This window comes from Mugil cephalus, chromosome 7 (assembly GCF_022458985.1).
Source record: "Mugil cephalus isolate CIBA_MC_2020 chromosome 7, CIBA_Mcephalus_1.1, whole genome shotgun sequence".
Taxonomy (NCBI): domain Eukaryota; kingdom Metazoa; phylum Chordata; class Actinopteri; order Mugiliformes; family Mugilidae; genus Mugil; species Mugil cephalus.
The window spans coordinates 3325949-3467443 of NC_061776.1; the positions used below are offsets into that span (position 1 = coordinate 3325949).

The 141495-nt window shown below is 40.1% G+C and overlaps 13 protein-coding genes across 18 annotated transcripts; 3 read left to right on the top strand and 10 right to left on the bottom strand.

Moving 5' to 3' along the window:
* Positions 1 to 2730: 2730 nt before the first annotated feature.
* On the bottom strand, positions 2731 to 6791 carry LOC125010989 (zinc finger protein 436-like). Of its 2 annotated transcripts, XM_047589971.1 has the most exons (3): positions 6498 to 6791; positions 3352 to 4212; positions 2731 to 3183 (listed from the first exon to the last, which is right to left on the bottom strand). In XM_047589971.1, the coding sequence occupies exons 1-3, from the start codon at positions 6667 to 6669 to the stop codon at positions 3098 to 3100; spliced, it is 1119 nt and encodes a 372-aa protein (XP_047445927.1). In that variant the 5' UTR covers positions 6670 to 6791; the 3' UTR covers positions 2731 to 3097. The 2 variants fall into 2 exon arrangements, with proteins under 2 accessions (XP_047445927.1, XP_047445926.1); XM_047589970.1 differs by having other exon boundaries at positions 2731 to 4212; positions 6498 to 6790.
* Positions 6792 to 11699: 4908 nt separating this feature from the next.
* LOC125010954 (zinc finger protein OZF-like) lies at positions 11700 to 36712 on the bottom strand. 3 transcript variants are annotated; one of them, XM_047589920.1, is made up of 2 exons: positions 36424 to 36712; positions 11700 to 13275 (listed from the first exon to the last, which is right to left on the bottom strand). In XM_047589920.1, exons 1-2 carry the CDS (start codon positions 36593 to 36595, stop codon positions 12119 to 12121), a joined length of 1329 nt encoding a protein of 442 aa, XP_047445876.1. In that variant the 5' UTR covers positions 36596 to 36712; the 3' UTR covers positions 11700 to 12118. The 3 variants fall into 3 exon arrangements, with proteins under 3 accessions (XP_047445876.1, XP_047445875.1, XP_047445874.1); XM_047589919.1 differs by lacking the exon at positions 36424 to 36712 and adding an exon at positions 14045 to 14317; XM_047589918.1 differs by lacking the exon at positions 11700 to 13275 and adding an exon at positions 33751 to 35738 and having other exon boundaries at positions 36424 to 36710.
* On the bottom strand, positions 19765 to 29111 carry LOC125010923. 2 transcript variants are annotated; one of them, XM_047589871.1, is made up of 6 exons: positions 28843 to 29111; positions 24439 to 24633; positions 23214 to 24344; positions 22958 to 23126; positions 20317 to 20449; positions 19765 to 20179 (listed from the first exon to the last, which is right to left on the bottom strand). In XM_047589871.1, the coding sequence occupies exons 1-5, from the start codon at positions 29012 to 29014 to the stop codon at positions 20320 to 20322; spliced, it is 1797 nt and encodes a 598-aa protein (XP_047445827.1). In that variant the 5' UTR covers positions 29015 to 29111; the 3' UTR covers positions 19765 to 20179; positions 20317 to 20319. The 2 variants fall into 2 exon arrangements, with proteins under 2 accessions (XP_047445827.1, XP_047445828.1); XM_047589872.1 differs by having other exon boundaries at positions 19765 to 20182.
* Positions 36713 to 51119: 14407 nt separating the features above from the next.
* Positions 51120 to 73107, bottom strand: LOC125010966 (zinc finger and SCAN domain-containing protein 2-like). Of its 2 annotated transcripts, XM_047589939.1 has the most exons (3): positions 72754 to 73107; positions 53440 to 53638; positions 51120 to 53123 (listed from the first exon to the last, which is right to left on the bottom strand). In XM_047589939.1, the coding sequence occupies exons 2-3, from the start codon at positions 53609 to 53611 to the stop codon at positions 51832 to 51834; spliced, it is 1464 nt and encodes a 487-aa protein (XP_047445895.1). In that variant the 5' UTR covers positions 53612 to 53638; positions 72754 to 73107; the 3' UTR covers positions 51120 to 51831. The 2 variants fall into 2 exon arrangements, with proteins under 2 accessions (XP_047445895.1, XP_047445894.1); XM_047589938.1 differs by lacking the exon at positions 72754 to 73107 and having other exon boundaries at positions 53440 to 54045.
* Positions 57714 to 60408, bottom strand: LOC125010927 (zinc finger protein 271-like). Its single transcript, XM_047589879.1, has one exon. It carries the CDS (start codon positions 60171 to 60173, stop codon positions 58419 to 58421), a length of 1755 nt encoding a protein of 584 aa, XP_047445835.1. The 5' UTR covers positions 60174 to 60408; the 3' UTR covers positions 57714 to 58418.
* On the bottom strand, positions 60194 to 61453 carry LOC125010616 (myb-like protein X). The gene is made up of 4 exons (XM_047589383.1): positions 61450 to 61453; positions 60770 to 60937; positions 60479 to 60661; positions 60194 to 60222 (listed from the first exon to the last, which is right to left on the bottom strand). The coding sequence occupies exons 1-4, from the start codon at positions 61451 to 61453 to the stop codon at positions 60194 to 60196; spliced, it is 384 nt and encodes a 127-aa protein (XP_047445339.1).
* On the top strand, positions 63278 to 69303 carry LOC125010974 (zinc finger protein 391-like). The gene is made up of 2 exons (XM_047589949.1): positions 63278 to 64057; positions 64971 to 69303. The coding sequence occupies exons 1-2, from the start codon at positions 63886 to 63888 to the stop codon at positions 66176 to 66178; spliced, it is 1380 nt and encodes a 459-aa protein (XP_047445905.1). The 5' UTR covers positions 63278 to 63885; the 3' UTR covers positions 66179 to 69303.
* Positions 68812 to 72858, bottom strand: LOC125011008 (zinc finger protein ZFP2-like). The gene is made up of 2 exons (XM_047589998.1): positions 72555 to 72858; positions 68812 to 70419 (listed from the first exon to the last, which is right to left on the bottom strand). Exons 1-2 carry the CDS (start codon positions 72724 to 72726, stop codon positions 69566 to 69568), a joined length of 1026 nt encoding a protein of 341 aa, XP_047445954.1. The 5' UTR covers positions 72727 to 72858; the 3' UTR covers positions 68812 to 69565.
* Positions 73108 to 75050: 1943 nt separating the features above from the next.
* On the top strand, positions 75051 to 81901 carry LOC125011038 (immunoglobulin lambda-1 light chain-like). Its single transcript, XM_047590028.1, has 5 exons — positions 75051 to 75093; positions 75171 to 75494; positions 79529 to 79570; positions 81096 to 81398; positions 81486 to 81901. The coding sequence occupies exons 1-5, from the start codon at positions 75051 to 75053 to the stop codon at positions 81635 to 81637; spliced, it is 864 nt and encodes a 287-aa protein (XP_047445984.1). The 3' UTR covers positions 81638 to 81901.
* A 1510-nt stretch (positions 81902 to 83411) lies between these two features.
* LOC125010617 lies at positions 83412 to 89259 on the bottom strand. Its single transcript, XM_047589384.1, has 6 exons — positions 89211 to 89259; positions 86808 to 86890; positions 85914 to 86105; positions 85716 to 85833; positions 83922 to 84230; positions 83412 to 83836 (listed from the first exon to the last, which is right to left on the bottom strand). The coding sequence occupies exons 1-6, from the start codon at positions 89257 to 89259 to the stop codon at positions 83643 to 83645; spliced, it is 945 nt and encodes a 314-aa protein (XP_047445340.1). The 3' UTR covers positions 83412 to 83642.
* A 4876-nt stretch (positions 89260 to 94135) lies between these two features.
* Positions 94136 to 105316, top strand: LOC125011014 (immunoglobulin lambda-1 light chain-like). Its single transcript, XM_047590006.1, has 6 exons — positions 94136 to 94178; positions 94256 to 94574; positions 102380 to 102420; positions 104391 to 104735; positions 104868 to 104942; positions 105071 to 105316. Exons 1-6 carry the CDS (start codon positions 94136 to 94138, stop codon positions 105217 to 105219), a joined length of 972 nt encoding a protein of 323 aa, XP_047445962.1. The 3' UTR covers positions 105220 to 105316.
* Positions 105317 to 113182: 7866 nt separating this feature from the next.
* Positions 113183 to 120278, bottom strand: LOC125011036 (immunoglobulin lambda-1 light chain-like). The gene is made up of 6 exons (XM_047590026.1): positions 120236 to 120278; positions 119848 to 120158; positions 117352 to 117357; positions 115799 to 115841; positions 113519 to 113827; positions 113183 to 113431 (listed from the first exon to the last, which is right to left on the bottom strand). The coding sequence occupies exons 1-6, from the start codon at positions 120276 to 120278 to the stop codon at positions 113280 to 113282; spliced, it is 864 nt and encodes a 287-aa protein (XP_047445982.1). The 3' UTR covers positions 113183 to 113279.
* A 4434-nt stretch (positions 120279 to 124712) lies between these two features.
* On the bottom strand, positions 124713 to 127456 carry LOC125010618 (immunoglobulin lambda-1 light chain-like). Its single transcript, XM_047589385.1, has 4 exons — positions 127423 to 127456; positions 125146 to 125448; positions 124984 to 125058; positions 124713 to 124861 (listed from the first exon to the last, which is right to left on the bottom strand). Exons 1-4 carry the CDS (start codon positions 127454 to 127456, stop codon positions 124713 to 124715), a joined length of 561 nt encoding a protein of 186 aa, XP_047445341.1.
* Positions 127457 to 141495: the final 14039 nt, after the last annotated feature.

Below are 141495 nucleotides of genomic sequence, written 5' to 3' on the forward strand. Positions count from 1 at the left end.
GGGTGGAAGGAGAGGAAAATATCCTCCTTCGACACTGGCAAAGGAGCTACATTCACCTTCCTCTGCTTAGATTTAGGAATAGATGACTCTCCAGCTACAATAATATACTTGGTGACAGCACCACACACCGAATCAATTTCTAGCCCTTCACTATTCATATCCACAAGTCCACTCTCACTAAAGTGATGAAATGATTTCCAGTCAGCCCCTTATCAGGTTCATCTCAGTCTACTACATCTGGTCACTACCCACTGTGACCCATCTTCACTGATGTGCTACAAGAAACACTCAAAATCCATTGTCCATGATTCACTAAACACAAAACAGTGGTCAGACGGGAAGTTCTTTGAAAAGATCTGTTGTAGTGTGGACTGGCTTTGCTGGCAGCAGCCTGTGTGTCGGTATTTTGTTCTCATTGACCAGGAAGAACCTCCACAGATAAATGATGAACAGGAGGAACAAGAACCAAAACCTGCAATCATTTGGAGCTGTGGCTGTAGAGCAGCTTTTCCACAACCACAAATCCTTGGTACCCGGACCACAAGACGGAGCGCCCTTAAACCCAGACTACTCTCAATGTGCTTAGCAGGAAGTACGAGCATCACAACGCTGCTTCTTCTTCTTCTGTTTCTGCCCATACACACAGGGTTCTGTATTATTCAGTGGTGCCCCCTAGTGGCACTCCAACGTAACAGCATTACAGAACACAACACAACATGGGCCAGGTGCGTTGCATCCCACATTTTTCCATCACTGAGTTGAAAGGTGTTTGGATCCACTTCCTTTTCCACAGGTGGGGAGAATCTCAGGTGAGCTTTAGGTGAAATCCTTATCCCATCCTAATCCTCTCTCTCACCTGAAATGGATGAGTGCAGCGCTTCATCTCGTCCTGGTTCCTCTCTACTGTGTCGCGTACTTTTGCAGGTGAAGGTGTCACAGTGGGAGAGATCATGATCATCACCATCGAGCAGATCATGAGGTGCCGCTCGATACACCTGAAGCCACCATTGCACAGCCTTTTCCCATGGCGGTGACTGCAGGCAGCCTCTCAGGTAGCGATGGAACCTTTCCACAGCGCTGTTAGCTGCAGGATAGTATACAGATGTTCGAATATGGCGCATGCAAACTCTGTAAACTGAGGTCCGTTGTCGGTGACGATGTGCTCTGGGTTGCCAGGGCAGCTGAAAGTGGATGTCAGGAACTTTACAGTGTCTGTTGTCGTGGTACTGTGGGAGAAGGCCAGCTCAGGCCAATTAGAGTAGTAGTCTTAGTGTTATGGTATAACGGCAGACAGGGGGAGCTGTTTCAAACGGCCCGACTATATCAAGGCCCAATTTCTGCCATGGGCCCTCAGGGATCTGGACAGGTTACAGGGGAGCAGGGTGAGTGGAGGTTGTTTTATCATTTGACTGGCAGGCAACACAGAAGGCTATGCAGGTCTGAACCTCTGTGCCCATTTTTGGCCACCAGTATAGATCTCGCACATGCTGTTTTTTGTACGCACAACTCCCTGGTGAGACTCATGAGCCCAATCTATCAAGGTCTGGCGCCTCTCGAGCCTCTGAAAAGGAAATTGTCCTTCACTGAGAGCTCTTCTCTCACCTTGTAGTAGGCGTTCATGTCATCAATATAAAAGTGTCTTTGTTAACAAACTAAACCGAACCAGAACATCCACAGATGAGGGATGAACAGGAGGAACCAGAACCGAAAATTGCAACCTTGTGTAGATCATGTAGACTGGAGCTGGCGCTGTACAGCAGCTTTTCCACGAACGTAATGTTTAGCACTTCAGTCCTTGGTACCCGGACCACATGACGGACTGCCCTTGAACATAGAGATGCTCCCATTGGTGGACACTTCTGTGAACCAATACAGGGATGCTGTAAAGTCCTTTGAATCCCTATGGGTAGAGCAATTGCTTCATATATACAGGACCATTATTGTTTCACACATGGTGAGAAGCCTTACCGTTGTTACAGCTATGAGAAAAGGGCACTGCCTTCTCCTCGTCAGTAGAAGTCTCCATCAAGGAATCGGCCTCCTGGTTCAGAACAAGATGTTCTTCTTGATGACTGCTGCAGGGTTCCTCCTGTTTCTCTTTAATCCGTGGAGGTTCTGGTTCCTCCTATTCCTCTTTAATCAGTGGAGGTTCTGGTTCCTCCTGGTCCTCTTTAGCTGGGATAGACTCCAGCAACCCCACGCAACCCTACTGAGAATTAAGCGGCACGGAGAATAGAATAGAATAGAATAGAAAAACTTTATTTGTCCCTCAGTAGAGAAATTCCCCATTCTATGAAATATGGATATTTAACTGTGCTTCTTCCTTTTAAACACTTTTTTTGTGTGTGTGTTGCTTTTCTTTCTCTTTAGTGTTAAGTCCTTTTGTGTTTTTAATTAAATGAATTTTGGTAACGTACTACGAGGTGCCCACCTGAAAACCCCAATGATGTGCTGCCTACTGCTGCTGGCTAGGCTAGTTAGCTGGTGTCTTCTTGTTGGTTGCTAGTGGGTAGCTGACTGCTAGCCTGGTGGTCAACAGCAACAACATCCAGAACATTAAATGCCACACCACATTTAAAGCCGCTTTAAATCTTCATTTTAATTTGTTGTAAAGTGAGGTTGAGGTTCTGAAAGGCGCTTATAAATAAAAAGCCCTGACCTCAGTCCAAAAGAAACCACCTTGTAGCCTGCATCTGTGATGCTTCACAGAAAAAAGACAGACTTTAGTTATTTGAGGAGAATTTCAACACTTTTTTTTATTTAATTAAGTTCCTTAAATATATTCCGAAGAAAACAATGCTTGATGCTCTTACAGTGAAAGACATCCTTTAATGTTTACATAAGGTCCAATAAAACAAGGAAAAAGGCCAGAACTAGATAACTACTGTAACATATTCTATAACATAAAATAAAAAAACTTAGAGAAGATACACGTGATATAATTACATTAAGTGAGAAAGTCTGTAACTCAGCCACTCTGTGACCTCTCTAAGTCCTGCTATAAACTCAAATATCAGTTCCACGGTGTCCCGGGCAGACGTAGACGTCTTCTTTCTGGAAGTGTGGCTTCCTATAGATGTTTCAGGAAGACGGCCCCTCACCGGTGAGTCCTCATGTGCTTAGTTAAATGTTGTCTTTGTCTGAAGGTTCTACCACATGTTTTGCAACAGTAAGGTTTCTCACCTGTGTGAATCTTCATGTGGATGATTAAACTACTATTGGTAATGAAACTCTTATCACATGTTTTGCAACAGTAAGGTTTCTCACCTGTGTGAATCTTCATGTGGACAACTAAATGAGAACTGACATAGAAACTCTTACCACATGTTCTGCAACAATAAGGTTTCTCACCTGTGTGACTCCTCATGTGGATGATTAAACTACTATTGGTAATGAAACTCTTATCACATGTTCTGCAACAATAAGGTTTCTCACCCGTGTGAATCTTCCCGTGAACATTTAACTCGTATCTTCTTCTGAAGGTTTTACCACATGTTTTGCAACAATAAGGTTTCTCACCTGTGTGAGTCCTCATGTGGGTGACTAAATGATATGTTTGTCTGAAGGTTTTACCACATGTTTTGCACGAATAAGGCTTCTCACCTGTGTGAGTCATCATGTGGCGAATCAAACTATAGGTTTGATTGAAGGTTCTACCACACATTTTGCAAAAACACAGCTTCTCACCGCTGTGACTCTTCTTGTGGACAGTTAAACCATCACTGGTACTGAAACTCTTCCCGCAGGTTCTGCAACAGTAAGGTTTCTCACCTGTGTGGATTCTGTAATGTCTTTTCAAACTGGACTTAGAAATGAATGTTTTTCCACAGACATCACATGTTACAGACTTTCTACCAGTGTTAGCATCACTCTGATTCTCTGACATAAGAGAGTTGTATACATTATTAGTGTGATGTTGTTCTGAGTCTACATGCTCGACTCCTCTCTGATCAGGGCTCTCAGCTACAGGAGAGTTGTGAGAGAGGAGCTGGTCCCTGTTTGGTTCTGGTTCACTGTGCTCACATTCTTCATCAGTAGGAGACTCCATCAAGGAATCAGTCTCCTGCTGACTGATGCAGAGTTCCTCCTCATCTTCTTTAATCTGTGGAGGTTCTGGTTCCTCCTGGTCCAGACTGGAGTTCCTCTCCTGGTTACAGAGCTGCTGCTCAGTGGGAACCTCCTCATCTTTGCAGACATGTTGCTGTGGGAGGTCTGGAGGAAGAAAGAGACACAACATGAGGGTTACTAAGGTGATGATAGGAAATCGCAGGTGAATTTTAAACTGTAACTTTAATAAAAGTCAGTCCACACTACAACAGATATTTTACTATAACATCTTATCTGATCATTGTTTTATGTTGAGTGAATCGTGGAGAATGTATTTTGGGTAGGGATGGGTACCGATACTCTGTACCATGATGGCAACGGTACTGACTCTAATGGAAGTAACTAGATCCAAAAGCAAACCAGCCTGAAACCTCCAGAGCAGCCTGAGGGAAAAACTCCCTTTAACAGGAAGAAACCTGGAGCAGAACCAGCTCATATGGAGGAACCATCTGCTGAAGACCAGCCGGGTAGAACCAGAGAAGATAGAGAGAGAAGAAGAGCAGGAGAAACTAGATAAACTAACTTCAAACATCAAGCTGAAGGAAACATGTAGGGTCTAGTAATATAACACATAGCTGATGATCTGTGAGACAGTTTGTGAGTATAATAGGAATCTTGGGCAGGTTGGTGAATAGTTCATCTAGGTAGGAGTGGACACCTGGAGGAGGACATGAAGACTGGGACAGATGTAGTTTATGGAGCTCCACAGGTCTGATACACAGACTCCAGACCATGAAGACTGGGCTGGTTGATGAGGCCACGGCAGCAGATGTAGCTTAGAACTCCACAGGTCAGATATTCAGCACTATCAAAGAACATATGTGAACCAGACAACAACACAAGAATGAGAGGGCTACGGGGGGGCTACGGGGGTTAGCACGTGTGTGAGAAAGTAACGTGTGCATGTGTGTATTTGTGCGTGTGTGTGTGTCCTACAACTCTTCGTGTGTAAACAACTGTAACAACATAAGGTTACCTGTGTGTTTGTGTATGTGTGTGTGACGCGCTAACGTGTGTGTCTGCAACTGTAATCACAAAGTTACCTGTGTGTTGTGTGTGTGTGTGTGTGTGTGTGTGTGTGCAGGTGTGTGTTGATGTAACATAAATGTATGGGAGACAGGGATCGGCTGTATTAAGAGCAGAGACATCAGAGTCCCTGATTAATGAACTGGTCTCAGCTGTGGATCTGACCTGAGGGCCAGGAGTTGCCATGGTAACTTGAGGTGGTTGTCAATGACAGTGTGACAAAACGGTAGCTCCTATCAGAAAAACACACAGACCGTGGGCGTCGTAAGACCTTCCTGAAGACTGTGATGTGTTTGTCTTTCTAGAGTGAATATTTTGGAGACACATGCGAGTTTAATTCAGGGATCCCTTCTGCTTCTCTTACCAAATCTTTGCATTAGAGTCAATGGAGACGAGAGAGGGACGTGACCGTGAACAGAGGCTCACAGTTTGAATTCTGTACGTCCCACTGCTTTGCCGAGCGCATTGTGAGAGACACAACAAGTTTGTCTACATTTTGTGCTCAACATTTCTCCCACAATGATCAGGGTCACTGAACAGTGATTGATCAAAAACTATAAGACCTATCAAAACGTGGATTAATACACCAACACACAAGACTCGTGTCTACAGTTCAGAGTCGAAATGAAGCCTGTAGGTGAAAGTTTGCCTGAGCAGTAGACGTTTGAAGCCCGTCCCATTCATGTCATTCTTTGCTAGCCAGACCCCAGGACACTGTTTATTCTGACAGGTCATTTATTTCTTAGTCTCATTTAAATCAATGGTGGAGGATTGCAGGACTGTAAAGAAAAGCCATCCACCCAAGTGAATAACACTCTGCAGGAAATATGTGCATCAATATCCAGTTCTGCAAGAACATCCTTTGGTTATATGAAACTAAGATCGTTTTTTAATGGCAAAGATGTGGAACATTTGGCGCCAGATCTCAACTCGACCGAGCTGCAAGCTCAAGAAAAACCCACAAACAAGCAACAATGGAAGACAGCTGCAAGAAAGGTGCAGGCAAAGCATGCATCCCAAAGGAGGAAACCCTGTGTTTGGTGATGCCCATGGGTTCCACACTTCATACTTTTAAAATGTTTTTCAGTCCCTTGAATTCAACCAAATCCAACATGGTAGCAGTCAGAGACTAACTGTAGACGGTCATGCATAGAGAGAATAGTTATACCACTAATGAATTGTATGTAAGAATTGTTTAATTTTCATTGAAGATAGAAGCAACAGTCCACGTAGTGTTAACTATGCTAGTTAGCCTCTTAGCATGTTATCAACCTTCTAGCTGAGTCTCTTTCCTCCGTGTCTTCTCCAAACTGTGTGTTTTCATTCATTAGTTAGTTCATTCAGACCATTCTACCTGTACTCACCTATTCTGTGTAACTTTATCTCAGGTTTCCAGGTGATATCCAGCAGTCTGCGCTGACGATCGATCTCTTCCTCGTACTGGACGACAGTTCTTTCAAAGAGTCCGAATATTTCTTCAGCAGCAGCAGTTAGTCGCTCGATGATCAAGTCTCTCAAACTCTCAGATCCAGACATTGTTGCTTCAACAGCTCAAACATTTATCCGGGACGCGACACAACCTTCTCCCAGCTCAGTCCTCAAAGACACAAGCACAGTAGCACTGACGGATTTTAAGAAACAAACCACTTCCGCCTGGTGTTCCACTATAAAGTTCCGATAAAAGAGGACAGTTAACGTTTAGTTCCGCTCTCTTTTTAAATTTCTAAATTTCGGTTCTCAACATCATTTTCTTACAGAAATATTAACTCTGGATTCCTCAATCAATAGATTGATTTATTTTCTATTGTACAGGATCCAAATGCAGGACACAGGGATGTGGCAGGAGTAGGAAACAAAACAAATGTACTGAAAGCTTACAAAAGTTAACAACAGGTGCTGCAGCTATGGTGGAATCATCCACAATCTCCTTAAAACAGATAAGGAGTGAAACCAAGATGGAAACACGGGAACACAAGGAAGCACGAGAGTAAGACAACCAGGGTAACGTCACAGACCAGAATAGAGCAGACGACTCAACAGAGAACAAAGGGAAAGGAAGAGAATAAAAAACAGAGCCAAAGAAAATATCCACAACTCAGAACCATGAGAACAGATTACCTGTCCATCTGCAAGAACACAACACATGAAAGACTACATTCTGGCAAAAAGATTGGGACTGTGGCTGTATAGCAGATTTTCCATAAATCAAAGGTTTAGCAGTTCAGTCCTTGGTACATGGATCACATGCCAGAGTACCACTGAAGAAGAAACTAAACCCAGAGATGCTCTCATTGCTCGGCACTTGTGTGAACCAGTAGGGGGATATGTCATTGTGACTATAAATCGCTTTGAGTACCTATGGGTAGAGCAATTGCGCCATATACACAGGACCATTATGGTGTCACATATGGTGAGAAGCCTTACCAGTGTCGCACCTGTGGGAAAAAGTCGCTCATACAGGTGAAATGCTGCATTCTTGCAAAATGTTTGGGAATAAATCTATTAAAGCACTTACCTGTAGCTGAGAGGCCATATCTTTGTATCACATGTGGAAAAAGCTGTGCTTATAGCATTGCATAAAACACAAGCTGACATGATCATTTGTGCGAGGTGAGGGTTTGGATCCTGGCTGAATATCACCACCATCACGCTTAAAATAGCGCGTTGCTGTGAGATTTTCTGACCAGGATCGACTCGGCTTGGTGGCTGGCAGCAGTGAGAGCGGCATGCCTGTTGTTTTCCCGTCATCATTACACATTTACATGCACCGGAACACAGCAAGGTGAACAATGGACAGCATGGACACTAGTGAGTTGAATGTTAGTGTTGTTGTTTTGTGCATGTATATAAACTCAGCACAGACTGGAAGATGGAAGATGTCCAAGCTGCCATGATCAACAAACAAGGTTTTTCATATCGCTGTACAAGCGGCATATAAACTCAGTCACACATGCGCAGTTGACATCAGGATTCAACGGGGGAGACTTCCAGCATGACATGGGGCTAATTCACACATGTGCTTCTATTAAAGATAGTGTAGCTATATATTTGAGTTGTTAGAAAAAAATAAATCTCTGCTCTTCAGAGACTGGTCTCAACAGGATCAACAGGAAACCTGATCTAACAGGACTGGACCAAAACTTTGGCCTCCACAACAACAGTCTGACAAGCAGGTACATCAACTTCTTTGGGTAATGTAATGGAGGGACGTGGGGCGTGTTTCACACACAGGTGAGCTAAGCGGCTAAATTCCCAGGTCGGTTGAAGGGTCGTTTGAATCAGGGAAAAATGCTGTGGTAACCCTTTCACAGTGCCGAAAAGTGCTGAAAACACTTAAAAGACCTGCAACAACGTAAGACAACGCAGGGTTTCTGTGACAGGGGGTTATGTTTGAGAATATTTCAGGGAATCCATGAAATCCACAATGGGAGTTCACAAATCTATTTGTGTTCTGTTTCACAGCGATATTGACAGAAGTTCATACATTAGCTAGCTTAGCTAGTGCTAGACTTGTGATACTACTATTTACCACAAGATGATAAGAACTAAGACAATGCAGCATCTCGTTTGTCATCCGGTCAACATGAGAGGGACGAGCATCCAATACAGTGGCTGCAAAAGTTTGGACACCACTGGTCAAAATTTCTGTTAAGGTGAACAATTAAATAAGTGGAAAGTGACCTCCAAAAGGCATGGAGTTACATATGATACATTCCCCTCAACATTTTAACCCTCAGGCAACTTAACTTATAATTATGGTCTCTTCATTTGGCTGTAATTTTTGGCTGTGTTCTTGAATATGGCACAACAAAGTCTATCGCTACACAAATTTTGAAATTAAAATAATAATAATAATTCTAATGGGTCAACAGAACACTGTGATAAAAATAAAAAAAACTACCCTCTTGTAATTCGTGTCTTGTAATAGCCTGCTAAGCTCAATAACACAAGCACAAAAACAAATAAAATAAACATTTTTATTTTATTCATAGACCCGAAAACAGGAAAATGGTTCATTTTAGTTTCGAACGCTAAAAATAACAAATTTGGCCATTTTTCTCGTGAATGAAATCCTGTTATTCCAGAGTGAATGATTTTATTGTGCCATGGCTGAGAGATCAAAACATGTAGTTATAATGGAAGTAACTAAGGTTACAATGGGGGAGTAAATTTTAAATCTGATGCTACACAAAAACTAATAATGCAATCAAACCAATATTTTACATAATCTTGGTCTTGGGGGGTAAAAACAACAGCAACAACATCCAGAACACTGCTGCACATTCAAAACCGCTTTAAATCTTCATTTTAATTTGTTGTAAAGTGAGGTTGAGGTTCTGAAAGGCGCTTATAAATAAAAAGCCCTGACCTCAATCCAAAAGGTGTCCCCCAAGGCTCAGTGCTTGGCCCCCACCTGTTCATTATCTACATCCTTCCCCTCGGCAATATCATTCGCTGCCACGGTCTCACCTTTTATTGTTATGCTGACGACATTGAACTGTACCTCTCCACAGAATCCATCACCTCCTCCACACTCTCTACCCTCTCAGAAATAAAGACATGGATGAAAACCAACTACCTTCAACTAAACTACAATAAGTCAGACCTCCTCATCATCGGCCCCAAACACCTCACCCGGTCAGCTCAACACGTCTGTCCTTACATTGGCAACTCACCTCTGATTCCTTCCTCCCACACCCGCAATCTTGGATTCATCTTTGACACTCAGCTCACCCTCGAACAGCACATCAAACAGGTCACAAAAACAGCTTTCCTCCACCTCAGAAATATTGCCCGTCTCCGCCCGTCTCTCTCCCCCACTGCAGCTGAAACACTCATCCACTCCTTCGTCACCTCTAGACCGGACTACTGAAACAGCCTCCTCTACGGTCCACCTTCCAAACTTCTCAACGAACTCCAAATTGTCCAAAACTCTTCCGCCCACCTCCCCACCCACACTCATTCCCGTGACCACTTCACCCCCATCCTCCAATATTTCCCACAACCTCCGATCATCCTCTGCCTGCCTCCTGGTTCCACCCAAAACGTAAAAAAAGTACCAAACCTGGGGGGACAGAGCCTTCTCTGCTGCTGCTTTGCGTGTTTTTATGTCTGTAAGTGTCTTTGAGTTTTGAAAAGCATTATAAAAATAAAATGTATTATTATTAAAAGAAACCACCTTGTAGTCTCCATCTGTGTCGCTTTATAGAAATAAGACAGACTCAAATTAGGATTTGGAACTTCCGAATATAAGAAAACAGTTTTCCTTGATGCTCTTACAGTGAAAGACATTCTTTAATGTTTACATAAGGTCCAATAAAACTACTTCCGCCTGGTGTCCCACGATAAAGATCCGACAGAGGAGGAGAGTTAACATTTTGTTCCGCTCTCTTTTTAAATCTCTAAATTTTGGTTCTTACCATCATTTTCTAGCAGGAATATTAAATCTGTTTTCCTCAAAAATAAATAGATTGATTTTATTTGAATAATATGAACAGAACACTAAAAATGATAATAATAAATGAAATCCTATCATTCCAGAGTGAGTTATTTTTATTGTGCCATGGCTGAGAGATCAAAAAAGGTAGTTATAATGGAAGTCAATGGGACATTTTTGTCCAGTAAGGTTACAAGAGGGTAGTAAATTTTAAATCTGATGCTACACAAAAACTATAAGGCAATCAAGCCAATATTTTACATAATGTTGGTCATACCCAAGACTGATCTGAAAGAAATGCCCCAGCAACCCAACATTATTCTTATGGAAAATAGCAAAATGTTCACATTTGTTTGGGTAAAAACGACAGTAACTTCAAGTAATAATTTAAAGGCTTGAAATTCCTCAGAATTCCTCAAAATGAATTTTTGTAAAGTGCTGAAGTGGTTTGAGGTATTTTTGAAGAAAAAAAAATCAGAAAATAATTTTAGTGTGTGAAGCATTTAGTTTTTGAACATGAACATTTTTGTCTACTAGGATTACAAGAGGGTAGTAAATTCAAAGGATGCCTGAGAGTTAAAAAAAATAAAATAAAAATCTTGCGTAGTTAATACCTAGTATACCTGTATGATTCATTGTGCATATCGGCATTTGGATCATAATTATCCTGTAGCACTGTGTGTGGAGAGGGTAGATCTGAACACTCACGTCACTCAGATGTTCATGTGCTGGAGTCATGTGACCTCAATCCAAAAGAAACCACCTTGTAGCCTGCATCTGTGATGCTTAAAGGTCTACAGAAAAGAAAAATGAATTTGATTCCACTATGGTTCATAAAATTAGTGTAATTACTCATCTACCAGACGATGTAGGCCAAACGTTGTGCAAAATTCTATTTTCGAGTAAACTGCGGGTTAGTGTGATTTTTCTTCGCCTTGGATGGTGCAGGCGCACAGATTATACGTTAGCCTGCGCACGATTCATCAGCCAATGATATCAGGATCCGTTTGTCTGTACAAATCAACAGAAAAACACACAAGGCTCTGTAACATTCAGTCTCCACACAGCACACAAGTCTCAAGCCCCTGTTAGTAGATAAACATACAGAAACCCTGTAGACTATCATGTGGAATATATCTACTTTAACTTGCAAAAAGTCAGTTTACAAAGTTCATATTCAATTGACACATTAACTGCATGTTCATAACCTAAAACCCAGCATTTATACATGCATGAAATAAAGTTTGCATTGTCCCAAAACCGAAATAAATGTCTGAAAATGAGCAAAATAACACATCACCTCTCAGCTAGTCTGGCGCGAACTGCGAGAAGCACCGTGACGACAGCACAAGGCCTGCGACTTCTTTAAGAGACAGTACAGGTATTAACACAACAACCAGGCATACACCTGGTTACATAAGTAAAAATGCCATAACTAGATAACTACTATAACATATTCTATAACACAGAATAAAAGCGTAGAGAACAGACACGTGATATGATATGCATTAAATGAGAAAATCTATAACTTGTAAACTCAAATGTCAGTTAGATGGTGTCCCAGGCAGAGGGGGATGTCTTCTTTCTGACATGTTTTTTAAAAGTTTGGTTTCCCATAGTTTTTTTCACCAACAAATGTTTCAGGAAGACATCCCCATCACCTGTGTGAGTCCTCATGTGGATATCTAAATGATCTTTTCGTCTGAAGGTTTTCCCACATGTTTTGCAAGAATAAGGTTTCTCACCTGTGTGACTCCTCATGTGTACAATTAAACTACCATTGGTAATGAAACTCCTACCACATGTTATGCAACAATAAGGTTTCTCATCTGCGTGAGTCCTCATGTGGACAGTTAAATGACCTGTTTGTCTGAAGGTTTTACCACATGTTTTGCAAGAATAAGGTTTCTCACCCGTGTGAGTCCTCATGTGGAGATTTAATTTACTTTTTTTAATGAATTTTTTACCACAAAGTGTGCAATCAACGGCTTTCTCCACTGTGTGAGTCCTCATGTGGAAAGTTAAATTACCTGTTTGTCTGAAGGTTTTACCACATGTTTTGCAAGAATAAGGTTTCTCACCCGTGTGAGTCCTCATGTGGAGATTTAATTTACTTTTTTTAATGAATTTTTTACCACAAAGTTTGCAATCAAAGGCTTTCTCCACTGTGTGAGTCCTCATGTGGCGAGCTAAATGAGACATGTAGATGATTTTTTTCCCACATAATTTGCAACAATATGGCTTCTGTGGGCTCTCTGCTCCAGGAGAGTTGTGAGAGAGGAGCTGGTCCCTGTTTGGTTCAGGTTCACTGTGCTCACTTTCCTCATCAATAGGAGTCTCCATCAAGGAATCGGCCTCCTGGTCCAGAACAAGATATTCTCCTTGCTGACTGCTGCAGGGTTCCTCCTGTTCCTCTTTAATCTGTGGAGGTTCTGGTTCTTCCTGTTCCTCTTGAATCTGTGGAGGTTCTGGTTCTTCCTGTTCGTCTTTAATCTGTGGAGGTTCTAGTTCCTCCTGTTCCTCTTTAATCTGTGTTGGTTCTGGTTCCTCCTGTTCCTCTTTAATCTGTGGTGGTTCTTGTTCCTCCTGTTCCTCTTCAATCTGTGGAGGTTCTGGTTCCTCCTGGTTCAGACTGGCATTCCTGTCCTGGTCATAGAGCTGCTGGTCATCTAGAACCTCCTCCTCGTTCTTACAGACATAATGCTCTGGAGAGACAAAAAATAATAATCACTGCATTAAAAAATTAGTTACACTGTAAAACAAGAGGTATTATTTTGCCATTTACAACTGGTCTTTGATCTCATTTCAGTCTGGCCCATAACATGATTTGGGGGCTCATCCGATCTTTCTTGTGTCGTCATTTTGAGTAGGTTTGTCGTTTTGGATAAATTCGGTGAGTATTTCTCACTGTTGCTTGTGAGTGTGTTGAAGAACTTAATTGTTAAAACAGCTTCAAATGCATTAAAATCTCAAACGCAGTTGTTATATACAAAACCAAACAATTCACTTCACATGTAAATTTACTATTCTGCATGTTTTCAGTGTTACGTTTTTTTTTTCTGTGTGAAGAATACAGTTTGAAACTTGATTGAGCTGTTATATCTTTAGAGTAGACCTGGTTTGTGAGCCATTTTTCTACCTTCCTCCACATCTCTAGCAGCAAGCAAACGCCAAGATCAACTCTTTTACCGTTTGAATTACTATCGCATCCTTTCACGCAACTGCGCTTTACCCTGTTGTTTACTCACAAAACTGGCGCTAATGACTCAAAATGCACTCTTACGGAGTGTGGCGTCACTCGACAAAGACCGATTGCACTAATATGGAGGAAATGTGCGGATGTGTGCAGAAAATTCAAGACTAGAAATTAAGCATGTTATCAACCTTCTAGCTGAGTGTCTTTCCTCTGTGTCTTCTCCAAACTGTGTGTTTCTATTCATTCGTTAGTTTTTAAACCATTCTACCTGTTCTCACCTATTCTGTGTAACTTTATCTCAGGTTTCCACGTGATATCCAGCAGTCTGCGCTGACGATCGATCTCTTCCTCGTACTGGACGACAGTTCTTTCAAAGAGTCCGAATATTTCTTCAGCAGCAGCAGTTAGTCGCTCGATGATCAACTCTCTCAAACTCTCAGCTGAACACATTGTTACTTCAACAGCTCAGATATTTATCGGGAACACGACAAAACCGTTTCCAACTCAGTCCACAAAGACACAAACACAGTAGCGCTAACGGATTTTAAGAAACAAACCACTTCCGCCTGGTGTTCCACTATAAAGTTCCGATAAAAGAGGACAGTTAACATTTTGTTTCGCGCTCTTTTTTAAATCTCTTATTTCGGATCGCATCATTTTCTAGCAGGAATATTAACTCTGGGTTCAGAGTGTTTTAACTTCTTTATTATGTATTTATTTATTGACTGTCGAGAAAGATTTCTTTGTTTTGTGTATGCAGTCCGTGGTTGAAAGTCTGCAGCGCAATAACAAACTTCATTTATTATATAGACAGAAATGAAAGTTTTCTTACTGCCACTTCCGGACCTTGCGAAGGAAGTGATTGTCAAGCTTCTGCAGAAATTCTGCAATCTTGCAAAAATGTTTGGGAATAAATTCATTAAACAACTTACCTATAACCAAGAGATCATACCTTTGTATTGCTTTGGAAAAAGACTCACAGCCTACTCATTGTTTAAAACGTGAGAACACACAGCCCAGAAGCTGTGAAAAAGTCATACAGTCATTTGTGAGAGTTTGGATCCTGGCTGAATATGTTTGAGAAATTTCAGAGAAATTTTAAGATGAAATGCTCAATAGGAGTTTATAAACATTTCAGGGCGATATTGACAAATAGTGATATATAAGCTAGCTAGTGCTAGACTTGTGATACTACTATTTACTAAGATGATAAGCAACAAGACAATGTAGCATCTTGTTTGTCCTCAGCTCAACATGAGAGGGACAAGCATCCAATAGAGTGGCTGCAAAAGTTTGGGCACCACTGGTCATGAGGCATTCTCTTTACATTTCAAACAAGATCGTGTTTTATTTTCATCTTTTACATTTTCAAAATAACAGAAAAGGAGAAGGGGAAAGAACACACAGGTCATTTGAAAAAAAAAAAAAAAAAATCAACACTTTTTATTTTGTAATGTTCCATATTGTCATACATTTAGATCAGGCATGTCAAACTCAGTTTGGCTCTGGGGCCGGATCAGTAAAAGAATGTCAACTCCAAATATTTAGCTTTGTTTTTCAGTACTATGCTTTATCATTCAGCCTACATTTGTAGCCTACCCTACATATTATAATCACGGATAACAAGGGATCTTTTCTAAGCACAACACATTTATTCAAAAACAATGGGAAAAAAATGATTTTTCATGTTTGGCCGTGAATGTGTTAACAACTGGTTTATTTTAACAGTTGAGTGAAAGCAGTTTTACACCTGAACCAACTCACCACACTAAACAAACTCAAGTGGGAGCTATAAAAAAATATCGCCTTAATTGTCATACTGCTTTGAAATAAATAAAAAAAGAAATACAAAATAAAATAAAATAAATAAAAAAAGTTATAGCAGTGCATGGGCAGTAGGATTAGACTACATCAGATCAAACTACTAGGCTGGGCCTACTGAAGCTGAGAATATACTGCACAATATTAATTGTCTTTAATATGACATACTTGTCTTTATGATGAGTGTCGCCGAATATTAAACTCTTTGAACACTGCAACTTGCTGATTACATACCAAGCACACTGGTTTTGCATTCACTTCTGTGAATAAATACTTCTCGGTCCATTTCTCCTGGAAAACTCTGCACTCCGTGTCCACTCTTCTTTTTTTGACAGAGCCATTTTGGGAAGGGTGTGTTGACCGATAACTTGTTTAGTAGTGGTGAATGGTGAAGCAAGATTGCCGGTTTATTTTTACTTGGACACATCACGTTGCGAATGTTTATTTCCTGTGACTAACTCGTGTCAGTGCCGCATGCTTGACGTGAGCGCGTTTACACATTTACTGCCCTCTAGCGGCCGGAGGGAGCATTTGGTTTGTATTTATTTTAAAAAATCACAACTTTTAATAGAAATTAGCTAGAGACTCCCTTCTTTTTTTGACGTACTCAGAAATTTATGCCGGGCCGGATTAAATGACCCAACGGGCCGGGTCCGGCCCGCGGGCCGTATGTTTGACATGACTGATTTAGATGCTTGAAAACTGTTTTCTTGTTGCTCTGATACAGAAAGACATTCTTTAATGACCACAGAAGGTCAAATAAAACAAGTAAAAAGTTCCCACAGATTTTTTCCCGGGGGGAAAAAATAAAATCAGGAAGACAACAAGGCACCTTTGTGAGTTTTCATGCGTCTAGATAAATGAGATCTTCGACTGAAAGTTTTCCCACACGTTTCTCAATGATATGGCTTCTCACCTGCGTGAGTCCTCATCTGGCAAGTTAAAACAGAACTGGAGATGATTTTTTTTCCCCCACATAATTTGCAACAATATGGCTTCTCTGGGCTCTTAGCTCCAGGAGAGTTCTGAGATAGGGGTTGGTTCCTGTTTGGTTCTGGTTCACTGTGCTCACTTTCCTCATCAGTAGAAGTCTCCATAAAGCAATCAGTCTCCTGGTTCAAAACAAGATGTTCTTCCTGCTGACTGCTGCAGGGTTCCTCCTGTTCCTCTTTAGTCTGTGGAGGTTCTAATTCCTCCTGTTCCTCTTTAGTTTTTAGAGGTTCTGGTTCCTTCTGGTCCAGACTGGAGCTCCTGTCCTGGTCACAGAGCTGCTGGTCATCGAGAACCTCCTCCCCTTTCTTACAGACATAATGCTCTGGAGAGACAAAAAAATATATAATAAAATATAATCCTTGCATTACAACATCAGTTACTCTGTAAGACAAGAGGTATTATTGTCAGTCATGTCAGTGACACGCACCTCGTTGCCATTTTGGATGGTTACTGGAGGATAAACAAAATGTGAGCAGACGACAGGGGAGGTTTAACTGAAGATGGAAAATGGAAAAACAGAAGAAAAGCAAGTGAATACTGAGACAAATTAAGCAAAGATACCAAAGACAGCTACTGGACCAAGTTGGTCACTAGAAATTATATTGACCTGAGGACAAACAGCTGGAGCTCCAACACAGAACTGCTGCCTCCAACCTCTTCCCTGGACATCACCAACTATCTGGTTTATGACATAAGTGCATGTACCTCCAAGGGGTTTAGAAATGATAAATCTCTTGAAGCTCATAGACACCTCTCCGTTGGCTTGGTGCAGGATCTGTTCTCATTTCAACTGGAGGTGAAAACACGCAAAACCACTGACACAGCACAAACGTGTAGGAAAAAGTAAAAGCAAACAATTCACAAAAGTTGGTGCTGATCATCATCATGTAAAGATACTGTAATGATCTCATCTTGAATCTGACTTTCATCTGATTTATGTTCACTGTTGCTTGTCAGCTTGTTGAAGACCAGTAGTCAACATCAGAGTTATGTAAAATGTCAGCTTCAAATGCCTTAAAAAATTAAAACCAAACAATTAATGTCACATGAAACTTGAATCAGCTGTCATATCTTTAAACAGCTGGTTTGTGAGATATTTTTTCTAGTTTCCTCCACATATCTGGCAGCTAGCTAACACCGAGATCAACTCTTTTACTGTTTGAATTACTATTGCATCCTTTCACGCAACTTTTATTATTAGTCTTTATTTAACCAGGTCGATCCCATTGAGATACAAAGACCTCTTTTCCAAGGGAAGCCTGGCCAAGACAGCAGCCTAGGAAAGTTTCGACAATTAAGAACAGACAGAAACTCACACAACATGAATAAAATACATGGAAGATAAAAATCAACAGGACTAAGACTCAGAGATTACATTACATTAAAACAACAACAAGTACGAAAAGTAGCTGCCCCAAGGTCTTTCACTCAGGTTTTCAAAGATCCAAGGGCGATTAGTTCCTTTAAACCAGGCAAAGTTCCAATCGAGGATGTCAACCGATATTCCGAAAGCTGTAATCAAAAATCAGCAGGCGAAAACACAAAGTAGTCCAAGACCGATCACCAACCAATCACACGCATCAACAACAGGAAATTAAAAGAATGCTGACTGAATTTAAAGAAGGAATAGGGAAGATAACTGTCTGGACTGGTGAAGTAGGGAAAAGATCAGAATGAAGGGAGATATTATGTTATGACTGATAGCACTAGGCAACAATGTGGCAGACACAGTGGCAAAAAAGATGGCAGGCTATGAAGAAAAACTCCTTCCAAATGGTGTAAAAGGAATGAAAGAAGAAAATAATGAGACCATAGAACAGAAGGTTATTAGTAAGTGTAATTTTTCACAGATTTTTCCTGTTTTCAAATAAAACAGTGAAATGCAAGTGGATTTATAGCTATTTTATTGTAATTTTAGGTTTTAGGCTTAAAATTACAGTTAATTAACCACAATGTAAGATTACAGTAATATTACATTTTTTAATGACAGTTTATTGTATTTGTACATCATTAACTCTAATTTTACATATGTTTTCCTGTATGTTTTTACAGGTTTATCACCATTTTCCATAAAACAATGTCATAACTGTAAATTTACAGATAACAGCAGTCATTTAAATATTTACCTTTAGAATTACATGTAATTACCAATAATATAATTTACATTATTACTGTTTTTTTAAAGGTGATTTAACATGTCTTTTTATATTCACATGTAATTTTACAGATCTTTTCTTATAATTATAATGAAGAAATGTATATAAAATTACAGAAATCTGTAGTTATTTCCACAAAATTGCAGGTTATTTAGCATGCGTGATTGAGGTGATTTCATGTTTTTTAACTGTACATTACTGTAGAAAGACAACTTGTACTTTAAATAATGTAGTTTTACAGAAAGTATTCTGTATTCTTACAGGTTTTAACTTTATTTTATCTATTTATTTTTTTACTTTCAAAAAACAATGAAATGTCTGTAGATTTTGGGATATCGGGAGTTATTTAAAATCTTACCATTAAAACTCCCAGTAATTTACCGTGATTTAAGATTAAGTTAATATTATGTTTTCAATGGCAATTTATCACTTTTGTAAAGATTTGAATGTCCTTCTACATTAGATGTGAGGTATTAATTTACAGATTGCTGTCCATGATAGAGAAGACATACAAAATTTCAGAAATCACTCGTCATTCAACTGTTTTCCTTAAAATTGCAGGTAATTAATCATGTGTTCAAAGTGTTTTTTTTAAAGGGTAATTAATGGTATAAATAAAACATACATGCATCATAAACTTAAAGATTTTTCAGTGAAGTACAGTGGGATCATTGGTCTTGTTTTCATTACCATTACTGGTGAAAATGACTTCACAGATTTGATGAGATATATCAGTTTCCTCTTTGGTTTATAAATCAGGATTTATGGTGTCCTGTAAACCCATGGGGACTGGGCATAATAATATGCAGGACCATAATAAAGATGTCATTCATTCATTCATTCATTCTTTTTATCTATCTGACATCAGTGATGTCAACTTTGCAGGCCTGCTATCCAGCCTGTGGCTAAAACTATTTGGACTGCCTGCGATATCAAATGTAATGCTAACAGAGAGAAGCCGCTCTAACTTATGTCTCTCCAGAAGATACACCATCTGCAACAGCAGAACAGAAAAAAATCCAACAGGCTCCATATTAATGAACACATTTAATTCATTAATTCATTTTGAAACAAAGTCAAATGTTCACATAAAAAGTCAGGGTTTGTCCAAGGGGAGGCCTACAATTTGAACACAATCAGAAACTTTGGTGGAGAGAAAATGAATCTCGTTAACTGTATGTATACATAATGTAGAATTCAAAAAGAAATCATAACATGACATACAGAACTGACTTAACAATTTTCAAAAAAATTAAATAAACCCATACTACAAATTCTGCAAAAAAAAAAGTTAACTGTGTCAACATGTAGCAGAATTCAAAAATTGACAAACTTGGGAACTTTTAACAGGAACTTTTAACACCTTCAGGAAGGTCAGGATGGCAGTTTCCTGGGGTTCCTGACTTCTGGATCTGTCTGGATCTTTTCCAGAAGTTCTTCCTGCTGCTCCCATGCATAATCCAACAGGTAGAGAACACATATTTGTTGAGATATGTTAGACAGGATTGGGTTAGATAAGTTAGAAATGTAGTCCGCTATTGAATACACATCACATGGCAAAGTGACCATAAGTAACTTACCCATTAGGGACTCCATTCAAACTCTGCAATGCGGTTGATAAGGGTCAGGACTTTGGGGTTAACTGCATTGCTCTTCTTCTTTTCCTGGCGCTCTACTTTGGAACCCTTGTCAGGATTGATCTTAAAGATGGACCTGGACACAGAGTGGTAGAAAATACAAAAACTGTTCAACAAAACATCATCTAAATCAAGATTTTGGACACTCACAGATCATCTGCTATTTGCGTCATCACCATCAGCTGTAGAGTCGTGCAATGTTCATTTTTACGTTTTTAAAATGTGGAGCACTGCACTGTGTGATTGTTAGCAGAAAGTTGTGAATATGCCATGGACATTACTTTTTTTCCTTCCATTCCGGAAATTTTGAAGGTACTATACAGAGCAGGGATGGGCAACTTAAATGATGGAGGGAGCCACAATTTTTCATCCACACTAACAGAGGGCCACATAGGACGCACACTTCTTGACCCCATATACAGTGCAGTAACGTTTTTCCTGCTCAATAAATTTGATAAATATGAATACAAACAAATAATAACTAATAGTAATAACTTAGTGATTTTTTTTCAGTGCAAAGGGCTCTCAAGGAAATAAAACATACAATTCACCATCCAGCTCAAAGACGGCAGAAAGACAAGGAGACCGTATCAAAGTTTTGATACCAAAAGCCTTTGCCATTACTATAGCACTTCATAGCTCTTCACACTTTCGCCACCTGACAGGAGCTTCTTTGCTTTAGCGAGCTCAAGCGCAACGGCAAAAGATGCCTTGAGTGCAGACTCCTGAGTGGTTGTGGCTCTGGAAAACAGTCGCTGTTGTTTGTGTACTTTTGATTCGAGGTCGGCTGCCATAGCAACCATTGCAGCTTCAGTGTACTTCTTGTATTTAGCTTTGTGCAAGGTGTTGTAGTGGTGACTTAAATTGAAATCTTTCATGGCAGATAGCTTCTCTAAGCAGACTAAGCACATAGGTCTGCCTTTATATCCTGTGAACAAGTACTCATCTTCCTATTTAACTTGAAACACTGGGTTTTCTCCATCAAGTTTCCTCTTTCCTCCTCTTTAAGCCATGGCTCCACTCTTCCTCACTGGTGCGTGCACGAGGCGGCGTCTACATTGGAGGCGCTATCTAGTGGCCATCTGTGTCATTCCAACTGATTCAGTGCCTCAGAGGACACATTTCTTATAATTTTCTAAAATTAATCAAAGAGCCACTATGAGTGAGGGTGCAGGCCGTGTGCGGCCCGAGGGCCGCCAGTTGCCCATCCCTGATATAGAGGATATATCTACACACTGAGCATTCAGACACTCAAATTAAATGGTGCTGGGGACCCGGCCTATTCATTTGTGTCCACTGTACTGAAAATGTGTTTTTGGTCTCATCTTTTGACACGTTTGAGCTACCCTACTAATTCCTGATGTGCTCTACAGAGGACCTGGCCTTTCCAATGATATCTCATGTGTTCGAGTGGGATGATGGGAAGTTTTCTTTTCCTGCTTAGACAAAATGAAAACTGTAGCAAAATGCCCATGCCGGGAAAAGAGAAAACATAGGTCAAATATTGTTCAGATATAGTTTTTTTTTTTTTTTTTACCTATGGTAATCATTTTTCTTTTTTAGGAACATGTCAGGAATTAGAAATTGGTGTCAGAGTGCAGTCAAACATTTTGTTCGGAAAAATAATAGCCTTTTTATGAATGTCAACTGTAATGGACATGAGAACGATTTCAAGGGGTTAGCTAATAGATGACTAGCCTCCTAGTTCTTTGTTTACATTCAAATCTCTGCTCCAAAACACATTTCTTTGTGGGGTAATAAGCATGTTGAATGTATTTTCTATGTAAAGTAATTAATGTAATAAATAATTGTTCATAACAACGTTTCATTCAACCTCTTAAATGTTTCCACTATTGTAGGAGGCAGAAGAGATCCTGGAGAAAGTTTTGTCTGTCTCTGTCTGTCTGTCCGTCTGTCCGTCTGTCTCTCTGTCTGTCTCTCTCTCTTCCTCTGTCTGTCTGTCTCTCTCTGTCTCTCTCTCTGTCTCTCTCTCTGTCTCTCTCTCTCTCTCTTTCGCTGCCTCTCTGTCTGTCTGTCTCTCTGTCTGTCTGTCACAGAGGTATTTCTCCAGGACCCCCAAAACTTTCTCCATCTCCTCTGAACATTTCTCCATGACCTCTACTGCTCAGTATTTATTCTGTGTATATCATGTACTCATCCCGGTAGCTAGTGGAGCAGTTGCTGAAGGAACAGGGAAAATAATATCTTACAATAACATCGTTGTACAATAACATTGTACAACACTGTTACGCGGTCAACGGCAAAACATCTGATATTACTTTAAGTGTACACTACATGGAGAATAATTTCAGAATTTTATTTCGCCACCAGACAGTCTTTCTTGCCCAGTCAGCTGATATGGATGTTACTACTGACCCCATCCACAGCATTACATTGCTGAGCGTTAGTGCTAGCGCAGGTGCATGTACTCCACACTGGGGTCATGCAAACAGCTACCTACTGACTATGCATTAAGGTAGCTCATACAACCCCTCTTCAAACGTTCCTAAATATCCCGCAACCTACAAAAGAGTTAAATAGTGAATGCATGTGTGTGTGTGTGTGATTAGTCATGTACACTTACCTTTGAAGAAACTCCATTGTGGCCCCAAGTTCCACTGGGTAGTGCATGTTGAAGATGTAGAAACACATGAACATGCCAACCAGTGCGTCGGTGAAGCTCTTCAAGTTATCCATCATCACCTCCTGGTCCGCTGCCACCATGAAAGCTGTTGCAGACAATGGACTCTCTCCTGTGAAAAAAAGGCATCAGTAAATCCACCAATTTAAATGTCTCTATTTGCATGTAGGGCACACACATTCTATTGCCTCTCACTTACCACATACAACAATGCATGGTGTGGGTGGCAGGTGTTCTCTATCAACCTCCACAGCGATGCATGTTCTGTCGACCACGTGAAACATTCTTGCACGATCCTCTTTGAAGTGTGAAAGTAGCATCAATACTGCCCCACAGGGTCCACCTCCAGCTTGGATCTCTGCTCTCTCTTTTGCAGCTACACTTGTTTTCTCACATGGAAGAGACTGGAAATATTCAAGGACTGTGGCCAATTTTGAGGCCATGGCCTCCTCGAATTCCTCATTGATGTGGACACCAGTCAAGAGTTTGAAGTGTGTCTTCATGCCAACGAGCGAGAAGAGGAGAGGCCATTCTTCAGTAAGGGCCCGGGTGCCCTTACCAGACATTATGTCATTTCTCTGAGATATGAAGGTGTCTGAGATTAACTGTTCTATTTGTTTTTCATTCCTCTCATTTTTCAGGAACATTTTTTGCATGTCTTTTTTCTTCTTCATCTGTGCTTCCACGTTCACAGGTCCAGATTCCCACTGAATACAACCATAGGAGTCTTTCTGTTGCTTCTTATTTTCTGGAACAGTGCTGATGTCATCTGGGATGCTCCTCTTCTTGCCCAGCGTCTTATTTCTCTTGTAGTTATCAACTCTGCACTGAAGTTGTTTTGTTAGAGAATCATAGCCGCTTCCAATGACTTCACCTTCTATGATGTCTGTGAAGGACTTTGGATATTCTAGGACCATCTTCCGCGCAACTTCACTTAGGTGCTTCTTCGCTGGCGTCTTGCAAGTGGCCAGAATTTCAGCTGCAATAATGCGGATCACTTCCCTCCTTTCTCTGGCTGTGGGCCGCTCTTGATTGTGTAATTTCTCCCTTACAACAGCTGGCACCATGTTCCAAGGGACTTGAAAACTGTAGTGCCAGTCACTGCCCAGTTGTGTAATGGGACTAGACCATTCACTACTAAATGGAGAGGAGATGCGGCTTCCAAATGAGGTTCGAAAGGGTGTTTCTGTAGTTTTAGGTGTGCCTGGGCTTCCAGAAGTAAAGGGTATGCTTGGGCTTGTAGTGACCCGCAGTGTTTCTGGAGTTTGGGGTGTGCTCATGACATCGTCCTCCATGCTTGAAACTGCATCAGTCTGAGCTGAGAAGACACCTAAAAAGCACAGAGACATACATAATAATGAATAGCAGACCAACAATGGACCTGGTGGCAATATACTCATATTACAGATTGAGCCTTGACTTACTTTTAATATGTGCAATAAGCTTCCTTGCTTGAATGGGTCTGAGCACGTCTGCAAGGTCATTGATCTGGATGAGCCGCATATCGTCAAGCGTTTCCACCCCAATGTCTTTGAGGACATCCATAATGGGTTGCAGTGTAGTTGGCGTGCTACACATTGGTAGTGCTTCTCTAACAAAAGTGGCTATGTTATCCATGTCTAAAAGGGGGGAATAAATGACGAGTGAAATGAAAACATATTTACAGGTCCAAAACACTATGCTTCAGGGAAATTACTTTCATTGTAGCCAGTGGATAAAAATCAAGACACTGATCAGCATTGATGCAAAGCATATCCCTTGCTGATTCTCCCACTTTATGAAGCCCATACTCTGGCATGTAAGATGAGTGTGATGTCACGAGAAAATACACATTTTTGTTTTCTTTCATCAGTATGAGCTCAAGTTGTCCAAATTCCACAGATTCATCATTCTTAAGGCACAGAAAGAAGCTCTTTCTATAGAGAGTTCACTTTAGAAAGCACACTTCTGTGGATATAAAGTCAGGCGTGACCAAGCTCTCCTCAACAGCATTGCTTACCTTACTGCTGTACAACTAGACAACGCATGGTATGGGGAGGAAGCCATCACTTGCAATGCTGGAGGAAAGAAGGAGCCGGAGTTCATGTAGGACTGCAGTAACTGGTGGTTGTTTGCAAGAGATTTACAAACATTTTTAAAGTTTTGTGTCCTCCTCACACTTCGTTTAAAGTACGAATGCTTGCTCTCAAACCTCATTGTCCACAAGCAAATGAGTGTTTCAAGCCTCACGATCAGAGATGGGTAGTGGAGGAGGTGATGCTTTGGTTTAAAGTTTCCAGAGGGAAAGAGATACTTCCTTGTTTCAAGGTATTCTTGTACTCGGACCTGAAGTAAACTAGTTTGGCCAGCAGATGTCTTGGGTGCACAGACTAACTCAACCATATGGCCATATGGCCCTGGTTGTCTTTGATTCCGCCCCCAATAATGATGGGAAGAAGTCTCAGCAAACACCAATTCTCAGCTGCCTGCCCACCAACCTTAATGCCATGTTCACTGACTTCCGAAGGAACAGAACTAGCATCAGAACCAAGGTACTTGACCTGTTTGATCTGCCAGTTGAACTGCTGGTAAGTCATCTATTTCTTTACCTTCACAAAGTACTGAATGTAAATGGATAGATCATAGGCAACTACTCCTTCAAATATGTCATGGCCTATGGAGGGTGGAAGGCCTGGCTGACACACATGAAAATACTGAAGACCATTGAAAAGTGAGTCAAACTTTACTCCATTTATAGTTGTTGTCTCACTGTCTTGTAGTAGCTGCACTGCCCCTTTGTAACTCTCAACAGTTCTCACTAGAAACTTGACACTCACTTTGTCCATGTCCTGTCGGGTGCCAAGCAGTACCTACAACAGTGAGAGGGGGCATTGAAATTTTCAGCATAACCTCCAATGCAGTGGGATCCCAAATTGTCACCAACAATGCACAAGACTGTTGCTCGTACAGTACAACCTGAAGAAGTGACAAGTGCGTTATCCTATGGCTCTCTCCCATGGGGATATGTTGCTTTTTCACTGCGGTGAAAAAAGAATCCATACCTTATAACAAATGTTGATATCCTTGTTTATCTTCTTTACGGTGAGTTGACTGTGGTCTACCACACAGCTTAATCCACCAGAGACATTGAGCTCTGTTTAGATGTAGTTTAGGAAATGAGATGTCGGGGATGAAATATACCCCACTGGCTAACCTCTCAGGACACCATCAGAGTTGTATCACCCTTGCACATCCCTTTTGGCTTCTGAAAGAAACCAGGTCCATCTGTCTCCAAAAGTTGTGTATGGCAACTTATATCTTGAGAAATTGCTTTGACACTTAGCTGCTATGCTAACGGGTGCTATGAGAGCACGGTCAGACTGAATAATGCAGAGAATCGAAATGACAATTCTGTCTGAGGATCAGGCTAGTAATGCATTGAGTTGAGGATGTGCAGTCAGCTCACACTGCATACTCAAACATTCTTGATAATTTAGTATAAATGCAGGCGTTTCTTGCATACATAATCCACATAGTATGCAGCTGAAACAATACTCAATCTGACATACTTAGTTATGAATAGTACATTAGTAATACAGTATGATGGACATCATGACCGCTCCTCCAGTGTAGCCAAAACATCTCTATCGCCCTCTGGTGGCTGGCTGTAGTACAGGACATAAAGTCAGCCCTCTCAATGTTGTCAAGTGGGGAAAAAAAAGAAAAACATTTTTTTGTAGGTAGGTAGTTCTTATGCTGATGTTACTTATAGATGAAAGATGTTTCTATTTCCAGTTTGGCCCTGCAATGGAGGTCTAGTCAATGTAACTTACTTGTAGAGCACAGGAGCAGCTGCTGAAGAAGCTGCTCTATATTTTGGACTTAGTATGGACAGTACAACATAAAAGTTATGAATTTAAGGATAAAAATGGTGTAGTGTTTACTTATTGTAAACCTGGCCTGTGAACAGAGCAAAATCTGCGACTCTTCTGTTAATAACTATGGTCCATCTTTCCACCACCACAGATATCATGTATTTAGTCATGATATTTACATATCATGTAACTATTTGAACTCCATGGTATTTAAAAATAAAACAAGTCAATGTTAAACAAGTTTTTCAAGATAACATAGTAATAATTACAGTATGATTATACTGTGAGTGTCACATTTTGAAAAAGTTGATCATAGATTGTTGCTTATGCCCATGCAGTAGAATGGAAACGGGCGTTCCAATATTACTGGATGCGCAGGGCAGGGAGCTCTCTGATTTCTGCTATTAGGGACTGTGACTGAAAATAAGTCACTGGACCCAGGGTTCAAAATATTGAAATACTCCTATTTCTTTTTTTTTTTTTTCATTCATAAAAACAATATTTTGGAAGTAAAACACTAATTGAACAGTTACATAAATGAATACTTTACAGAGATTGCCTTAGCTGTTTTAATGTGTAATGACTTACTATCCTTGTTTTTCTGTCATTAAATTTTAACAGTTTTTGTTCACTTTACTAAACTGATTGTTTAATACCCTAAATTTACAGATATTATCTTTAAGTATACCTGTTAATGTGTTTTGATTTAGTGTTCACTAAAATAACTAATACTGTAAATGCGCAGAAATTCCTTTTTGATTTAAGGTAAATATTCAGTTTATATATTGCTGTTGTTTTACTTGGGGAAACAACAATTATGCAGCAAATCAGTGTAGTGTAACAAGACGGTTTCATGAAGTGACTACAAAATACCCTTGATTTACAGGGATTGGACTTAAATGCAGCTATTTTTGATGTATTTCTAATGTACACTGCTTTTTCCCCACTGTCCAATGAACATTTTTAAATCTTGTAATTCTTTAAAATCACAAATTAATACTGTAAATGGGTAGACATTTGTCATTGGTTTATACATTATTTCTCGGTCATTGTAAATGAAAGAACAATATTTAAACAGGAAATTACTCTAGATAGATGAGGCCATTCCATGAACAAAATACCCTTAATTTAGAGGGACTGGCCTTAAATGGAGCATTTTTGATATATCTGTAAAGTATTTAGCTTGTCTTTCCACTTTCTAATGGTTGCTTTATAATGTACTAATTCTCTAAAACGACAGATTAATACTCTAAATTTGCAGACATTTACCTTTAGTTTTATGAACCTATTTCATTTTAATATGTTACAACTTTACTATTGTACATGGGAAATTTGTATTTTAACATGACATTACTGTAGATGGACTGGGTTGTTTCCTAAAATAATGTATACCGTGAAATTACATTCATCTGAAAGTTATCTTATTTTAATGTGTTTTGACGTAATATGTGTGTTATTTTATAGTATGGTGGGCATTTATCAACTACAATATACTGTATAGTAATTATCTTCTGTATTTTTACAGTTATTGTATGTAGTTGTGTGATCCAGTTATTTACTGTATTTTCTTTTTTTTTTACACAGTGTGTTGATAATGCAGGCTGAAGCAGCCCTTCATGGGAAACAGTCGTGGGTTGAAAGGGGTGTCAGGAAATAGGAAATAAACATTCCGGGGTCACCGCTTCTTGGCTATTGAATTTGTGGTGTTTGCTCCGAGTGGTTGTTGTTGTATCCCAGGTATTAGGGCTCTCATCTTATCCTTTCCAAACTTTATAAAAATCCTGGGCTGAACAAGAGGAAAATATCCTCCGTCGACAACTAATATGAAGGAAATGTGCGGACATGTGCAGAAAACTCAAGACAAGAAACTAAGGTTATCAACCTTCCAGCTGCGTGTCTTTCCTCCGTGTCTTCTCCAAACTGTGTGTTTCCATTCATTAGTTAGTTCATTTGAACCATTCTACCTGTACTCACCTGTTCTGTGTAACTTTATCTCAGGTTTCCTGCTGATATCCAGCAGTCTGCGCTGACGATCGATCTCTTCCTCGTACTGGACGACAGTTCTTTCAAAGAGTCCGAATATTTCTTCAGCAGCAGCAGTTAATCGCTCGATGATCAACTCTCTCAAACTGTCAGATCCAGACATTGTTACTTCAACAGCTCAAATATTTATCCGGGACACGACGACGCGTCTTCCAGCTCAGTCCACAAAGGCACAATAGCGCTAACTGAAACAAACTACTTCCGCCTGGTGTCCCACGATAAAGTTCCGACAGAGGAGGAGAGTTAACATTTTGTTTCGCGCTCTTTTTTTAATCTCTAAATTTAGGTTCTTACTATCATTTTCTAGCTGGAATATTAAATCTGTTTTCCTCAAAAATAAATTGATTGATTTTATTTGAATAATATGAACTGAAGACTAAGTTTATCGTGAAGTTACACATGATACATTCCCCTCTACATTTTAACTTTCAGACTTCAGACAGAGCTTAGGAACATTTTTGTCTGTCCATTTGGCTGCCATTTGAACTGTGTTAGACTTTGTTGAGCCATATGAACTGTCGCTATACAAATTTTAAAATTATTAATAATAATAGGTCAACAGAACAGTGTGATAATAATGACTACCCTTTTGTAGCTCTTGTGTCTTGAAATAGCCTGCTGAGCTCAATAACACAAGCACAAAAACAAATGAAATAAACATTTGATTCATAAGCCCTATAATGGGGAAATGGCTCATTTTATTGTTGAACAAAATGATAATAATAAATGAAACCCTATCATTCCAGAGTGAGTTATTTTTATTGTGCCATGGCTGAGAGATCAAAAAATGTAGTTATAATGGAAGTCAATGGGACACTTTTGTCCACTACGGTTACAAGTGGGTAGTAAATTTTAAATCTGATGCTACACAAAAACTAATAATGCAATCAAGCCAATATTTTACATAATGTTGGTCATACGCAAGACTGATCTGAAAAAATGCCCCAGCAACCCAACATTATTCTTATGGAAAATAGCTCATTTTTCATGTTTTTGTGTAAAAACAACAGTAACTTCAAGTAACGCATTTAATGGGTAAAAAAACTTCCTCAGAATGATGTAATTTTGGTAGATTTGCAAAGTGGTGAAGTGGTTTATGCAGAAATAAAAAAAAAATAGAAAATGATCTGAATCTGTGAAGCTTTTATAGCAGTTTTTGGACATGGACATTTTTGTCTGCTGACATTACAAGAGGGTAGTAAATTAAAAGGATGCCTAAGAGTCAAATAAACAAATCCTTCATAGTTAATACTTAGCATAACTGTATCATTTAACATGCAAATTGGTATTTGGATCATTTCTATCCTGTAACTGTGTGGAGAGGGTAGATCTGAACACTAGTCCCTCAGGTGCTGGAGACATGTGATTTTCTGAACTTTGTATTTCTTTTTTTCGTTGAATGATCAACAAAAAGCCCTGACCTCAATCTAAAAGAAAAAATCTTGTTGCCTGCATCTGTGACGCTTAATTGAAAGAAAACAGATTCAAGTTATTTGAAAAGAATTTAAATTTTTTTTTTTATTTAGTAAAGTTTCCTATTGTCATATATTCGGAAGAAAACAGTTTTCCTTGATGCACTTACAGTGAAAGACATCCTTTAATGTTTACATAAGGTCGAGTTAAGCAAGTAAAAAGGCCATAATAAAATAACTACTATTACATATTCTATAATATTGAATAAAAACGTAGAATATACACAATATAATATGCATTAACTGAGAAAGTCTGTAAGTCAGTCACTCTGTGACTTCTGTAAGTCCTGTTGTAAACACAAGTGTCAGTTAGATGGTGTCCCAGGCAGAAGGAAATGTCTTCTTTCCGACACGTTTTTTGAGAAGGTCCCGGTTTGAGTCCAGCACCGGTCTTTCTGGGTGGAGTTTGCATGTTGTCCCTGTGTCTGCGTGGGTTTTCACCGGGTACTTCGGCTTCCTCCCACCTCCAAAGACATGCTCGTTTTGGCTAATTAGTGACCCTAAATTGACCCTAGGTGTGCGTGAGTATGATTGGTTGTTTGTCTCAGTTTTAGCCCTGCGATAGGCTGGCGACCTGTCCAGGGTGGACCCTGCCTCTCACCCGATGCCAGCTGGGATAGACTCCAGCAACCCCTGCGACCCTAGTGAGGATTAAGCGGTATGGAAGATGAGATGAGGTTTCGCACCAGTGTGAGTCCTCATGTGGACATTTAATTTACTTTTTGTAATGAATGTTTTACCACATGTTTTGCAACAATAAGGCTTCTCACCTGTGTGAGTCCTCGTGTGAACATTTAATTTACTTGTTGTAATGAATGTTTTACCACATGTTTTGCAAGAAAAAGGTTTCTCACCTGTGTGAGTCCTCATGTGGACATTTAATTTACTTTTTGTAATGAATGTTTTACCACATGTTTTGCAAGAAAAAGGTTTCTCACCAGTGTGTCCCCTCATGTGGACAAATAAATTAGACGTTTGACTGAAACTCTTACCACATGTTTTGCAACAATAAGGTTTCTCACCTGTGTGAGTCCTCAAATGGACATTTAATTTACTTTTTGTAATGAATGTTTTACCACATGTTTTGCAAGAATAAGGTTTCTCACCTGTGTGAGTCCTAGTGTGGGCATTTAAGTCATATCTTTTTCTGAAGGTTTTACAATATGATCTGCAACAAAGTTTCTCACCTGTGTGAGTCTTCATGTGGGCAATTAAACTACCATTGGCACTGAAACTCTTACCACATGTTTTGCAACAATAAGGTTTCTCACCTGTGTGAGACTTCATGTGGGCAATTAAACTACCATTGGCACTGAAACTCTTACCACATGTTTTGCAACAATAAGGTTTTTCACCTGTGTGAGTCCTCATGTGAACATTTAAGTCATATTTTTTTCTGAAGGTTTTACCACATGATCTGCAACACACTTTCCCACCCGTGTGAGTCTTCATGTGGGCAATTAAACTACCATTGGTAGTGAAACTCTTATCGCATGTTCTGCAACAATAAGGTTTTTCATCTGTGTGAGTCCTCATGTGGACAGTTAAATGATAAGTTTGTCTGAAGGTTTTACCACATGTTTTGCAAGAAAAGGGCTTCTCACCTGTGTGAATCATCATGTGGCGAATCAAACTATAGGTTTGATTGAAGGTCTTGCCACATATTTCACAAAAATAGGGCTTCTCACCTGTGTGAGTCCTTATGTGAACATTTAATTCATATCTACTTCTGAAGGTTTTACCACATGTTGTGCAACAAAGTTTCTCACATGTGTGAGTCCTCATGTGTACAATTAAATGATTTGTTTGAGTGAAGGTTTTACCACATGTTTTGCAAGAATACGAGTTCTCACCTGTGTGAATCTTTCTACCAGTGTCAGTATCACTCTGATTCTCTGACATAAGAGAGTTGTATACATTATTAGTGTGATGTTGATCTGAGTCTACATGCTCGATTCCTCTCTGATCAGGGCTCTCAGCTACAGGAGAGTTGTAAGAGAGGAGCTGGACCCTGTTTGGTTCTGGTTCACTGTGCTCACATTCTTCATCAGTAGGCGTCTCCACCAAGAAATCAGCCTCATGCTTCATTACAAAATGTTCTTCCTGCTGACTGCTGCAGAGTTCCTCCTCATCCTCTTTAATCAGTGGAGGTTCTGGTTCCTCCTGTTCCTCTTTAATCTGTGGAAGTTCTTGTTCCTCCTGTTCCTCTTTAATCTGTGGAGGTGCTAGTTCCTCCTGTTCCTCTTTAATCTGTGGAGGGGCTGGTTCCTCCTGTACCTTTTTAATCTGTGGAGGTGCCAGTTCCCCCTGTTCCTCTTTCATCCGTGGAGGTACTCTAGTCTGGAGTTCCTCGGAACTGGAGTTCCTCTCCTGGTTACAGAGCTGCTGGTCAGTGAGAACCTCCTCCTCTGTGCAGACATGTTGCTGTGGGAGGTCTGGAGGAAGAAAGAGACACATCATTAAGGTTATGAACATTAACATTAATGTGATGACAGGAAACCACAGGTGAAATTTACACTCTAAATTTAACATGAAATGCAGATACACTGGCAGCTGCCAGTTAAGTCAGACCACACTAGAACAGACTGGAGTTCCTCTCCTGGTTACAGAGCGGCTGGTCAGTAAGAACCTCCTTCTCTGTGTAGACATGTTGCTGTTTTTATCAGGTAAGGTTTGGATAATATCCATTCTTTAAGCACCATGTTCCTTATTGCATCCCAGTGAAGATAGATCACAGGGACAAACATGTTAGGATAGGCTAACCACAGACATGTAAGCTAGTACTGAATAACAACAGTCAGAACATCGTTAGCTGTGTTAGCTAGCCTCTTAGCGTGCTAGCAACCTTCTAGCTGAGTCTCTTTCCTCCGTGTCTTCTCCAAACTGTGTGTTTCCATTCATTAATTAGTCCATTTAAACCGTTCTACCTGTTCTCACCTATTCTGTGTAACCTAATCTCTGGTTTCCAGGTGATATCCAGCAGTCTGCGCTGACGATCGATCTCTTCCTCGTACTGGACGACAGTTCTTTCAAAGAGTCCGAATATTTCTTCAGCAGCAGCAGTTAGTCGCTCGATGATCAACTCTCTCAAACTCTCAGATCCAGACATTGTTACTTAAATAGCTCAAATATTTATCTGGAACACGACGACATAACACAACTGTCTTCCAGTTCGGTCCTCAAACACACAAACGTAACGTAAAACAAACCACTTCCGCCTGGTGTCCCACGGTAAAGCTCCGACAGAGGAGGACAGTTAACATTTATTTACTTTTTTTTTTTAATCTCTAAATTTCGGTTCTTATCATCATTTTCTATGAGGAATATTAAATCTGTATTCCTCAAAAATAAAACAAAAACGAATAGATTGATTTATTTTCCATTTTATTTGAATTATATGAACTGAAGACAAAGTTTATCATGAAGTCACACATGATACATCCCCCTCTATATTTTAAACCTCAGGTAACTTAAAGACATTTTGCCTCTCCATTTGGCTGTGTTAGACTTTGTTGTGCCATATGATCTATCTCTACACAAATTTTGAAATAAAAATAATAACAATTAATTCTAATAGGTCAACAGAATACTGATAAAACTGACTACCCTCTTTTAACTCTTCTGTCTTGTAATAGCCTGCTGAGCTCAATAACACAAGCACAAATACGAATGAAATAAACATTTTATTCACAGGCCCTATAATGAAATCTGTTCAAATTAAGTAATATTATTCCAGAGTGAATGATTTTATTGTGCCATGGCTAAGAGATCGAAAAATGTAGTTATAATGGAAGTCAATGTGACATTTTGTCCACTACGGTTACAAGAGGGTAGTGAATTTTAAATCTGATGCTACACAAAAACTAATAATGCAATCGAGCCAATATTTTACATAATGTTGGTCATATTATATAGATGTTTCAGGAAGACGACCCTCACCTCTGTGAGTCTTCAGGTGGACATTTAATTTAGTTTTTGTAATGAATGTTTTACCACATGTTTTGCAAGAATAAGGTTTCTCACCTGTGTGAAACCTCCCGTGAACTTTTAAGTCATATCTTCTTCTGAAGGTTTTACCACATGTTCTGCAACAATAAGGTTTCTCACCTGTGTGAATCTTCAGGTGGACATTTAATTTACTTTTTGTAACGAATGTTTTACCACATGTTTTGCAACAATAAGGTTTCTCACCTGTGTGAAACCTCCCGTGAATATTTAAGTCATATCTTCTTTTGAAGGTTTTACCACATGTTCTGCAACAATAAGGTTTCTCACCTGTGTGAGCATTCATGTGGATAATTAAATCACCATTGGTACTGAAACTCTTATCACAAGTTCTGCAACAATAAAGTTTCTCACCTGTGTGAGTCTTCATGTGCAAAATTAAATAACCATTGGTACCGAAACTCTTACCACATGTTTTGCAACAATAAGGTTTCTCACCTGTGTGAGTCTTCATGTGGATAATTAAATTACCACTGGCGCTGAAACTCTTACCACATGTTTTGCAACAATAAGGTTTCTCACCTGTGTGAGTCCTAATGTGGACAATTAAATTAGACTTTTGACTAAAACTCTTATCACATGTTGTGCAACAATAAGGTTTTTCACCTGTGTGAGTCTTCCTGTGGACATTGAAACCAGCATAAGTCCTGAAACTCTTATCACATGTTTTGCAACAATAAGGTTTCTCACCTGTGTGAGTCCTCGTGTGAACATTTAACTCATATCTTTTTCTGAAGGTTTTATCACATGTTCTACAACTAAAAGGTTTCTCATCTGTGTGGATTTTGTAATGTCTTTTCAAATTGTACTTAGAAAGGAAGGTTTTTCCACAGACATCACATGTTACAGACTTTCTACCAGTGTTAGCATCACTCTGATTCTCTGACATAAGAGAGTTGTATACATTATTACTGTGATGTTGATCTGAGTCTACATGCTCGATTCCTCTCTGATCAGGGCTCTCAGCTACAGGAGAGTTGTGAGAGAGGAGCTGGTCCCTGTTTGGTTCTGGTTCACTGTGCTCACATTCTTCATCAGTAGGAGTCTCCACCAAGAAATCAGCCTCATGCTTCACTACAAAATGTTCTTCCTGCTGACTGCTGCAGAGTTCCTCCTCATCCTCTTTAATCAGTGGAGGTTCTGATTCCTCCTGTTCCTCTTTAATCTGTGGAAGTTCTTGTTCCTCCTGTTCCTCTTTAATCTGTGGAGGTGCTGGTTCCTCCTGTTCCTCTTTCATCTGTGGAGGTACTCTAGTCTGGAGTTCCTCGGAACTGGAGTTCCTCTCCTGGTTACAGAGCTGCTGGTCAGTGAGAACCTCCTCCTCTGTGTAGACATGTTGCTGTGGGACGTCTGGAGGAAGAAAGAGACACATCATTAAGGTTATGAACATTAACATTAATGTGATGACAGGAAACCACAGGTGAAATTTACACATTAACATGAAATGCAGATACAGTGGAAGTCAGACCACCTACACTAACACACCTTTTCCTAAAAAAAAAAAAAAAAAAAAAAAAGTGGACCGTCCTCCTCTGTCGGTCCAGACTGGAGGTCCTCTCCTGGTTACAGAGCTGCTGGTCAGTGAGAACCTTCTCATCTTTGTAGACATGTTGCTGTTTTTATCATAATAATTCTGACAATTTGTTGTGAATTCTACTCTATATTCATTCATTTATTTCTTAGTCTAACTCATATTTATAGTATTTAAGTTACTATTCTGTTCAACTTTCATGTGACAAAATGCCTTAAAACGAAAAGGCACCATATTTGGAAGGTTTGGATGTTTTCCATTCTTCAAGCACCATGTTTCTTATTCCACACCAGTGAAGATACATCACAGTGACCAACACGTTAGGATAGGCTAACCACAGCCATGTTAGTACTGGATAACAACAGTCCATGTAGCCTTAGCTATGCTAATTATTCTCTTAGCATGTTATCAACCTTCTAGCTGAGTGTCTTTCCTCTGTGTCTTCCCATACTGTGTGTTTCCATTCATTCGTTAGTTCATTCAGACCATTCTACCTGTTCTCACCTATTCTGTGTAACTTTATCTCAGGTTTCCAGGTGATATCCAGCAGTCTGCGCTGATGATCGATCTCTTCCTCGTACTGGACGACAGTTCTTTCAAAGAGTCCGAATATTTCTTCAGCAGCAGCAGTTAGTCGCTCGATGATCAACTCTCTCAAACTCTCAGATGAAGACATTGTTACTTCAACAGCTCAAATGCTTATCTGGGACACGTCGACACAACACAACGGTCTACCAGTTCGGTCAACAAACACACTTACACAACAAAAAACAAACCACTTCCGCCTGGTGTCCCACGATAAAGTTCCGACAGAGGAGAACCTTTTTTATTTTTTTAAATCTCTAAATTTAGGTCCTTATCATAATCTTATCATTCCTCGAAGATGAAACAAAAGTGAATAGATTGATTGATTTTCCATTTTATTTCAAAAAAAAATGTCATGGTCCATTCTGTTTCAAGAAATTTTCATGGTTTTTGGGTAAAAACAACAGTAACTTCAAGTAACACATTTACTGTGTAAAACTTCCTCAGAATTATGTAATTTTTGGTATATTTGCAAAGTGGTGAAGTGGTTTACGGTTTACGGTACCAGTGAAGACAGGTCACAAACATGTGCTTTGCTGGCTAGGTTAACCACAGCCGTGTTAGCTAGTAATGAGTAGCAACAGTCCCGGTAGCATTAGCTGTGTTAGTTAGCCTCTTAGCATGTTATCAACCTTCTAGTTGAGCGTCTTCTTCTGTGGCTTCTACATACTGTGTGTTTCCATTCATTAGTTAGCTCCCCACAGAATCCACACAGGTGAGAAACCCTATTGTTGCAAATTCTGACTTGAAAACTAACAAAATAAATAAATAAATAAAAACATGTTGTAGCAGACAGCTGATCCAATTATTCTCTGAGAAGAGATGAAATGACGTTTTTCTTTCAGATGCAACATTCTACAAAAAGAAGACACTCACCTTGAGCATAAAAATATCACACCTGGATAATAAACAGAGCTGAACCCAAAGAAGAAACAAAGATAAAAGTCATTTAAGAATGTAGACTCTCCTATGTCAGCGTGTGTTACTGACACAGGTAGAAAGTCTGTAAGGTGAAAAATGTGGGAAAACTTTCAGTCAGATATGTAGTTTAACTGTCCACACAAGAGCTCACCGGTGAGAAGCCATACTTTTGTAATATCTTTGGGAAAAGATTTCTTGATTTGTCTGCATGAACAAAGTACATGACAATCCACTCAGATGAGAAGCTGCACTGTGCCAGAATCTGTGGGAAAACTTTCAGACAGGCTGGATAGGCTCCAGCATCCCCCGCAACCCTAGTGAGGATTATGGAAGATGAGACGAGATGAGACTCACACAGATGAGAGTCGATACCAAGTAAATACTGGGCTAGTATCACCTATATCGATACTGATATTTCTTGAAACGTCATGATGATTGAATAATTTCAGAATTTTGCCTATAGAAAGTTGATTATGATTATAATAAAATACAGGACAAATATTTAGGCAAATAAACCGCTTTTCTTAACTAATTACAGTATAAAGCATGTTAATAGTACAAAAGCTAAATAATTTCCCCTTTACTAAATACAATACTTACTAACAATACTTACTTACAATACTTAACAAAAGTCATCAGTGCAAAACAAGAAAAAGGAACAATGCAATAAAAATATAAACATGACATGTCAACAACACAATAACATGGAAAATAAAGTCAATAACAGTACTGAGCAAAATACATAAACAAAAGCAACACTGTAATAATAAATATAAAAATTTGGCTCATTCATTTTCCACCACTTCGGAGTACCACATTTCAATAATGACATCAGTTCCAACTGTGTAATACTGCTGCGATACTAGCATTTGAGCATCAAAGTATCTCCGTATCCACTGTTTACTACAGGTGGGCATGGAGAAGCTCCTGCAGTGCACAGACTTGGAGAGAAGCTACGCTCACATGAACTCTGTGACGAGTAATTTGCTGAACGTATGGAAGAGGAACTGTAATGCCAGTATTGGTCCGATACAGATACTGACATTTAGATTGATACTATCGATATTTTGATCGATATGCTCAGCCCTAGCTCCTGAAATGCGCTGCAGCTCACCTGGTGGAAACACTCACATTGACTTGTCCGGTGGAAATCCGCATTTTAGTGTGCACTGTTAGTAAATCAGTTTGTACATTTTTTCAGCGCACAATGAGTTTACACATGTTTTTATACGCACATACCTTTAGTAGACCTGGCCCTTTGTGGCAAAGAGGATATGAAAGGCACATTGGAAAAAACATTGGTCTAGTACATTATAGTATTTAAATAGACAGTGATTGGCTGGTTTCCCAAAGTTACGAATATACATGTCCACCAGGTGTAAGTGAAGGTGGACAGATGGTCATGAAGATCCACATTCCTGTAACAACTGGTCACACAAAAATAGAATAAGGCATCCTCTTACACAACCCTAAGGCACTTGTCTCCAGTAAATCATGGAGAAGGGGACAGTAATGACCTCAACAGACACACTGTGTTTTTGTTTGAGAATAACCCAGTAAGTAGGTCTAACAGCAAACATCTTTTGAATTAATGATCAACTAGTATCTTCACTTCCACAACCTCTGACTCTGTTTGAACTTTGTCATTATCTTTTCATTGTCTGATCAACAAAAAGCCCAGAATTTAATCCAAAAGAAACCACCTCGTAATTTCGACATTTTTAACACTTCCTGAAGTTTCTTATTATAAAATTTTGTTATAATATATATATATACACTTAGACTTAGAGAAGATAGACATGATGACGAGAAAGTCTATAACTCAGGTATTCTTGTCCCAGGCAGAGGGAGAAGTCTTTTTTCTGACATGCTTTCCCACAGATTTTTTCCCTCACAGATGTTTCAAAAGATGAACCCTCACCTCCGTGAGTCTTCATGTGCCTAGTTGAATGAGACCTATGACTGAAAGTTTTGCCACAAATTTTTGCAGGCAAAGGGTGTTTCACATGTGTGACTCCTCATTTGGACAATTAAGTAGTATCTTTGTGAGAAGGTTTTACCACATGTTTCACAGGAATACGGTTTCTCACCTGTGTGAATCCTGATGTGGACAGTAAAACGACTAATAGTACAGAATCCCTTAATGTCCTCAAGTGGACATTTAAATCATCACTGGAACTGAAACACTTCCCACATGCTCTGCAACAATAAGATTTGTCACGCGTGTGGATTCTGTAATGTCTCTTCATATTGGACCTAAGCGTGAAGGTTTTTCCAGAGATATCACACATTACAGACTTTCTACTCTCTGACATGGGAGTGTCGTCTACATTCTTACATCTTCTTCTTTTCTTTGGATTTAGCTTTGTGTTTGTAGGTCCCGAGTCTACATGCTTGATCCCTCAGTGATCTGGGCTGTTTGGTTCTGGTTCGGTTTTGGTCCTGTGCTCACTTTCCTCATCATTAAGAGCGTCCGTCAAGGAATCAGCCTCCTGGTTCAGAACAAAATATTCTTCCTGCTGACTGCTGCAGGGTTCCTCCTGTTCCCTTTCAATCTGTGGAGGATCTAGTTCTTCCTGTTCATCTTTCACCTTTAATTGAAGAAGTTCTGGTTCCTCCCGTTCTTCTTTAATCTGTGGAGGTTCTGGTTCCTCCTCTTCGTCTTTAATATGCAGAAGTTCTGGTTCCTTCTCGTCCTCTTTAATCTGTGTAGGCTGGGGTTCCTTATGTTCCTCTTTAATCAGTGGAGGTTATAGTTCCTTCTGGTTCCTTCCTGTAACCAGGAGTTCCTCTCCTGGTTACAGTCAGCGAGAACCTCCTGATCTGTTCAGACATGTTGCTGTGGGAGGTCTGGAGGGACAAAGAGACACAACATGTCAACATGAAGATTATTAATGTGATGTGTGATACCAACACACTGGTTGCTACCATTAAAGTCAGTCCAGATTACAACAGATCTTTTCCTACAATTCCCACCTTGTGTGCAGTAAGTGTGTGCTCTTTCTTCCTCAGCTACACCTCATGCCTCTCAGGAGAGGAACTCCAGTATGGACCAGGAGGAAGTAGGACCTCCATAGATTAAAGAGGAACAGGAGGAACCAGAACCTCCACAGATTAAAGAGGAACGGAAGGAACCAGAACCTCGACAGATTTAAGATGAAAAAGAAGAATCAGAACCTCCTCAGAATAACGTGGATCAAGAGGAACCCTGGCGCAGTCAGCAGGAAGAACATCTTGTTACACAATTCTGTGGGAAAACAATCATTAATACTGAACAGTTAACTCTCCACGGAAGGACTCATACAGATGAGAAGCCCTTCCTTTGCAAAATTTGTGGTAAAACCTTCAGTTGAAGATCTCATGTAACTGACCACATGAGGATCCACACAGGTGAAAAGCCGTATTCATGTGAGACGTGTGGTAAAACCTTCAGCAAGAGTTTTACTTTGACTAGGCATATGAGGATTCACACAGGTGAGAAGCCCTTCCTTTGCAAAATTTGTGGTAAGACCTTCAGTAGAAGCTCTAGTTTAATTGTCCACATGAGGACCCACACCAGAGAGGAACCATATTCTTTTGTTGTATAACGTGGTAAAACATTCACTCTAAGTTTCGCTTTAACTAAGCCCATGAGGACTCCAGGGTTTTCTACTTGAAACATTTGTGGGGGAAAAATCTCTGGGAAGACAAACTTTAAAAAGCATGTTGGAAATTGTTCAATTTGAACATGTGGCATATTGTAATATACATGCTATTTTCTAATTGTTCTCTGAGATGAGGTTAAAACTGTTTTGTGCCATTTTGTTGTCCAGTCAATCATCAACATTTTCAACTTCTAGATTACGTTGCATATCAAAAACTCTGAGAAGACCTGTTGCAAGCCCGGCACACATCATGGCAGCCAATCCATTTGCGTGTCTTTTTATAGACTATGAACCTGCCCTTATGGTTCCAGTAATAAGGTTAGCGACCAATTCAACGTCATTCTTTTAACGTCCGCTTGGATGCTAAAATTCTGCTAGTACTTCGGCTAACACACCGCCCAGCTTTCAGCACACCAAGACAAAAATGAGCTGGCAATGCTGACTTCAAATATGTTTCCACTCCTGCAACCACTGTTCACTGGGAGACTGTTTTCAGTTGCAGCAACATTGGAATAAGAAGCCATCAGCTCTCCTCTCATTGGACAATGTCAACAAGTTAGTTGGTCTTAGTAGCAACTAGGGATGCACCGATCCGATATTTGTATCGGTATAGGTACCGATATCGAGGCTATTGTCCTCTAAACAGAGGAGGTGGACTGAGATTTAATTTACCATCTATTTATAATTCTGTTTTGACTTCTGTCCCCAAGAAGTTTCGACACCATTCACACCTTGAGCCTCCAGGTTCCCATGGACAATAGCCTCGTTAGAGCTCTATTCATAGGGTAAGTAGCCTAGGCACACAGTTCCCCTCATTCAAGGACAGGTAAGTACCAGCCATTATGGAAATTAGTGACCCCAGTTTCTGGTCAAGCAAATTTCTGGTGGGTGTTACCCACAGAGTTTTTCCTATATAAACCCCAATTTCCCACTAGTTTAGCAGAACTAAAGAAGCTACTCGGATGAGTGGCGAAACGTCTTCAATAAACTTTCCAAATCCAGCTGACCTTATTCAACGCTTTTTGGATATGTACATTAAATTTCCCAGCCATTAACAAAAGGTTATAGTCCACTGTCAGTCCTGCAACAAAATCTGTGAAATCTTTTATAAAATCTGTATTGAACTGAAGTGGATGGTAAACCACAGAAGTGTCTACGCTATGGTGGGGAATTCGAGGGCTGTGTTCCTCCTACCACAGGCCATGTCATGACCAAAAAAAAAAAATATTATCCCTTTTAGTTATTCCTACAATATTAAATGTGCAAACTGTAATGTAACGCTATTGTTTCAGCTCAAGTATTTTGGTGTCAAAAAGGCTCATCTAAGATCTAAACTTTTAGATTCAGGATTCAATTTCTCACTACCACAGTACGGGAGTGTTTTTCCCAGTTCCATTGTGCAACATACTTGCTTCCAAGACACAATAACTGCAACAATATTACTGCAGCGATTGCTGTGCTACTTCACTACTCTATTACATTACAACATCTTACAAGACAGACTACACAAAGATGATGTAAACTGAAGATGCACGAAAATGTTTTTTATTATTATTATTTTATTTACCATTTTGTAGCAAGAAGTTTAATAGATGCATTGAAAATAAACTACAAAATGAGATGAGATATGGTGAGAAGCCTTACCAGTGTTGCAGCTGTGGGAAAAAAGTTACTATTCACAGGTGAAATTATGCATTCTTGCAAAAGGTTTGGGAATAAATTTATATACCTTTGTATCACATGTGAAAAAATATTTACAGCTATCTCACTACTTAAACACGTGAGAATCCACATAGGCCAGAAGTTGTGAAAAACCCATACAATCATTTGTGAGAAGTGAGGGTTTAGATCCTGGGAGAATTACTTATCTTGTGAGATTTCAACCAATTTAGCATTAAAAACGGTTGTTTTGCATCATAAACCTGCACATCTTTTGACAAACAAACCTGTCAAAAAATTTTTTCCCAAAAATGGAAGATTTGTTATGGGCCTCTACTTACTTATTGCTTAAGCATTCAGGTTAGTTGCTTGTAGAAGTGGTTTTATTACTGCATTTTTTTAAAGTCTGGGGAAACCGCCATGACTGAAAAGAATAATTTACTCTCTGCAGGACTTTTTTTTTTTTAATTGTTACACATTATCAAGTCAGCATGTTTAGGATTTCAACGGTAAAACAATTTCTGTCAAAGGTGTCTAATCTAGATGGATGTTTCAGGAAGACAATCCTTGACGCATGTGAGTGTTCATGTGCCTACATAAAGCATACCTTAGGGAGAAGGTTTTTACCACATACCTTACAAGAATGTAGTCTCTCACCTGTGTGAATCCCCTTGTGGTGAACTACATAAGACCTGTGACTGGAGGTTTTACCACATATTTCACATATGGCTTCTCACCTGTGTGAATCTTTATGGTGCAACTACATAAGACTGTGACTGAAGGTTTTACCACAATATTGCAAAGGATGCTTCTCACCTGTGGAATCCTATGTGTTCAGTAAATAGTCTTGTGTTAAAGGTTTTACCACAAAATTTGCAAAGAAATGGGCTTCTCACCTGTGTGAATCCTCATGTGTCTTATTAAACTAAAATGGAACTCAAAAGTTTTACCACATGTCTCACAAGATGTCTTATGTCCAGTGTGAGTCGTCATGTGTAAATTAAAAGGAAAACTTGTAATGAAGGCTTTACTACATGTTTCACATAAATACAGCTTCTCACCTGTGTGAATCATTCTGTGTACAATTGCTTCAGATCTTTTCACAAAGATTTTACCGCACATTTCACAAGAATACGGCCTTTCACCTGTGCGAGTTAACTGACTACCATTAAAGCATTTTTCCCCACTTTCAGCTACGCATGAGTTGTGAGAGAGGAACTGGTCTCTGTTTGGTTCTGGTTCACTGTTGTCATTGGGAGTCAAAGAATCAGTCTCCTGGTTCAGAACAAGATGTTCTCCTTGTTGAGTGCTGCAGAGTTCCTTCTGTTCCTCTTTAAGTAGTAGATAGTCTGATTCCTTCTGTTCCTCTTTAATCTGTGGAGGTTCTGGTTCACTTGGCCGTCTAAATTATGAAAGCGACACAAATTACTGCTGCAAGAGCTTACAGGAAATTCAAATGGAAACAAATAGGCTGCGTGTATTTCACCACGCCGGATTCTACTTGTACTCGCCTATTCTGTGTGACTTTATCTCAGGTTTCCAGGTGATATCCAGCAGTCTGCGATGACGATCGATCTCTTCCTCGTACTGGACGACAGTTCTTTCAAAGAGTCCGAATATTTCTTCAGCAGCAGCAGTTAGTCGCTCGATGATCAACTCTCTCAAACTCTCAGATGAAGACATTGTTACTTCAACAGCTCAAACATTTACCTGGAGCACGACGACATGACACAACCGTGTCCCTACTCGGTCCACAAACACAACACTATAAACACGTTTTAAGAAACAAACCACTTGCGTCTGGTGTCCCATGATAAAGTTCCGATAGAGTAGGAGGAGTTACGATTTTGTTCCGGTCTCTTTTTAAATCTCTCATTTCAGATCATATCTTCATTTTGTAACAAGAATATTACCTCTGCATGCCCCAAAGACAAAACAAAAATCAATAGATTGATCTAACTTGTACGTCTGCATGCTGTATTTTTTCAACTGAAGACAAAGTTTATTCATCCGGACACTGTTATTGATTCTTATTCATAGTTTCATACAATTGCTCTGATACAGTATGTGTTTTAAAATCTGCAGCACAACTTTTATTTTATATAATTGAAGACGGAGATAGATAGATGCTGCGCAGCCTCCTGCTCGAAAGGGGAGTTGTTGGTTTAATATTCATGTTTGCTGTGAATCAAAACTTTGTGAAATATTTACAGAAATATTAACTCTATTCTCAAAATAAATATACCGAATCAATAAACAATTCTCTATATTATTTGAATGATTTGAACTGAAGACTAAGTTTATTCACTCTCTCACAGTGTGTCTCTGAATATCATATTCCTGGCTGTGCAGTGGTACATGTTCAACTGTTTCTGGCTGGTTTCAGTGGGTGCATTTTCCGGTTGGATGCCTATTCTCTATAATGTGTGATTGAGACCCGTACAACCTATTCTCAGACGTGTTATAATAATTCCTTCCCTACTTTTAATATCCACCTTCCTCCCACCTCCCACATGCCTTTGTATTTGATACAGATGTCTTCCTGTTTCACTGATGTCCCAAAAATAAACACTGAATCTGAAAAATGTTGGTCACAATCAGGGCAGGAATTACGCGAGGGCCATGGCCATCAGTGGCCCTGATGCCCTGCGGTTTCCCAGTGTTGTAGTCTGCCCCTTGACTGTCAACACGGCTTTAACACACCCAGCGTCTATTGAGAAAAATGTACGTCTTTTGATGATGTTCTGGATTCTTATTGGGCAACTTGTCAGTGGTGGATCTGATTCGAGTTTGGCATGAACCGCCCGGACGGGCTATAACAACAGTTAGACACCAATCACCAGGAGAAGCAAACGCACCCCTACTTGTGTCCGCGTCTGTGACGTTGAATTTTCACTGAGGAGAGAGATAAAGTTGACTGAAGTAAGACTGTGTGCTAAATTAACAGCCCCTTCCACATCGAGTAAAAATCGCTTGATGTTAAAGGATCGACCAGGGTTTTTATCGACTCGGCTCAGCTCGGCTCGACGCGCTTCGATGTGAACGCGAATGCATCAACCCGGGTTTTTCGCTCTGATGTTGATGATTTTGTCACCCGACGGCCTGACCAACTGTATCATTGTAGAAGCAAAACAAGTTTTGGTCTACTCTCATAAAGACTGATCTCTGAAGGGCAGAGATTTTGTTCTATTTTTCAATCAAACAAATCAAATGTGTTGTTACACGATTGTTAATGGAAGCTCATATATGAACGTCATGTTTGGGAAATTGTACCGATCGAGGAATGTATGTGCGACTGTGTTTATATACAGCTTGTATCGCGATCTCCCACACTTTTTTAACGATATTGGCAGCGCTCTGCATCCGAGAAGAAGAGGAGATTTGCGCGGCAGATATCGGGCTCTGTTCGGCAGATATCGGGCTCTGTGCAGGACACAATGATTTATTCTAATGTCAGCCTTTAGAAAGAGCGGGGGTTGACGGGTCCATTCTTCAGGTCATCAACAAACTGCAACTTTATCTGCAATGTACGCGATGACGTATGAGGGAGGAAAAAACAGGCACGCAGCTCTCACAGTGGGAGGTCTTACCCGGGATTTCTGGCGGCGTGAAAGTACCAAAGGCTAGTTGACCCGGGTACCAGGTGTATATACCTCTGCTTGTCTTGTCACTTCTCATTAGTATGATTTAATGTTTCGAACTGACCCCCACAAATATGCTTTAATGTCTTAAACTAACCTTGGACTACTGGGCTGAACTGTTCTTGATCTGTCTTTGATTTATTACAGTTAATACAGATGCATTTAATGAGCGTGATTCCACCACGTCCCAGTCTTACTTCATGACATTCAAAACACTTATCCAATGAAGTATGATTTTTTTTCTCTCAATAATGGAAGACAGAGTTATATAAACAATCTTTCTTTAGTCAGAGAAGTCGGATGATTTCGTACAAAGTGATGGATTCAATGATGAATGGAACTACAAGAGTCAAAAATAGATGATGCTTCAAGGAATTAATAATTTTGGGGATATATTGAAGCGACATCTCAAGACTTCAGAGCATGGTTTGGATCTTCCAAGTGGACATTGGATGATCAACAAAAAGGCCTAACCTCAATTCCAAAGAAACCACTTTGTAGCCTGCACCTGTTTCGCTTCATAAAACAAGCACGCAAATCATTTCGAAAGAATTTCAACATTTTTTATTTAGTGAAGTTTCTTATTGTTATGTACTCAGATGAATGACAGTTTTCCTTGATTGTAAAATATGTCATTTAATGTTAACATAAATCTGAAATAAAACAAGTAAAAAGGCCATAACTTTTTCAGTCAATATAAAAATAAAGATACACATGCCATAATATACATTAACTGAGGATGTCTACAAGTCAGTCACTCTGTGAAAAATAAAAACACAGTTTCTACCTAAACTGAAGTTAACAATTTATGCAGACTATTATCTGGGTTAAACCCCATCTGAACTATTTAAACATACAGATTAAGATAAAAATTGATCTTAAAGGTAAGTAGAGTCAAGTCAGTGCTGGGAATGTGTCCCTGATTGATGATTAACATCTGGATGGTTTATCTCAAGATGGTGGTGTCCATGTGTGACAGACAGACAAGGGCTACGCATACAGATTATGGTATCCTGGTCAAATTTGTCAATAACAGAAGGATTTCATCACACTGATCCATTATCAGTTTCTACACATGGTACTAGAGTCTCTGGAAGAGCTGTTTTGTTAGTCACGTTCTATCAGTTCTCGCCATAAAAAGAGTCTGGTTGTCTCTTCTTCTCCTGTGGCTCCTGCACAACCTTTGGTTTGACAAACAAAGGATGTCAAGTGTTGTTTTTCTTTTTCAAACTCAACTTCCCAGAGGTCTCTTTCCCCACAGATGTTTCAAAAAGACGACCCCTCACCTGAGTCCTCATGTACTTAGTTAAAGTACAACTTACACTGAAGGTTTTCCCACAAGATTTGCAAGTGTAGGGTTTCTCACCAGCACACATTTTCAAATGGGCAATTAATGATATTTTTGACTTTTTTTTTTTTAACCAGGTGCTCCACAAGAATACTACTCATGTGGGGAATGAAACCACATCTCTAATGGATTTACCACATGGTTCACCAGAATACAGCTTCTCACCTGTATGAGTCCTCATGTGGACAATTAAGTAATATCTCTGACTGAAGGATTTACCACACGTTTCACATGAATAAGGTTTCTCGCCTGTGTGAGTCCTCATGTGGACAGTTAAACTAGAGCCTTGACTGAAGGTTTTACCACATGTTCTGCAACAATAAGGTTTCTCGCCTGTGTGAGTCCTCACATGGACAATTAATTCATAGCTTCGTCTGAAGGTTTTACCACACATCTCACAAGCATATGGCTTCTCACCCGTGTGAGTCTTCACATGGACAGTTAAATAACTGCGGGTACTGAAACTCATCCCGCATGTTTTGCAACAATAAGGTTTCTCACCTGTGTGGATTCTGCAATGTCTGTTCAAACTGGACTTAGAAATGAATGTTTTTCCACAGATGTCACATGTTACAGACTTTCTACCTGTGTCAGTATCACACGGACTCTCTGACATGAGAGAGTTGTCAACATTATTACTGTGACTTGTGTCACTGTGATGTCTCCTCTTTGGATTCAGCTCTGCAATTCTAGTTGATCCTGATTCTACGTGCCTGCTTCCACCCTGATCTGGGCTCTCAGCTCCAGGAAAGTTATGAGAAAGGAGCTGGTCACTGTTTAGTTCTGTTTCACTGAGCTCACTTTCCTCATCAGTAGAAGTCTCCATATAGAAATCTGTCTCCTGCTTAAGTACAAGATATTCTCCCTGCTGACTGCTGCAGGAGAGTTCTTCATGTTCCTCTTTAATCAGTAGAAGTTCTGGTTCCTCCTCTTCTTCTTCTTCTTCTTCTTCTTTAATCTGTGGAGGTTCTGGTTCCTCCTGGTCCAGACTGGAGTTCCTCTCCTGGTTACAGAGCTGCTGGTCAGTGAGAACCTCCTCCTCTGTGTAGACATGTTGCTGTGGGAGGTCTGGAGGGACAAGGAGACACAACATAAGGAATACTAATACAATGACAGGAAATCGCAGGTCAAATTTAAACCGTATATTTAATATGGCATACCAACGCACTGGTTGCTGTAAATAAAGTCAGTCCACACTATGACAGACCCTTTCCTACAACTTCCTTCCTGACCATTGTTTTATGTTCAGTGAATCATGGAGAATGTTTTTTTATAAATAAAAATGTATTTATATGAAGAAGTGTTTGTTGTAGCACGTCAGTGAAGTGAAGATAGATCACAGTGACAAAGATGTCCTACGGTGGCTGGTCTAACCACATCCATGTTAGCTAGTAGTAAGCAATAGCTATGCTAGTTAGCCTCTTAGCATGTTATCAACCTTCTAGCTGAGTCTCTTTCCTCCGCGTCTTCTCCAAACTGTGTGTTTCCATTCATTAGTTAGTTCATTTAAACCATTCTACCTGCACTCACCTATTCTGTGTAACTTTATCTCAGGTTTCCAGGTGATATCCAGCAGTCTGCGATGACGATCGATCTCTTCCTCGTACTGGACGACAGTTCTTTCAAAGAGTCCGAATATTTCTTCAGCAGCAGCAGTTAGTCGCTCGATGATCAACTCTCTCAAACTCTCAGATGAAGACATTGTTACTTTAACAACTCAAACATTTATCTGGGACACGATGACATGACACGTCACGTCGCGACACAACACAACACAACACAACCGCCTTCCAACTCAGTCCACAAAGACACTAACACAACACCGCTAACGGGCTTTAAGAAACGAACCACTTCCACCTGGTGCCCCACGATAAAGTTCCGACAGAGGAGGACAGTTAAGATTTTGTTCCGGTCTCTTTTTAAATCGCTCATTTCGGAGTAGGTGATCATTTTCTAGCAGGAATATTAACTCTGCATCCATCAAAAACAAAAGAAAAATAGTTACATTGACTTCTGGTTATTTGAATCATATGAATCGAAGAAGTTAATTCAGCTCAGCTCAGCTCAACCACGTTTGTCCCGAAAGCAATTCAATCTGACAGCAATAGAAGTACCCCTGTCTAAACAGACAGCAACCAACACTCAGCATTCAATAAGATGCAACCACACATTTTAATCAACCATCTTGATGGGTTTTTCAAATGTCGAGAATTGGTAATTCATTTTATCAAGAATCACATTTAACCTGCTGCTAATTTTGTCCATGGTATGAAGGTGGATATTGTAGAATCCTACAAATACTTGTGGACTGTCTTTGACTCAAAATTAAAATTTGCTGTCAATGCAGAGGTGATTGCCAAGAAAAAGGACAACAAAGGATCCATCTTCTCAGAAGGCTGAGCTCGTTTTAATCTCAGCAGGAGGATGCAGTGCTTGTTTTATTGGTCTTTTATCGAACGTCTTAACTTTTTCAGTTGTTGGTTCAATGGCATATGTGTAAAAGACAAACTTTTTGAGGTTTACACTGAAGTACATTTCTTCAGCAACGTTTAATAGAGACGTAGTTGCATCTGACATTATTCGTGTATTGACACACGTTTCTAAGCACAAGTGCAAATTGATAAATTCCAAACCTTGTGCCGGAATGTTCTTACGCGCTCATCTGTGCGTATGCACGGTTGGTAAATGAGGCCCCTGGATACTGTGCTCCGGCAGTCAAGTCCTGCCCTGGAAGTGTGGCAAGGGACCGTTGGTTCATCTGAGATAAATAAGAGTGGATCAAACTGCTGAAGGACTACGTCCGCACTTCCTGGTGATCCGGAGGCAGCTGTACTCCTCCTGGCTGAGAATCTGTATCTTCAGGCGTGTTTCCTGTGTCAGGTTCCTTGTTGTTCCTTGTTTCAGCCTTTTTTGTCTCAGAAGAACTTTCAAAGGTGCTAGCTTTATATAGACATGAAGCACGGCAAAAGAAAACCACTCAATTTTAAGTTTTTTAATGGCTGCTTTGGGACTTGCTTAGTATTTTGTCTGTGACGGTACTAAAAGAAATTTCACACCTAAGAGTGATTCTTAATGCAACATTTCACAAATGCACAGGGTGCGCAAAAACTTTTATCCACCACTGAAGTTTCACACTTTAGAGGTGACACCAACAAATTGTAAAAGGTGAATGGCAGTGTTATATAAATAATCTATTTACTCAGAGAAGTTGTATAATATCTTTAAAACTGACGGATTCTTCAAAAATAGATGAGGCATCACAAGCAACGGACTTTTTCTGAATATATTGATGCAACATCTCAAGACATCAGCCAGGACGTCAGAGCTTGGTTTGGATCTTCCAAATGGACATTGGATGATCAACAAAAAAACCCTGAGCTCAATCCAAAAGAAACCACCTTGTAGCCTGCATTTTTTTATTTAGTGAAATTTCTTATTATATATTCAGAGGGAAACCGTTTTCCTTGTTGCTCTGATAGTAAATGACTTCCTCTGTTTAAATAAAGCTCAAACAAAACAAGCAAAAAGATTAAAACTATTTTGGTCAATAGAAACATAGAGCAGAGAAGATACATATGACATAATATGCATTTACTGAGAAAGCCTATCACAATCACTCTGTGAAATCTAAATTTCAATCCAAACACAAGAAAACAACCGATGTAGACAATTATTTGTGTTAAAAGCCATTTAAACTATTAAGTTACTCGTTACCTAATCAGCTATTGCACAAGTTGATCTTAAAAGTAACTAGAGTCAAGTCAGTGCAGTAATGCGACCCTAATCATTGATTAACATCTGGATGGTTTATCTCAAGTTGAGAGGACAGAGAGGAAGATGGTGCATGTCAAACACAGCCTAGTTGTCTTATCTTCTCCTTGTCCTGTGGCTCCTGCACAATCTTTAGATTAACAATCAAAGGTGATCATAAAGCATAAAGTGATCCTCTCCAAGTCCTGTTGTAAACTCAAGTGTCAGTTAGATGGTCGTCCCAGGCAGAGGGAGATGTCTCCTTCCTTAGAATCATATGTCTGCCTCAACATTCAAACTGAACAAATTCCAACATGCTTTTTTTCCACAAGCTCGGCTTCCCAGAGGGTTTTCCACAGGCTTTTCAGGAAGATGACCCCTCAAGTTTGTGAGTCTTCAAGTGGGCAATTAAACCATATCTTTGTCTGAAGGATTCACCACACATTTCACAAGAATAAGGCTTCTCACCTGTGTGAGTCCTCACATGGTCAATTAATTCCGATCTTTGTCTGAAGGTTTTCCCACATGTTTCACAAGAATACGGCTTCTCGCCTGTGTGAGTCCTCACGTGGACATTTATATTAGATCTTCGACTGAAGGTTTTTCCACACATTTCACAAGAGTATGGTTTCTCACCGGTGTGAGTCCTCAAGTGGACAATTAAACAAGAGCTTTGCTTGAAGGTTTTACCACACATTTCACAAGAGTATGGTTTCTCACCTGTGTGAGTCCTCAAATGGGCAACTAAACTAGAGTTTTGCCTGAAGGTTTTACCACATGTTTCACAAGAATATGGCTTCTCACCTGTGTGAGACTTCATGTGGATATTTATTTCAGATTTTGTTTTGAAGGTTTTACCACACGACTCACAACAATACGGTTTCTCACCTGTGTGAGTCCTCATGTGGACAACTAAATTAGAATTTTGCGTGAAGGATTTACCACAGGTTTCACAAGAATATGGCTTCTCATTTGTGTGAATCCTCAAGTGGACAGTTAAACTACTACTAGAACCGAAACTCTTCCCGCAAGTTCTGCAACAATACGGTTTCCCACTTGTGTGGCTTTTGTAATGTCTCTTCATATTGGATTTATTTGTAAAGACTTTTCCAAAGACATCACCTGTAACAGACTTTCTACCCGTGTCAGTGTCACACTGACTCTCTGACATGGGACAGTTGTCTACAAGCTTATTGTGAATTGTGTCTCTGTGACGTTTCTTCTTTGGATTCCGCTCTTCATCTGGAGTTGATTCTGAGTCTACATGCTCGATTCCTCCCTGATCTGGGCTCTCAGCTACATGAGAGTTATGAGAGAGGAGCTGGTCACTGTTTGATTCCTCATTGTTAGGGGTCTCAATCAAGGAATCAGCCTCCTGGCTCAGAACAAGATGCTCTTCCTGTGGACTGGTACAGGGTTCTTCTTGTTGCTCTTTCACCTGTGGAAGTTCTGGTTCCTCCTGTTCCTCTTTCACCTGCGGAAGTTCTGGTTCCTCCTGTTCCTCTTTAATCTGTGGGGGTTCTGGTTCCTCCTGTTCCTCTTTAATCTGTGGGGGTTCTGGTTCCTCCAGCTCCAGACTGGAGTTCCTCTCCCGGGTACAAAGCTGCTGGTCAGTGAGAACATCCTCCTCTGTGCGGTCATGTTGCTGTGGGATGTCTGGAGGGACGAAGAGACACAACATTGAGGTTATTAATGTGATGGCAGGAAATCACATCCAAGTAAATATTTTGTAATTAGAATAATCAGCAGGGCTTTATTAATGACTCTTACAGCACACAGTGACGACACATCACAGTGACAAACGTGTTAGTTAGCCTCTAAGTTAGCTAGTACTGAGTAGTAACAGTCCATCTAACGTTAGCTGTGCTAGTTAGCTTCTTAGCATGTTATCAACCTTCCAGCTGAGTGTCTTTCATCCGTTCCTTTTCCATACTGTGTGTTTCCATTCATGAGTAGATTTACTTGTACTCACCTATTCTGTGTAACTCTATGTCAGGTTTCCAGGTGATATCCAGCAGTCTGCGCTGACGATCGATCTCTTGCTCGTACTGGACGACAGTTCTTTCAAAGAGTCCGAATATTTCTTCGGCAGCAGCAGTTAGTCGCTCGATGATCAACTCTCTCAAACTCTCAGATGAAGACATTGTTACTTTAACAGCTCAAACATTTATCTGATCTTCCAGTTGAGTCCACAACCACACCACACTACTACCGGACTTTAAGAAATAAACCACTTCCGTCTGGTGTCCCACGATAAAGGTCCGACAGTGGAGGAGAGTAAACATTTTGTTCCGCTTTCTTATTAAATCTCTAAGTTTCGGATCATATCATCAATTTCTAGCAGGAATATTAACTTTGCATTCCCAAAAGATAAAACAAAACGTATCAGATTGATTTATCTCATATTATTTGATTACATTAATTGATGACTAAGTTTGTTTACAATGACACTGTCATTGATTTGTATCAGTTTTTCCTGATTCCCCTTGGAAACACTGTGTTTAAAGCATTGGCTGTAGAGAAAGATTTTTGGTTTTCTATTTACAGTCCATGGTTTAAAATCTTTCTTTTCTTTTCTTTTCTTTTCTTTTCTTTTCTTTTCTTTTCTTTCTTTTTTCTTTTTTTTTAATTTAATTTATTTTTAAAAGCTGTGCTGCTGAAGAACTTTTTGGAAAAGTCATCAGCTAGAGGGTTAGGCAAACTGGTACAGCTAATGCTCTATGGACTGTTGTGTGTAACGATGGGAAAGTCAACAAGGTAAGGAGGCAGTCGATGAACTTTGACCTTGAGATAATGTATTTGTTGCAATTGAATTCTCTGGAAGAAGTTGTGGTGTAATTTTAAAGTCTGTGATGTGCTTATAGAAGATAAATGAAAAAAAAAAAAAAACGCAAGCAGAATGACTATGATGTCATGTTTGATTATAAGGTTGTATTGATTACAGTGATATATCTGATTATAATGTCTTTAGTTTGATTATAACATCATAATTGAATTACAATGATATGTCTGATCATAATGTCATTAGTTTGATTATAATATGATGTTTGATATGATGGGCCTTCACCAAGTATATGCTACTAGAAAACAGAGGGAGAACACTGGAACCAAAAGTATATCTACTGTATTCCTCACAGGAGCATATGTAGAAGATAGTTTCATTTATTACACTTGGTAAAATTCACAGTTTTTTTGCAATAAACGTTATTATTTTTTAAATAAGCTCAGAAGTGGATTATAAAATAAGGGTGTAAAATAGGCAGGAGTGACTTTATAAAACTGGGAGCCTAAAACTGGGAATTCCGAAGGTACTGATGTAATGCAGGTGGATGAACCTAAAAAAAATAAAAAGGTATTTGGAATAGATCAAGGTGCTGCGTAAGAGAGAGGCACTAGGCTCCCAGGGCCACATGCTCCAGCTGATGGTGCACAACACAGGGACAACACCTGGTAACCAAGATCATGAGGCCCAGCAACAGTGACAATGATCATTTCTAATGGTGTGATTGGTTAAAATGAGGGGCTGGTATAAGGGTGCGCACCAAAGGTAGGGGATGGAGAGAAGGTGTGACCTGTGAAAGTAAAGTATAAAAGATGAGAACAGTAGCCTTTACACTTCAGAGTGGGGTTGTAGTGACCTTTGTGCACCGTGATGCTGCTCTCTTTGTTGCTGGCAATAAAGATCACCCTGATGCTCTGGACGCTGACTCCTGGGGATTACTTCGAGACTCCAAGGAGAAGACTCCACCAGGCTGAATTGAACTTCTGCCAGGGACTTTTTTTTTTTTGACAAGTCTCCTATTATATACAGTATTACTGTTGACAGCCATCTTTGATTTAGTCTAGTCACATTATAGTTACAGCATCACCATAGCATCATTATCAACTTTTATGTCTTACATTTAGTCAAACTGGCATGAAGCAAAATCATTTTCTATGTCGTCTTTAGACTAAACATTAATCAGAGTTTCTCTCTTTTCACCTGTTTAATGAAGTTTCTGTCTGAAACCAGGTAAACAGGCTGTAGATACCCTGATCTCAACTCTATATCAATAACTTGTCTGTCAGGTCATCCCAGAGGACAGCACTCAGGACTGTTGTTGTGGTCACTGAAGTCCAGACATAATGAGGTAAAACTGTTGCTTGAATGGTTTACTGTATTACTTTGTGTACAAGAAGTATTCATTCTGAGACTACATTTATTAACAGTTTTAGTTAAATGCTTATCTACTCTACAGTTTAAATATGTGCCAGGAAAAAAAAGTCAAAGCTCTATATCTTCGAATGTGGAACTAGGAAAGTACAGAGATACAACTTATTTACCTTCATAGTTATCTTACAGATTGTGATGTCATGATTCCGATTCTGTCATTTTTCATGATAATGTTTTGAGTTTCCTGCTTCATTTTTCTCCATGTGTTCTCTTCCCTTGATTGATTGATGTAGGAGAAGGATTTTAAATTAAATTCTAGATTTTAAAGTGAACTGGAGATTCTGCAAAAAAATCCAGGTCATCCAAGCCTTTATGTCTTCAAGGCATACTTGGAGTTCAACCTGCTGATTAGTTTCATCTGGTTTCAAAGATACAAATATCTAGGTATTATCTGCGTAGCAATGGAAATTTGTGCCTTCTATTCGAATAATATTGTCGACAAGGGAAGCAGACAATGTGAATAGTATTGGTCTGAGCACAGAACCCTGAGGAACTCCATAAAGTGCTTTTGTATAAGTAGAAGACAACCTAGAATCTGTCTGACAAGTAGGATTCAGACCAGTTAAACATGATTCCTTTTATCTTGATCACATAATCAAGTCTCTATAGTAAAATATTGCGATCAGTTTTGTCAAATGCATCACTAAGATCTGGGAGGACAAGTATAGAGACAAGTCCATTGAAGCCATGAAGATATTGTTGGTAACTTTAACCAGGACATGGATCAGTGTATTTGTAAAACTAAACCTAAAATAAATAAATACAAAAACTAAATCCTATTCATTAACTAATTTTCCTTCAGATACCTAGTCAGATTGTCTTGTGTGATCTTTCCTTCTTCACCCAGGAGGTTCTCCGCTACACTGAAACCTAATTTTGCTTTCTGCACTGTCTTTAGCTTGTGCTGTTTAGCCCAGTGTGTCCTATCTTGAGACAGGTAATGACTGCCACTTCTTTACGGTTCCTACCGTTTGATTGGTTCCTACGCCAATCTTTTTTTGAATATTATAAAGGTGTCTTATAAAGGTGTCTTCCAGTGTAGTTTAAGTCCCTGTATATTCTTGTCATGTTTTATGTACTTGTTTCTTAATGACTGCTTCCCCCTCCTCCTTACTCAATGATATACTCGTCCTTATTGTTTGAAGTTTGAGTGCTTGCTTGGCAAGTATGTCAGCTTTCTCATTCCCATAACACCCACATGGTTAGGAACCCAAATAAAGCATACATCCGCATCCCTTTTATACAGTTTGTATGTTGTTTGATGTATTTTGAAGATGATATCTTGTCTGCAGGATTTCAAAGAGTTAATACTTGTGAGTGCTTCCCCACCGTCAGCTACAATCAATGCCTCTCATCCACCGTTACTCTCTAGCCACTCCAGAGTTACCAAAATATCAATCAGTATATACTGTATTATCCTAAGTTCTTTCTTTGAATGATACATTGAATTGTGGTATAAAAACAACCACTGCTGTTCTACCTATTCCTGGATGTTGGGAACCATCAGTGAAGATCTTTAGTTTATCTCTCACAGTAATCCCTTCCTGAATCACTCTTTCACAATTTGAGCCCCATGAATCTTGTCATTGTTGTCTTGGAATAAATGCCTGTGGCATCAGGGCACTGATGGAATAACCTGGTTATTCAATACAGCAGGCACTAGGCATGAAAGGGGCATCACGTTATCTGCCACTCTTCTTACCCAGATGCCCCATCACTCTGGAACGTGGTAAATCTGGACTCATCAGACCACATGACCTTCCTCCATTGCTCCAGTGTCCAATCTTTATGCTCCCTGTCAAACTGATGCCTTTTTCCCAGTTGTCCTCACTGATTGGGGGTTTTCTTAAGGCTGTTCAGCTGTTCAGTCCCAACCCCTTTGAGTTCCCTTCTCATTGCAAGCATGGGAATGCTCTTCCTTTCACTATTAAACACCCATTATTATACTATAAATATTTCTTTCAAACTGATGGATTCAATGATGAATGGAACTACAAGAGTCATCAAAAATAGATGAGGCATCACAAGCAACAGATATTTTGTGGATATATTGAAGCAATCTTTCTTCATAAAAAAAACAAGAAAAAAACAATTAAAAAGGTCAGAACTATATTAGTCAATATAAAAATAAAGAAGATAGACATGACATAATATACATTAAGTGACAAAGACTGTAGCTCAGTCACTCTGTCAAATCTAAAAACAACCCATTTGAACTATGGAAACGTGCAGATTGAGATGCGAGTTGATTTTAATGGTAACTAGAGTCAAGTCACTGCAGGAATATGTCTCCAATTGATGGTTAACATCTGATCTTCCTTTTCCTTTCTCTTTGTTCTTGTGTAGTGGTCATTTGTTTTGTCAGGCCAACTTAATTTCCTTTTTGTCACTGGTTCTCTTGACGTGCCGCTGTGGCATTCAAATTTCCCCAATAGGGGTTAAGTATCATCAAATTATCTTAATTACATAGTTTCTATACATAGTACTACAGTATCTGGAAGAGTTGTTTTGTTAGCCATATTCTTCAAGTTCTTGCCATTAAAACACAGCCTTGTTGTGTTTTCTTCACCTCCTTATCTTTAGATTAACAATCAAAGGTGGCCATGAAGTGATCCTCTCCAAGTCCTGTTGTAAACTCAAGTGTCAGTTAGATGTTCGTCCCAGGCAGAGGGAGATGTCTCCTTCGACATTCAAACTGAACAAATTCTGATGATTCTGATGTTTCCCTCTTCTCAAGCTTAGCTTCCCAGAGATTTATTTCTTGTACAGTTGGTTAAGGAGGATGACACTTCACCTACGTGAGTCTTTGTGTGGGTATTTAATCCAGATTTTAACCTTAAGGTTTTACCACATGTTGTGCAAGAATACGGCTTCTTTCCTGTGTGAATCCTCATGTGTAGATTCAATTGAGATCTTCGTCTAAAGGACTTACCACAAATTTGACAAGGATACGGCTTCTCTCCTGTGTGAATCCTCATGTGTAGATTCAATTGAGATCTTCGTCTAAAGGACTTACCACAAATTTCACAAGGATACGGCTTCTCTCCTGTGTGAGTCCTCATGTGGATAGTTAAATCAGATGCTGAGTTGAAGGTCTTACCACACATTTCACAAGGATATGGCTTTTCTCCTGTGTGAGTCCTCATGTGGGAATTTAAATTAGATGTTGTTTTGAAGGTCTTACCACACATTTTACAGGGATACGGCTTCTCTCCTGTGTGACTCCTCATGTGGACATTTAAGTCAGATGCTTTTTTGAAGGTCTTGCCACACATTTTACAGGGATATGGCTTCTCTCCTGTGTGACTCCTCATGTGGACATTTAAATCAGATCCTGATCTGAAGGTCTTTCCACACATTTCACAGGGATAGGGCTTCTCTCCTGTGTGAATCCTCATATGGACATTTAAATAAGATATTGATTTGAAGGTTTTACCACATGTTTTGCAAGGATACGGCTTCTCTCCTGTGTGACTCCTCATGTGGACATTTAAATCAGATACTGTGTTGAAGGTCTTTCCACACATTTCACAGGGATACGGCTTCTCTCTTGTGTGACTCCTCATGTGGACATTTAAATAAGATGTTGATTTGAAGGTTTTACCACATGTTTTGCAAGGATACGGCCTCTCTCCTGTGTGACTCCTCATGTGGGCATTTAATTCAGTTCCTGTTTTGAAGGTCTTACCACACATTTCACAGGAATACGGCTTCTCTCCTGTGTGAGTCCTCATGTGGATAGTTAATTTACAGCTTTGCCTGAATGTTTTACCACATGTTTCACAACAATGCGGCTTCTCACCTGTGTGAGTGCTCCTGTGATACCATAAATCAGAACTTGACTTGAAGGTTTTACCACATGTTTTGCAAGGATACGGTTTCTCGCCTGTGTGAATCCTCACGTGGACTTTTAAATCTGATACTGCGTTAAAGGTCTTACCACACATTTCACAGGGATATGGCTTCTCACCCGTGTGAGTCCTCATGTGGACGTTTAATCCATATACTGAGTTAAAGGTCTTATCACACATTTCACAGGGATACGGTTTCTCACCTGTATGAGTCCTCATGTGGACAGTTAATTGAGATCTTTGCCTGAATGTTTTATCACATGTTTCACAAGGATATGGCTTCTCACCCGTGTGAATCCTCATGTGGACAGTTAAATGACCATTTTTAGTGTAACTCTTCCCGCATGTTCTGCAACAATAAGGTTTCTCACCTGTGTGGATTCTGTAATGTGTCTTCATATCGCACTGATACTTAAAGTTTTTTCCACAGACGTCACATGTTACAGAGTTTCTACCTGTGTCAGTATCACACTGACTCTTTGACATAGGAGAGTTGTCTCTCCTCTTTGGATTCAGCTCTTTATTCCTAGTTGATCCTGAGTCTACATGCTTGCTTCCCTCCTGATCTGGGCTCTCAGCTCCAGGAGAAATGTGAGACAGGAGTTGGTCACTGTTTGATTCCTCATCAGTAGGAGTCTCCATAATGGAATAAGTCTCCTGGTTCAGAATAAGCTGTTCTCCTTGATGACTGCTGCAGAGTTCCTCCTGTCCCTTTTGGATTTGTGGATATTCTGGTCCCTCAGGTTCATCTTTATTCTGCGGTTCTGGTTCTTCCTGTTCATTTTTAATCTGTGGGGGTTCTGGTTCCTCCTGTTCTTCTTTAATCTGTGGAGGTTCTGGTTCCTCCTGTTCATCTTTAATCTGTGGAGGTTCTGGCTCTTCCTGTTCATTTTTAATCTGTGCAGGTTCTGGTTCCTCCTGTTCTTTAATCTGTGGAGGTTCTGGTTCCTCCTGTTCTTCTTTAATCTGTGGAGGTTCTGGTTCCTCCTGTTCTTCTTTAATCTGTTGAGGTTCTGGTTCCTCCTGTTCTTCCTTAATCTGTGGAGGTTCTGGTTCCTCCTGGTTCAGTCTGGAGTCCCTCTCCTGGTTGGAGAGAGACTCCTTTGTGCAGACATGCTGATGTGGAATGACTGGAGGGACAAAGAGACACAACATAAAGGATATATATGAGTGCTTTTAGTAATACACAAGTGAAAATAGATTAGTTAGTTCATTTAAATCATTCTACTTGTGCTCACATATTCTGTGTAACTTTATCTCAGGTTTCCAGGTGATATCCAGCAGTCTGCGCTGGCGATCAATCTCTTCCTCATACTGGACGACAGTTCTTTCAAAGAGTCCAAATATTTCTTCTTCAGCAGCAGCAGCAGTTAGTCGCTCGATGATCAACTCTCTCAAACTCTCAGCTGTGCGTGTATTGCAAAAAATTTAAGAGAAAAATCAAGACAAGAACAGCAAGGGATGATGAAAAACAAAGCACTGTATTTGCAGTCTAAGTATTTTACATTTTAAATAAGCACTTCACTGATGCCATTATTTGAAAAATGCACTTTACTATTTTATTGGTAGTTTATTACAGTCAATCTTTTCTGATTTTCTATTCCTTCATAAATGACATATTCCAGTCTGGTGAGTTCAGGTGAGTGGATTAATTCATATTGGAAACGTGAAAAACTATACAGTCCACACAACAATATCTTATAAATGTTTGCAAGTCTGATAAGTTAAGTAGTAGTTAGCCACTTAGCATGTTAGTCTGTGTGCAGTAAGTGTGTGCTTTTTGTTAGCTCCCAGCTACACCTCATGTCTTTAAACTCTGCAGCAGCCTTCTAGATAAGTGTCTTTCAACTATGTCTTCTCCAAACTGTGTGTTTCCATTCATTAGTTAGTTCATATAAACCATTCTACCTGTACTCACCCATTCTGTGTAACTTTATCTCAGGTTTCCAGGTGATATCCAGCAGTCTGCGCTGACGATCGATCTCTTCCTCGTACTGGACGACAGTTCTTTCAAAGAGTCCGAATATTTCTTCAGCAGCAGCAGTTAGTCGCTCGATGATCAACTCTCTCAAACTCTCAGATGAAGACATTGTTACTTCAACAACTCAAACCGTTTTACAGCCCAGTCCACAAACACAACACGAAAGGAAACGAACCACTTCCGCGTGGTGCGCGACGATAAAGTTCCGACATAGGACAGTTACCTTTGGTTCCGCTCTCTTTTAAAATCCCCCTCTCTGTATGAAGAAGACACAGGTGAAAGAGACTCGGCTAGAATGTTGATAACATGCTAAGAGGCTAACTAGCACCACTAACGTTACCTGCTGCTAACCATCGTAACACATTTGTCACTATAATCTGTCTTCACTGGTGTGTTATGAGAAAGACACAAAATACATTTTCCATGATTCACTAAACATTAAACAATGGTCATACAGGAACTTAATGAGAAAAGATCTGTTGTAGTGTGGGCCAATTTTATATTAGATTAGATTAGATTCAGCTTTATTGTCATTATATGTACAGGTACAAAGCTAGAATAAATAGTATAATATAATATTATACACCATATTGCCAAAAGTATCCGTTCACCCATCCAAATCCAAACCAAATACATGTGTTCCGATCATTTCCATGGCCACAGATGTATAAAATCAGAAGAAGATGCTGGGCAAAGAGGGCCAGAGTGGCGTCATCCTTAGCTTAGCTCTAAGCCCTGTCTTTCTTTACAATCTCAGTGCCACCCTTATGTTTCTGTTGGCATTTATTATGCATTATCAGAGAAAAACTGGTTGCATCTTAATATATGACAATAAAAACTTCAGTAAATAAAAACATGTTTCAAGGATTGAACTGCCCCTTGACCCAGCAACTTACTTTTGCCAGAGTACAGTCTCTCATATGCGTTTACATTTGTTGGGTCCTTTCAGATGTACAGGTAATCCATTCACACGGGGGTTGTGAGTTGTGGATATTTCCTGTGGCCCTGTTTGGTTTTCCTTGTGTTTCCTGTTTTTATTTTGTGTAGTTCTTCCTTGGTGTCGTCTTGTTTTACTACCTGTGTTTCCTGTGATTGTTGATTGGTTTCTACTCGCGTGCTCTGCCCTCATTCCTTTCACTTGTCTCGTCACCCATCTCCCATGTGTTTCCCTTTGTTCTCTGTTGACTTGTCTGCTATGTTACCAAGTTTGTTTTACACTTGCTTCCTCATGTCCTGAATGTCTTTTAGATTAAAATTTCTTTTAATCTTCACATAAATAACTCAGCAGCACCATGAATAGAATTTACTGAACATCAGTTCATACAATGATGCATCTAATGGGAACTCTATAGCTCAGTGTGATTCATTTTCAATGTATCCATTGAAATTCCTGTTTTTTTTAAAAAAACAAACAAACAAAAAAACAATTCTACATGTAGATTTACAAGTTTACAACATCTTTATGTATTCTGTGTTGTAATATGCTGTCGTGTAGTAGATAGTGAAGTAGCACAGCAATAGTTGCACTTTCTGTGTCTTGGCAGCAAACATGCATCACAAAGACACTATGAGAATGTCTTTTTTTTAACATTTTTTTTATTAAGACCGTGGAACTGACAACCTGAATTATGAATCTAAAATTTTAGATCCTACGCAAGACTTTTCACTCCACAATACTTGAAGAGACACAATACAGTTAAAAGCAAAGATCTGACAAGCTTTGTAGAGAGTTTTCCAACAGATGTTTCAGAGTGATGACTTCTCATGTGTATATTCAAGTTACCCAATTGACTGAATATTTGACCATGTATTTCACAAGGAGCATGACTTTTCAAAATAAAACCACTTTCACCGGATGTCCCAATGTGAAGGCCTGACGGATGGAGCAGTAAGTGAACCTTTGTTTCCGTCTTCAATGAAAAAAGGTTTGTTATTATGCTTGAAACCATTAACAGTATAAAGAAAACCAAAAATATTTCTCTACAACGCTTTAAACACAGGGTTTCTAGGGGGAAGGAGGAGCAACTGATTTTTATATATGAATACAAAACAAAAACAGTGTTAGCGTGAATAAACTTAGTCTTCAATTAAAATCATCCAAATAATATATAAGTTGAATCCATCTATTTATTGTCTCTGGAGAATGCAGAGTTCATATTACTGCTAGAAAATTACGATATGAGAGATATAAAAACAGAGCGGAACAAAACGTTAACTGTCCTTCTCTGTCGGAACTTTATCGTGGAACACCAGGCGGAAGTGGTTTGTTTCTTAAACTCCCTTAGTGGTGTTGTGTTTATGCGTTAGTGGACTGAGCTGGAAGACGGTTGTGTCGTCGTGTTCCAGATAAATGTCTGAGCTGTTGAAGCAACAATGTCTGGATCTGAGAGTTTGAGAGAGTTGATCATCGAGCGACTAACTGCTGCTGCTGAAGAAATATTCGGACTCTTTGAAAGAACTGTCGTCCAGTACGAGGAAGAGATCGATCGTCAGCGCAGACTGCTGGATATCACCTGGAAACCTGACATAGAGTTACACAGAATAGGTGAGAACAGGTAGAACGGGAACTTGCTCCATGCTGCTACGTGCGTCACGTCAAACAGAGGCTGTTCCGGGAATTCTGACTATGAAGTGGTGGATCACAGCTGTATCAAGTTGTTGATCGTGTATCTGCCGCCACCTCTTGGAACATATAACACACTGCCTCTATAGTTTTACACTGGGGACTTAGTAGTTGTTATAGTTAAACTATTTGAAATAATTCACAGTAACAAATATTACAAATAGTAACATATAATGCTCACTGCCAATTATATCTGCACCATCTTGTGCTACCATGATATCAAACTTTTACTTATTCAAAGTGTGTACGGTGCAGCTGAAACTAGAATGGTTTAAATCACAGGTTTCAAACATATGGGGGCCAAAAGCGACCCACCGATCTGGCCTGCAGTATGACAAATTTTTAAAGGAAAATAATTGCAATCCTTAATTTGTCCACTGTTTTAGTCAGAGAAGTGGACAGAACACAACACTGAGATCCAGGACTAAACAGCAGACAGCATTGAGCCCAAATTCCACTTATTATTCTAAAGATTATTATCATTATTATTATTTTTAAAGGATAGTTTATTAAATGTAAACATTTGCTGAATTTAGTTGTTCTTCTTTGCACTAAAACAAATGGGAAAAAATGTGGAGTTGTCGTAACTTGTCTGTATAATCCCTAAGAGTTACTTTTAGTTAATAACAGCTGATTTAACCTCATGTTTGTCATTTGATGCAACATCATTGACAATCAGCACCAACTCAAAGTGTGAAGCCGCTACCAGAACAAGAGTGTCAGAACCTGAGAATCACTAGTGCTCCTAAATAATTACTCGCATTTATACACTTTATTTCACCTGTGTTTTCCTATCGTCAAGGAGTAACCCATTTATACCTCTTCGTTCCTCCAGACCTCCCACAGCAACATGTCTGCAAAGAGGAGGATTTTCCCACTGACCAGCAGCTCTGTAACCAGGAGTGGAACTCCAGTCTGGACCAGGAGGAACCAGAACCTCCAACAACTCAAGAAGAACAGGAGGAACCAGAAGTTTTTCAGATGAAAGAGGAACAGGAGGAACCAGAATCTCCAACAACTCAAGAAGAACAGGAGGAACCAGAAGTTCTTCAAATGAAAGAGGAAAAGGAGGATCCAGAACCTCCACAGATTAAAAGGGAACAGGGGGAACCAGAACTTCTGCACATGAAAAAGGAACATGAGGAACTCTTTAGCAGTCATCAAGAAGAACATCTTGTAGTGAAGCAGGAGACTGATTCCTTGATGGAGACTCCTACTGATGAGGAAAGTGAGCACAGTGAACCAGAACCAAACAGTGACCAGCTCCTCTGTTATATTTCTCCTGTAGCCGAGAGCCCAGAACAGGAAGGAAGCAGGCAGGTAGACTCAGGATCAACTAGGAATGTGGAGCTGAATCCAAAGAGGAGAGACACGAGTCACAGTAACAATGGAGACAACTTTCCCATGTCAGAGAGTCTGTGTGGTACTGACACAAGTCAAAAGTCTGTAACATGTAACATCTGTGGAAAGACATTTAAGAATAACTCTGAAATGAAGAAACATTACAGATTTCACACAGGTGAGACACCTTATCATTGCAACACATGTGGTAAAAGTTTCACGCAGAGGAGTGGTTTGATTTTACACACCAGGATTCACACAGGTTTGAGTACGTATTCTTGTAAAACGTGCGGTAAAGTTTTCAGTCAAAGTAGTAATTTAACTAGGCACTTGAGGACTCACACAGGTGAGAGACCGTACCTTTGTCAAATATGTGGTAAAAGCTTTATTAACTGGTCATCAATTAGAGATCACATGACAATCCACTCAGGTGAGAAGCCGTTCTCTTGCCAGATATGTGGTAAACGTTTCAGTCAAAATAGTGCCCTGACACGTCATACGAGGACTCACACGGGGGAGAAGCCATATCCTTGCAAAACATGCGGGAAGTGTTTCAATCAAAGTAGTGCTTTGACTAGGCACATGAGGACTCACACAGGTGAGAAGCCGTATGGTTGTGACGCATGTGGTAAATCCTTCAGTCGTAGTACTCATTTAAGTAAGCACATGAGGATTCACACAGGTGAAAATTTGTCATCCTGAAACACCTGTGGGAAAAATATCCGGAAAGCTGAGCTTGACCTTTAAACATTGTAACCGTAGCAGACATTTGAGCTAATTGTTCTCTTAAGTCCAGGTGAAATTAAGTTATTTCAGATACAATGTTCAGCAAAAACAGCCACTCTCCTTAAGCACAAAAATATCAAACCTGCACATGGAAACAGACGGAAGAAGACATCTCTGCCTGCGTAGGACGATCATCTAAAGCTCCCTTCACACAAACAAAGTGTGAAATGGTCGACCTGGTGTTTCATCCCGGAAATTGAACTGGGATTTTATCGACCAGGCTTCAGTGTGAACAAGCATCCCACGTCGACCTGCTAATTTACATCATGACGTTGGTGTACCAAAGTTTTGGTCTACGCCCCTAAGAGACCGATCTCTTTACCGATCGTGGCAGCGCACTGGCAAGACGGTGAGATCGGAGAAGAGGAGATATGGCGTTAGATATCGGGCATATCGGGATTTATTGGAATATCAGCAGCCTTTTTAAAGAGCTGGGGTTTGACCGCTCCATTCTTCAGGTCATCAACAAACTGAAAGCGTTTTCTTTTTTTTCCAAAAAAAACAAACCGCATGAGTTGAGTTGAGTTATGATGGTGTCTCAGTCCTATGATGTGCAGTATTATTTATACAGATGAACAAGTTTCCTTCGGTCATTTGGAAATTGCTCCCAAGCTTGACCCAGACTTGTCGAGGTCCACAACTTTGTTTTCTGAGGTCTTGGTTGATTTCTTTTCTGGCTTGGTAGCGATCTCTGCGTCTTTGGTTACTCTTCACTTTGAACGTACAAACTGAAAGTACATTCATGGTACCACCCACAACTTGATGATTGGTTTATGTTGCAGTTCCTCACTGTGGCCAATATCGGGTAGTAAGTGTTGTGAATTCCTCCTGAACCCTTATGAATAATGTTATTTCATTATAGTGACAATGATGACAAGTTATTCATGTTGCTTTGTCCAGTTATTATGATCACAAACACTGTTCATTTCTAGCTACTTAAAATGCAGTATTGCAGATCCACACTATAACCACGAGATGGCAGTAAACAGGCATATTTCAGACGTCTTCCATCAAGCTCCATTACAAATTTATTTTAATTAAATGAATCAAAAACAAATGTATACATGTTAGTTATTGGAAGTTAAAAGACAGGCTTGTTATTGACATGAAAACATGTTAGATGTCATTAGTAGCAGCATGAGCAGCTGTGACGGTGAAGCTTCCAGTTTAACCAGAAAATATATCGAGACAAACAAATAAGCATAATTAAGTCAAATTTAGATGTAGACCTGTAATAAAAATAATGGAATATATGGATATTTCATTGAAAAATAAACAATAAAGGATTGTAATTTGACTGAATGTGTTGTTGCAGCGTTTATTTATGTTTATTTCCTTCAAATCATTTTGAGTTGTTCTTCTGATCATGTTTTTAAGATGACTTTTAAAATGACTCTTCACTTCTGTCTTCGATGGTTCACCGTTGGGGCTTTTTCTATAAGAAGTGACTATTCATCCTTTTTGGTTAATTCCTGCAGAGTAACACTCCTCCATAACAGACTGAAGCTGAATACACGTGCAGACATATTCATTTTTTTTTCTCTTAGCTTTGAAAATAGTGTGACGCTGTAACAGAACAACGTTCTACATGTGCTTTCATAGCAGACTCATTCTGTTACTCATTCAGATGCAGTGATGGTTTTAATTGAAGAGGTTTATCAGAAAAGGGGATGCAGACAAATGCTGGTTAAATGTGACAGTGGAGCTAAATGACACACATGGTATCATCATGTATCTGATAGAAAGTTGTTCACACAGAAATGTTTGCAGAACTTAGTAAATATGGACACATATGGAAAATAACCATCCTCCTTCCAGCTTTGGTCGTCCATTTCTACCACAGTCTCCGAATGATTCCACGCTATGTTCAAAAAGCCAAATCTCCATTTCGTCCAGTCCACCGTGTCCCCACACTTAAGCTGAGTTTTGACCTCGTCCTTTGATCTGCAGACCTGCAACCACTGCTGCTCTTCTTTCCTCCGTGAAATCACGACGTGTCTCATCCTGTTCTCTTTCTCTGCATTGATTTCAAAGGCAGATGTTTTCCTGTGATGAAGTGAATCCTTCTCAGGAATATAGTAACTATATCCTGTTCACATATTCTTGTGTGTATTCTGTGTTATAAGATATTGTAACAGAAGTATTTTACGTCTGTGTCGTATCTACAAATATTCAGCGGAGTGGGACAAGGAGAAACAACGTTCTCCAGCTCTGTTTTTTTTTATCCAATTTATCTTAAGTTGATTATAAAATATATTCTCTCATATCTGTTCAGGTGTAAAGTTACTCTCCCCTGTGAACTTTCACTGCTAGTTTCATGACAAATATTCTTTTATTTTTATGAGACAAGGATTAAAATTGTCTAATGAAGCAGATCTTTTCTCACGGCTGTCACAGGGGTAAAGCTTCTCCCCGGTATATGATCTCATGCAGTTTTTCTGTGATGTTTCTTCATTTTGTTGCTTTGATAATAAATAATTATTTCCGGTGAACATGTGTTTTAAATGTACTCTCAGCTGTAATGTGAACAGATGCTCTGACACTAGAAATGTGTTTAAATACAAACCATTTATTGATTATAAAACCACAGCAACATTAATGAACTCCTAATTTCTTCTATCATTTGTAGCTGCTGAATTGCTCATAATTCTGAGAGTTCAGATTTCATTAATGTACAACTTACTTTAACACTAGACTCAAAGCACAATGTCTTTGACACAAAATATGACAAAATCTAAAATCAATTCTTGGAATAAGTTATCTTGGAAACTAGAAAACAAGAAAATCAAAAATCATGAAGAAACATCAAATACAAAAAGAGCCAAAAAGAACTTCATAGATCATCCAGAGTACTTCATTTTCACGTATCCTTCCTGTAAAAGTTTAGTTCTTTGTTTTTGGATAATTTACCACATATCCACTGCACATTTTATCAGCAGCTAATTGACCGAATTACCAAATTTAATAAACCAACCTTACACAGTTTGGTATGCAGTTAGCCATGTTCTCTCAGTTCTCAGCATTAAAAAAACAAAACAAAATGAAAATATACTGGTTGTCTAATCTTCTCCTTGCAGGCAGAGGGAAATGTCTCCTTCCACCAGTTTAATGTCTGGGTTTGATATTTTTATGCTTAATGTGAGTGGCCAAGTATCCCTCGGGATAAATTAAGTATCTGTCCGTCTGTCTCATGTCAACTCAAAGAAAAATTAGATTATATGTCTGCTACAGCTTTTAACGTGAACTAATTCTGACATGTTTTTCAAACTCAGCTTCTCAGAGACATTTTCTCCCACAGATGCTTCAGGATGACGACTCACCCGTGTGAGTCCTCATGTGGATATTTAAATGGCTACTCCGACTGAAAAGTTTGCCACATGTCCTGCAAGAGAATGACTTTTCACCTGAGTGGACTGCCATATGCTTTCTAATGGATGACAAGGTAATAAATCTTTTACCGCATATTTTACAAAGGTATGGTGTCTCACCTGTGTGAATCCTAGTGTGTAAAATCAAACCACAATGGCGGGTGAAACTTTTACCACATATTTTACAGGGGTATGGTTTTTCTCCTGTGTGACTACTCAAGTGCCTTGTTAAATGATTTCTTTGACTAAAGGTTTTACCACATTTGTCACAGCAATAAGGCTTCTCACCCGTATGTTGTCTCCGATGGACATTTAGTTTGGACAAATACTGAAATGTTTTCATACAAAAGTCACATGTTACAGGCTTTCTGCCTGTGCCAATATCACACTGGCGCTCTGACATGATAGAGCTGTCTACATTGATACTGTGTGTCTTTGGATTCGGCTCTGCATTACTAGATGATGAGTCTACATGCTTGTTTGGTTCTGATTCGCTGTGCTCACTTTCTTCATCAGTAGGAGTGTCCATGAAGGAATCAGTCTCCTGCTTCAATACAATCTGCTCTACCTGCTGACTGCTGCAGAGTTCCTCCTGTTCCTCTTGAATCTGTGGAGGTCCTGGTTCCTCCTGTTCCTCTTTAAACTCTAGAGGTTCTGGTTCCTCCTGTTCCTCTTTCATCTGTGGAGGTTCTGGTTCCTCCTGGTCCAGACTGGAGGTCCTCTCCTGGTTACAGAGCTGCTGGTTGGAAAAAACCTCCTCCTCGGTGTAGACATGTTGTTGTGGGAAGTCTGGAGGAACAAAGAGACACAACATGAAGGTTACTAATGTGATGACTGGAAATCACATCTGAGTAGATACTTTCTAGTTTAAATCATTAGCAGGACTATATGAAATATAGATCATCATAACCAAAAAGCTTTAACAAAGGGGTAACTGTTTGTCCATGTCATCTTTCCATAGGAATGGTGCTCCAACAACCCATTATCAGTCAGAGACTCCAGTCTCAGTGTGTGAATGGGGTTGAAACTTCTTGGGGATAGAAGTTAGGACTGTATTGTGAATTATAATTGAGATTATATCTCAGTTTCCAATCTGACATAGATGAATTTCCTTTACTCTTCTTTCAAACCGTTTGTCTTCTCTGGATGACAGATGTTGTTATCATCAAGGGTGTGTGCTTTGTCCTTCAGGTGTAGGTGGACCGCTGAGTCGTTTTCTGATGAGTAGGACTGTCGTGTTTTGGTACATGCATTTCTGGAGGGGTTTTTTTCCCCTCCCCCCACAATGTCTGTACATTCCTCACTGGACTGAGCAGCATACACTACATTACTCTGTTTCGTCTTTGGGGTGGACCAACTTTTGCTCAAGTGTACTTACTTCCTTAGGCCTTTAAATTAAAGGAACATAGGCCATCAATGAAGCTCCTCCAGACACTCCAGTCTTGGGCCCTCTGCGTCAAATGTTGCCAGGACAGGACTACTGCGTCTGAAATAAAATGGAATGTGGCGTTTCCTGAAAATTCTCCTGAGTTTCTCCAATTCACCAGCCAATGTCCTACATGTCCTTCCTCTTGTTGTTCTCCTCATCTCAGCCTTTTCCGGGATATCTTTTTGGGCCCGTGACAAAGGTCCAGTTGGGATATCCACATGTCTTGATTGTTTGTTTGATGTTTTTTCCTCCTTCTCCTTACTGTCCAATCTTGCAGGTACACACTAGTTGTATTGGTGCGAGTGGGTTTTCTGTATACTCCAGTGTTGAGGCTTCTGTCTTCTTTCAGGGGCATAAGACAGTCCAAGTTCCTGGTCCTTATCAGAAGCAAGTTTATGATAGGCTACACCCACAGAGTTTACTATTTAAACCTCAACTTCCCACCTGCTCCTTAGAACTGAAGAAGCTACTCAGATAAAACATCTTATCAAGAACTCTACATGTCCATTTGCCTTTTTTTTTTGTAGACTCTTGGCTTCAGTGTGCAGGAATTCATATCCAATTTGGAGGAAGGGTTTAGGCTCTTTAACGTATAGCCCCCATCTTTTTCAAGGGACCAAAGGTAATTGGACAACTGACACAAAAGTCCATCATCACTTAAGCAAGTCAAAGGTCTGGAGTTTATTCCATGCGTTGCATTTGCAGTTGGAAGCTGTTGTGTGGTCCCATAGCATGCAGTCAAAAGAGATCTCATGAAATTACAACAGAAGAAATCCATCCAGAGATGACGATATTAGGAATGGCCATACTGACAGTTTGGCATATTTTGAGGGAGGGTGCACTGGTGATCTTGGGAATTCCAAAAAGCCTGGACATCCACGGAAGACAACAATGGTGGAGGATTGCAGGACTGTAAAGAAAAGCCATCCACCCAAGTGAATAACACTCTGCAGGAAATATGTGCATCAATATCCAGTTCTGCAAGAACATCCTTTGATTAGATGAAACTAAGATCGTTTTTTAATGGCAAAGATGTGGAATATTTGGCGCCAGATCTCAACTCGACTGAGCTGCAAGCTCAAGAAAAACCCACAAACAAGCAACAATGGAAGACAGCTGCAAGAAAGGTGCAGGCAAAGCATGCATCCCAAAGGAGGAAACCCTGTGTTTGGTGATGCCCATGGGTTCCACACTTCGTACTTTTAAAATGTTTTTCAGTCCCTTGAATTCAACCAAATCCAACATGGTAGCAGTCAGAGACTAACTGTAGACGGTCATGCATAGAGAGAATAGTTATACCACTAATGAATTGTATGTAAGAATTGTTTAATTTTCATTGAAGATAGAAGCAACAGTCCACGTAGTGTTAACTATGCTAGTTAGCCTCTTAGCATGTTATCAACCTCCTAGTTGAGTGTCTTTCCTCCGTGTCTTCTCCAAACTGTGTGTTTCCATTCATTAGTTAGTTCATATAAACCATTCTACCTGTACTCACCTATTCTGTGTGACTTTATCTCAGGTTTCCAGGTGATATCCAGCAGTCTGCGCTGACGATCGATCTCTTCCTCGTACTGGACGACAGTTCTTTCAAAGAGTCCGAATATTTCTTCAGCAGCAGCAGTTAGTCGCTCGATGATCAACTCTCTCAAACTCTCAGATGAAGACATTGTTGCTTCAGCAGCTCAAACATTTATCTGGGACACGATGAAACTAGACAACCGTCTTCCAGTTCGGTCCTCAAACAAATGCAACAAAAAACTACTACTTCCGCCCGGTGTCACACGATAAAGCTCCGACAGAGGAGGACGGTAAACATTTTGTTCCGCTCTATTCTTAAACCTCTCATTTCGCATCATATCATCCTTTTCTAGCAGGAATATTAACTCAACATTCCTCAAAGACAAAACGAAGTAGTTGTATTTTAAATCACGTCCTTCCAAAGATAGACAAAGTACCTGAATGATTGCAGAGCTGTCGCTCTGACATCTGTGGTCATGAAGAGCTTCGGGAGACTCATCCTGTCCTTCCTCAAGCCAATCACCGCCCCCCTCCTAGACCCTTTACAGTTCAACCTCAGCCTCCACCATGTACTCCAGCACCTGGACCAGCTGAGCTCCTACGCCAGGGCCTTGTTTGTGGATTATAGCTTGGTGTTCAACAACATCCTCCCAGACTACCTGCACACCAAGCTTCTGCAGCTGCAGGTACCCCGCCCTGTCAGTGAGATTATGGACTTTGTCATCAATATGAAGCAATAAGTGCGGGTTGGCAGCCACCTGTCGGCCCCCTCACCACCAACACTGGAGGTCCACATGGTTGTGTCCTCTCCCCTTATTTGTTCTCCCTGTAGACCGATGTCTGCACCTCCAGTCCCTCCTCCATCAAGCTGGCTAAGTTTGCGGATGACACCACGGTCCTGGGACTCATCAAGGACGATGAAGGTTCAGCTACAGGAACACGGTGTCACAGCTGGCAGCATGTTGTACACTTAACAACCTGGAGCTAAGCATAAACAAGACGGTGGAGTTGGTCGTGGACTTCTGTAGACACTCACACTCACACACCTTACACCCCCCACTTCTCTTCAACAACACTGCAGTACAAGTGGTGGACTGTGTGAAGTTTCTGGGCACCACTATCACCAACGACCTGAAATGGGAGAAACACTCATCTAAGTTCATCAGGCGGGGCACACCAGAGGATGTTTTTCCTGTCATGTGGTGCTGTTACCCCAGACAGAATTCCTGTGTACACTGTACATTTGGCCAATAAAGAGATTGTGATTCTGAATTATTATTTTCTCATTTAAATACCTCCACCTGAAGCATAACTTGCTCAGCATGGGCGACAAATAACTTTAGAAATGTTCTAAGTAGTTTCATTTTTAGGTTTCCCTTTTATAAGATTTTTATGTCTCAATCTGTAAATTAACTACTGACTAAATGCGCTTAGATATATGTTTAAAGTAAAGACTTTCACGTGTACAGGACACTAAGGTTTTGTACCAAAAATATAAAGTGTCATATTTGTATTAGCATCATCGTCCACTCCAACAGCTTCATCTCCAAACACAGAACACTGACACATCCAGAGCTCACAGCTGCTTTTCTCAAACAGTCTGGATGCTTTTGTACTTCCATTCACTCACCACAGGATGGCGCTGCTTCTCTTTGCTTCTTCATTTCAAAATGATCAGAGCTGATTAGGTCTGTATTTATCAAACATGTCAGAGCAGGAAATCTCTTCTAACTGACCAGAATCTCTCAGAGTCACTGAGCTTTGATTCTACTTTTAGGAGTTGAAGTCAAACATTTGATCTTCTTCTGTCACATGTCAAATTCCTCCTGTTTGTCCTGAGAGATATTAAAGCTGTAGAGTAACATCACATATTACACAGTAAACCTGCTCTGCAGAGGATTTTAATGTTTTTATCTCTTTAAATGTCAAATATACAAATAGGACCAGAGTTGACTTTCATTTAAATGAAAGTAGATGATAGTTCATGATTTTTTAAATAATCTTACTGTCACCTTTAACAGTCATTGAACTGATTATGTGTAAAGTGTTTTCAGTCTTTTAATAGAAGAGAAGAGTTCAGTCAGAGTTGAGGAGCTGTGTGGATTTGTAGTTTTGTATTTTCATCTCAGCTCTTCAACAACAGAGAACAGTCTGTGTTACTAAAGTCACCACCAACCTGAATGTGTTTGTGGGAACATGAATGTTTTTTAGTCTTTCTGCATCATGTGACCCAGATGTTTTTCATCTGCTGTCAGATTCAAATCAAGACCATGAAAGGACACAGCAGCTTGATCTGAGCTGTCAATCATCAGCAGCCGTCTCATCTGTGGGCTGCAGGGGCTGATGGGAGCTTTGAGGACCTGCTAGAAACCACGTGGCCTCGTCTCATGTCACAGCTCGTCCTTGTTGGGCCTCAGCTGCATCAGAGCTCCACTTCTCCCCAGGTTCACCAGAGGATACACCACCACACAAAATGCTTTTCCTCCCAGCTGCTGCTCTGTGCTGTCTGTGTTCAGGTGAGTGTTTCCAACAAACTCCACCTTTAACAAACACTGTCTCACTAACCTTCATCTATCTGTCTGTGTCTCTACAGCCCTGGTTGCCATGGCAGCAGATCTGACCCAGGACCAGTTAACACTGACCAGGAGAGTTGGTCAAACAGTCTCCTTCAGATGTGAAGGAACTCACCAGTGTGATAGTGATTATATACGCTGGTACCAGAAGAAAGAAACAGAAACATTCAGAGTGATTCTGTATATTGATAAAAGCAATGGTGACATTTATAAATTTTACATTCATACTCAGGTAAATGATTTCTCAGCTGTGTATAAACAGAACAGTTGGGAGTTGGAGATAAAGAAAGTTAAAGTTGATCATTCAGCCTCCTACTACTGCGCCTGTTGGAAGGATGTTCCCCACAGTGAGAAATAATGCGAGCAGCCTGAACAAAAACCAACAGATGAACAGATGTCAAACAGTGTTTGTGACAGGAAGAGAGCAGTAAACCACAGCCCAGGTTCACATATTTCACCTCCATCTCAGACAGAGTCCCAAACATACTGAGCTGAGGGAGATTCTTCTTTCCTGCTCTCACTATTTATTTGACATCAGATTTATTGATGTTGTTAGCAGATACTTCAACAGTTAGAAAAAAGATGAAAACAACACAGAGAAGAAGAAAGAGCAAAAATACAAAGTCAATCAAAAGAATTCAATGAAAGAGCAAAAGACCACAAAGATATTTTCAAAGACTTTTAAAAGTCAAAGTTGAATAGAATGAATGATTTCAGACAAATGTTCCAGATGTAGATGAAGCTCCTCTGCTCTGAGCTGCTGCTGGAATAAAGTCCATTCCTGCTTCACAATGTTAATGAAAACACTTCCAGCAGCACTTGTTGTTTAACACCTTCCAGCAGCTTCACCACATCATTTCACTTTCTTCCATTTTCAACCAGCCGATCACCTTCAGAAATACTCAGATGACTGTGCAGTGACTCGGGTTAAAATGAGGAATGAGATCATAGAGGACTCATCACATGTTGAATGTTGGTCAAACCAAGGAGCTGGTAGACGATTTCCACACAGACAAACACACAGCACATTAAACTCCAGACAATGGTCATATAGAGAGTGGACCGTTATAAATACCTGAGGTGATAAGTGTTGTCATAGTAATTTACTGTATTGTGACATCATCCATTGGATTCTGCACCTCGAGGTCGCGTTCGCCTTGTTGGATGCATTTCTGGATATTCCTAATATGGACATGGGGGTCGTGTTAGGGCGGCGCTAAGGCGGCCCGGGCGCTGAGGCCCGCCCACTTAAACCTCTGCTACGTCTCACTCAAAGGTGAGAGGTTTAGGTAGAGTCATCCAATAACGTAAAGGTTGGTGGTTCGATTTCGCCCTGTCCCTAGTCTGTCTGTTGTGTCCTTGGACAAGACACTTAACCCACCTTTCCTCCAGGTGTGTGCTCCCTGGTCAGTGATTACGAGTGAGTGATGTTGGTGTTGGTCTGAGAGGCTGTAGGTGCACATTAGCAGCCACGTTTCCGTCAGCCTGCGCCAGGGCAACTGTGACTATGAGGTAGTTTACCACCACCAGGGTGTGACTGTGTGAGCGGATGAATGATGCAAACAATTGTAAGCATCTAAAAATGGAAAAGCGCAATATGAAACCAATGCATTACTATTATCAACATGTTTAATATCGCTGTAAAATTCAGGCGTTTAATATGGAGGTCTGTGGGGATTTGATCCCCTTTGGAGAGCTTCACTCGATGATCTGAAACCCCGCCCCCAAACGGTCATTGTCCAATCATACATCTCAGCGACCGTTACTATGTAAATGTCCTGGTGTTGTAATGTCCCTATGGTAAATGTAAGTCAGACACTAGTCATCCCCAGGAGTTTGACTGAGGGAGTCGTGTTCTTCCCGTACACGAAAACACAACAGGAGTGGTCCCTTAAGTGGATCAAACGGTGTGGAACAGAAACATACCACCAAAGATAATGTGCAAATAAAGTTTAGTTTTGACAGAGTGATCCTGACTGAACTATTGTCAGATATTAGTAATATCAGTACCTACCTTTAGCTAATATTAGCTAGCTAGAGTTACCTTCAGTGGTTGTGTTGGGTCTCATTGTTGGGAGATCTCTTAACGTTGTGTTTGGTCACTTTATATCACAGTTGAACACAGCGTCCCACCAATGCAACTTAAACTTATTTTGTTTTCTTCTTCCATGTAGCATTTTGTGAATGGACAGCGGCACCATCAGCGTCAAGAAGCTTCATGGGCTATCAACACTAGCTGTTGTGGACGACAGTGTGTTGTACTTCCACATGGGCTTCATCAGTCAAACTCAGAGGCTGCTGCCTGAGTGAAATGGTGCTAAAGTTAAATCTGGAGATTATCCCAGCTGTCATCAGGCAAGAGGCGAGAGGGGACAGTTCTCCAGTTTATCTCCTGACTAACATGGACAGACAAACAACCATTCACACTCACAGCCAATTTAGAATCATCAGTGAACATAACAAGCATGTGTTTCTATCTATCTATCTATCTATCTATCTATCTATCTATCTATCTATCTATCTATCTATCTATCTATCTATCTATCTATCTATCTATCTATCTATCTATCTATCTATCTATCTATCTATCTATCTATCTATCTATCTATCTGTCTGTCTATCCATGGTTTAAAAGTTTTTGGTGGGGGCGTGGAGCTGCTGACGTCTCATGGGACTATTGTCTGACAGTGTAAGGAATACTTTGAGGAGCTCCTCAATCCCACCAACATGCATTCCTTAGGGGAAAGAGAGCTGGAGGGCCTGGGGTTGGGCCGTCTAATCTCTGGGGCAGAATTTGCTGAGGTGGTGAAGCAGCTACCTAGATATTATCATGGTGCACAGCCAATAACCTCCTGCTCAACGTCTGGATGAGATCTGCCCTGGGTATCTCAAGGCTCTGGATGTTGTAGGGCTGTCCTGGTTGACACGCCTCTGCAACATTGCATGGACATCGGGGGCAATGCCTCTGGAGTGGCAGACCGGGGTTCCCATCTTTAAGAAAGGTGACCAGAGGGTGTGTTCCAACTATAGGAGGATCACGCTCCTCAGACTCTGCGGGAAAGTCTACGCCAGGGTGCTGGAAAAGAGGGTCCGATCGATAGTTGAACCTCAGATCGAGGAGGAACAATGCGGTTTTCGTCCCGGGCGTGGAACCATGGACCAGCTCTTTACCCTCGCTAGGGTGCTGGAGGGGAAATGGGAGTTTGCCCAACGAGTCCACATGTGTTTTGTAGATTTGAAGAAGGCCTACGACCGTGGCCCCAGGGGCATCCTGTGGGGGGTGCTCCGGGAGTATGGGGTGGATGGCCCCTTGCTAAGGGCCATTCAGTCCCTGTACCTGTATCAAAGCAGAGCGAGTTCGGTCCGTGTAGCCGGTTGTAAGTCGGACTTGTAACTTTTATGGACAGAACTTCTAGGTGCAGCCGGGTGGTGGAGGGTATCGAGTTCGGTGATCAGAGGATCTCATCCCTGCTTTTTGCAGATGATGTGGTCCTCTTAGCTTCATTGAACGGCGACCTCCAGCTCTCCACCTCTTGAAGCTCTCAATTTACCGGTCAATCTATGTTCCAACCCCTCAACTATGGTCATCAACTTTGGGTGATGACCGAAAGAACAAGATCGTGGATACAAGCGGCTGAAATGAGTTTCCTCCGTAGGGTGGCCTGGCTCAGCCTTAGAGATAGGATAAGGAAAAGGAACACTCGGGAAGAGTTCAGAGTAGAACTGCTGCTCCTCCACATCAAGAGGAGTCAGTTGAGGTGGTTCGGGCATCTGGTGAGGATGCCCCCTGTACGCCTCCCTTTAGAGGTGTTCCGGGCATCTCCCACTGGACTCGGGGTCGCCCCAGGATGCGATGGAGGGATAATATCTCCCGTCTGGCCTGGGAGTGACTGGGGATTCCTCCGGAGGAGCTAGTGGAAGTGGCCGGGGAGAGGGCTGTCTGGACCTCCCTCCCGGACCCGGATAAGCAAACGAAGACGAAACGAGCAAGCAGGAAGGGAAAGAACCCGTTCTGTTTTGTTTACAAGTTTATATTCAATACAGAGTAAAGATGTACAACGCTAATGTATTTATTAATTATTTTTGTCATGTCAGACTGTCATATCTAATTCTGCACCTATTGTTATATTTAAGTTTAATTATTTTTCTTATTAAGACTTTCAACAAACTCTCGTCCATTATGAAAAATGTTCACCACCCTCTGCACAAAACCTTTGTCAGACAGAGAAACCTGCTGTCTCTGGTATCTATTACAGAAACACATCAAGGAGCTGAAATATGATCCTTCCTCCTCATGTGACTCCTTCAACTCAGCTGACTCTCTCAGCAGCACACAGGTTTTTGTATTAGTCTTTTTCACTGTGTGACAGCAGCTACTGGTACTTCATCTTTGGCTCTGGAACTAAACTGTATGTAACAGGTAAGAACAAACATTTCTTTTCCTTCACTTGTTTTATTGTAGAAGCTGAAATGTGTTTAAAGACTTTACTATTTGAGATACTTTTTTATTTGTTTAACCAGAATGATCCCACTGAGACTGAGAAGCTCTTTTTAAAGGGAGTCCTGGTGAAAATAGACAGCAGCAAATACAAAACACAGTTAGAAAATGACACAGTTAAAAGACAAAGAAAAGACAAATGAAAAGAAGATGATTCAATTTACAAGCAGGTTATAAAAACTAGTGAATATTGTGGAGTCGGCCTCATGTCCTCTCAGTTTGGATTTAAAAGCTCTCAATGAAACAGTTGTTTTGCAACATTTTCCATGTAATAATAACATGGTCCATGTGGTCCAGAGTGGATAAAAGCACTTGACTGAGAACTGATTTGTATATAAAAGTAAAGCAGCACTGATCCTTCATGTGACCAGAGCAGCTCATCACACCCAGGAGAAGAACTCAGGTGGAATTAAATTCAGTTTAACTGAAAATATTACAAAGACTGAAATTGAGTTATTTTTAAATGAATAGTTGATTCTTTTAATTTTATATCACAGCTCATAGGGTCATTAGAAATGAATGAGGTGATGGAGGTGAAGTTGTGATTAAAACAGGATTAACATATAAATATAGAATCTGAACAGACTGCAACAACTTTTGCTACAAAACAATTAATTATAAAACAATTTAAAATATTAACATCAAGCAAAATAAGAACATTGGATCCTGGATCTGTCAATGACTCAACATAACAAAAAGGTGTTAAAACCATATTAGTCCAGTTTGGGGTTGATGAAATGCTGCAGATGCTTTTTTCTGGCTCCACACAATGCAGGTTTGACATCCGTAGTAATTCCCACAACTTTTCCAAAAATAATTTATTTTTTCCTTCTTTTTTTTTAAAAAAAATGTCTGAACAAAAGAACAAACAAACAGATAATTATGTGTCTCCTCGACCAGTTGTGTTGTCAGATTTGCTGCTCGTCCTTTAACTCAATTTTTAATTGTGTTTCTTGATGAACTGACATTTTTAAGTCTGTATCTGGTCAGAATTAACACACGTCTGCTCACACATCAAACATCAAACTGTTTTATGGAAACTTTAAGTGAAGTCATATTCTAATGTATACTGAATATATGCACCGATCAGCCATAACATTATGACCAGTGAAGTGTTTAGACGACTGAGTCAGAGCATCTCCAGAGCTGCAGCTCTTGTGGGGTGTTCCTGGTCTGTAGTGATCAGTATCTATCAAAAGGTTCAAGGAAGGAGAAGAACCAGAGACAGGTCAAGGATCATAGAGAAGGCCGGCCCGTGTGGTCCCATCCAACACACGAGCTGCTGTAGCTCAGACTGCTGAAAAAGTTGATGCTGGTTGAACTTTGTTCTGTATTGATGAGTAGTTTAGTATCAGAGTCCATGTAGTTTCCAGGATCAGGCTGAATCCAGAGCAGAGCTGGAAGCTGCTGTTGACTGTGTGAATGTGTGTGTGCTGTCAAACTTCAGATGAGCAGGTAGTGAAGCCCGTGGTGAGCGTGTACCCAGCAGCATCCAGAGCCCACCTGGAGGGGAAGAGCTCTCTGCTGTGTCTGGCCTCACACATGTTTCCTCCTGAGGTCAAGTTCTCCTGGAAAAGACAGAAGGAGGGCGGCTCTCTGGAGGATCTGACTCCTGCTGAGGGAGAGCAGCTGGAGCTCAGAGAGTCGGGACGCAGAGCCTCCATCAAGCTGGTGGATAGAGATTATCTCTGCACATATAAATACATCTGCTCCGTCGAGCATGAGGGAGGCACAGTCAATTCCAATCAAGGTAATGAAAACTTTGTGACTGTGTCCAGCAGTGATACAGATAATCTCTCACTGCAGCTCTAAACATTTGAATCCTTTTCTGTTTCAGAGGTTCTTCATGTCTCTCAGTACAAAGTGAAGCTGCTCTGTCTGCAGTACACAGTGCTGATAGTGAAGAGTCTGGTGTACTGCTGTGGACTCTCTCTGCTGACGAGCCTCAGAAACAAGGGACCGTCCACCAGCTCCACACATGCTGACTGACTGTTTTCTGCTCCTCTTTTCTCTCCATCACATCTCATCACTTCATCTCATTCATCACTTTCATCAGTCTTCAGAAATGTTGTTGAAATGTTCTTCTTTGTAATCTGTATCTGTTCATTCACGTGTTGATTGTCGTCCTGTAAATAGAAACACATATATTCACATAAAAATCTGCTCTTAGAACGTGTTCATTCTCTAGTCGTCTAGTTTATTTCCACTTTTAACTGGGACTTGTATAATAATGAAAATGAAGCTGAATCATCATCAGTTTCCAGCTGTTTCTTCTGCTCTTGTGTTTCTTCTTTCTAATAAAAAAGAAAGAAAATGAAACTTGAAGAGAATTTCCATGAGAAATGTGTCTCAGTGGTTAATGAGGTGAACTCATGATACATTTAAAGTGATTGGGACGTTCAGACTTTTTCTTCCAACTAGAACTCAGTGAACTAATGAGACTGGAGGTGAACCAACATGGACGCCTGCTTCACAACAACAGCATGACTTGTTTGTCTCATGGGTTTGAGTCTCTGTCTCACTGAGGCTTGTGTTCTGTTCTGATTAATGACAACACAACAACAGGAAGCATTATTGTTTCTAATAGAAGCTGAAAATCCTCTCACAGGATCAATTTAAACACTTTACAGGTAAAAACTTTAAACTTCTTTAAAGTTCTATTTATCAGAGAGGAGACATTTATTTGAGGATGGAAGATTCTAAACACAACACAATGAAATAATTAGTTTTATTTAACTGTAAACACTAATGTGTTTATAATAATGAATGTAAATGTGTTTCTCTCTCAGATGAAGAACACAGGTGCTTCCTTTAAAGATTCTTTAACCAGAGCTGGTGGTGAAACTGTCATTGTGTCATTAAAGTGAAAAGCCACAGCTAACGGTGTGGAGGCTGCAGAGCACAAACCCATACAGCCCGTCTGCTGCAGGAAGGAAGTCTGATTGGCTGTCAGCAGTTTGTTTTCTGTCCTAATAACCACTGAGGACAGATTCATATCGGCTGCTGAACACATGTGTGAGCTCCTCTCCTCCTACCACGTAGCCTCTTATTTCCACCGAGTCGTCCGACAACAATGATTCTGACCTACTTTTACTTTTTATTACATTTCATTAATAAATCTTCCTCCAGAGCTGTGGAGTTAAAGCAGTTTCACCCAGAAATCATCAAACCATCTGACCTAGCTCCTCTCAGTCAGCTGTGAAACAAACTGTGAATCTAATCTCAGGAAATAAAGTCGACTGAGTAACTTCATTATGTCACAGTGTAACAGATACCAAGGTCTGATTAGGACTTTACATATATCTGGTCAATATAAAAAACATGAATGAACTGAAAACATGAACAATCTTCTGTGGAATAATGATTTCTACATTTAAAGGAGTGGTTATTGTAAATGATTATATCTAAATTATCATTAATTCATGTTTGAAACATCAAGATTTCACCTAAAGCAGGAAAAAAAAAACATTTTAAAGTTATATATATATATATATATATATATATATATATATATATATATAAAGAAGTGAATTCTGGAATTAATTCTAAGCTTCTGTTGAACTTGTCATCAGAAATAAAGTGGCTCAAGTTGTTTCTTATTTCTTTTCAATAAATACTGAGTAGCGATCTATTTTATTCATATTATTTCTTCACTTGTTTTGCTACGTTTTACAAGTTTCTCTGCAGATGAAAAGACCCCGATACTCAGATCATAAGAAAACACTGAGATAGATTTACTTTGACAAAAACAGAGAGAGAAATCTCAAATAATCTTGTTATTTTATTTCATTGAATAAAAACTGAGCATTGCACAAAAAACAGGAAGAGATGATAAAAGTATTGCAGCTAAAAAAAAGCCCTTTTTGCTGAAACGGCTTTTAAAGCAAAAAACACATCAAGAGCTGTTAGGCTTCTGTTCATGTGCTGTGAGGAACTGATTTGTTGATGTGTGGCTGTTTGACCGGTGTGAGGGAGAAGCTGCTGCAGAAAACAGTCAGTCAGCATGTGTGGAGCTGGTGGACGGTCCCTTGTTCCTGAGGCTCATCAGCAGAGAGAGTCCACAGCAGTACACCAGACTCTTCACTATCAGCAGTGTGTAGGTGAAGCAGAAGAGCCTCTCTTTGTACCAGTGTGGGGCAGCGGCCGGTGGAGCAGGAGGTGGAGGTGGAGGAGGAGGCACAGGCACTTCTGTGAAAGAAAAATGAATAAAAGAGTGTCAGCGACCTTAAGATTCTTTGCTGTCTGAATCACACAGTCACCAAGCCTTCATTACCTTGTAGCACTTTGGCCTCCACTGTGTCTCCCTCGTGCTCGACGGAGCACTGGTATCTGTACTCGTGCACATCGTCCCCTTGCAGCAGCCGGATGGAGGCTCTGATTCCCGACTCTCTGAGCTCCAGCTGCTCTCCCTCAGCAGGGGTCAGATCCTCCAGAGAGCCGCCCTCCTTCTGTCTTTTCCAGGAGAACTTGACCTCAGGAGGAAACATGTGTGAGGCCAGACACAGCAGAGAGCTCTTCCCCTCCAGGTGGGCTCTGGATGCTGCTGGGTACACGCTCACCACGGGCTTCACTACCTGCTCATCTGAAGTTTGACAGCACACACACACACACACACACACACACACACACACACACACACATTCACCATCACATGGCACAAAATGTTCATATTCCAAAATGTATGATACGTGAAAGAAAAGGAATTTAAATATATGTCAAAGACAATGAAAGTAACAATTAAAAGAATTAAAACCACTTCCGGTGACATTCAATGTGAAGTAAAGAGATGTATCGAGTACTGTATGAGATGATAACCTAAATACAACTTATTTAAAAACGTTCCCATTTAATGAACTGTCCTTTTACAAACAAACATTTTAAGAACAACCTGAGAAGCTAAAGGAAAATAAGTGCATTTTCAGCTCATAGTGTTGACTACAGCTGAGTTCTGGTTCCTCGATGTCCACGACTCCGACTGAAACAGTTGTGCTCGTGGAACAGTTTGGAATAATAGTTGGATGCAGCTTCTATGTCATTTTATACTTTAAACAAGTTGAAATTATTATATTTATGAGTTTATGAGTTTCATCATTAAATATAATTTAAAATCGGTTGTGCTGAAACACAGAACAAAAAACGATTAATAAAATAAATGAAAACACAAATGTCGAAGGAACAGGTTTAAATGAGCGGATGACATTTTCCGATATAGAAAAAAAGACGTTATCATGTAAATAAAATCACGCGTGTTATATTTTTATAACTTTTATAAGTATCTATACAGACACATTGATTTTACTTAGAATTATAATTACAACGGTATTATTGAAAATGAGTTTATAGTAAATCAGATTTATAGCCTACATCATGTATATAAACGGACAATCCAGACCTACCTAATATATATTTCTTAATATTCAATACATTCACCAAATTATGACATTAATCCGAATTGTACATAATCAAATGTAAATATACGTCACAGCTACACAGCTACAGTACAACACTGAGACACGTGTTTTACGATCATAAAACCCTGAAATCGTATTTAACCTCGAATATCTAATGACTAAGAAGAGCACGATGCCACAACCACCACAAAAATGTAATTCATTCATTTAATTAAATATTACATTTAATTAGAAAGAATTTCAGTCTGAATCTGAAACGTCATCGGGTCCGTGTCATAAATTAAAATTAATTAACAGGAGACTTTATATCGACGAAAGAACGACTTCATGTTAAATATAATATAATATAATATAATATAATATAATATAATATAATATAATATAATATAATAGAAGAGAAGAGAAGAGAAGAGAAGAAACCCGGTTTAAAGATTTATTAAACAACTGCTGACGAGAACAAAACAGGTTTCACTCTCATCTTAATCATACGATGTGTCTACTTTTCTTTAAAAAGTACATTTTATATGTAATGTGTTTGTGTTGTTGTTGTTGTTGTTGTTTTGTTTTTTTACAAAACTGACACTTGAACGCAGACGGACCCGAGAACTTTTACGGTAAATTCAGACGAATGAAACCAGAAGGACTCGGATTCGTACCTGAAACATAGAGCGTGGTTCCAGAGCCAAAGATGAGGTAGCTGTTGGTGTCGTTGGATCCTCTCACGGTGAAACAGACCGATACAAAAACCTGTGAGCTGCTCTGCTGAGGTTCCTGCTGAGGAAGCAGGATCACGTTTCATTTCCAGGAGGGTCTGACTACAATGAGATCTTTAATAAACCACGCGTGAACTTTACCTCGTTGTTTTCTGCATTTTCGGGATTTTTGTCTGAAGTCTTCGGTGGCAAGACAACATGTCTCCCTCCCCACGTTAGTGTCCCGCAGGGCTTAATAAAAACCAGAGGACAGAGACGCGTCGTTGTTGTGACTGTGAAGTTTTGATCAGGTGTAAGTTCCTGGTTCCTGAGTTTAGTGTCACATGCACGGACCTGGTTTCAGGACAGAAATCACAGGGTTAGTGGAGATGGTTGGGGTGGGGGCCAGGGAGTGCACCATGTCAAGAAAAGGTCCTCACAAAGATAGGAACATAGGTGTGTGTGTGTGTGTGTGTGTGTGTGTGTGTGTGTGAGAGAGAGAGAGAACAGGGAGTACATTGAGAATTAAAGTCATCCTGTCTTATCTCCCATTATAAACAATAAATCAAATCAAATCAAAACCAAATCACACTTTTTTTATGTAGCACTTTTCGTGCAAAAAAGAAAATGCAACACAAAAGCGCTTCTCAAACAAAAACAAAACAGACACACACACACTCACACCCATATACACACGATAAGTTGTTGAGACTTAGCAGTGAGGCTAGAGACAAGGAGGATGCTACCTTTAAGGAAAAACACTACAACAACACACAACAGCAGCTCAACACTAATAAACCGATGAACTCAGGTAGAGTTTTGATGCAGCAGTGTTGTCAGGTATTGATCAGATTGTACAGTCCAGAGTCATTTAGCTCATTTATTGCTTTTGGATGGAAACTGTTTATGAGTCTGGGGGTGTGAGCCTCTATTGGTCTGTGGTACGGCCCCCCAGGGAAGGCTGGCTCTTGTGGTCCCAGCCAACAAACCCCTGAAGTAGTTGATGCCGGTGTTGATAGGAAGGAGGCTCAGACTGGTCATGGTGTCCATGCTGACCTCTGACCTCTGACCTCTGATGGAAGCTGTTGTGTACTGACGCGTCGATGAAAAGAAGTGATTCCCCGCTGACACGTCTTCTCCTGCATTCAAAAAAGCTTCGTTAGAAGAACTCATGCCCAATCTGAGGCAACCGCGTTCAGCTCCAACACTCTCCTTATTTATGTTTTCTCTTCTCCACAAACTCCACAACTATTAACAAATTAAATGAAAGGAGAGCTTGACCCCGTACATCACACATTCAGTCATCAGACGGTCCGGACACGAGAAGGAAGGAAACATCACTTGGTAACAGTAGATACGTATCAAACAGGTCCACGCACCCTGGGAGGTAAGTGAAGGATGTTTGATTATACAGAGCAGTTATTATCAGTAGTAACTGTGTTATAGACATTTTAACCTTTGAGCAATGAACATATTTAACAAACCCAGAAATAAAGGAGGGATAGGAAGAGGATCATCAGGAGGATGTTAGAGCTGAACGAGGTGGACTCTACAACTGGTACCAAGAGCTCCTCAGATTCAACAAGCGTTTTTGACACTTCTTTCTTTAAATAAAGCTGTTTAAATGTGTTTCATCTCAGCATCATGGACCAATGAGTCACAGTGGAAGGAAGGAGATGGATCAATGATGTCTTTTACATCATGCACAATGCACAGCATAATGGAGGAGGATCAAGCACGTGGGCAGTGTCGTGGTGATGACGAGACATGGGTCCTTCTACTCATGTGTACTTTAACAAACGTGTCAAATTCTCATGGAAGCGTTTATTCCCTGATGGCTTGTTTCAGAGGTTCAGGAATGACCCAGACAAGACTGATCCATGGAGACGTCCTGGTGCCAGATACAACAGCACAGCGTCAGAGTCCTGATGGAGTGCCAAAGAGGGACATGCACAATAATAAGGAGTTGGACATGATGTTATGGCTGGTTCTTGTACAGTATGTGGAGCTGAGAGCTTCACGAGACAAAAGAGCTGGACCCTGTCCCAGCCTAAACTAACATGGGAACAATCAGCAGAGTGAAGCTTCACGTGTGGTTTGTTGTCAGGTCAGAACCAGAGCTCAGTCATACGTCTCCTCTAAACATGTTTGACCGTATATAAAACACATTTACTAAAATAAATTCATATGATTCAGGAGGGGAAAAATGAATTGTCAAACTCTAAATTTTCATAACTGCACAGATGATGCATTTTATTTGTCTGGGCTATATTAATATGCAAATGTTTTTATTGAAATGTTCTGGAGGGGTGGGGCACAGTGACAAAAAAAACGAATGTTCTGGATTCAGGCGCCTTCTCACAAACATACTAAGAGTGGCCTCCAAACTAAACGTAAAGTCAGGAATCAGGAGGAGGAGGAGAAAACAAATCACTCTCAGCAGAAGAATCTGTAAACAGTGACGCTGGAACATCCACAAGACGAGAATGAAAACTAGATTTAGACCTACTGGGCTTACTGTCTTCTTAAACTTAAATTCTGTAGAAGATGATGACGCATCAAATGGCAAAAAAAGAAAAAAGGCTCTTTGCTGTCGCAGTACTTTAAGAACTACAGGAAGAGATCAGTGGTGTATTTAGCAGTATTTCGGAGATGTGACAATTGAGAATTGTGTGCAAATAAATGTATGATCTGGTTGTGAGTTCATTATTACACAGAATGAGATGTTACAATCTCTTGTGCCAAGATCCCGGGCAAAACTCATTTACAACCCAACAGAAAACTGAGCAGCAGGCTACCAGCTAGAAACCAATCATGAGACACCAGCTAACTGATTGTGTTGATTGTTAATTGTTAACCCGTTGGTCAAGTTTCCCCCTTGTTTCTGTTCTGGACTAGTCCTAAGAGTATATAACCCTTTTTTACATTTTACACCTTTATCTTCTGTTTTTCTGTTCTGTCCCTAACAGTGTGACTTTCAACCACAGAGACATTAGCTTAGCCCTTTTTACTGCTATTCACCAAACACACGCTTTGTGTCAGTCTGGTGTCCTAGCTACGTCTCTCTCTGATACAAACCCGTCAAATCAGACTATTCTACTGAGTGAGTAGTGTGTGTGGTTTACTGCTGTCTCCCCGTCACCAGCATCTGTTCGCCTGCTGGTTTTTGTGCAGGCTGCTCGGATCATTTCGTGCTGTGGGAACCTTTCCAGCAGGCACAGTAGTAGGCGGCTGAGTGAGCAGAGATGATGTTTTTTATGATCAGGTTTCCACCGTTTGTCTTTCTCGTAACGTCAAAAGATTCCCTTTGAGGATGACGGAACAGAGAAATTTTCTTTTCCCATGTGCGATCAAAACGCACGACCGCTGTGAATGTTTTATTGTCCACTTTCTGGTACCAGTACACAAAGTTGTTGTCACATTGGTCAACACCCGTGCACCCCAAGAAAACGGTTTCACCAGTTTTCCTGGTCATCGTCGGCTGGTCCTGGGTCAGCTCTGCTGCCATGGCAACCAGGGCTGTAGAGACACAGACAGATAGATGAAGGTTAGTGAGACAGCGTTTGTTAAAGGTGGAGTTTGTTGGAAACACTCACCTGAACACAGACAGCACAGAGCAGCAGCTGGGAGGAAAAGCATTTTGTGTGGTGGTGTATCCTCTGGTGAACCTGGGGAGAAGTGGAGCTCTGATGCAGCTGAGGCCCAACAAGGACGAGCTGTGACATGAGACGAGGCCACGTGGTTTCTAGCAGGTCCTCAAAGCTCCCATCAGCCCCTGCAGCCCACAGATGAGACGGCTGCTGATGATTGACAGCTCAGATCAAGCTGCTGTGTCCTTTCATGGTCTTGATTTGAATCTGACAGCAGATGAAAAACATCTGGGTCACATGATGCAGAAAGACTAAAAAACATTCATGTTCCCACAAACACATTCAGGTTGGTGGTGACTTTAGTAACACAGACTGTTCTCTGTTGTTGAAGAGATGAGATGAAAATACAAAACCACAAATCCACACAGCTCCTCAACTCTGACTGAGATCTTCAATGTGTTTCACTTCATTCAGTAATGGAAGTGAATTTCTAGTGACTTGAATTCTTTTCCCACTCTGTCTCTCTGTCTATTTCAGCTGAGATGAAAGTTAATTCTCTTTGAAAGTTTTTAAATCATGAACTAATTACTGAAAACTTGAAAATATAATAATATAATAATCCATGTATTTGTATGATTTTATTTGTATATTTGACATTTAAAGAGATGAAACCATTAAAAATCCTTCTCAGATCAGGTTTATTGTCTAATATTACTCTACAGCTTTAATATCTATCAGAACATACAGGAGGAATTTGACAAGTTAAACAAAAGATCAAATATTTTGACATGTTTGACAATTAGAGACCTGATCAGCTCTGATCATTTTGAATTGAATAAGCAAAGAGAAGCAGCGCCATCCTGTGGAGAGTCACTGAAAGTACAAAGGCATCCAGACGCACAGAGCTGCTGCCTCAGCTCCAGACTCTACGCTCTCTACACTATCTCTGACTGTGTCTCCACGAGCAAAAACAATGTCACCATCAAACATGAAGATGACACAACCATCCTGGGATGAGACTTCATACAGAGAACAAGTAAATAACATCACCACCTATGGAGAGGACAACAATCTTGTTCTCAACATAGTAAAAACAAAAGAACTCATTCTGAAATTCAAGAGGAAAGCCCCCCTCTGCATCCTCTCAACATCCAGGGGACTGAAGTGGATCAGTCAGACAGTCACAAGTTCCTGGTCTTCAGGTGTCAGAAGACATGAGCTCAGCCACGAACACCAGAGCAACAGTGATGAAGGCCAGACTCAAATGTCAGCCCCTCACCCAGACCTACAGAGGACTCGTTTATCAAGTATTTGCATTGGCTCCCCATGCGCTTCAGCAGGATAATTTTAAGTTTCTTTTAGTAGTTTTTAAATGTCTTAATGGTCTTGGACCTTCTTATTTGTCTGACCTACTTTTACCGTATCGACCCTCATGAACCCTGAAGTCCTCTGGTACCGGCCTTTTAACCAACCACAAGTTCTATCTAAGACACACAGGGAGGCAGCATTCAGTTATTATGGCCCCGACTGTGGAACAGCTGGAGAAGCTCAGGGCCTCAGAGACTGTTGATACTTTTAAAAAGAGGCCAAAGACTCTAGAATCTTTTTAATTCTTCTTCTTGTACATGATTTGAATTCCTACTAACTTTGTTTTATCTGATTTGATGATTTTATTTCATCCTGACTTTTTTAATATTATCACCTAGTCTTACTTGGTAAGGGACGTTTTAATTTATTTCTTTAATTTTTATCAGTTTATTTTAGTTTCTTACCACATCTTACTGTTTTAGTCTTTTAGTTCTAGGAGCCTGTTCCTGTCAGCCTGTGGGGCTGCCGTCTGTTGGCTCCCCTCATCCTGGTTCCTGTTATCTTGGGGTGATCTTTACGGCAGAGACCCTATGGTCTGTCATGGTTTATGTCTGACTTTTATTTTGTGAATCATGTGTTCTGTTTCCTGTTTTATTTTGTTAAGTTCTGGATTTCCTGTCTTGTGCTTCCTTGTGTGTCCCTTGATTGTTCATTGGGTTCACCTGCTGTCATTGCCCTGATCAGTTTCACCTGTGTCTTGTCAGCCCTCAGCCCTCTTGTGTACATGTAGCCCTGCCTTTCCCTTTGCTCCTTGTCGCGTCATTTTATGTCTCCTCTATGTTGCCACGTTCCTTGTTTTTCCTTGCATTGTTGAATTGTTGATGAATGTTTTTTTCTTTCTTTCTTTCTTTTTTTTTTTGGAAAAAGAACTACATTAATAAAGTTTGATTTGGGGCATCAGGGCTGAAAGGATTTAATTTCATTTTTATTTTATTTCATTTCATTTATTTTAAAATGCTGACGAGGAGAACCTTGCTCTGGACTTCAAATGTCCCTGTACTAAAGTCTGTTCTATTCTATCAGACAGTCTCAAGATGAACTTGCCCAAGAGTTTCCAGCAGTTCCAGCAACTTGTGCTGTTTTTCGATCTACGTGTAAACTGGAACAAGGAAGAATTTGATTTCAGTGACTGCTTTTTTCTGATCCTGGTGTTGGTCACTTGTGTTCCTCAGTGGATGAGGAAGAGGATGTCATTAGATTAAAGATGGTTTCTCAGTTTCATCAGCTGTCTTTGTCTTGTGACAGTTGATTGGTGAATAAAGGTGATGCTAGCTTATCTCCTTTACTTGAAGCTGCAGTACTGGGTGATGGTCTCAGTCTTTGACAGTGGGTTCATTTGTGAGGGGCCTCTTGCTTGTATCTATATGATGAATTCACAGGAGCTGTCCAGTGCTGAAGTTACCTCTCCTTGTGTGAGTCTGTCAGTAGAGAGGGTTCAGAGGAGCTGTCCAGTGCTGAAGTGAGGAACTGGTTTGTCAGTGGCCTTGACCCAAGGAAATCTGACAAACTCTGAAGTTTTGAACAATATCTCAGGATGTTTGGGTGATCTTTCTTATTTACAGTGTACTGATCTGATAGAGTTCATTGAGACTTGTAAATCTGCAGAGACCTGGTAGTGTTTTCTGTGTGTTTCGTAGTCACTGTTCCTGATGTCTGATTGTGACATGATGCGATTTTGATCCTGATCGATCAAAACTTCAGCAGCATTTTAATGTTGGAACCATTTCCAACTGCTTTCTATACAGACTGATACTTTATTGCACTAGTTACCGGTCGAAGAATCGGGTCCATCTGGAGTGTCAGCAGATGAACATGATGATTCATGGAAGACAAGAGAAGAAAAGAATCAAGCTGTGTTACAGATGTATTTCTACTCCACATTCCAGCTCAGGCCTGGCCCGTGGCATAGGCAGTATGGGCAAATGCTAAAGACACCATCCATCCAGGGGGCGCTGATGGGGAGAAGAATAAAAAAAGTGCAACTAATATTTATGTTGTTATTTTTATACTAAAACTAATTAAACCCACATTAATGGTACTGCATTGCAAAGCCTATTAAATAATAACAATGCCCTTGTACATCCATGTTAAAGTGCACATCATGTATGTTAATTCTTCATAACTCAGCATTTCCACGTGCTATATTTTACTGCAGTTTACTGCTTCTTTGCATTCTGCTAATCAGCATTTCACTGTAATGATAATAAGATTGAATCTAATCTAATTAGCATATCAGAAAAAAATTGCCTTGTATATTATACATGTACAGCATAGTGAAGTAATTCCTAGAATAAACTTTTACTATTAGACTCTAACACCCAACGATGTCACTGACTCCCGTTCTCTCTTCAGATACGCTGTTAAACCCTGATCCTGCAAATCCTGGGCCATCTACAGTCACCGCCACTTCATCAGCATCAAGCGATCCTCCTGTCGCCTCCACCTCAGAAGAACCCTGTGATGCAGCATCAGGAATAAAGGCTGCACGAATAGACCCTGACTGGCCATCTCCTCTTACCGATGAAGTACGAACAGGATTGTTTCACAGAGGTCCATTTCAAACTGAAAACAACTTAACATTCTCTAAACAAAAGGACGGACGAAGGTGTCAACATGACTATTTTAACAGACACTTGGACAATGGAGAAAAAATCAGAAGCTGGCTGATGTACTCAAAAAAGGATGATAGCTTGATCTGATTGTTAATGGTTTTCATTGTTTCTCTAAAAATGAAATGTCAGAGACACAGCTATTCAGTTTCTACCACAGGATGGCGCTGCTTCTCTTTGCTTTATTTCAGAGCTGATCAGGTCTGTGTTCATCAAACATGTCAGAGCAGGAAATCTCTTCTAACTGACCAGAATCTCTCAGAGTCACTGAGCTTTGATTCTGCTTTTAGGAGTTGAAGTCAAACATTTGATCTTCTGCTTTCTTTTGTCAAACTCCCCCTGTATGTCCTGAGAGATGTTGATATATATTACATATTATACAGTAAAGCTGATCTGAGACGGATTTTAGTGTCTCATCTCTTTAAATGTTAAATGTACAAACTAAATGTTTTCAGGAAAACCGTCCTTTAATAGAAGAGTATTACAGAGAACAGTCTGTGTTACTAAAGTCACCACCAACCTGAATGTGTTTGTGGGAACATGAATGTTTTTTAGTCTTTCTGCATCATGTGACCCAGATGTTTTTCATCTGCTTTCAGATTCAAATCAAGACCATGAAAGGACACAGCAGCTTGATCTGAGCTGTCAATCATCAGCAGCCGTCTCATCTGTGGGCTGCAGGGGCTGATGGGAGCTTTGAGGACCTGCTAGAAACCACGTGGCCTCGTCTCATGTCACAGCTCGTCCTTGTTGGGCCTCAGCTGCATCAGAGCTCCACTTCTCCCCAGGTTCACCAGAGGATACACCACCACACAGAATGCTTTTCCTCCCAGCTGCTGCTCTGTGCTGTCTGTGTTCAGGTGAGTGTTTCCAACAAACCCCACCTTTAACAAACACTGTCTCACTAACCTTCATCTATCTGTCTGTGTCTCTACAGCCCTGGTTGCCATGGCAGCAGATCTGACCCAGGACCAGTTAACATTGACCAGGAGAGTTGGTCAAACAGTCTCATTCAGATGTGAAGGAATTGAACAGTGTAATCATGATTATATAGACTGGTTCCAGAAAAAAGAAACAGAAACATTCAGATGGATTTTTGGTATTAAAAAAGAGAATGGTGAAATTTATAAATATTCCAATCATCCTCAGAAAGATGATTTCTCAGCTGTGAATAAAGAGAACCTTTGGGAGTTGGAGATAAAGAAAGTTAAAGTCGATCATTCAGCCTCCTACTACTGCGCCTGTTGGAAAGAGAGAAACCCACAGTGAGAAATGATGCGAGCAGCCTGAACAAAAACCAACAGATGAACAGATGTCAAACAGTGTTTGTGACAGGAAGAGAGCAGTAAACCACAGCCCAGGTTCACATATTTCACCTCCATCTCAGACAGAGTCCCAAACATACTGAGTTGAGGGAGATTCTTCTTTCCTGCTCTCACTATTTATTTGACATCAGATTTATTGATGCTGTTAGCAGATATTTCAACAGTTAGAAAAAAGATGAAAACAACACAGAGAAGAAGAAAGAGCAAAAATACAAAGTCAATCAAAAGAATCCAATGAAAGAGCAAAAGAACACAAAGATATTTTCAAAGACTTTTAAAAGTCAAAGTTGAATAGAATGAATGATTTCAGACAAATGTTCCAGATGAAGATGAAGCTCCTCTGCTCTGAGCTGCTGCTGGAATAAAGTCCATTCCTGCTTCACAATGTTAATGAAAACACTTCCAGCAGCACTTGTTGTTTAACACCTTCCAGCAGATTTCACCACATCATTTCACTTTCTTCCATTTTCAAAGACAAATCTTGGACTGATGTCAGGTCAGGACTTAGTTCTTGTAGCAGCAGCTCATTAGGACGCTGATGTTGTTGGACACATTTCCATCAGTTTCCTGTGGATGTTCATGGTTCTCAGAGGATGAACCCTAACATTCATGGAGACCTCCTGACCTTTCCTCTAGAAACAAATGTTCTTCTACAACAACACTTCAGCAGCATTTCAAGGTTCTTTACTTTCAGATGAATTTATTTCACAGAAGTAAATAAAATAAAATAAAATAAAATAAAATAAAATAAAATAAAATAAAATAAAATAAAATAAAGAGAAAAACATATGTGTCAAAATAACATAAATATATAGAAACAATAAAGTGGAATTGTGCAGTGGGAACAGACTCCAGTCTCTATCCAAAATGTTTCTATTTAAATTATAACATGTTTAGTGGTGTGATGGTCAGCACTGATGAAACACAGCAAGAAGGTTCTGGGTTTGAATCCTTCAGCCAACTGGAGCCTTTCTGTGTGGAGTTTGTGTCTTTATGGGTTCTCTCCAGGTTCTCCAGCTTCCTCCCATCCTCCATAAATTGGTCGTAGATGTGAGTTGTTGTCTGTCTCTCTGTGTTAACCCTGAGATAGACTGGAGACCTGTTCAGGTTTTACCCCACTTCTAACCCAATGACAGCTGGAACAGGCTCCAGCTCCAACACGACACTCAGAGGACAAACAGTTACAGACAAATAATGAATGAGTGGATTGAGATGAGATGGATTGTGGGTAAAAACTGTCCCTGAACATGTTGGTTCATGTGTGGATGCTCCAGAACCACCAGCCAGACGGTAGCAGTGTAAATAGTCTATATCTGGGGGGTCTGGGCTCAGAGAGGATCTGTTGTGTCTCCCTCCTGCAGCCAAACCTCCTCAGACGCCTCAGGAAGAAGAGGCTCTGTCTAGCTGCCTTGATGATGTTGCCCGTGTGGCGTGACCAGCTGAGATCCTCACTGATGTTGATGCCCAGGAACCTGAAGCAGTTGACTCTTTCTACTGCTACTCCCTCCAGGTGAATGGGGGCTTGTGTCCCTCCCTGAAGCCTCCTGTAGTCCACTATCATCTCATTGGTCTAGCTGACGTTGAGCAGGAGGTTATTGGCTGTGCACCATGATGACAGATCTCTAACCTCCTCTCTGTAGAATAACTCATCACCGTCTGTGATGAAGCCAGTGATGGTGGAGTCATCAGCAAATTTAATGGTGGTTTTGAAGCTGTGCTTGGACGTACAGTCATGTGTGTAGAGGGAGAAGAGCAGAGGGCTGAGGACACATCCTTGAGGGACCCCAGTGCTCAGGTTCAGTGTGGTGGAGGTGGAGTTGCAGATCTGCTCCATCTGTGGTCTGTTCATCAGGAAGGATCCATCTACACAGGGAGGAGCTGATGTGTAGGTCCATGAGCTTCATGATGAGTTTGGATGGGACTATGTTATTGAAGGTAGAGCTGAAGTCACACGTATGTGTTCCTCTGATGTTTGAGTTTCACAAACCTCTGTTCTAATGAAGTTAGGACATTTTGTCATGTAAAAATTATCGTAATAATGATAATAATAACAACAATAATAATGGAAATAGCATTATCAATAACGACAGCAAGGAATTATTGGAGAGAGGCAGTGGAAGGAGAAAAAAATGGAGAGGAACATTGGTATACTATAATTAATTAGTGAAGATACTATCTACATAAAACAATATAATACAATAACTGTGGAGCTACAGGTATGTTTTTGTAGTAAGATGCAGAGACTTGATGTAATGGTATTGATGCTTCTAGTGGAATTGGCTCTCAGGCATCATGAGGGACAGTTTTGTGAAGAGAAAATGAGTGGTGACCAAATAGATAGAGATTCCTTTGCAAGCTGTTGATTGAAGTCTTCCATTGAGATGTAGTCAGATAAGAAATTTTTCCAGTGAGTTATGTTTATGTTGTGTTTGGACTTCCAGTTCATGAGCATAGTTTTCTTGGCGATGGTTAGGGCCACCAGAAGGAGTTTATTGTTTGGGTTTGTCATGTTTGACACAGAGGGAGGGAGACAGGGGGATATGGCAACCCAAGAAAACAGGAAGTGATTCGGTGACCTCGCTCCAGAATTGTTCGACAGGTGTGCAGTGCCAGAATGCATGAAGGTAAGTGTCTGGTTTGTTTTACAGGCAGTTTGTGCAGATTTCTGATGTGGATCCCATTTTTGCCAGTTTCTGTCCTGTGTAGTGAATCCTGTGAAGTATTTTATATTGTATAAGTTGTAGATTTGCATTTCTAGGCATGGAGTAAATGTTTCTGCAGATGTGGTTCCAGAAGTCAGCATCAGGAGCAAATGCCAGATCTTTTTCCCACTTTGATGTAGGTATGGATAGAGTTGTGTCAGATTGTAAAAAGATTTGATATATTCTTGAAAGGACTTTCTTTTTTGTATGGATGTTAATCAGGTTCAAAATTGGTGGCGGTAAATCTAAGTTAATGGTTTTATGTTGTATTTTGCTTGAAGTGATGATTTGAGTTGATGCTCCTGATGCTGTATTCCTGGACGAAGTGAGGAAACGGGACCAGTGTGTTGTTATGGATTATGTGTTCTAAGTGTGTTAGGCCTTTTTGTGACCATGTGGGAAGGTGGAGGTTTCTTTTTTTTTTATTACTGAGAAAGTCGGGATTTTTCCAGGATGGTGTGAATTTGGAAGGTGCCAATGATGAGTTTGTGGTTTTGTGGAAGTTCCACCAGGCTGTCAGAGCTGCTGCTATTGTTAACATTCTAAATCACTGATGTTGTTTGATCGTCTGACTGAGGAAACAGTTTGAAATGTGGACTCATCAGACCTCAGCACTTTTCCTCTTTGTGTGGGTCCATCTCAGAGAAGCTGCTGGTGTTTCTGCTGTGGTGTTGTCTTTAACTTGTAGATGTAGAGATGAACTGTGTTAACTGACCATGGTTTCTGAAGTGTTCCTGAGCCTCCTGGTAACATCCTTTACACAATGATGTGTTTGAATGCAGGGCAGCCTGAGGGGTCAAAGGTCACAGGACTTCATTGTTGCTTTTCAGTCTTGCTGCTTACGTGCAGAGATTTCTCCAGATTCTCTGAATCTTTTGATGATATCATGTTCTGTAGATGATGAAACATTGTTCTTATATGTTTCCAACCTGTTCATCTTTCCATTCCTCAGCTTCTCAGTCTTTTGTTGACCCTGTCCCAGCTTCTACGGAACATGTTGGAGACATCAAATTCAAAAATGATGAAGTTTATTGGTTTGATCATTGTATTCTGTTTTTATTTCATTTCACCGGAATTGGAATGATCATACCTGATCACTAAAATAGATGTTGACCTGCTGGTGGCGCTAGATAAAATACTTGAGAAGGAGAACATTAAATCTTCAGTTGGAAATGATCTTGTTGCTGTAGTGGGAGATGAAGCTGAGGATGTTTTTTTCTTTTTTTTTTTTAGACTTTTTTGAGCCTTTGTCCAACAAGAACATTATAGTTGGTTGTATTTATAGACCTTCAAATTCTAACATCAATTATTTCATTGACAGTTTCTATTCTATTCTCAGAAAGATTATAAATGAATAAAGACCTGATATATAATGAGTGATAATAATATTAATCTCAGTTTATCTTAATGCTTCATCTTTCTTCCTCCTCATAACAAGGGCAACAAGAATTACTGCTTTAAATGAAACTCTGATCAACAATATTTTTATAATTGTTATTGTATGGTGGGGATACCTGGTATTCTTTTCCGTGACTTAACTGACCATCATCCTGTGTTTTATCAAAGCTAATTCTTCTATTAATGAGGTTTTCCTCTGTAATTTTGATAAAAGCAACATGAGTGAATTCATTGACAGATCATCTACTGCTTCTTGGTCTGATGTAGAAGTTGAAAATGACACTCAAACTGCAAACAATACCTTCCATGACAAATACTTCATGATGTTTGATGAGGCTTTTCCACTTCAAAGAAAGAAAACTAAACCAACCAACCTAAGCAAATCTTGGCTAACTAGTGGCCTGGCAAATTCTATCAGACAGATGTTGTTTCTGATTGTCAGAATAATATGAAAAATACTTGGAAGATTATTAATGAACTAATTAACTAAAAACTGATAGCCCTGCACAAAGTGAATTCAAAGGAGCTTATGAAACAAATTCTGATCCCTTTGAAATATGAAATGACTTTAAGAACTTTTGTGTGAATATTGGTCCTTCTCTCTCAGAGAAGATACCACAGACTCCTCTGTCTGTCTCTGGGATTGTGAGTCTCTCTCACTCTTTTGTATTTGGTCCCATCCCTGAGTCTGACCTTATTAATATTGTTAACAAAATGAAATTATCTGCACCAGACCACGATGATCTGAAATCCTCCAAACTTAAAATAAGTCTTCCATGTATCTCTAAACCACTACTTCATATCATAAATCTGTCACTTGAAACAGTTTAAATGGGTCCAAGTCATTCAGCTTTTAAAGCAGACGATCCCTCTTTACTTTCTAATTATAGACCAACATCTGTTTCACCATGTTTCTCCAAAGATTTAGAAAAACTAGTTTACAACCGCTTGGCTAAATATTTGAATGAAAATAATATATTTTATGATCACCAGTATGAGTTCAGAGAGAAACTTTCCTCTTTAATAATCCTAACCCAACTCACTGATAACATCAAAGCCACAGACAATAAGGAAATCACACTGGGAGTGTTTGTTGATCTATCGAAGGCATCTGATACTGTTAATCATGACACATTATTACAGAAGCTTTGTCTTTATGGTTTAAGTGACACTAATCTGTTATGGCTCAAAAGTTATTTGTCATCAAGAAAGCAGCTTGTATCTTTGAACAATAACTCCTCAGACTACAGATGAATTTCTTGTGGTGTTCCTCAAGGAGTTTGGAGATGCTTTTATTTCTTAAACATCGAAATGATTTATACCTGACATCATCAAAACCATTTCTCATCTTGTTTGCAGATGATTTCAGTATTTTGTAAAAATGGACAAAGATTTGTGTCAGAAATGAACAGAGAATTGTGTAAAGTTGAAACCTGGTTCAAGACAAAAACAAATTATCATTAATATTCAGAAAAGTTCATACATGATATTTACACCTAGAAATGAACCAGCTGTGAACACTCTTCCTAAGGTTCACATTTCCAACAACATTCTGGAAAGAATTACAGGAACTAAACTTCTAGACGTTCTTACTGACGAGAATCTCACTTAGAAAAATCACATCGTACTTATTTGTAACAAGTTTGCAAAAAAATATTGGAATTATCAGAAGAATACGGCATCTGTTATCAAGAAAACTCTGTTACACCATGATCTATTCTTACATCTCATACTGTGTTATGGCTACTCTGGTGTTCAAAAGATGATGGTGAAAACATCAGAGCAGTTTGTGAGGAGGAGGTCGACGACCCACAAAAAAAGAAGCACTCACAGAGACAGTTTCCACAAAAGGACTGTCATTTATTTGCAGAAACAAAAACCATCTCCGGGTCGACTTCAATCAGAAATCAATAAATGTAATTTAGAGGCTGAAAAACTGTTTCACTCCTCACTCCTTCAACACCACAAAAGAAGACAAAAGAGACACCAGCAACCAGCTGTCCTCACTCATTAATCCCAGGAGGAGGACGGCCTGATGAGCAGGAGGGACCTGACTGGACCAATATTAAGAAAACTGTCCTAACTTTATAAATAAATAGTGTATAGGACAGACTATAAATAATAGTTCATCTACCATAATCAATACAAAGAATTAACAGGCTCCCAATAGACTCCAACATACTGCTATGTTGTTTGGACGAGTACTTTAAAGAACCACCTCAATGGTATTTTCATCCTGCAAAAACGTTTCATCAAAATCAACTTAAATTATGAACAATAACATTAATTATTACGCAAAAATGACAACACTCTCCAACAGACTCTGTAGCTCCACCTCACTGTTTCATCTCTATGTATTCTGCCCATTTTCAGCGGAAACATTCTGCAAGTTTTCTTTGTTTTCTTGTATCAATCCATCCAGAAGCTACTTCTGACCTGTTTTCACTCCACATTTCAGTTCAATTCCTTAATACATACATACATAGATGGTGTGTGTGTGTGTGTGTGTGTGTGTGTGTGTGTGTGTGTGTGCGTGCGTGCGTGCGTGCGTGCGTGCGTGCGTGTGTGTGTGTGTGTGTGTGTGTGTGTGTGTGTGTGTCTACATTTTGTCCGGCCCTCACTTTCTGACTGTTTTGAAGGTTAAAACTCAGTTTTAGGGTAAAGGTTAAATTAGATTATGGTTAGGGTTAGGGTAAGGGGCTAGGGAATGCATTATGCCCATGAGTGTCCTCATAGATGGCCATACAATAATCTGTGTGTGTGTTAGTTCATGTATTGTTTGTGCTGAATGTTTTTCATCTCAGAGGGACACCTGACAAGCTCCTGTGGGTTTTATTTGGTCTCAAACTTCCTATATTTTTCTCTTCTTCATGTACTATGTGCTTTGTTATGGTGTTGATCTGTTCACTATTCTTTTTATTTATGTGCTAATAAATAAATAAAAAAGAAAAGAGAAAACAATGTCCACCACCCTCTACATGACACCATAGTCAGACAGAGAAGCTGGTTCAGGGACAGGCTGCTGTCTCTGTCCTGCTCCATGGACACGTTGAGGAGGACGTTTGTCCTTCAGGACATAAGACTCTACAGCGCCTCCCTGTGAGGAACCAACTGGACTGTGGTCATTACTGATACTATTCTATATATTTATTCACATTATTACATATTTATGTTATAACTTAAATATGTTTCATATGTGTTTCTATGTAATGATGCTACTGGACACTGAATGTCCAACAGAAAATCTGATGACCAAAACAGATGTTGACCTGCTGGTGGCGCTAGATAAAAAGTCCAAATCAACAGTCAGTTAATGAAGTTGATCCTCTGGGACCAAGAATGTGTAGAAATGTTGATGTGAGTCCATCATCCATCCTTTAGTCCAGATCCAGTCCATGACTAAGACTAAAGTAGTGGACTGACCAACCACTGACATTAACATCAGAGCCATGCTGCTAGTGAGGCTAAAAGAAAGGAGAAGAAGAGACAGTCATGTAGATGTGAACATCAGAGAAACACATCAAGGAGCTGAAATATGATCCTTCCTCCTCATGTGACTCCTTCCCCTCAGCTGACTCTCTCAGCAGCTCACAGGTTTTTGTATTAGTCTTTTTCACTGTGTGGCAACTGGAACAACTACCTCATCTTTGGCTCTGGAACTAAACTGTATGTAACAGGTAAGAACAAACATTTCTTTTCCTTCACTTGTTTTATTGTAGAAGCTGAAATGTGTTTAAAGTCAGTTTGTGCTGCTTCAGGCTTTACATGTTAGTTTTTTCCTCATTAGTAGAGAATTCATCCTGCAGCCATTGTTCCATAAGAAAAGCTCAATCATTTCTGAAAACATGTTGAAATGTGACTGAACAACTAAAGTTATTCTTTATTTCTGTAAATATTAGTGACTTCACAAACATTTAGGATTTGATCGTCTCAGTAATTCTGTTGAAAACAAGATGATATTTGATGTTCAACTATTTCACATTCTTTTCAAGTGTCTATCGATTGTATTGGATCATTTCTGAAAGTTAGAACCTTGTCAGATCTAATCGCTGTCACTTATTTTATATGATGTAAATGTGTTTTTAATTGATGATGTGTTAATAGAAAAAGAAAAAACACAAAGTGAATGTGATGTTAAATTAAATGAAGTTTTATCACCATCATCAGCATAAAGTATTTAAACATTTGAACATGACTGACACAAACTAACATGTTGATGTGTTTTATTAGTGATTAAAGTCTGTGCTCTTAAATGTGTCATATTCAATACATATTGTAATCACTGAAATGACAAATGAACAACTGAAAAACACAATTCAGGGATTTGGAAATGATGTAAATAATTTATTCCTTTAACCAGAATGAACCCACTGAGACTGAGAAGCTCTTTTTAAAGGGAGTCCTGGTGAAAATAGACAGCAGCAAATACAAAACACAGTTAGAAAATGACACAGTTAAAAGACAAAGAAAAGACAAATGAAAAGAAGATGATTCAATTTACAAGCAGGTGATAAAAACTAGTGAATATTGTGGAGTCGGCCTCATGTCCTCTCAGTTTGGATTTAAAAGCTCTCAATGAAAAATGAAAAATATCATTTTATCTGTATCTTTGGTGAACAGTTCATGCTGCAATTAGAGTCTGACTTTTAATTCTTGAACCATTTGTTGTTTTTCTTGGAGGCTACATTTAACAGACTTATCTCCATGTTTGGCGTCAAAATGACAACGTAGATTTTACTCCTTCATCATGTTTTTTTTCCTTGAAGCACCAACATTCACTTTCCCATCTTTTCTTAAATTTCCTTCTTCCTGAGTCAGATTTCTCTTCTTGGACATTTTGGGATTAACTGTTGATATTTCCAATCACCACATCAGGTCAAGACATTGACGTACATTATGGGAGATATAGTTAATGATAAACACTTTATTAGAATAATTATCAGATCATTAATATTGAGAATTACTCCTCATGCATATGTTGACGACCATATGTGTGTTAAGTTGTGGTGGGTCAAATAAAATGATGTGTCAGGACACATTCAGCCTTGAGTTTGACACATGTGATCTACAGTCCATAATATCCTACAATGAAAAGCAGTGTTGAATGTAGATGATGTTCAGGCTGATCTTCATTAACCAGTGAACGCACCGTTAATGATGAACCATGTGTTCAGGTTGTGGAGAAACAAATGCTGCTATCCAGATGACGTCTTATTGTGGAAGGCCTTTCTTATTTCACCAAGACAATGTCAAAGTGCATTCTGCACGTTTTCCACCAGCAAGGCTCCGTAGTAAAAGACTGAGAACTGACCTGAAAACAGTTGGTGCATTATCATCAAAAAACAACAAGAAAAACTAAGGAGGCCCTGAAAAACCAAAGCTTCTATCAAGTCATCATGGAAAATATTTCTCTTTCTAAACTACAACAGCAGTGAGTTGATAAAAGAAGACGTGATGAAACAAAGTCCACATGTTTCTGTCCAACTTCTTTGAAACGTGTTGTTGGCTTCAAATTCAGAAGCAGAAAATAACGTCTTTCCATTAAAAGTTGAAATGATCCATGTAGTTTCCAGGATCAGACTGAATCCAGAGCAGAGCTGGAAGCTGCTGTTGACTGTGTGAATGTGTGTGTGCTGTCAAACTTCAGATGAGCAGGTAGTGAAGCCCGTGGTGATCGTGTACCCAGCAGCATCCAGAGCCCACCTGGAGGGGAAGAGCTCTCTGCTGTGTCTGGCCTCACACATGTTTCCTCCTGAGGTCAAGTTCTCCTGGAAAAGACAGAAGGAGGGCGGCTCTCTGGAGGAGCTGACCCCTGCTGAGGGAGAGCAGCTGGAGCTCAGAGAGTCGGGACGCAGAGCCTCCATCAGGCTGGTGGATAGAAATGATTACTACACATATAAATACACCTGCTCCGTCGAGCACGAGGGAGGCACAGTGGAGGACACAGTGGAAGAAAGAGAGGAGGACAGAGTGGAGGCCCAAGCACTACAAGGTAATGAAGGCTTGGTGACTGTGTCCAGCAGTGGTTCAGCTTCATGTGGAGACGCTGTCAAAGAGATCAGAGGAGCAGAGGACTGACATTTGTCACTGCAGCTCCAAACTTTTGAGTCCTTTTCTGTTTCAGAGGTTCCAGCTCCAGCAGCCTCCTGTCCTCCAGAGAGAGAGCCAGCAGACCTGGCAGCTCTGCAGCAACATCACTGTAAGATCATCTGCTGCCTCTCTGCATGGACAGCTCCAATGTCCAATGAAGACACTAGATCAACTTTACAGGATCAATCTGACACTTGCACTAATTCATATCTGTGTGTGTGTGTGTGTGTCTGTCAGTGTCCTTCCAGTCTCAGTGCAGGGTGAAGCTGCTCTGTCTGCAGTACACAGTGCTGATAGTGAAGAGTCTGGTGTACTGCTGTGGACTCTCTCTGCTGATGAGCCTCAGAAACAAGGGACCGTCCACCAGCTCCACACATGCTGACTGACTGTTTTCTGCTCCTCTTTTCTCTCCATCACATCTCATCACTTCATCTCATTCATCACTTTGATCAGTCTTCAGAAATGTTGTTGAAATGTTCTTCTTTGTAATCTGTATCTGTTCATTCACGTGTTGATTGTCGTCCTGTAAATAGAAACACATATATTCACATAGAAATCTGCTCTTAGAACGTGTTCATTCTCTAGTCGTCTAGTTTATTTCCACTTTTAACTCAATAAACACGAGAAACCGACACAATCCCAGAGTCTGGTTTTCATCAACTGATTTTTATGTGTCTTAACAAAACAAGTCAAACACTTGAACTTTAGAGTTTGGACGTCAGTGAATAAAGTAACAAGCTGCTTCCAGTTCCTGGATGTGACGTCTATGAACCCTGTGAATGAAGCACAGACTGATGCACTGAGAGAAAATGAAGCTTGAAGAGAATTTCCATGAGAAATGTGTCTCAGTGGTTAATGAGGTCAACTCATGATACATTTAAAGTGATTGGGACGTTCAGACTTTTTCTTCCAACTAGAACTCAGTGAACTAATGAGACTGGAGGTGAACCAACATGGACGCCTGCTTCACAACAACAGCATGACTTGTTTGTCTCATGGGTTTGTGTCTCTGTCTCACTGAGGCTTGTGTTCTGTTCTGATTAATGACAACACAACAACAGGAAGCATTATTGTTTCTAATAGAAGCTGAAAATCCTCTCACAGGATCAATTTAAACACTTTACAGGAAAAAACTTCTTTAAAGTTCTATTTATCAGAGAGGAGACTTTTATGAGAGGATGGAAGATTTTAAACACAACACAATAAAATAATTAGTTCTATTTAACGGCAAAAACACATGTATTTATAATAATAAATGTAAATGTGTTTCTCTCTCAGATGAAGAACACAGGTGCTTCCTTTAAAGATTGTTTAACCAGAGCTGGTGGTTGAAACTGTCATTGTGTCATTAAAGTGAAAAGCCACAGCTAACGGTGTGGAGGCTGCAGAGCACAAACCCACACAGCCCGTCTGCTGCAGGAAGGAAGTCTGATTGGCTGTCAGCAGTTTGTTTTCTGTCCTAATAACCACTGAGAACAGATTGATATCGGCTGCTGAACACACTCATCACCTCCCCTCCCTTTCTCTTGTTTTCTGTAAACCTTTGTTCCTCTGAGCCTCCACCCACACAGAGATGAACTGAGTCCAATCACCACCTGAAGCTGGTGTCATGTTCAGTGTATTTATAGGTTTTCATGAATAAAGATGGACTTTACAGTTTGAAATAATCACTAAGTGCATTAATTAAATGTTATTTATTCACCAGAAACCTCTGTAATTAATGACTGATCAGGATTCATCCACTAACAGGTCCAGTTAGAGGACCATGAACTTTCAGTGTTCAGCTCTCAAACAGTTGAGTTTCCACTGACACACTGACCTGCTGCTAATGAAACTGTTTCATGACTGTTAATGAAACACATCCTTCATTTGATCAACATTCAAACATCAGCACTGACTCATCAAACCTCTGGATGATACTTTTTAACAGTCTTTACTGCTCTGACATGTTTGATAAACACAGACCTGATCAGCTCTGATCATTTTGAAATGAAGAAGCAAAGAGAAGCAGCGCCATCCTGTGGTGAGTTACTGGAAGTACAAAAGCATTGAGTCGCTGTATGTCTGGTTGGAGAGAGGATTCAGAGGAGCTGTCCAGTGCTGAAGTTGTGAACCTCAACAAGTCTGGTTAAAGCTTGGAAGCAGTTTTCAAATGGGTGAAGGAACCATGTTCATCTGTAGAAATAATACTACATATCACAGAACCACAGCGCCATCATCGTGTCCAGGAAGGAGACACAGACTGTCTTTTAGAGATGAATGGACTGTGGTACGAGGAGTTCAAATCACTCCCAGGAGCAAAGGACCATGTGAAGGAAATAGAGGAAACAGGTACAAAAATCTCATCATCTCATCCTCTACTACTGCTTATCCTCACCTGGGTCATGGATGTTGCTGGAGCCTATCCCAGCTGTCATCGGTCTGTCTATCTCAGGGCCAACACGGAGACAAACAACCATTCACACTCACACTCACACCGAGGGTCTGTTTAGGGTGACCAATTGGCTGAACGACCATGTCTTTGGAGGTGGGCCATAGGGGTGCCTCCACAGGGCTCAGCCCGACCCGGGCAGAGAGGTGGGCCCCACACCTAATTGTGGAGTGTCCAACCACCCAGGCTGAAGGGACACAAGGGACGGCACCCCCACAGACAGACAGGACCAGCCCCCAGCGTGGCAGGACCCCACCAGGAAACACTGGAGAATTAAAGGATGGAAACAGAAAGATGTGGAAAGAAATAGGAAATATAAATCAATAATGAATAAATATATAAATGTAATAAGTAAATGATGAAATAAATAAATAAAATAAAACAAATAACTTAAAACACTGTTCATCCAACACAAGTATTAAAGTAAAAAAATAAGTAAGTACTAAGAGGAGTTGTACTTGTAAAACACCAATGACACAAATAGAGAAAGATATTTATGAAAAAAATATGATATGATGATGAATAGAAGACGAAAATCAGTGAAAAGAAGAATTAAAATCAGTGATGTGATGAAAAAAAATTAAAGAGGATTAAAGTCATCTTAAAGCTGATTAAAAAGATGAGTGTTGAGCCTCTATTTAAAAGTATCAACAGTCTCTGAGGCCCTGAGCTTCTCCAGCTGTTCCACAGTCGGGGCCATAATAAGAACTAACTAGAAAATTCCCTCTGGGAAATTTTGAAAGGGCTACGGGGGACTTGCGCGTGCATATGTGTGTTCGTGTGTGTTTGTCCTCTTTGTGTGTGTGTATCTGTAACTGTAACATAGAGATACCTGTGTGTTTCTGTATAGCACGCTTACGCGTGTGTGTGTGTGTGTGTGTGTGTTTGTGTGTAACTGTAGTAACATAAAGTTACCTGTGCAGTGTGTGTTGGTGTGTGTTGTTGTAACATTAATGTATGGGACACAGGGATCAGCTGTATCAACAGCAGAGACATCTGATTAATGAACTAGTCTCAGCTGTGGCTCAGGCCTGAGGGTCAGGGGTTGCCGTGGCAACTCACAGTGGTCGTCAATGACGACGGAAGCGCATGGAGCCGGGACACAGAGAAGAGCAAGATTTCCCACATTTTCGTTGGTCTCACATTTGGGCTTACTGTGACAAAACAGTACCTCGTATCAGAAAAACATGCAGACCGTGGGCATCGTAAGACCTTCCTGAAGACTTTGATATGTTTTTTGTCTTTGTAGAGTAAATATTTTGGACACATTCGCGAGTTAAAGACAAAGGTCCCTTCTCCTTTTCTCAGAAAATCTTTGCATTGGAGTGAATGGAGAGCAGGGAGGTACTTTACCGTGAACAGAGGCTCGCTGTTTAAATTCAGTACGTCTCACTGCTTTGCTGAGCACATTGTGAGAGACACAACAAATTTGTCTACAACTGTGGAAAAAATCATGTGTCTAGTGTGTGAATTGTGGCTGGGACGAGCGTTCCCTCACTCTAAGTAGCAACATCCCGCAATCTTAAACGATATTTTTTGAAAAAGATCATGGTCATTGAACAGTGATTGATCAACAATGATAAGACCTATCAGAACGAGGATTAATGCACCAGAAGGCTTGTGTCTGTGTTTTAAAGTTTAAATGAAATCTGTAGGTGAAAGTATGCCTGAGCAGTAGACCTTGAACAACTGTGTTTTTTTTTTTTTTTTTTACACTTTACTGTGAAATAATTTGTGTTTTTAAAAAAGAGTTTATTAAAATAAACCCCACCCACACTCCCATGATTAAAATCGTACCAGGGATTAAAAGTACAACGCAGGCGATGCATGTTATAAACGTAAAATAATGTGTGTTTTAATTGTGGAAATTAAACAAATTACAAATGAAAAAATATATACATATATATTGCGGGCGTTAACATTAGAATTTACATCACATCTGGGGTGTACTGTTGAATAATTTGTGTTAAATTAAAAATATTTAATAAATTAAAAAATAATGTGTGCCCCACCCACACCCCCACCATTAAAATCGTAACGGTGATTAAAAGTACAACGCAGGCATACAAATGATACCGTTAAAACGATGTGTTTTAATTGCGGAAATTAAACGAATAGTGAATGTAAAACAATGTGTGTAACATTCCCCAAAGACGTTTGGTCCAGAAAGCTCTTTCAACCGGCGGGGCTTCCGGTATCTCAGCCTCTGTGTCAGCACCAATGGTCGGTAATGACACAGAGGCTGACTCGCCACCTGCAGTGATCTGATTCACTTGGAGAACGAATCACTAACTGATCCGTTCACGTACTGGTGCTTCACTTGGAGAACGAATCACTAACTGATCTGTTCACGTACTGGTGCTTCACTTGGAGAACGAATCACTAACTGATCCGTTCACGTACTGGTGCTTCACTTGGAGAACGAATCACTAACTGATCCGTTTGCGAACAGACTCGAGTCAGTGACGCAACGCGAATCAGTAGATCAGTGGCATTCACTGACCGGATCCCTCTCCTCAGTCATTGACTATATTCCTCCATCTGCTGCAATACAGGCTTAAGACCCAACACTAGGAGTGTCAAGGTTCCATGTCTGTCCATGTCATGTTGTGTTTCCTGTTTTATTTTGTTAAGCTCTGGTGTTCCTGTCCGTGTTCCTTGTTTGTCTCTTGATTGGTTATTTGTCTCACCTGCGTTGATTGCCCTCATGTGTCTCACCTGTGTCTTGTCATCCCTCAGTCCTCATGTGTATATATAACTCTGCCTTTCGCTTTGTTCCTGGTCGTGTCGTTAATGTTAGTTTAACGTCTCCACGCCATGTTCCACGTTTCCTCGTCCTTGTACCACGTCTTGTTGCCATGTTTGACGATTCTTTTGTATTTTTGGTTTTCCTGCCGTGTGCAGCGCTTTTTGTTCATTATTAAATACCTTTTTGTTTTGGAGATCCTGCCTCATCAATAGTCCTGCATCTGGGCCCTCACCTACATCCTACAACCTCCAACTCCCCCTCCCCGTCTTGACAAGGAGATGCGTTTACAGCCTTTCAAATAAACAAAGTGCAGCCTTTGTTACTGTCTATGCTTTATTCCACTGACATTAATACAAAAAATATGAAAGTGGAAAATAAATATAAAGCAAAATGATAAACAAACATTATTGTATATTTTAACATATTAACACATTTTTAATGACCAAAAATAAAAATAGGCCTCGTTCAGTGTAAAAAACAAATATATCAATTACAAGAAAATGCCATAAAAAATTAAAGATATGGAACCTGCATTAAAAATATAAGAGAACAATATAAACTTAAATAGGCTTAAATATGCAATAGAAAATAAAATAAATAGCTTAAAAATATACTGAGCGGGAACTGAGAGAAGAACGAATCAGTTCATAAAGTGATTCGATACATTTCGTTCACTCAAAAGAACCGTTCTTTCGAACGAATCATTCGTGAAAGACCCAACACCAGCCACGCTCTCAACTGCGTTTGTCAACACGGAACCGCAACAATGGCTGCGTCAGGAGAAGAGTCTGATCATGAGCCGGAGGAACTTTCACAAAATCCTTGGCCGTATCTAAACTCAATGATTGAGTTTGACCGAGCAAAGAAGAACGTGGACACAGACAAACGACAGACATTTATTTTTAAATGTTTATTGTGTCTGCCGAAGCAGAACTTCCTCTCTGCCTTTAACAACTCAACGTCCAACTTAAAGCAACACGTTGAACAGACTTTCAGCATGTTGTTTTCTATTTGTCTAGGTCAATTTGTGAAATGTGTTAAATTATATTTGTTTTTTTAAAGCAGTTGCCTACCATTTTCTATTAATCTTTTCATGCCAATCACGACAATTTTAACTAAGTTTACTTTGTCTTTTTGCAGAGGTGTCATGAATCACACAAGAGGAAATACGCAATACTGACTTCATGATCAGCTTCATTGACTGGATAGTATTGAAGACAAGCTACAATCCAGGAAGAGCATGAGGACATATGTTCTGTTAGTGTCCAGATGTACCAGTGTGGAGTGAAACACCAGGAGAGGACCACCTCTCATCCACGGACCTGCTGCAGCCATAGGCAAACTGTGTCTGAGAACACAGAGTTTATGGAATGAAGAATGGTAAAGCTGCAGATGTGAACAGCTACAGTGGTAATGAACAATCAGCTGACACCAGAATGACTCTGTTTGTCCAGAACTTGGTGGATGTTCTGCGTCCAGAGCTCACAGCTGTTTCTCTCAAACATTGTCTGGATGCTTTTGTACTTCCAGGGACTCACCACTGGATGGCGCTGCTTCTCTTTGCTTCTTCATTTCAAAATGATCAGAGCTGATCAGGTCTGTGTTTATCAAACATGTCAGAGCAGTAAAGACTGTTAAAAAGTATCATCCAGAGGTTTGATGAGTCAGTGCTGATGTTTGAATGTTGATCAAATGAAGGATGTGTTTCATTAACAGTCATGAAATAGTTTCATTAGCAGCAGGTCAGTGTGTCAGTGGAAACTCAACTGTTTGAGAGCTGAACACTGAAAGTTCATGGTCCTCTAACTGGACCTGTTAGTGGATGAATCCTAATCAGTCATTAATTACAGAGGTTTCTGGTGAATAAATAACATTTAATTCATGCACTTAGTGATTATTTCAAACTGTAAAGTCCATCTTTATTCATGAAACCCTATAAATACCCTGAACATGACACCAGCTTCAGGTGGTGATTGGACTCAGTTCATCTCTGTGTGGGTGGAGGCTCAGAGGAGCAAAGGTTTACAGAAAACAAGAGAAAGGGAGGGGAGGTGATGAGTGTGTTCAGCAGCCGATATCAATCTGTTCTCAGTGGTTATTAGGACAGAAAACAAACTGCTGACAGCCAATCAGACTTCCTTCCTGCAGCAGACGGGCTGTGTGGGTTTGTGCTCTGCAGCCTCCACACCGTTAGCTGTGGCTTTTCACTTTAATGACAGTTTCAACCACCAGCTCTGGTTAAAGAATCTTTAAAGGAAGCACCTGTGTTCTTCATCTGAGAGAGAAACACATTTACATGATTGTGATTATTTTATTGTGTTGTGTTTAAAATCTTCCATCCTCTCATAAATGTCTCCTCTCTGATAAATAGAACTTTAAAGAAGTTTAAAGTTTTTACCTGTAAAGTGTTTAAATTGATCCTGTGAGAGGATTTTCAGCTTCTATTAGAAACAATAATGCTTCCTGTTGTTGTGTTGTCATTAATCAGAACAGAACACAAGCCTCAGTGAGACAGAGACACAAACCCATGAGACAAACAAGTCATGCTGTTGTTGTGAAGCAGGCGTCCATGTTGGTTCACCTCCAGTCTCATTAGTTCACTGAGTTCTAGTTGGAAGAAAAAGTCTGAACGTCCCAATCACTTTAAATGTATCATGAGTTGACCTCATTAACCACTGAGACACATTTCTCATGGAAATTCTCTTCAAGCTTCATTTTCTCTCAGTGCATCAGTCTGTGCTTCATTCACAGGGTTCATAGACGTCACATCCAGGAACTGGAAGCAGCTTGTTACTTTATTCACTGACGTCCAAACTCTAAAGTTCAAGTGTTTGACTTGTTTTGTTAAGACACATAAAAATCAGTTGATGAAAACCAGACTCTGGGATTGTGTCGGTTTCTCGTGTTTATTGAGTGTGTTCCAGTGAAACTAAAGAGCAGCCTGGTGGAGTCTGCATTTATTAGAAAGAAACACAAGAGCAGAAGAAACAGCTGGAAACTGATGATGATTCAGCTTCATTTTCATTATTATACAAGTCCCAGTTAAAAGTGGAAATAAACTAGACGACTAGAGAATGAACACGTTCTAAGAGCAGATTTCTATGTGAATATATGTGTTTCTATTTACAGGACGACAATCAACACGTGAATGAACAGATACAGATTACAAAGAAGAACATTTCAACAACATTTCTGAAGACTGATCAAAGTGATGAATGAGATGAAGTGATGAGATGTGATGGAGAGAAAAGAGGAGCAGAAAACAGTCAGTCAGCATGTGTGGAGCTGGTGGACGGTCCCTTGTTTCTGAGGATCATCAGCAGAGAGAGTCCACAGCAGTACACCAGACTCTTCACTATCAGCACTGTGTACTGCAGACAGAGCAGCTTCACTTTGTACTGAGAGACATGAGGAACCTCTGAAACAGAAAAGGAGTCAAATGTTTAGAGCTGCAGTGAGAGATTGTCTGCATCACTGCTGGACACAGTCACAGAGTTCTCATTACCTTGTAGTGCTTTGGCCTCCACTGTGCCTCCCTCGTGCTCCACGGAGCAGGTGTATTTATATGTGTAGTAATCATCTCTATCCACCAGCTTGATGGAGGCTCTGCGTCCCGACTCTCTGAGCTCCAGCTGATCTCCCTCAGCAGGGGTCAGCTCCTCCAGAGAGCCGCCCTCCTTCTGTCTTTTCCAGGAGAACTTGACCTCAGGAGGAAACATGTGTGAGGCCAGACACAGCAGAGAGCTCTTCCCCTCCAGGTGGGCTCTGGAAGCTGCTGGGTACACGCTCACCACGGGCTTCACTACCTGCTCATCTGAAGTTTGACAGCACACACACATTCACACAGTCAACAGCAGCTTCCAGCTCTGCTCTGGATTCAGTCTGATCCTGGAAACTACATGGATCATTTCAACTTTTAATGGAAAGACATTATTTTCTGGTTCTGAACTTGAAGCCAACAACACGTTTCAAAGAAGTTGAACAGAAACATGTGGACTGTGTTTCATCACGTCTTCTTTTATCAACTCACTGCTGTTGTAGTTTAGAAAGAGAAATATTTTCCATGATGACTTGATAGAAGCTTTGGTTTTTCAGGGCCTCCTTAGTTTTTCTTCTTGTTTTTTGATCATAATGCACCAACTGTTTTCAGGTCAGTTCTCAGTCTTTTACTACGGAGCCTTGCTGGTGGAAAACGTGCAGAATGCACTTTGACATTGTCTTGGTGAAATAAGAAAGGCCTTCCACAATAAGACGTCATCTGGATAGCAGCATTTGTTTCTCCACAACCTGAACACATGGTTCATCATTAACGGTGCATTCACTGGTTAATGAAGATCAGCCTGAACATCATCTACATTCAACACTGCTTTTCATTGTAGGATATTATGGACTGTAGATCACATGTGTCAAACTCAAGGCTGAATGTGTCCTGACACATCATTTTATTTGACCCACCACAACTTAACACACATATGGTCGTCAACATATGCATGAGGAGTAATTCTCAATATTAATGATCTGATAATTATTCTAATAAAGTGTTTATCATTAACTATATCTCCCATAATGTACGTCAATGTTGTGACCTGATGTGGTGATTGGAAATATCAACAGTTAATCCCAAAATGTCCAAGAAGAGAAAAACTGACTCAGAAGGAAGGAAATTTAAGAAAAGATGGGAAAGTGAATGTTGGTGCTTCAAGGAAAAAAAACATGATGAAGGAGTAAAATCTACGTCGTCATTTTGACGCCAGACATGGAGATAAGTCTGTTAAATGTAGCCTCCAAGAAAAACAACAAATGGTTCAAGAATTAAAAGTCAGACTCTAATTGCAGCATGAACTGTTCACCAAAGATACAGATAAAATGATATTTTTCATTTTTCATTGAGAGCTTTTAAATCCAAACTGAGAGGACATGAGGCCGACTCCACAATATTCACTAGTTTTTATAACCTGCTTGTAAATTGAATCATCTTCTTTTCATTTGTCTTTTCTTTGTCTTTTAACTGTGTCATTTTCTAACTGTGTTTTGTATTTGCTGCTGTCTATTTTCACCAGGACTCCCTTTAAAAAGAGCTTCTCAGTCTCAGTGGGTTCATTCTGGTTAAAGGAATAAATTATTTACATCATTTCCAAATCCCTGAATTGTGTTTTTCAGTTGTTCATTTGTTATTTCAGTGATTACAATATGTATTGAATATGACACATTTAAGAGCACAGACTTTAATCACTAATAAAACACATCAACATGTTAGTTTGTGTCAGTCATGTTCAAATGTTTAAATACTTTATGCTGATGATGGTGATAAAACTTCATTTAATTTAACATCACATTCACTTTGTGTTTTTTCTTTTTCTATTAACACATCATCAATTAAAGACACATTTACATCATATAAAATAAGTGACAGCGATTAGATCTGACAAGGTTCTAACTTTCAGAAATGATCCAATACAATCGATAGACACTTGAAAAGAATGTGAAATAGTTGAACATCAAATATCATCTTGTTTTCAACAGAATTACTGAGACGATCAAATCCTAAATGTTTGTAACGTCACTAATTTTTACAGAAAGAAAGAATGACTTTAGTTGTTCTGTCACATTTCAACATGTTTTCAGAAATGATTGAGCTTTTCTTATGGAACAATGGCTGCAGGATGAATTCTCTACTAATGAGGAAAAAACTAACATGTAAAGCCTGAAGCAGCACAAACTGACTTTAAACACATTTCAGCTTCTACAATAAAACAAGTGAAGGAAAAGAAATGTTTGTTCTTACCTGTTACATACAGTTTAGTTCCAGAGCCAAAGATGCCGTAGCCCTTGCCGCTGCCACACAGTGAAAAAGACTAATACAAAAACCTGTGTGCTGCTGAGAGAGTCAGCTGAGGGGAAGGAGTCACATGAGGAGGAAGGATCATATTTCAGCTCCTTGATGTGTTTCTCTGATGTTCACATCTACATGACTGTCTCTTCTTCTCCTTTCTTTTAGCCTCACTAGCAGCATGGCTCTGATGTTAATGTCAGTGGTTGGTCAGTCCACTACTTTAGTCTTAGTCATGGACTGGATCTGGACTAAAGGATGGATGATGGACTCACATCAACATTTCTACACATTCTTGGTCTCAGAGGATCAACTTCATTAACTGACTGTTGATTTGGACTTTTTATCTAGCGCCACCAGCAGGTCAACATCTGTTTTGGTCATCAGATTTTCTGTTGGACATTCAGTGTCCAGTAGCATCATTACATAGAAACACATATGAGACATGTTTAAGTTATGACATAAATATGTAATAATGTGAATAAATATATAGAATAGTATCAGTAATGACCACAGTCCAGTTGGTTCCTCACAGGGAGGCGCTGTAGAGTCTTATGTCCTGAAGGACAAACGTCCTCCTCAACGTGTCCATGGAGCAGGACAGAGACAGCAGCCTGTCCCTGAACCAGCTTCTCTGTCTGACTATGGTGTCATTTATTTATTTATTTAAAAAAAAAACGTATTCATTTATTTTCATTTATAGCACGCAAGTAAAATGTATATCGAGCAGATCAATATCATTGCAAAGCACATACATTGAGAAGAGAAAATAATGTGAAGTTTGAGGTGGGAATGCGCAGGAGGAAACAAAAGACCCTATATGCGCTTGTCAGGTGGCCCTCCTAAACAAAATTCAGCTTTAACAATCAATGCAATAGCAGCCACATAAAAAAGGACAAGTGATAAAGAAAAAGGATACATATGTAGCCAAGCTAAACTGAACCAGCACAGGACACAGAAATATCTTCTGGGGTCTTTATTTCTGAACAGAAGAATATGGTGTTTAGATGAAATCAATGATGCAAGTTTAGAACTAAAACTGACTGAGAGTCTTCAACTGTGTCTACAGTACTAGTCAAAAACAAAAATCAGCGACACCACACTGTGCCTGGTACACTGGGACGCTTACTGTAACTCTGTTTAGTCTAGTTTAGTCTTGAGTAATTATCCTATTACAACAGAGTATTAAAATATGTCCTACAGTCCAGTACAGACTGCTAGAGTGTAACAAAATGTCCTTATAGGCAACAACAGAGTACAAAGAATTAACTACAGTGGCTTGACCCTAAACCACAAAGGGCCCACAAATTCACAGCAAACACACATTCACAGGTCAGAACTTCACAATGAAAGCTGAATGTAGAGTTGTAATACATAACGTTATTAACTTGTGCATTTTTCCCGTAGCACAAACAGCATTGACGACGTCCTGCTACTTGACAACCGTTGGGTGTCTCATCGTCTGTTTCTCTGCCAACCGCTAACACATACACATTTCAGTAAATGACTTCAGTCTGTAAACATGCATTACTCTTTAGATATTTCATGTAAACAGCCACATTTGTACTATATTTACCCTCATAAACCTCTGAAAACCGTGGTGTGGTCGCACCGCTGTGGACGACCTCCGGTATCTGTTTAACAGTTTTTTCAACCAGTTCACCAAACTAAGAACGTCCAATTTGGTGGCGTTAGTGAGTAGTTGCACTGCATTTTCCCAGATAAAATTAAATATTATGGAAATGGATGGATTACGAATTTGTATTTGCAAAATTGGTCCAATAAAAGATGTATTGTTTGCTTCTTGAATGTGCACTGTTACTTTCTCTAATGGGAGCTGGTAAGGAGTTCTAATAATGGGGACCCCTGTATCTTAATGAAAATTGTGAGTTCTAAAAATAAAATTTAAAAAAAGTATCGATGTATTTGGGAATTGAACTGGTATGTAGAGTGAAAACAGGTTGGAAGTAGCTTGTGGATGGATTGATACATGAAAACATATATTTGCAGAAAATGTACGTTGAAAATGGGCAGAATACATGGGGATTGAAACAGTGAGGTGGAGCTAGAGACTCTGTTGGAGAGTGTTATCATTTTTGCACAATGATTAATTTTATTATTCATAATTTAATACCACTGAGGGGGCTCGTAAAAGTACAAACACAAACAGCATTGTAGTATGAGATGTAAGGATAGATCATGGTTGATAAAGATTGATGAGGATTTTTCTTGATAACAGATGCCGTATTAGAGCCCAAAATTGATCCTTGTGTCACACCACAAGAAATCAACCTGCAGACTAAAGAGTTGTTATTCCAAGATACAAATGACTTTCTTCATGTCAAATAACTTTTGAACCATAACAGATTTGTGATGAAAATGCGACCGTATTTAAAGCAAGTTGTTACTGTAACCTTGTTTGTCTGTCTTTTATTTCAATTTGATAAGTTAGATCAAATCAATTCAGTAGTATAGCACCTAGATATAATAAAATAAAATAACACTGGAGAGATAAAATGAAACATTATTACACTGTAGAGTGTCATTTTAATAACTGAATTTGGAGTAAAATTATCTATAAAGTGTTATCATATTACTACAGAACAAAGCTCAGTGTTGAATATTTGTTCTCATTTCATTGTTAGTTTTGACACTGAATTGAGTAGAATTCATTCTAAAGAGTAAATTTGATCTGAAACAGAGTTAAATTCAACTCTATAAGAGTTAAATTGACACTATGTTTTTTACTGTGTAGCATCTGCCACTGATATCAGGGACTGTCCTTACCACAGAGCCTGCCAGCAACTCTTTCCATGGAAGGTGAGACAGGGGCAGCAAAAGACTAACTTTTCTTTTTTGATTTCTTTCTTATCAGACACGTTTAGATTGTTTTAAACATAGCTGTCATACAAACACACACAAAGGCTCCAGTCAGCCTATGGATTCAAACCCAGAACCTTCTTCCTGTCTTTAATCACTACTGACCATCACACCACTAAAAGTTCATTTCATTGGAAACATTCATTCATTTTCTGTGACCTCTTGTCCACTGGATGGTGGCAGGGAGACTGGAGTCTATGTCCACATGCACAATTCCACTTTATTGTTTCTTTATATTTATGTTATATTGCAACATATCTTTTTCTTGTTATCGTTTTCATTTCCTATACAACAAACTTCCTCCACTCTCCCCAAATTACTGATTGTGCTCCAAAGTCTAGACTCAGAGATTTTTAAGTTTTTTATTTTTGTCCAGTGCCTTGGAGCAAATCAGAGAGGTTCACCTCTGACCCTGTGGCCTCTAAGCTGCACCTCTACTCCAGCTTTATTTCCAGCTCAAAAACTTGCATCTCTCTCTTCCCTCTGTTGTGTTTACATGTGTGTTACTGTGGTATTAGTGAGCTGTCATCATGTGGAAAAGGAGAGTTGTCACATATGTGACGTGGATAAAAGAAAGGTAAAATATAAAATGGGAAAAATAGTAACGGACAGTAACTAATATAAATAACTTTAATCTGATAAGTGGCTTGGAAATAGTAACACGTTAGATAACTGGAAATAAGTGGTCAGATTAGAGTAAGACGTTACATCAAGATGTAGATGAAGCAGAGGAGCTTCATCTACATCTGGAACATTTGTCTGAAATCATTCATTCTGTTCAATATCTATTAAATATCTTTGTGTTCTTTTGCTCTTTCATTGAATTTTTTTGATTGACTTTGTATTTTTGCTCTTTCTTCTTCTCTGTGTTCTTTTCATCTTTTTTCTAACTGTTGAAATATCTGCTAACAACATGAATAAATCTGATGTCAAATAAATAGTGATCTCAGGAAAGAAGAATCTCCCTCAGCTCAGTATGTTTGGGACTCTGTCTGAGATGGAGGTGAAATATGTGAACCTGGGCTGTGGTTTACTGCTCTCTTCCTGTCACAAACACTGTTTGACATCTGTTCATCTGTTGGTTTTTGTTCAGGCTGCTCGCATCATTTCTCACTGTGGGGAACATCCTTCCAACAGGCGCAGTAGTAGGAGGCTGAATGATGGACTTTAACTTTCTTTATCTCCAACTCCCAGTTGTTCTGTTTATTCACAGTTGAGAAATCGTCTTCCTGGGGATGACCGTAACCTTTATCAATGTAACCATTGCTTTCATCAATATAAAGAATCAATCTGAATGTTTCTTTCTTCTGGTACCAGCCTATATAATCACTACCACACTGGCCAGTTCCTTCACATCTGAAGGAGACTGTTTGACCAACTCTCCTGGTCCATGTTAACTGGTCCTGGGTCAGATCTGCTGCCATGGCAACCAGGGCTGTAGAGACACAGACAGATAGATGAAGGTTAGTGAGACAGTGTTTGTTAAAGGTGGAGTTTGTTGGAAACACTCACCTGAACACAGACAGCACAGAGCAGCAGCTGGGAGGAAAAGCATTTTGTGTGGTGGTGTATCCTCTGGTGAACCTGGGGAGAAGTGGAGCTCTGATGCAGCTGAGGCCCAACAAGGACGAGCTGTGACATGAGACGAGGCCACGTGGTTTCTAGCAGGTCCTCAAAGCTCCCATCAGCCCCTGCAGCCCACAGATGAGACGGCTGCTGATGATTGACAGCTCAGATCAAGCTGCTGTGTCCTTTCATGGTCTTGATTTCAATCTGACAGCAGATGAAAAAAATCTGGGTCACATGATGCAGAAAGACTAAAAAACATTCATGTTCCCACAAACACAATCAGGTTGGTGGTGACTTTAGTAAGACAGACTGTTCTCTGTAATACTCTTCTATTAAAGGACTGTTTTCCTGAAAACATTTAGTTTGTACATTTAACATTTAAAGAGATGAGACACTAAAATCCTTCTCAGATCAGCTTTCGTGTATAATATGTAATATATATCAACATCTCTCAGGACGAACAGGAGGAGTTTGTCAAACGAAAGCAGAAGATTAAATGTTTGACTTCAACTCCTAAAAGCAGAATCAAAGCTCAGTGACTCTGAGAGATTCTGGTCAGTTAGAAGAGATTTCCTGCTCTGACATGTTTGATAAACAGACCTGATCAGCTCTGAAATGAAGCAAAGAGAAGCAGCGCCATCCTGTGGTAGAAACTGAATAGTTGTGTCTCTGACATTTTCTTTCATTTTTAGAGAAACAATGAAAACCATTAACAATAAGATCATAAATAAGAAGAAGCACTTGGGGACGTTATCAGGTGACACGGCATCAACTTCCATAGTTATGACCATGATACGCAGCTGTACATTCCTGCAGCTCAACCAGGACAAAACAGAGGTTTAAGTCATTGGTCCTGAACACCAGAGAGAGAAACTTTTACCAAAACTACAGGATTTTAACCTTTGACAATCTGTAAAGAACCTGGGCGTGATTTTTGAGTCTGAGTTGACTTTCACTCCTCATATTAAAAACATAACAAAGATAGGTTTTTACCACCTTAAGAATACAGCCAGAGTCGCCCGTTTCTCTCTCAGGGTAACACGGAGGTGCTGATGCTTTTATCTCTTGTCGTCTGGATCATGACTGATGAGGACCAGAGGGCGGGAACACGTGACACCACTTTTAAAATCTTTGCATTGATTTTAGGGTTCTTTTAGTAGTTTTTAAATGTCTTAACGGTCTTGGGCCTTCTTATTTGTCTGACTTATTTTTACCCTTTAACCCTTGTGAACTCTGAGGTCTTCCAGCACCGGCCTTTTAACCAACCACAAGTTCTATCTAAGACACACGGGGAGGCAGCATTTAGTTATTATGGCCCCGACTGTTGTCACAGCCCTGGCTCCGAGAGCAACACAAAGGGGGAGACCACACACGTTTAAAGTAATTTAAGTGAAAATGTATTTATAAATACAACTCAAATCATCATAATAACGATATCAGTAAGGTCAGTAATGTATGCAATGTATGTATGTAAATGAAATGTGTTGATGTTTAAAACAAAGAAACACAAACACAAACCAAGCAGGTGATCAGAGAGAGAGAGTGAGAATGAAGAGTCAGCTAAACACCCTGGGGCAGGTTGCCCAGGTGCATGTGACTTGGTTCTTCAGCTCCACCCATATACCTGCAATGAGCCTGCAGAAAAACAATCATGACGACCAGAAGAGGGAGGGGTCGTCACACTGTGGAACAGCTGGAGAAGCTCAGGGCCTCAGAGACTGTTGATACTTTTAAAAAGAGGCTCAACACTCGTCTTTTTAATCAGGCTTTTACATGACTTTATTTCTCCTTAATTCTTTTTCATTTAATCACATTACTGATTTTAATTCTTGTCAATTCTATTCATCATATTTTATCATGACTCTTTTTATTTGTGTCATTAGTGTTTTACATGGCTCATTTTAATACTTTTATTCAACTCCTCTTGTTACTTATTTAATTACTTTTATATTTGTGTTGGATAAACAGTGTTTTAAGTCATTTACTTTATGTTATTTCACATTTATTTAAATTTTTATTCATTTATTTTTCCTACTCCTTACCACTTGTTTCTGTTTCCGTCCTTTAATTCTCCAGTGTTTCCTGGTGGGGTCCTGCCACGCTGGGGGCTGGTCCTGTCTGTCTGTGGGGGTGCCGTCCCTTGTGTCCCTTCAGCCTGGGTGGTTGGACACTTCACAATTAGGTGTGGGGCCCACCTCTCTGCCCGGGTCGGGCTGAGCCCTGTGGAGGCACCCCTATGGCCCACCTCCAAAGACATGGTCGTTCAGCCAATTGGTCACCCTAAACAGACCCTCGGTGTGAGTGTGAATGTGAATGGTTGTTTGTCTCCGTGTTGGCCCTGAGATAGACAGACCGATGACAGCTGGGATAGGCTCCAGCAACATCCATGACCCTAGTGAGGATAAGCAGTAGTAGAGGATGAGATGATGACATTTTTGTACCTGTTTCCTCCATTTCCTTCACATGGTCCTTTGCTGCTGGGAGTGATTTGAACTCCTCGTACAACAGTCCATTCATCTCTAAAAGACAGTCTGTGTCTCCTTCCTGGACACGATGATGGCGCTGTGGTCCTGTGGTATGTAGTGTTATTTCTACAGATGAACATGGTTCCTTCACCCATTTGAAAACTGCTTCCAAACTTTAACCAGACTTGTTGAGGTTCACAACTTCAGCACTGGACAGCTCCTCTGAATCCCCTCTACTAACAGACATACAGCGACTCAATTATTTTGTACCTCCAGTAATTCACCACAGGATGGCGCTGCTTCTCTTTGCTTCTTCATTTCAAAATGATCAAAAATCAGGTCTGTGTTTTTCAAATATGTGAGCAGAAAAGATGGATAAAAACTACTATCAATGATCAGTTTGATGAGTCAGTGCTGATGTTTGAATGTTGATCACATGAAGGATGTGTTTTATTAACAGTCATGAAATAGTTTCATTAGCAGCAGGTCAGTGTGTCAGTGGAAACTCAACTGTTTGAGAGCTGAACACTGAAAGTTCATGGTCCTCTAACTGGACCTGTTAGTGGATGAATCCTAATCACTCATTAATTACAGAGGTTTCTGGTGAATAAATAACATTTAATTAATGCACTTAGTGATTATTTCAAACTGTAAAGTCCATCTTTATTCATGAAAACCTATAAATACCCTGAACATGACACCAGCTTCAGGTGGTGATTGGACTCAGTTCATCTCTGTGTGGGTGGAGGCTCAGAGGAACAAAGGTTTACAGAAAACAAGAGAAAGGGAGGGGAGGTGATGAGTGTGTTCAGCAGCCGATATCAATCTGTTCTCAGTGGTTATTAGGACAGAAAACAAACTGCTGACAGCCAATCAGACTTCCTTCCTGCAGCAGACGGGCTGTGTGGGTTTGTGCTCTGCAGCCTCCACACCGTTAGCTGTGGCTTTTCACTTTAATGACACAAGACAGTTTCAACCACCAGCTCTGGTTAAAGAATCTTTAAAGGAAGCACCTGTGTTCTTCATCTGAGAGAGAAACACATTTACATGATTGTGATTATTATATTGTGTTGTGTTTAAAATCTTCCATTCTCTCATAAATGTCTCCTCTCTGATAAATAGAACTTTAAAGAAGTTTTTACCTGTAAAGTGTTTAAATTGATCCTGTGAGAGGATTTTCAGCTTCTATTAGAAACAATAATGCTTCCTGTTGTTGTGTTGTCATTAATCAGAACAGAACACAAGCCTCAGTGAGACAGAGACACAAACCCATGAGACAAACAAGTCATGCTGTTGCTGTGAAGCAGGCGTCCATGTTGGTTCACCTCCAGTCTCATTAGTTCACTGAGTTCTAGTTGGAAGAAAAAGTCTGAACGTCCCAATCACTTTAAATGTATCATGAGTTGACCTCATTAACCACTGAGACACATTTCTCATGGAAATTCTCTTCAAGCTTCATTTTCTCTCAGTGCATCAGTCTGTGCTTCATTCACAGGGTTCATAGACGTCACATCCAGGAACTGGAAGCAGCTTGTTACTTTATTCACTGACGTCCAAACTCTAAAGTTCAAGTGTTTGACTTGTTTTGTTAAGACACATAAAAATCAGTTGATGAAAACCAGACTCTGGGATTGTGTCGGTTTCATTTATTAGAAAGAAACACAAGAGCAGAAGAAACAGCTGGAAACTGATGATGATTCAGCTTCTTTTTCATTGTTATACAAGTCCCAGTTAAAAGTGGAAATAAACTAGACGACTAGAGAATGAACACGTTCTAAGAGCAGATTTCTATGTGAATATATGTGTTTCTATTTACAGGACGACAATCAACACGTGAATGAACAGATACAGATTACAAAGAAGAACATTTCAACAACATTTCTGAAGACTGATCAAAGTGATGAATGAGATGAAGTGATGAGATGTGATGGAGAGAAAAGAGGAGCAGAAAACAGTCAGTCAGCATGTGTGGAGCTGGTGGACGGTCCCTTGTTTGTGAGGCTCATCAGCAGAGAGAGTCCACAGCAGTACACCAGACTCTTCACTATCAGCACTGTGTACTGCAGACAGAGCAGCTTCACCCTGCACTGAGACTGGAAGGACACTGACAGACACACACACACAGATATGAATTAGTGCAAGTGTCAGATTGATCCTGTAAAGTTGTTCTAGTGTCCTCATTGGACATTGGAGCTGTCCATGCAGAGAGGCAGCAGGTGATCTTACAGTGATGTTGCTGCAGAGCTGCCAGGTCTGCTGGCTCTCTCTCTGGAGGATTGGAGGCTTCTGGAACTGGAACCTCTGAAATAGAAAAGGAGTCAAATGTTTGGAGCTGCAGGGACAATTTAGCTGTATCACTGCTGGACAAAGTCAGCAAGTTCTCATTACCTTGATTGGACTCCACTGCGTCCAACTCGTGCTCAACAGAGCAGGTGTATTTATATGTGTCGAGATCATCTCTATCCACCAGCCTGATGGAGGCTCTGCGTCCCGACTCTCTGAGCTCCAGCTGCTCTCCCTCAGCAGGGGTCAGCTCCTTCAGAGAGTCGCCCTCCTTCTGTCTTTTCCAGGAGAACTTGACCTCAGGAGGAAACATGTGTGAGGCCAGACACAGCAGAGAGCTCTTCCCCTCCAGGTGGGCTCTGGATGCTGCTGGGTACACGCTCACCACGGGCTTCACTACCTGCTCATCTGAAGTTTGACAGCACACACACATTCACACAGTCAACAGCAGCTTCCAGCTCTGCTCTGGATTCAGTCTGATCCTGGAAACTACATGGATCATTTCAACTTTTAATGGAAAGACGTTATTTTCTGCTTCTGAATTTGAAGTCAACAACACGTTTCAAAGAAGTTGGACAGAAACATGTGGACTTTGTTTCATCACGTCTTCTTTTATCAACTCACTGCTGTTGTAGTTTAGAAAGAGAAATATTTTCCATGATGACTTGATAGAAGCTTTGGTTTTTCAGGGCCTCCTTAGTTTTTCTTCTTGTTTTTTGATCATAATGCACCAACTGTTTTCAGGTCAGTTCTCAGTATTTTACTACGGAGCCTTGCTGTTGGAAAACGTGCAGAATGCACTTTGACATTGTCTTGGTGAAATAAGAAAGGCCTTCCACAATAAGACGTCATCTGGATAGCAGCATTTGTTTCTCCACAACCTGAACACATGGTTCATCATTAACGGTGCGTTCACTGGTTAATGAAGATCAGCCTGAACATCATCTACATTCAACACTACTTTTCATTGTAGGATATTATGGACTGTAGATCACATGTGTCAAACTCAAGGCTGAATGTGTCCTGACACATCATTTTATTTGACCCACCACAACTTAACACACATATGGTCGTCAACATATGCATGAGGAGTAATTCTCAATATTAATGATCTGATAATTATTCTAATAAAGTGTTTATCATGAACTATATCTCCCATAATGTACGTCAATGTTGTGACCTGATGTGGTGATTGGAAATATCAACAGTTAATCCCAAAATGTCCAAGAAGAGAAAAAGTGACTGAGAAGGAAGGAAATTTAAGAAAAGATGGGAAAGTGAATGTTGATGCTTCAAGGGAAAAAAAAACATGATGAAGGAGTAAAATCTATGTCGTCATTTTGACGCCAAACATGGAGATAAGTCTGTTAAATGTAGCCTCCAAGAAAAACAACAAATGGTTCAAGAATTAAAAGTCAGACTCTAATTGCAGCATGAACTGTTCACCAAAGATACAGATAAAATGATATTTTTCATTTTTCATTGAGAGCTTTTAAATCCAAACTGAGAGGACATGAGGCCGACTCCACAATATTCACTAGTTTTTATAACCTGCTTGTAAATTGAATCATCTTCTTTTCATTTGTCTTTTCTTTGTCTTTTAACTGTGTCATTTTCTAACTGTGTTTTGTATTTGCTGCTGTCTATTTTCACCAGGACTCCCTTTAAAAAGAGCTTCTCAGTCTCAGTGGGATCATTCTGGTTAAAGAAATAAATTATTTAGATCATTTCAATATCCCTGAATTGTGTATTTCAGTTGTTCATTTGTCATTTCACTGATTACAATATGTATTGAATATGACACATTTAAGAGCACAGACTTTAATCACTAATAAAACACATCAACATGTTAGTTTGTGTCAGTCATGTTCAAATGTTTAAATACTTTATGCTGATGATGGTGATAAAACTTCATTTAATTTAACATCACATTCACTTGTGTGTTTTTTCTTTTTCTATTAACACATCATCAATTAAAGACACATTTACATCATATAAAATAAGTGACAGCGATGAGATCTGACAAGGTTCTAACTTTCAGAAATGATCCAATACAATCGATAGACACTTGAAAAGAATGTGAAATAGTTGAACATCAAATATCATCTTGTTTTCAACTGAATTACTGAGACGATCAAATCCTAAATGTTTGTAACGTCACTAATATTTACAGAAAGAAAGAATGACTTTAGTTGTTCAGTCACATTTCAACATGTTTTCAGAAGTGATTGAGCTTTTCTTATGTAACAATGGCTGCAGGATGAATTCTCTACTAATGAGGAAAAAACTAACATGTAAAGCCTGAAGCAGCATAAACTGACTTTAAACACATTTCAGCTTCTACAATAAAACAAGTGAAGGAAAAGAAATGTTTCTTCTTACCTGTTACATACAGTTTAGTTCCAGACCCATACATGTAGTAGTAGCTGCTGGGACACAGTGAAAAAGACTAATACAAAAACCTGTGTGCTGCTGAGAGAGTCAGCTGAGGGGAAGGAGTCACATGAGGAGGAAGGATCATATTTCAGCTCCTTGATGTGTTTCTCTGATGTTCACATCTACATGACTGTCTCTTCTTCTCCTTTCTTTTAGCCTCACTAGCAGCATGGCTCTGATTTTAATGTCAGTGGTTGGTCAGTCCACTACTTTAGTCTTAGTCATGGACTGGATCTGGACTAAAGGATGGATGATGGACTCACATCAACATTTCTACACATTCTTGGTCCCAGAGGATCAACTTCATTAACTGACTGTTGATTTGGACTTTTTATCTAGCGCCACCAGCAGGTCAACATCTGTTTTGGTCATCAGATTTTCTGTTGGACATTCAGTGTCCAGTAGCATCATTACATAGAAACACATATGAGACATATTTAAGTTATAATATAAATATGTAATAATGTGAATAAATATATAGAATAGTATCAGTAATGACCACAGTCCAGTTGGTTCCTCACAGGGAGGCGTGAACCTTAGGAAGAGTGTTCACAGCTTGTTGATTTCTCGGTGTAAATATCATGTATGAACTTTTCTGAATATTAATGATAATTTGCATGTCTCCAGCCAGGTATCTGCTTTACATAACCTACATCAACTTCAGCAAGATAAAACACAGGACGATGGTCAGTTAAGTCACAGAAAAGAATACCAGGTATCCCCACCACACAATAACAATTATAAAAATATTGTTGATCAGAGTTTAATTTAAAGCAGTAATTCTTGTCGCCCTTGTTATGAGGAGGAAGAAAGATGAAGTAATAAGATGGTTAGTAAACTGAGATTAATATCACTATCACTCATTACATATCAGGTCTTTATTCATTCATAATCTTACTAACAATAGAAACAGTCAATGAAATAATTGATGTTAGAATTTAGAACCATAATGTTCTTGTTGGACAAAGGCTCAAAAAAGTCTAAAAAGAAACAGCCTCAGCTTCATCTGCCACTACAGCAACAAGATCATTTTGAAGGGAAGATTTAATGTTCTGCTTCACAGGTATTTTATCTAGTGCCACCCAGCGTCAGATTAGAAATCCCACTTCCAGTGAAGCTGAATAAAAGCTGAATACAATGATTAGCAAATATAAATAAAGCTGAATAAACTATAAAGATTTTTTAATGAACCTTGACCCCTCAGGCTGCCCTGCAGTCAAACACCTTATTGTGTAAAGGATGTTACCAGGAGGCTCAGGAACACCTCAGAAACCATGGTCACTTAACACAGTTCATAGTTCCTGGTTGAAACGCCTCTGCAACATTGCATGGACATCGGGGGCAGTGCCTCTGGAGTGGCAGACCGGGGTTCCCATCTTTAAGAAAGGTGACCAGAGGGTGTGTTCCAACTATAGGAGGATCACACTCCTCAGACTCTGCAGGAAAGTCCACGCCAGGGTGCTGGAAAAGAGGGTCGGATCGATAGTTGAACCTCAGATCGAGGAGGAACAATGCGGTTTTCGTCCCGGACGTGGAACCATGGACCAGCTCTTTACCCTCGCTAGGGTGCTGGAGGGGAGATGGAAGTTTGCCCAACCCAGTCCACATGTGTTTTGTGGATTTGAAGAAGGCCTACGACCGTGGCCCCAGGGGCATCCTGCGGGGGGTGCTCCGGGAGTATGGGGTGGATGGCCCCTTTCTAACTAGCCGGTTGTAAGTCGGACTTGTTCCCAGTAAGGGTTGGACTCCGCCAGGGCTGCTCTTTGTCACCAGTTCTGTTCATAACTTTTATGGACAGAACTTCTAGGTGCAACCGGGTGGTGGAGGGTGTCGAGTTCGGTGATCAGAGGATCTCATCCCTGCTTTTTGCAGATGATGTGATCCTCTTAGTCCTTCATTGAACGGCGACCTCCAGCTCTTGCTGGGGCGGTTGGCAGCCGAATGTGAAGCGGCTGGGATGAAGATCAGCACCTCCAAGTCTGAGGCCATGGTTCTCAGTCAGAGGGTGGATTGCTCACTTCGTGTCAGGGAGGAAGTCCTGCCTCAAGTGGAGGAGTATGTGTGTGTGTGTTAATTAGTAATTCAAGAGCAACAATAGATCCATAGACAACATCTTTGAAAATATTTCACAGAGGAACAATTTTTTGATAAGTGGGAACTTATCAAACTTATCTTAACTTAGCACCTCTAAATCTGATTGAAAATTTACATCTGCTACTGAGACGTTTACGAGGATGAGGATTTGAAGATTGGTGTGTTGAGTACGAATGAACCTGTGAGTTTTCTTTGACATAAGTCTTGAATTGTTTTGGAATATTTCCTTCATTTGAAATGATCTTGTAAAGAAATACACATGTTTGAAAAATGCTGATGTCATAAATAGTTAGCATCTGAAGTTTCTGAAATAGAGGGGCAGATGAAATGTGTGACTGTGATCATGTAGCAATCCTAATGAAACAATTCTGGAGAATCAAAGTTTTGTGGAGAGTAGTAGGAAATGCACTTGCCCAAACTATATTACAATATGAGAGATAGGGATAAATCCAACTATAATAAAGAGTAAGGAGACAGTTTGTAGTGACAAAATGACAAATCCTCCTTATAATACCAGTGGATTTATTTATCTTTCTGATCTCTCCATTTGTAATTTTAGATAAATCCTTTCAGTGTGATTTTTTAGCCATGACAATAATATAGTTAGATTTGTTTCATATTCAATGATAATTTATGTAATCTAAATCACGGGCAGTTAAACCAGCATTTGTATCCTTAATCAAAGAGATGAATTTTGAATGAGAGAGAACCAACGTCTGCAAACATTAATGAAGAAAAGATATCAAACATTAAACAAATCATTAATATAAATAAGAAATAATTATGGCCCAAAAACGGACCCCTGTGGGACACCACAGAAGAATCTGGCTTTACTAGAGTAGTAACCTTAAAACAAACAAAGTGGTTCCTGTTGGAAACATAATTTTTATGTGGTTGTATGAAAACCATATTTATACAACTTTTCCAATAAAATATGATGACTGACTGTCTCAAATGCCTTTGACAAGTCAAGAAACATGTTACAAGTGAATTCATTCTTATCAAAAGCAGAGGTGACTTTGTCAGTCAGGTGAAGCAGTGTCATGTAAGTGGAGTGATTTTTCCGGAAACCTTACTGGTGTTATTTTTTTTTATAATATTTAAGAGAAACTTGGCAAGATAGACATGGGATATGGGGTAATTACTAAAATAGATGCATTATGAAAATCAAGATAAAGCAATGGAGCCCGCCCTGTGGAGTAACTGAAATTCATCAAGCAAGAATGAGAAAGAATTCACCCACAGAGCTTCAGTGGTGAATGTGACCCTGAGAACTGGGGTCCCTCAAGGATGTGTCCTCAGCCCTCTGCTCTTCTCCCTCTACACACATGACTGTACGTCCAAGCACAGCTTCAAAACCCGCATTAAATTTGCTGATGACTCCACCATCATTGGCTTCATCACAGACGGTGATGAGTTATTCTACAGAGAGGAGGTTAGAGATCTGTCATCATGGTGCACAGCCAATAACCTCCTGCTCAACGTCAGCTAGACCAATGAGATGATAGTGGACTACAGGAGGCTTCAGGGAGGGACACAAGCCCCATTCACCTGGAGGGAGTAGCAGTAGAAGAGTCAACTGCTTCAGGTTCCTGGGCATCAACATCAGTGAGGATCTCAGCTGGTCACGCCACACGGGCAACATCATCAAGGCAGCTAGACAGAGCCTCTTCTTCCTGAGGCGTCTGAGGAGGTTTGGCTGCAGGAGGAAGACACAACAGATCCTCTCTGAGCCCAGACCCCCCAGATATAGACTATTTACACTCCTACTGTCTGGCTGGTGGTTCTGGAGCATCCACACATGAACCAACATGTTCAGGGACAGTTTTTACCCACAATCCATCTCATCTCAATCCACTCATTCATTATTTGTCTGTAACTGTTTGTCCTCTGAGGGTCGTGTTGGAGCTGGAGCCTATCCCAGCTGTCATTGGGTTAGAAGTGGGGTGAAACCTGAACAGGTCTCCAGTCTATCTCAGGATTAACACAGAGAGACAGACAACAACTCACATCTACGACCAATTTATGGAGGGTGGGAGGAAGCTGGAGAACCTGGAGAGAACCCACACAGACACAAACTCCACACAGAAAGGCTCCAGTTGGCTGAAGGATTCAAATCCAGAACCTTCTTGCTGTGTTTCATCAGTGCTGACCATCACACCACTAAACGTGTTATAATTTAAATGGAAACATTACAGATAGAGACTGGAGTCTAAATATATTTATGTTATTTTGACACATATCATTTTCCTTTTATGTGAACTTTTTATCATTTAATTTTATTGTTTTTACTTCTGTGAAATAGAGTGGACTCTATGCACCAACAATTTCATTGCTGTTAATGTTGTTGAAAGTAAAGAACCTTGAAATGCTGCTGAAGTGTTGTTGTAGAGGAACGTTTGTTTCTAGAGGAAAGGTCAGGAGGTCTCCATGAATGTTAGGGTTCATCCTCTGAGAACCATGAACATCCACAGGAAACTGATGGAAATGTGTCCAACCAACATCAGCGTCCTAATGAGCTGCTGCTACAAGAACTAAGTCCTGACCTGACATCAGTCCAAGATTTGTCTTTGAAAATGGAAGAAAGTGAAATGATGTGGTGAAATCTGCTGGAAGGTGTTAAACAACAAGTGCTGCTGGAAGTGTTTTCATTAACATTGTGAAGCAGGAATGGACTTTATTCCAGCAGCAGCTCAGAGCAGAGGAGCTTCATCTACATCTGGAACATTTGTCTGAAATCATTCATTCTATTCAACTTTGACTTTTCAAAGTCTTTGAAAATATCTTTGTGTTCTTTGCTCTTTCATGAATTCTTTTGATTGACTTTGTATTTTTGCTCTTTCTTCTTCTCTGTGTTGTTTTCATCTTTTTTCTAACTGTTGAAATATCTGCCAACAACATGAATAAATCTGATGTCAAATAAATAGTGAGAGCAGGAAAGAAGAATCTCCCTCAGCTCAGTATGTTTGGGACTCTGTCTGAGATGGAGGTGAAATATGTGAACCTGGGCTGTGGTTTACTGCTCTCTTCCTGTCACAAACACTGTTTGACATCTGTTCATCTGTTGGTTTTTGTTCAGGCTGCTCGCATCATTTCTCACTGTGGGGAACATCCTTCCAACAGCAGCAGTAGTAGGAGGCTGAATGATCGACTTTAACTTTCTTTATCTCCAACTCCCAAATGTTCTGTTTATACACAGCTGAGAAATCATTTACCTGAGGATGTTTGTAGCCTTTACTAATGTAACCATTGCTTTTATCAATATGAAGTATCAGCCTGAATATTTCTGTTTGTTTCTTCTGGTACCAGAATATCCACTTATAATCACACTGTTCAGTTCCTTCACATCTGAAGGAGACTGTTTGACCAACTCTCCTGGTCAATGTTAACTGGTCCTGGGTCAACTCTGCTGCCATGGCAACCAGGGCTGTAGAGACAAAGACAGATAGATGAAGGTTAGTGAGACAGTGTTTGTTAAAGGTGGAGTTTGTTGGAAACACTCACCTGAACACAGACAGCACAGAGCAGCAGCTGGGAGGAAAAAGCATTTTGTGTGGTGGTGTATCCTCTGGTGAACCTGGGGAGAAGTGGAGCTCTGATGCAGCTGAGGCCCAACAAGGACGAGCTGTGACATGAGACGAGGCCACGTGGTTTCTAGCAGGTCCTCAAAGCTCCCATCAGCCCCTGCAGCCCACAGATGAGACGGCTGCTGATGATTGACAGCTCAGATCAAGCTGCTGTGTCCTTTAATGGTCTTGATTTGAATCTGACAGCAGATGAAAAACATCTGGGTCACATGATGCAGAAAGACTAAAAACATTCATGTTCCCACAAACACATTCAGGTTGGTGGTGACTTTAGTAACACAGACTGTTCTCTGTAATACTCTTCTATTAAAGGACTGTTCCTGAAAACATTTAGTTTGTACATTTAACATTTAAAGAGATGAGACACTAAAATCCGTCTCAGATCAGGTTTACTGTATAATATGTAATATATATCAACATCTCTCAGAACATACAGGAGGAGTTTGACAAAAGAAAGCAGAAGATTAAATGTTTGACTTCAACTCCTAAAAGTAGAATCAAAGCTCAGTGACTCTGAGAGATTCTGGTCAGTTAGAAGAGATTTCCTGCTCTGACATGTTTGATAAACACAGACCTGATCAGCTCTGAAATGAAGCAAAGAGAAGCAGCGCCATCCTGTGGTAGAAACTGAATAGTTGTGTCTCTGACATTTTCTTTCATTTTTAGAGAAACAATGAAAACCATTAACAATAAGATCATAAAGTAGGAGAAGCAGTGCAAGCTATCATCCTTTTTGAGTACATCAGCCAGCTTCTGATTTTTTCTCCATTGACCAAGTGTCTGTTAAAATAGTCATGTTGACACCTTCGTCCGTCCTTTTGTTTAGGGAATGTTAAGGTGTTTTCAGTTTGAAATGGACCTCTGTGAAACAATCCTGTTCGTACCTCATCGGTAAGAGGAGATGGCCAGTCAGGGTCTATTCGTGCAGCCTTTATTCCTGATGCTGCATCACTGGGTTCTTCTGAGGTGGAGGGCGACAGGAGGATCGCTTGATGCTGATGAAGTGGCGGTGACTGTAGATGGCCAGGATTTGCAGGATCAGGGTTTAACAGCGTATCTGAAGAGAGAACGGGAGTCAGTGACATCGTTGGGTGTTAGAGTCTAATAGTAAAAGTTTATTCTAGGAATTACTTCACTATGCTGTACATGTATAATATACAAGGCATTTTTTTTCTGATATGCTAATTAGATTAGATTCAATCTTATTATCATTACAGTGAAATGCTAATTAGCAGAATGCAAAGAAGCAGTAAACTGCAGTAAAATATAGCACGTGGAAATGCTGAGTTATGAAGAATTAACATACATGATGTGCACTTTAACATGGATGTACAAGGGCATTGTTATTATTTAATAGGCTTTGCAATGCAGTACCATTAATGTGGGTTTAATTAGTTTAGTATAAAAATAACAATATAAATATCAGTTGCACTTTTTTTTTCTTCTCCCCATCAGCGCCCCCTGGATGGATGGTGCCCTTAGCATTTGCCCATACTGCCTATGCCACGGGCCAGGCCTGAGCTGGAATGTGGAGTAGAAATACATCTGTAACACAGCTTGATTCTTTTCTTCTCTTGTCTTCCATGAATCATCATGTTCATCTGCTGACACTCCAGATGGACCCGATTCTTCGACCGGTAACTAGTGCAAAAAAGTATCAGTCTGTATAGAAAGCAGTTGGAAATGGCTCCAACATTAAAATGCTGCTGAAGTTTTGATCGATCAGGATCAAAATCGCATCATGTCACAATCAGACATCAGGAACAGTGACTACGAAACACACAGAAAACACTACCAGGTCTCTGCAGATTTACAAGTCTCAATGAACTCTATCAGATCAGTACACTGTAAATAAGAAAGATCACCCAAGCATCCTGAGAGATTGTTCAAAACTTCAGAGTTTGTCAGATTTCCTTGGGTCAAGGCCACTGACAAACCAGTTCCTCACTTCAGCACTGGACAGCTCCTCTGAACCCTCTCTACTGACAGACTCACACAAGGAGAGGTAACTTCAGCACTGGACAGCTCCTGTGAATTCATCATATAGATACAAGCAAGAGGCCCTCACAAATGAACCCACTGTCAAAGACTGAGACCATCACCCAGTACTGCAGCTTCAAGTAAAGGACATGAGCTAGCATCACCTTTATTCACCAATCAACTGTCACAAGACAAAGACAGCTGATGAAACTGAGAAACCATCTTTGATCTAGTGACATCCTCTTCCTCATCCACTGAGGAACACAAGTGACCAACACCAGGATCAGAAAAAAGCAGTCACTCAAATCCAATTCTTCCTTGTTCCAGTTTACACGTAGATCGAATAACAGCACAATTTGCTGGAACTGCTGGAAACTCTTGGGCAAGTTCATCTTGAGACTGTCTAATAGAATAGAACAGACTTTAGTACAGGGACATTTCAAGTCCAGAGCAAGGTTCTGCTAATTATTTTTAAATAAATTAAATGAAATAAAATGAAATGAAATGAAATCCTTTCAGCCCTGATGCCCCAAATCAGACTTTATTAATATAGTTCTTTTTCAAAAAGAAAAAAAAAGAAACAAGATCAAAATCAAAAAGAAGAAGAAATAAACAATCATCAACAATGTAAGGAAAAACAAGGAACGTGGCAACATAGAGGAGACATAAAATGACGCGACAAGGAGCAAAGGAAAGGCAGGGCTACATGTACACAAGAGGGCTGAGGGCTGACAAGACACAGGTGAAACAGATCAGGACAATGACAGCAGGTGAACCCAATGAACAATCAAGGGACACACAAGGAAGCACAAGACAGGAAATCCAGAACTTAACAAAATAAAACAGGAAACACAAAACATGATTCACAAAATAAAAGTCAGACATAAACCATGACAGACCATAGGGTCTCTGCCGTAAAGATCACCCCAAGATAACAGGAACCAGGATGAGGGGACCCAACAGACGGCAGCCCCACAGTCTGACAGGAACAGGCTCCTAGAACTAAAAGACTAAAACAGTTACATGTGGTAAGGAACTAAAATAAAGAGATAAAAATAAAAGAAATATGTCCCTTTCCCAGTAAGACTAGGTTATAAATATAAAAAGTCCTGTAAAACACCAGTGACATGATTAAAAATCAACTATGATCAGGATGAAATAAAATCATCAAATCAGATAAAACAGAGTTAGTAGGAATTCAATTCATTTTGAAGAAGAAGAATTAAAAACATTCTAGAGTCTTGAGCCTCTTTTTAAAAGTATCAACAGTCTCTGAGGCCCTGAGCTTCTCCAGCTGTTCCACAGTCGGGGCCATAATAACTGAATGCTGCCTCCCTGTGTGTCTTAGATAGAACTTGTGGTTGGTTAAAAGGCCGGTACCAGAGGACTTCAGGGTTCATGAGGGTCGATATGGTAAAAGTAGGTCAGACAAATAAAAAGTCCATGACCATTAAGACATTTAAAAACTATTAAAAGAAACTTAAAATGATCCTGCTGAAGCGCATGGGGAGCCAATGCAAATACTTTATAAACGAGTCCTCTGTAGGTCTGGGTGAGGGGCTGACATTTGAGTCTGGCCTTCGTCACTGTTGCTCTGGTGTTTGTGGCTCAGCTCAGGTCTTCTGACACCTGAAGACAGGAACTTGTGACTGTCTGTCTGATCACTTCAGTCCCCTGGATGTTGAGAGGATGCAGAGGGGGCTTTCCTCTGGAAGTCCAGAATGAGTTCTTTTGTTTTTCTATGTTGAGAACAAGATTGTTGACCTCTCCATAGGTGGTGATGTTATTTATTTGTTCTCTGTATGAAGTCTCATCCCAGGATGGTTGTGTCTTCTGTGTATTTGATGGTGACATTGTTTTTGCTCGTGGAGACACAGTCAGAGACAGTGTAGAGAGTGTAGAGTCTGGAGCTGAGGCAGCAGCTCTGTGCGTCTGGATGCCTTTGTACTTTCAGTGACTCTCCACAGGATGGCGCTGCTTCTCTTTGCTTATTCATTTCAAAATGATCAGAGCTGATCAGGTCTCTAATTGTCAAACATGTCAAAATATTTGATCTTTTTCTTTAACTTGTCAAATTCCTCCTGTATGTTCTGAGAGATATTAAAGCTGTAGAGTAATATTAGACAATAAAACCTGATCTGAGAAGGATTTTTTAATGGTTTCATCTCTTTAAATGTCAAATATACAAAATAAAATCATACAAATACATGGATTATTATATTATTATATTAATAGAGTTTTCAGTGATTAGTTCATGATTTAAAGGCTTTTAAAGAGAATTAACTTTCATCTCAGCTGAAATAGACAGAGAGACAGAGTGGGAAAAAAATTCAAGTCACTAGAAATTAACTTCCATTACTGAATGAAGTAAAACACATTGAAGAGTTCAGTCAGAGTTGAGGAGCTGTGTGGATTTGTGGTTTTGTATTTTCATCTCATCTCTTCAACAACAGAGAACAGTCTGTGTTACTAAAGTCACCACCAACCTGAATGTGTTTGTGGGAACATGAATGTTTTTTAGTCTTTCTGCATCATGTGACCCAGATGTTTTTCATCTGCTGTCAGATTCAGATCAAGACCATGAAAGGACACAGCAGCTTGATCTGAGCTGTCAATCATCAGCAGCCGTCTCATCTGTGGGCTGCAGGGGCTGATGGGAGCTTTGAGGACCTGCTAGAAACCACGTGGCCTCGTCTCATGTCACAGCTCGTCCTTGTTGGGCCTCAGCTGCATCAGAGCTCCACTTCTCCCCAGGTTCACCAGAGGATACACCACCACACAAAATGCTTTTCCTCCCAGCTGCTGCTCTGTGCTGTCTGTGTTCAGGTGAGTGTTCCAACAAACTCCACCTTTAACAACACTGTCTCACTAACCTTCATCTATCTGTCTGTGTCTCTACAGCCCTGGTTGCCATGGCAGCAGATCTGACCCAGGACCAGTTAACATTGACCAGGAGAGTTGGTCAAACAGTCTCCTTCACATGTGGAATTGACCAGTGTTATTATAACTGGATTCACTGGTACCAGAAGAAAGAAACGGAAACATTCACTTGGATTCTTTTTATTGATAAAAGTGATGGTGAAATACGTTCAAATTCCAATCATCCTCAGAAAGATGATTTCTCACCTGTAATTAAACAGGATGTTTGTGAGTTGGAGATAAAGAAAGTTAAAGTCGATCATTCAGCCTCCTACTACTGCTCCTGTCTGAAGGTTGATCCCCACAGTGAGAAATGATGTGAGCAGCCTGAACAAAAACCAACAGAGGAACAGATGTCAAACAGTGTTTGTGACAGGAAGAGAGCAGTAAACCACAGCCCAGGTTCACATATTTCACCTCCATCTCAGACAGAGTCCCAAACATACTGAGCTTAGGGAGATTCTTCTTTCCTGCTCTCACTATTTATTTGACATCAGATTTATTGATGTTGTTAGCAGATATTTCAGCTGCTGGGATAAAATTCATCCCTGCTACACAATGTTAATGTGCTCTTAATAGAAACACTTTGTGTTGTTTCACACCTTCCAGCACATTTAAATAAGGTGAATGCTAATTTATTTTTTATTTTTATATTTATTACATTTACAAGTAAAAAACACTATAAAACAGAGAATGAAATACATACTGTTAACAGCAGCATGAGTCTGTTTGTGTTTGTTCATGGTGGTTTATTGCAGAGGGACGAAACATTTTTTAAAGAATGTTTGTCTGGGTCAGTGGAACCCTGTAGCGTTTTCCTGATGGCAGCATCTGAGAGCAGTGGTGGAGGGGGGAGATGGATCTTTTGTGATCAGGGAGGTTTTCCTGGTCACAGACCAGCTGTACCAAGAAGAGATATTGAAGGTGAGTATGGATTCAATGAGAGACTGATGAACCAGAGTATAAACATGGATGAAGACACTGAAGTTCCTTAGCTTCCTCAGTAGGTGGAGGCGCTGTTGAGTTTGCTGGTAAATACGAGAGGACGTTGTCCTGGTCAGGTCCCAGGTCTTAGATGAGACAACCTGTTCACCAGGTTAACCCTGGATGCTCAGTGTACAGGAAGTGTAGTAAAATAGTCCCCAAATGTATCTTGAGTGATTTCTGTTCTCTCTCATATAATAAACGTTCATTCATTCATTCATTCATTCATTCATTTTTTGTAACCACTTCATCTGGAGGGTTGCAGGGGGCTGCAGTCTGTCACATCTTTCACTGGGTAAGGGGTCAGACAGGTCTCCAGTCTATCTGAGGCCCAGCATGTATGAGTAGTGAATTGATTACCCACTGAAGGAGATTGAAGGAGATGTCTGAAATATTCAGAAAAAAAGTGCAGCCCCTCTGTGTTGTGTAGAAGTCACCATTACCACAGAGTCTTTGCTACAAACGTTTGGAAAACTGTGTCATCACTTTGTTAACCTTCCTGATCTACAAATACTTCAAAGCAAAGGAGCTCTGAAGCTTTGTCTCACTAAGATCTGAAGGCGACACACTTTTAGGCGACTCTCTCACCACAGAGAGAAACAAGGGAACTCCACACAGAAAAGACCAAGACAATGGATTAGAACCTAGAACCTTCTTGCTGTGAGACACTGATGTTAAACCAACACACTAGTGTTGATGTGAACATCAGAGAAACACATCAAGGAGCTGAAATATGATCCTTCCTCCTCATGTGACTCCTTCCCCTCAGCTGACTCTCTCAGCAGCACACAGGTTTTTGTATTAGTCTTTTTCACTGTGTGACAGCGGCAACTACCCATCTTCGGCTCTGGAACTAAACTGTATGTAACAGGTAAGAACAAACATTTCTTTTCCTTCACTTGTTTTATTGTAGAAGCTGAAATGTGTTTAAAGTCAGTTTGTGCTGCTTCAGGCTTTACATGTTAGTTTTTTCCTCATTAGTAGAGAATTCATCCTGCAGCCATTGTTCCATAAGAAAAGCTCAATCACTTCTGAAAACATGTTGAAATGTGACTGAACAACTAAAGTCATTCTTTCTTTCTGTAAATATTAGTGACGTTACAAACATTTAGGATTTGATGGTCTCAGTAATTCTGTTGAAAACAAGATGATATTTGATGTTTAACTATTTCACATTCTTTTCAAGTGTCTATCGATTGTATTGGATCGTTTCTGAAAGTTAGAACCTTGTCAGATCTCATCGCTGTCACTTATTTTATATGATGTAAATGTGTCTTTAATTGAGGATGTGTTAATAGAAAAAGAAAAATCACAAAGTGAATGTGATGTTAAATTAAATGAAGTTTTATCACCATCATCAGCATAAAGTATTTAAACATTTGAACATGACTGACACAAACTAACATGTTGATGTGTTTTATTAGTGATTAAAGTCTGTGCTCTTAAATGTGTCATATTCAATACATATTGTAATCACTGAAATGACAAATGAACAACTGACAAACACGATTCAGGGATTTGGAAATGATGTAAATAATTTATTCCTTTAACCAGAATGATCCCACTGAGACTGAGAAGCTCTTTTTAAAGGGAGTCCTGGTGAAAATAGACAGCAGCAAATACAAAACACAGTTAGAAAATGACACAGTTAAAAGACAAAGAAAAGACAAATGAAAAGAAGATGATTCAATTTACAAGCAGGTGATAAAAACTAGTGAATATTGTGGAGCTGCTGTTGACTGTGTGTGTGTGTGTGCTGTCAAACTTCAGATGAGCAGGTAGTGAAGCCCGTGGTGAGTGTGTACCCAGCAGCATCCAGAGCCCACCTGGAGGGGAAGAGCTCTCTGCTGTGTCTGGCCTCACACATGTTTCTCCTGAGGTCAAGTTCTCCTGGAAAAGACAGAAGGAGGGCGGCTTCTCTGGAGGATCTGACCCCTGCTGAGGGAGAGCAGCTGGAGCTCAGAGAGTCGGGACGCAGAGCCTCCATCAAGCTGGTGGATAGAGATGATTACTACACATATAAATACAGGTGTTCCGTCGAGCACGAGGGAGGCACAGTGGAGGCCAAAGCACTACAAGGTAATGAAGGCTTGGTGACTGTGTCCAGCAGTGGTTCAGCTTCACGTGGAGACGCTGTCAACAAGATCAGAGGAGCAGAGGACTGACATTTGTCACTGCAGCTCCAAACATTTGACTCCTTTTCTGTTTCAGAGGTTCCAGCTCCAGCAGCCTCCTGTCCTCCAGAGAGAGAGCCAGCAGACCTGGCAGCTCTGCAGCAACATCACTGTAAGATCACCTGCTGCCTCTCTGCATGGATAGCTCCAATGTCCAATGAGGACACTAGAACAACTTTACAGGATCAATCTGCCACTTGCACTAATTCATATCTGTGTGTGTGTGTGTGTGTCAGTGTCCTTCCAGTCTCAGTGCAGGGTGAAGCTGCTCTGTCTGCTGT

Excerpts from the sequence above, each read along its gene's own strand:
- LOC125010989 (XM_047589970.1), bottom strand. The coding sequence starts at position 6,669 with ATGTCTGGATCTGAGAGTTTGAGAGACTTGATCATCGAGCGACTAACT. Across the intron at positions 4,213-6,497 it reads GATAAAGTTACACAGAATAG|ACCTCCCACAGCAACATGTC; the intron begins GTGAGTACAGGT and ends TTCTTCCTCCAG.
- LOC125010923 (XM_047589871.1), bottom strand. The coding sequence starts at position 29,014 with ATGTCTGGATCTGACAGTTTGAGAGAGTTGATCATCGAGCGATTAACT. Across the intron at positions 23,127-23,213 it reads ACCATGCATTGTTGTATGTG|GAGAGAGTCCATTGTCTGCA; the intron begins GTAAGTGAGAGG and ends TTTTTTTCACAG. Across the intron at positions 20,450-22,957 it reads ACAATGGAGTTTCTTCAAAG|GTCCATCTTTAAGATCAATC; the intron begins GTAAGTGTACAT and ends CTCTGTGTCCAG.
- LOC125010954 (XM_047589918.1), bottom strand. The coding sequence starts at position 36,595 with ATGTCTTCATCTGAGAGTTTGAGAGAGTTGATCATCGAGCGACTAACT. Across the intron at positions 35,739-36,423 it reads GATAAAGTTACACAGAATAG|ACGTCCCACAGCAACATGTC; the intron begins GTGAGAACAGGT and ends TTCTTCCTCCAG.
- LOC125010966 (XM_047589939.1), bottom strand. The coding sequence starts at position 53,611 with ATGTCTTCATCTGAGAGTTTGAGAGAGTTGATCATCGAGCGACTAACT. Across the intron at positions 53,124-53,439 it reads CATAGAGTTACACAGAATAG|ACATCCCACAGCAACATGAC; the intron begins GTGAGTACAAGT and ends TCGTCCCTCCAG.
- LOC125010927 (XM_047589879.1), bottom strand. The coding sequence starts at position 60,173 with ATGGAGACTCCTACTGATGAGGAATCAAACAGTGACCAACTCCTGTCT.
- LOC125010616 (XM_047589383.1), bottom strand. Across the intron at positions 60,662-60,769 it reads GATAAAGTTACACAGAATAT|TCATTCCACATCAGCATGTC; the intron begins GTGAGCACAAGT and ends TTGTCCCTCCAG. Across the intron at positions 60,223-60,478 it reads GATTAAAGAAGAACAGGAGG|CAGTCATCAAGGAGAACAGC; the intron begins AACCAGAACCTC and ends GGAACTCTGCAG.
- LOC125010974 (XM_047589949.1), top strand. The coding sequence starts at position 63,886 with ATGTCTGGATCTGAGAGTTTGAGAGAGTTGATCATCGAGCGACTAACT. Across the intron at positions 64,058-64,970 it reads CATAGAGTTACACAGAATAG|ACCTCCCACAGCAACATGTC; the intron begins GTGAGAACAGGT and ends TCGTTCCTCCAG.
- LOC125011008 (XM_047589998.1), bottom strand. The coding sequence starts at position 72,726 with ATGTCTTCATCTGAGAGTTTGAGAGAGTTGATCATCGAGCGACTAACT. Across the intron at positions 70,420-72,554 it reads GATAAAGTCACACAGAATAG|ACTTCCCACAACAACATGTC; the intron begins GTGAGTACAGGT and ends TTGTTCCTCCAG.
- LOC125011038 (XM_047590028.1), top strand. The coding sequence starts at position 75,051 with ATGCTTTTCCTCCCAGCTGCTGCTCTGTGCTGTCTGTGTTCAG. Across the intron at positions 75,495-79,528 it reads CTGTTGGAAGGATGTTCCCC|GGTACTTCATCTTTGGCTCT; the intron begins ACAGTGAGAAAT and ends ACAGCAGCTACT. Across the intron at positions 81,399-81,485 it reads CACAGTCAATTCCAATCAAG|AGGTTCTTCATGTCTCTCAG; the intron begins GTAATGAAAACT and ends TTTCTGTTTCAG.
- LOC125010617 (XM_047589384.1), bottom strand. The coding sequence starts at position 89,259 with ATGGCAGCAGAGCTGACCCAGGACCAGCCGACGATGACCAGGAAAACT. Across the intron at positions 86,106-86,807 it reads TCAGAGGTCAGAGGTCAGAG|GTCCGTGCATGTGACACTAA; the intron begins GTCAGCATGGAC and ends TCCTGAAACCAG. Across the intron at positions 85,834-85,913 it reads AAAATGCAGAAAACAACGAG|CAGGAACCTCAGCAGAGCAG; the intron begins GTAAAGTTCACG and ends CTGCTTCCTCAG.
- LOC125011014 (XM_047590006.1), top strand. The coding sequence starts at position 94,136 with ATGCTTTTCCTCCCAGCTGCTGCTCTGTGCTGTCTGTGTTCAG. Across the intron at positions 94,575-102,379 it reads TGCGCCTGTTGGAAAGAGAG|CTACCTCATCTTTGGCTCTG; the intron begins AAACCCACAGTG and ends CAACTGGAACAA. Across the intron at positions 102,421-104,390 it reads AACTAAACTGTATGTAACAG|ATGAGCAGGTAGTGAAGCCC; the intron begins GTAAGAACAAAC and ends GTCAAACTTCAG.
- LOC125011036 (XM_047590026.1), bottom strand. The coding sequence starts at position 120,278 with ATGCTTTTCCTCCCAGCTGCTGCTCTGTGCTGTCTGTGTTCAG. Across the intron at positions 120,159-120,235 it reads TCTGTGCTGTCTGTGTTCAG|CCCTGGTTGCCATGGCAGCA; the intron begins GTGAGTGTTTCC and ends GTGTCTCTACAG. Across the intron at positions 113,432-113,518 it reads GGAGGCCAAAGCACTACAAG|AGGTTCCTCATGTCTCTCAG; the intron begins GTAATGAGAACT and ends TTTCTGTTTCAG.
- LOC125010618 (XM_047589385.1), bottom strand. The coding sequence starts at position 127,456 with ATGTATGGGTCTGGAACTAAACTGTATGTAACAG. Across the intron at positions 125,449-127,422 it reads AACTAAACTGTATGTAACAG|ATGAGCAGGTAGTGAAGCCC; the intron begins GTAAGAAGAAAC and ends GTCAAACTTCAG. Across the intron at positions 124,862-124,983 it reads AGCTCTGCAGCAACATCACT|TGTCCTTCCAGTCTCAGTGC; the intron begins GTAAGATCACCT and ends TGTGTCTGTCAG.